The 144,179-nt window shown below is 42.9% G+C and overlaps 1 protein-coding gene and 1 long non-coding RNA gene across 3 annotated transcripts; both read right to left on the reverse strand.

Annotated features, from left to right (window-relative positions):
- Positions 1-24,005: 24,005 nt before the first annotated feature.
- Positions 24,006-82,819, reverse strand: LOC124040691 (pinopsin-like). The gene is made up of 4 exons (XM_046357766.1): positions 82,447-82,819; positions 67,535-67,863; positions 37,118-37,351; positions 24,006-24,359 (listed from the first exon to the last, which is right to left on the reverse strand). Exons 1-4 carry the CDS (start codon positions 82,817-82,819, stop codon positions 24,006-24,008), a joined length of 1,290 nt encoding a protein of 429 aa, XP_046213722.1.
- A 49,533-nt stretch (positions 82,820-132,352) lies between these two features.
- LOC124041032 lies at positions 132,353-135,133 on the reverse strand. Of its 2 annotated transcripts, none has more exons than XR_006839840.1 (3): positions 134,906-135,133; positions 133,102-133,219; positions 132,353-132,610 (listed from the first exon to the last, which is right to left on the reverse strand). It is a non-coding gene; the product is annotated as an uncharacterized LOC124041032 (long non-coding RNA). The 2 variants fall into 2 exon arrangements; XR_006839839.1 differs by having other exon boundaries at positions 133,091-133,219.
- Positions 135,134-144,179: the final 9,046 nt, after the last annotated feature.

Raw genomic sequence — 144,179 nt, forward strand, 5'->3', positions numbered from 1 at the left:
GAAGGTCACCCAACAAAGGAAGGACTCCTGTAGTGGCCGCAATTAAGATGCCGTATTGCTGCGTAGCTTACTTGTAATAGGCTGCAGTATAGGAGGGACTTCATGCGGGTTTGTCTGATGCGTAAACAACAACAAAAATATTCAGTTGATCAGAATAGTGATTGACTGTTGATAATTGTGAAGTAAATATATTTATACTGGGGATATTTCAATTTCTCGACTCAGAGCTCAAACAATATATATATATATTTTTAATTAAAAAAAACATCCATCTTGCCTGCTGTTCTAGAAATATGTAAATATACAAATACATCACAGTGACTAGTCTGTTTGAGGGACCAAGCCCCCATTAAATACGTCAAGGATTTTGTCAGGCAATGATGGAGAGGATAATAGTTATTATTTTTTTCAAACCTTAACTGTGCTGCCCTTTACAGCCAGAATTGCAAAAGTACTGATTAAAAGCGGGTTAGCGTTTTTTGTTGTTGTCAGGAATCCCGTTCTGGAGGCAGCTCTGCAGAGTGGTCACTAGCTGGCACAGCCACAAAGTCATACAATCTGATTAGGCAAGTCAGTAAAGAACAAATTCTTATTTACAATGACGGCCTACCCCAGCCAAAACCGGCCGACGCTGGGCCAATTGTGTGCCGCCCTATGGGACAGCTGGATGTGATACAGCCTGGATTCAAACCAGGGACTGTAATGACACCTCTTGCACTGAGATGCAGTGCCTTAGACCGCTGTGCCACTCGGGAACCTTAACCATACTGCTAATCCTAATGTCTAACCATAAACGTACATGAATAACAATGTCTGTGACCAATGACATTGTTCCAGAATGAAAGATGATGCCTTGGGATTCATGGCATTGACAGGTGTGTCAAGAAGTTCAGGTCGGGGCCTCCCAAGTGGTGCAGCGTCACGACAGATCCAGGTTTGATCCCGGGCTGTGTAGCAGACGGCCGTGACCAGGAGACCCATGGGGCGGTGCACAATTGACCCTGTGTTGTCTGGGTTAGGGGAGAGTTTGTCCCGGGCCGGGATGTCCTTGTCCCATCGCGCTCTAGCGACTCCTTGTGCAGGCTGGGTGCATGTACGCTGACTTCTATCGCCAGCTGTACGGTGTTTCCTACGACACATTGGCGCAGCTGGCTTCCGGGTAAAGCAAGCATTGTGTCAAGAAGCAGTGCGGCTTGGAAGGGTCGTGTTTTGGATGACGTACGGCTCTTGACCTTCGCCTCTCCTTTTCAACAGGACAATGACCCAGCACACCTCCAGGCTGTGTAAAATATATTTTGATTTTGTTTAAACACTTGTGTTCTTTCATAGTGTTGATGTCTTCACTATTATTTTATAACTCCCCAGTCCTTAACGATTACAAGCATACTCATAACATGATGCAATCATCAGAATGCTTGAAATTATGGAGAGTGGTACTCAGTAATATGTAATATTTGTTTTGCCCCAATCATAACGTTTTGTATTCAGGACAAAAAGTTAACGGCTTTGCCATATTTTTTGCAGTATTACTTTAGTGCCTTGTTGCAAACAGGATGCATGTATTTAAATATTTGTGTTCTTCACAAACTTCCATCTTTTCACTCTGTCAATTAGGTTAGTATTGTGGAGTAACTACAATGTTGTTGATTCATCCTCAGTTTTCTCCTAACACAGCCATTAAACTCTGTTTTAAAGTCGCAATTGTCCTCATGGTGAAATCCCTGAGCAGTTTCCTTCCTCTGTGGCAACTGAGTTAGGAACGACGACTGTATCTTTGTAGTCACTGGGTGTATTGATACATCATCCAAAGTGTAATTAATAACTTCACCATTCTCAAAGGGATACTCAATGTCTGCTTTTTACATTTTTTTTATCATCTACGAATAGGTGCCCTTCTTTGCGAGGTATTGAAAAAAAACTCCCTGGTATTTGTTGTTGAGTCTGTGCTTGAAATTCACTGCTCGACTGAGGGTCCTTACAGATGATTGCATGTGTGAGGTACAGATATATTAATTGGCACCTTCTACCATACCTGGCACCTACTACCATACCCCTTTCAAAGGCAGTGATGTAAAATATTTAAGTAAAAATACTTTAAAGTACTACGTAAGTTGTTTTTTGGAGAATTTGTACATTGCTTTACTATTTATATTTTTTACAACTTTTACTTTTATTTCATTACATTCCTAAAGAAAATAATGTACTTTCTACTCCATACATTGGAACATCCCTGGTCATCCTACTGCCTCTGATCTGGTAAACTCACTAAACACACGTTTGCGTGTAATTTATGTGGAGTGTTTCACTGGCAATCTGTAAATAAAGAAAAAAAAACAAGAAGATCACTTTAAATTGAGTCATTTTCTATTAAGATATCTTTACTTTTATTGAAGTATGACAATTACGTACTTTTTCCAATACTGTTCAAAAGGCACTTCATATTTTGTCTTGTCCATTCACCCTCTGAATGGCACACATACACAATCCATGATCTCAATTGTTTTAAGGCTTAAAAATCCTTCTTTAATTAACCTGTCTCCTCCCCTTAATCTACACTGATTGAAGTGGATTTAATAAGTGACATCAATAAGTGATCATTGCTTTCGCCTGGATTCACCAGGTCAGTCCAGCGTCATTGGAAAGAGCAGGTGTTCATAATGTTCTGTACACTCAGTGTATATAAGAAACATGTCCAGATTGATATTGTATGACAATATCTTGTTCCCCATGATAGATGAAATCACATTACTATGGCCTGGACTTGGATTCCTGCCCAGGTCAATGGATTATTCCACTGATGGATGATTAAGGAGCTTGGGTTCAGGGGGTCCCTAAAAAAAACACGGCAACTCTTACTTAATCCATCACGTGAGGGGTGTAATCATTTGTTGATGGGTGCGTCTATACAGGGAGATGGGGGTAGGGCGAGACTGATGAAGATCAAGGGAACAGTGGAGGAGAGGAATAGGAGGAAGGTAAATCACTGCCTCTGCTTCAACAATTTAGACCAGCCGTCAGCCAGTGAGAGATTAATGGAGAATGGAACACTATCGGTTTTCCCTGGAAATGTTCTCCTCTGGCCTGAGTGATTCAATTCCTGATATCCTCACTCTATCTCCAGTTTTTCCCCTTCGGCCCAACCCACTGGGCACAGGCGTTAGTTTACTTTCTAGTTTTGATTTACATTTGCTTGAGTTTGCAAATAACGTGAATTCAACAAAACATTGTTCCATATCATTGGATTTAGGTTAAAAGTATAAATATGAAATGCCCTTACGTTGTCCATTGGCACAGACATCAATTCAACATCTATTCCACGTTGGTTCAATGTAATTTAATTGAAATGATGTGGATACAACGTTTATTCAACCAGTCTGTGTGCTGTGGGTAATGAGTTTTTGCAAATCCAATCAGTTTTCAATGTTGATTCAACATCACATATATTTGTTCTGTTGAAATTAAACTTGTGTACTAAACTTAAGTAAAGTGGTTCAAGGGATACTTCAGGAATTTTGGCAATCAGTTCATGTTCATCGGGTTCGTAATGAAAAAGGATGGCTCCTGGGAGGAGTACGTTGAGGAGCTCCAATGATTTTTCGTTGCTAATGACATTGATAAGGCCGTAAAGAAATGCACTGTGTGGCTGAGTTTGTGCAGGGGGGGTGACATATTCTACATGACATCCTCTGCTCGTCTCCGACCCTGCTTTCTGCAAAGGGTTATGAGGATAAAGTGACATGTGAAGTGACCAGCTCCGTCAGAAAGAGATTTCATTTTCATAACTGTAAACATAAGGAAAATCAAAACGTCTCCAGTTTCATTGCGTAGGTCTGCGTAGGTTTCCGGTGCACTGTAATTTTGGAGATGAGCTGGAGCCGACGTTGCGTGACAGAATTGTTTGCGGGGTATCAGATGAGTCTCTCCAATGGCACCTATTGGCTAAAACCCAAATGCTTGGCGGCTTAGACTGCTGCATTTAATGCTGACTGCTTTACACTGTGAGACCAGATTCTCCGACTGTGTCTGACATTCATCTCACTGTACGTAGTCGGCTTGGGGGGGGGGCTGTTTCACATGTGTGTGTGTGGGGGGGGCCATAATTTCAACAGCTGTAGGTTTAGTGCTGCAACCTGTCACTATCGTAAACACAGGAGACGTATAGCTCGAGTATGTTTGAAAAAGTCCCAGTCTCTGGCAGCTGACCCATGCCCACTAGGGCCACACAACAGAACCCTGAGGAGTAGGTGGTCTATAGTACTCATGGAGGGCCACAGCCCGAGAGGAAGAAGGCCTGTATGGCCACAGTGCTGCAAAATGGCCAAAAGCATGTCATGGAAATATATACAGTAAATGCCATTTAGCAGACGATTTTATCCAGTGACTTACAGTCAATACAATTTCACTTATGGGAACCAAACCCATAACCCTGGCATTGCAAGCATCATGTTCTATCAACTGAGCCGGAAGTTGACTCTGGATGTTTCACTGATTAGCGAGGAAACCTTCCATGGGTTGTGTACACGGAGCTCTTACAAGGTAATGTCGTTTTAAGGCAATCGTCCCAGGTCCAATTGAAGTTCCGAGTAAAATGTTGTGGACGTAAAAGCTATCGAACGGACCATAGCAGGCTACCCCTGATCCTCATTCAGGCCACTGGAGCCAGATAACTGGGCTGCGATAGGTTTGTGCCTTTGGCCATCGAGGTCACGGGGGTTTTATCACATTCAAAACTCTCTGGATTTGATTATCAAGCAGCATGAAGAAGCTTTCCAGAGCCTTGGGCTTTGCAGAGGGGCCCCTTTTGTCCATAGCCATCAACCCTAAGTAGCCCCCTAAGTCCTTAAAAGGTCACCCAGTACCCTTCACTCTCTGGCTGAAGGTAGATGAGTCTCTGGATAAATTGCTGGCTCAGGGGTTTTCAAACCAGTGAAGCACTCTAAGTGGGTTACATCCATTGTAGATGGGCTGCTAGCCCACTATGATGATAGAAAACCCCTGTTACTGGTCTGTGATGCGTTTCCTTATGGTCTCTGTGCCTTGTTGAGTCATGTGGAATATAATGGTCGGGAGGCACCTGGGTGCTTCGCATCTTGGACCCTAACTGCCAATGAACAGAACGATACACAGCTGGATAAAAAAAGCCCTGGTGATCTTTTTTTCTCGTCAAGAAGTTCAATCAGTATTTGTCAGGTCGCCATTTTGTGGTCTACACCAACCACAAGCTCTCATTGGGCCTGTTCCATCATATGAAGTCAGAGCTTGATACTGGGACCCCATAGCTATGAGCTCTGCTATCATCCAACAAAAGCAGCTGGCTAGTCTCCTGCCACTCGCTACACCTGTCTGAGCCACCACCTCCCTGGGAAGTAATGCTGTTGGAGGGGTGGTGCCTGATGCCCCTCTCCATGCTTCTAGGATAGCTGCACTGACCTTGAAGGATCCTGTATGGATGGGCCTCCGGGAGGTTCCTAGCAGACAGTTTGGGCCCTACTGGTCTCGTCGGAGGAACTTTGTGTTGAGGGGCAACCAGGTGGTGGTTCCTGGCCTGTTGAGGGAGGGGGTCATTTCCATGCTGCATGATATGCATCCTGGAATAGTGAGGATGAAGGCACTGGCACAGAGCTATGTTTTTTTTCACCTTTATTTAACCAGGTAGGCAAGTTGAGAAGGGGGGGTGGGTCGGAGTGTTTTGGATATAGTGGTAGTGGGCACCCATTGGTGTTAAAGTTCACAGTCACCTACAGACACGTCGTTCATGTCCATTGCCTGCACCATGGAGTAAAAAGCCTAAACTTACCGTTGTGCCTCCTCGTTGTTTGATTTCTACTTTCACCATGTCATAGACCTAATTGAAAGTGACCAGTGGAAAGTGATCCAACTTCTAATACCTTCACTCTATCCAACTGCTGATATATCCACTGTATCCAACTGCTGATATCTCCACTGTATCCAACTGCTGATATATCCACTGTATCCAACTGCTGATATCTATCTCCACTGTATCCAACTTCTGATATCTATCTCCACTGTATCCAACTTCTGATATCTATCTCCACTGTATCCAACTTCTGATATATCCACTGTATCCAACTGCTGATATATCCACTGTATCCAACTGCTGATATCTCCACTGTATCCAACTGCTGATATATCCACTGTATCCAACTGCTGATATATCCACTGTATCCAACTGCTGATATATCCACTGTATCCAACTGCTGATATATCCACTGTATCCAACTGCTGATATATCCACTGTATCCAACTGCTGATATATCCACCGTATCCAACTGCTGATATATCCACCGTATCCAACTGCTGATATATCCACCGTATCCAACTGCTGATATATCCACCGTATCCAACTGCTGATATCTCCACCGTATCCAACTGCTGATATCTCCACTGTATCCAACTGCTGATATCTCCACTGTATCCAACTGCTGATATCTCCACTGTATCCAACTGCTGATATCTCCACTGTATCCAACTGCTGATATCTCCACTGTATCCAACTGCTGATATCTCCACTGTATCCAACTGCTGATATCTCCACTGTATCCAACTGCTGATATATCCACTGTATCCAACTGCTGATATATCCACTGTATCCAACTGCTGATATATCCACTCTATCCAACTGCTGATATCTCCACTCTATCCAACTACTGATATCTATCTCCACTCTATCCAACTGCTGATATCTATCTCCACTGTATCCAACTGCTGATATCTATCTCCACTCTATCCAACTGCTGATATCTATCTCCACTGTATCCAACTGCTGATATCTATCTCCACTGTATCCAACTGCTGATATCTATCTCCATTGTATCCAACTGCTGATATATCCACTGTATCCAACTGCTGATATCTATATCCACTGTATCCAACTGCTGATATCTATATCCACTGTATCCATCTCCACTGTATCCAACTGCTGATATCTATCTCCACTGTATCCAACTGCTGATATCTATCTCCACTGTATCCAACTTCTGATATCTATCTCCACTGTATCCAACTTCTGATATCTATCTCCACTGTATCCAACTTCTGATATCTATCTCCACTGTATCCAACTGTTGATATCCATCTCCACTGTATCCAACTGTTGATATATCCACTGTATCCAACTGCTGATATCCATCTCCACTGTATCCAACTGCTGATATATCCACTGTATCACTCTCCAACTCATGATATTCTCACTCGTTCCAGTTTTCCCACTCCTACGAGGCCCCGGAATGATTTAAGATCTTTCCATCGTTCCATTCCACTTGCTGGGCCTGGGAGTCCGGCAGTGGTGCTTAGTGACAAATGTGGGGGGAAAGAGGAAAGGAAGAGGAGGGGGGGGAGAGATGCCGACCATAGAGGAGAGAGAGCGTCTTGATGAAACCTTAGTGTCAGGGTCGTGGTCAGGGTCGTGGTCAAGGGGCACAAGGGAGAATACGCTGAAATTAGTTATCGTAAATGTCACTGGCAATATCCAAAGGGACTTTTTGAAGGAGAGATATCTGTGACCTAAATGAGCAAACTGGGGCGAAAGGGGGTTTCGTTTATCCCTGCAATAGGAATCCAATTTCAGTTGGAGGGTGGTTGAAGGGTGGTTAGGAAAGATTGTGGTAACAAAATGAACAAGAGACCATTTGAAAAACTCAAAGTATATACTTTTTTACTGATTTAATCTTTATTTATCCAGGTTAGTCTTATTGAGTTCAAATCTATTTTTCAAGAGAGCCCTGGTCCAACCAAGAGATGATTTTATTTTCAGGCGTAACAACTTAGACAGATACGCTCCATAAACAAATGATATACATAGACACACATACATTACAGTTACAGTGCATTCAGAAAGTATTCAGACCCCTTGACTTTATCCACATTTTTTACATTACAGCCTTATTCTAAAATTGATTTTTTTTTTATGTCCTCATCAAATCTACACACAATACCCCATAATGACAAAGCGAAAAATGTTTGCAAATGTATTAAAAATTTAAAACAGAAATACCTTATTTGCATAACTATTCAGACCCTTTGCTATTAGACTCGAAATTGAGATCAATTGCATTCTGTATCCATTGATCATCCTTGAGATGTTTCTACAATTGGATTGGAGTCCACTTGTGGTAAATTCAATTGATTGGACATGATTTGGAAAGGCGCACACCTGTCTGTATAAGGTCCCACAGTTGACAGTGCGTGTCAGAGCAAAAACTAAGCCATGAGGTTGAAGCAATTGTCCGTAGAGCTGCGAGACAGGGCTGAGTCGAGAGACAGATCTGGAGAAGGGTACTAAAACATTTCTGCAGCATTGAAGTTTCCCACGACCACAGTGGCCTCCGTCATTCTTAAATGAAAGAAGTTTGGAACCACCAAGACTCTTACTAGAGCTGACCACCCGGCCAAACTGAGCAAACAAGGGGGAGAAGGGCGTTGGTCAGGGAGGTGAAAACGAACCCGATGGTCACTCTGATAGAGCTGTAGAGTTCCTCTGTGGAGATGGAAGCACCTTCCAGAAGGACAACCATCCCTGCAGCACTCCACCAATCAGGCCTTTATGGTAGAGTGGCCAGACAGAAGCGACTTCTCAGTAAAAGGCACAAGACAGCCTGCTTGGAATTTGCCAAAAGGCGCCTAAAGACTCTCAGACCATGAGAAACAAGATTCTCTGGTTTGATGAAACCAAGATTGGACTCTTTGACCTGAATACCAAGTGCCACGTCTGGAGGAAACCTGGCACCAACCCCAAGGTGAAGCATGGTGATGGCAGCATCAGGCTGTGGGGATGTTTTTCAGTGACAAGGTCTGCGAGACTAGTCAGGATCGAGGCAAAGATGAACGGAGCAAAGTACAGAGAGATCCTTGATGAAACACTGCTCCATAGTGCTCAGGACCTCAGAATGGGGTGAAGGTTCACCTTCCAACAGGACAACGACCCTAAGCACACATCCAAGACAATGCAGGCGTGGCTTCGGGACAAGTCTCTGAATGTCCTTGAGTGGCCCAGACAGATTTTGGACTTGAACCAGATCAAACATCTCTGGAAAGACCTCTAAAATATCTGTGCAGCATCGCTCCCCATCCAACCTGACAGAGCTTGAAAGCATCTGCAAAGGAGAGTGAGAGAAACAACCCAAATACAGGTGTGCCAAGCTTGTAGTTTCATACCAAAGAAGACTCCAAGCTGTAATCGCTGCCAAAGTATCTTCAAAAAGTACTTAGTAAAGGGTCTGAATACTTATGTAATTGTTTTCATTTGTTTTTATTTGGAATACATTTGAAAACATTTATAAAAAATGTTTTTTCATTGTCATTATGGGGTATTGTGTATAGATTGAACTATTTAATCAATTTTAGAATAAGGCTGTAACGTAACAAAATGTGGAAAAAGTCAACGGTCTGAATAGTTTCTGAATACACTGTACATACAGAAACATAGAAACAATGTAGATAAAAAAATTCATCATTTGGATGAATTGGTCATTTGCCTCTGTCATTTTGGTTGGTATGAGTAGACATTTTTTATTTTCTTTCTTTTATATAACTTTTGTTTAAAAATAATTGATGGAACCCTTTATAACACTTGAGTGGAAAATCTGACACAAATTGCATTGTTAATTTTTAGACAAAGAAGGGGACAATGATTGAGCAATTGTGGAGTGTTGAGCCCAAGACGATTATCCTACTGTACTGATTGACAATATAGTCAGTTGCTATGACAGAAGAAAAGTGGAAATGGAATAGACAAGGATTTTGGAAAGCATGTCCATTGTTGGCAGGCTAAACAATGAAAATCAAGTGAACAATTAATGACCTCTTTGTTGACCTTTTGACCTTTCTTTGGGCGGCTAAAAAGTGCCAGTATTTCACTAAGGTCATTTTACGATTGAAATAGATAAAACATGACGTTTTGTAGTCCCAGCCCTTGGAGAGCTGCAGTGTCTGCAGGCATTTGTCCCGTCCAGACAGCGAAGCCTGAATCGGCAGCAGAGCTCGTAACCTCCTCCGTGAATGGGATAGAAACTAAATTGGCTCGATGAAGACAACAATCAGTTAAATGTGATATGTGCTGCCTCCCAAACGGTGCAGTGGTCTAAAGCACTAGCAGCGCCACTATAGATTCTTGGTCCAGGCTCCATTGCAACTGGCCGCGACAGAGAGACCCATGCACAATTGGCCCAGCTCACGCTGACACGGTCACCAGGTGTATGGTGTTTCTTGCAGCACACTGAAGCGGCTGGCTTCCGGGTTAAGTGGGCATTGTGTCAAGAAGCAGTTGGTTGGGTTGTGGTACTTTTTCTGGTAGCAAAACGTAAATCCAGTTCTTTCACACTGGCATTGAACTGTGAAGAAGTGTTTTGAGTTATGAAAGAGGAAATATCCACATTGTCCCCACGTTGTTTCTTAACACCATTGCATCCAGGCTGTATCACATCCGGCCTTGTTTGGGAGTCCCATAGGGCGGCACACTATTGGCCCAGCGTCGTCGGGGTTTGGCCAGAGTAGGCCATCACTGTAAATAAGAATTTGTCCTTAACTTACTTACCAAGTTAAATAAAATAAAAATAGAAAAAAAACTTACAAAACATATATTACTTTGTTGAACTCTCATAAACTTAAAAATAGAATATCATGATGCATTAACTAGTTTTGTTTCTAATTGTTTGCTTTTGTGAAGATTAACAATGTTGTGTGAAGTGAATTTAATAGTATGACAACTGGAATAATTTGAGTCGAGGTTTCTGTCTATAAGGTGAATCGAACAGTGCATTTAATAAACTTATACACTGCCTTAAAAGTGGTGCATTGTGAATATCCAACCAGTGATAGTTTGAGGAAAGTACACTTATGAATATTTAGAATGAAAATGATGTACCGTGAACATTGAGAGAATAGATGTTTTAGACCAAATGCTGCTAAAATCATCAATGCCCTCCCTTGTTTCAGCTAAAGTGGTTTTGCAATGCAGATGTCCATATACCATCTACCTGCCTGTGCTTTACAAGTCAAATTAGTGAGGATAGTTGTGATCAAGAAGCGAATGTCAGCACGCTTACTAATGTCCTGCTAGATTTTAGATTATGTAAACATTTTAACCTTCAAAAACAGCTTTGTCTGACAACCAATCAATCACTCTCATTTTCTGAACTTCAGCAGCCTTAGAAATGCTCATATCTAACATTTACATGCATCTAAGACAAAGGTACATGGAATTTACATACATGTAAAACTCATTCTAAAATAACTTTTTAATATTTTCAAATATCCATAATAAATCCAACAGTAAAGATTAACATATTAAGCTTGGGGCATGACCTCTTCAGGCAAAGCCTAACACTGTTTGCTGGCTCTCAGTTCAAACAAGGTGCATGACATGAGTAACAAACTGGACCTACAGAGGGTGGTCAGCCACTCTAAGGAAATTGGAATTAATAAAAAAAATCTATAGTTTTAAATAATACAAAATATACCTTTTTATTGAACTTATCTTCAAGTGTTGCCAAATATGTTCTGTAATGTCCCACCTTTCTAACCTATGTCCACCCTCTAGTGCAAGTGTCCCCCTACTCTCATTCTCTTGACCCGAGACGCACAGCTCATTTCACCACCAGACAGACTCCAACCCAAAGAACTATAGCTATTTCATCCCTCTCTTCCCTCTGTATCAATCATTACCTGAAAGTGTGATACCACTGAAAAGCTCATTGCTATCTGAAAAAAAACTCTCATGCTACAACAATAAACAAAAATACAAAATATATATGTTTCTCTGACAAACAATTTTAGACTTACAGTTTTAATTTGTCCCTCAGATTTAGAGTTTAATGCAGGCCTGGGAATCTCCTCCGGGGCCTGATTGGTGGTCACACTTTTGCCCCAGCCCCAGTTAACACACCTGACTCCAATAGTCAACTAATCATGATCTTCAGTTTAGAATGCAATTAGTTTAAATCAGGTGTGTTCGCTAGGGATGGGGAGGAAAGTGTAACACCAATCCGAGGACTGGAATTGCCCAGGCCTGGTTTAAGAGAGGGGGTCTCATCATATTAGATGGGGCAAATAAAATGTTCGTGCATAATCATCTCCCTTTTCTGTCTATTATTCGTCTAATTCCCATCAACCACTGTCTATGTAATTCAATTGTATAATCAACCCACTCTGCACTGTGGAACATTACAGAGACAAAGTGTGACCTTAATATAAACCACTCTGTCACAATGACTGACCGCCTTGTATGATTTTATGAGCTTTTGAGTCACTGTGGCTTCCGTCTTCCAACCGTGACCTAGTGCGCGTCCTTTACAATGCACTACTTTTGGAGATAATAGAGTGCCATTTGCGACACAGACTTTTGTCTTCTGTGGTGATAAGGCAGACCCGCAGTGTGTAGAAGTGTTCAAGTGTAGGAATAGGCTACGTGATCATGTCAGTCATAAGGCGCTTCATCTGTGTTGTTGAATTGGATGACACTTTCCTTAATGGATCATTATCAGCTAATAAATTCTTTAGTGTCCACTATTTCGAGATCTTTGAGGAACTTGTCTCTTTTTTTCCCCCCACACTTTTTCACAGATTACTCTACATAAACTCCCCTCTTCGATTTGAATATAGAATGTCACCTTATATTTTTGTTTGTTGTATTTTCATACATATCATTACCGTTTCGAAATAAAAGCACTTTTGGCATCTAGTCCCTTCATTTGAAGAAGTCAGAAGTAGTCAAGACGTTTTCACTAGGTTTACTTTAATATATTAAAGTAATTGTTATCAAGTGTAATTGGTCCGATAATTGGTCACAAGCAATGACTACATACAGCTTGTGACTCTACAAACTTGTTAGATGCATTTGCGGTTTGTTTTGATTGTGTTTTAGATTATGTTTAGCCTGTTTTTTACAAAGCGTCTCAGAGGAGGAGTGCTGATCTAGGATCAGGTTTCCCCATGTCCATATAATCATATTTACTATGATCTAAAAGGCTAAACTGAACCTAGATCAGCACTTCAGAGTTAATTCACCTGGAATTCTAATCCTGACCCTGTAGAGCTTTCTAGTCATGGATTTCACAGCCTGTCACTCCAATGTTATGCTTGTTATGATAACCAACTGATGCCAGAACGTGTCTTGGAACTAGAATGGCATTTCTAAAGTAAATCATCCGTTTGTCATTATTATGACGTCGTCAGGTTTAGTTTAGATGGCTATGTTACCATTATCTATCACCTATCGTCATCAAAAGCCTAAACTCAGCTAAACTCTGGTGCTCTTCATGCAATCTGAGGTAGCTCGCTAACGCTATGCTAAAGAAAGGCGGGAAAACATTCAACTGCCTATACAAAATTGGAGGTATGGCTGTCGTCTGCAGTGCTGTCAACACAACAGCAGTAGTTATATGAGTGGGTCATACAAAATCCCAAGTGTTTGATTCCCTCTCGACAACAACTAGGCCGTCATTGTAAATGAGAATGTGTTCTTAATTAACTGACTTGCCTAGTTAAATATTAAATAAAAGTAAAATATTTAAAAAATCATGGACTGATACAAAACTAGAAGAAACAGTTTGTCTGTCTGTTTGTACAGGATATTTCCCAGTGCATTTGAAAAATGAAGAAGAATGATATATATGAAAACCAGCCAAAATTAATTGATTGAAAGCAAGGATATTGGGCAACTAGGCTTATCTATTTTTAATTTTCTCATTATCATCCTCAGTGGGGAGTCCTCATCACCAGTACCAATTTAGGAAGTCGTGAAAAGGGGGAGAGGAAGCTGACATCTGCTCCAGACTCCAGTGGTAATTGGCTCCAGGGTTTTGAAAGGCTTTCTAGCAGAGCAGGGCTGTTTATACATTGCTGTTCTGAGCCCAAGTCTGCAATGTTGCTTAACAAAAAGGCTGTATAGCCCACTGGGGGCTATATTATATCAGCTCTACTGGGGTCTAGATTATATCAGATCTACTGGGGGATAGATTCTATTAGATCTACTGGGGGCTAGATTATATAAGATCTACTGGGGGCTAGATTCTATCAGATCTACTGGGGGCTAGATTATATTAGATCTACTGGGGGCTAGATTATATTAGATCTACTGGGGGCTGGATTCTATTAGATCTACTGGGGGCTAGATTATATTAGATCTACTGGGGGCTAGACTATATTAGATCTACTGGGGGCTAGATTACATTAGATCTACTGGGGGCTAGATTCTATCAGATCTACTGGGGGTGAGATTCGATTAGATCTACTGAGGGTTCAATTCTATCAGATCTACTGGGGGCTAGATTCTATCAGATCTACTGGGGGCTAGATTCTATTAGATCTACTGGGGGGTTCAATTCCATCAGATCTACTAGCCGACACTCACATAGCGGTTGATTTGGCAGTGTTGGAGCCGGAACTGTGTTAGAGCTGTCAGATCCACCAGTGGCTCTCGGCATTGTACATTTACATTTTAGTCATTTAGCAAACGCTCTTAAGAGGACATTGCTAAGCGGACATAGCCATTGGCTGCATGGAGTCGCATTAGCAGGAATCCCATATAACCTTGTTATCAAGTTCGAACACTGGAATGTGAGATTATCAACACCTCGATTAGGCTGATAGAAATACTCATTATTTTGTTTAATGATTTTCCATTTGGCTGTCATTATGTCTATATAGCCTTCACTTTCTTATTCTGAACTTCTAATGGGAGTGGGACGGGTGTGGCTTCGTGACAATGACCACACGAGCAGCCGCTCACCAATTTGAAAGCTCTAACGCAGTTACATCTCCGACACGGCCAAAAAAAACACAGGTCGGCGGGTGTTGTTGGCTATCACGTGTTAAAGCTTGAATTGATTTAATTTAGGCCTAGGATAATGTGTGGGGTTTGAAAATGGACGGACTGGGACCAGAAATCAGCCCTGGAAACATTTCAGGCGATTTTGCTGTGACATTTAGCTTCCATTTCTTGCTGCTCACTACACACTCGTTATTATAAACATAATTCAATTTCCCAAATACAATAGTTTTTTTGTACTCTATTTGTCAATAAATAATCACATATATTTCTTGTAATATGTCACGCCCTGATCTGTTTAACCTGTTCCTGTGATTGGCTCCACCCCCTCTGGGTGTCACTTATTTTCCCCAGTGTATTTATCCCTGTGTTTCCTGTCTCTCTGTGCCAGTTCGTCTTGTATGTTAGTCAAGTCAACCAGCATGTTTTTCCCGTACTCCTTTTGCTATTCTCTATTTTATAGTCTTCCTGGTTTTGACCCCTGCCTGACTCTGGACTACTTTCCTTCCTGCCTGATCATCCTGCCCTGACCTTGATTCTGCCTGTCATTCGGTACCGTTCGGACTCTGAACTGGTTTTGACCCTTTTGCCTGTTCACGACCATTCTCTTGCCTAACCCTTTGGATTAATAAACATTGTAAGACTCCAACCATCTGCCTCCTGTGTCTGCATCTGGTTCTCGCCTTGTGTCATGATATAATACATAATTGTATTTTTACAATGCCCAAACAATGAGCTTATTAATTAAATAACCACAACAATGATACCAATAACCATGGCTATTTGCTTGTGTTCAGACTACCCCTTAGAGGTGAAATTTGATTTGTGCACCCATCATGTCATCATATGTATTCTGTATCACTACAGAACCGATAAGAGAAAGGTGAAGTAAGCAGTACGTTAATTTGATCGTTTGACAAACCCTTACCCATGTCCTTTCTGCAATGCAATAATGATTGCCACATTAGTGGACTCCTTCGAATTGCCAACAAATAAGGTGTTCTGGAACTGATTTCGAGAGTAATCTAAGGGGAGGGGACATGCTGCTGCAAACACATCCTGAGCGTCATGAGCGGTCAGATGGAATAATAGTCTTTTTAAAAAATCCAACAAAGCAACTTCTTGATATAATACATATAATGAATCAATTAGCTATTGAACTTCCTGGCTCACCTCTCTGTATATTTACTCAGTGGTTCATCATTTTGCTGCTGGCCATCCACTGATAGCTGGGCACACAGCCAATCGCCATGGCAGTGAGTGTTATTTGGCGTGAGCGGAAGATAAATTCCACCTGTTGGGGGTGCGGCAATTCAAGACAGATTTGGAGCACTACAGGTGTCACAGACGCTATTCATTTACAGGAGCAGAATACAAAAAAAAACATCAACAGCCTCCGAGCCATGTGCTATGATTTAAATGCAATTTCAAATCTCACAGAATATTTCTCAGTGGTCTAACCTGTGGTTAAGGATAAGAAGAACATTGCATTTTGGACAGATAATTGCCACAAAATGGAAAAAAACTCATTCACAAAAACAATTATGAATAATTATAAAAATCAGTTAAGGATTACTTTTATTAACACTAGAGTAATCTAAAAGTTATTGATTTAAAACAATGCTAATTATTCGTAGTGGCAGCTTGTGTGAACTGTGAAATAAAAATGAATGGCAACATGATGGAATGGAGGCGAGTAAATCATGGGGGAGATAACTAAGTGGAAAACCGTCCTCGTTACTCAAAAGAAGTCAACTTTCCGTCAAAGTTCAAGAGCAGCTTTTCATTTCCTCCTGCTGTTTTTGTTTTGCTCTTATTTAATCACATCGAGGAGTCCTTGATGTTCTACAACTGCGGGAAGGTAAAGATAGGACGCAGGACCTGTGTCATTACAGGGCAGGTATTTATCAAAACAACTGAATTAATAATTGTCTTTGCCCATTCAGAATGTGAGGACACCAGGCTGTCCACAATGTTAATAAGCAAGTACCTGCAGCCTTCTGATGGAAATCACAAGACCTAAGACAATGCGGGCCAGCCATGTGGATTATTAAAGTAACTCTTATCTCTACTCTGCTAAGGCCTCTCTGAACACTAGTGTCCAAATTATAGCCCCAAACTCCAAATGTCTACTTCACTCCAGGCAGATAGCATCAGTTTGGGTCCTGATTCCATCAACCCCCAGGTATATTAAAAGGAGTACAATCTAGAGAGGCCCTGGCCACAGTGCCCCAAGGAGGATAAGTCCCTCTTCTCAAGAGTCTGGCTGGCATACTCTTGTGCCTCCCTTTGTTAATATGACATTTTTTAATACATTTTTATTTAACCTTTATTTTATCAGGGAGTCTTACTAGATTCTATTAGATCTACTGGGAGCTAGATTCTATCAGATCTACTGGGGGCTAGATTCTATCAGATCTACTGGCTAGATTCTATCAGATCTACTGGGGGCTAGATCTGATAGAATTTGGGGGCTAGATTCTATCAGATCTACTAGGGGCTAGATTCTATCAGATCTACTGGGGGCTAGATTATATCAGATCTACTGGCTAGATTCTATCAGATCTACTGGGGGCTAGATTCTATCAGATCTACTGGCTAGATTCTATCAGATCTACTGGGGGCTAGATTCTATCATATCTACTGGGGGCTAGATTCTATCATTCTATCTAATTCATTTATTTGTATTTTTTTGTAGGGAGTCATGCTGAGACTCATGCTGAGAAAATTCACAGAAAAAAACAAATACAAATGCAAGCCGAAAGAAAACACGAACAAACCAATAAATACACAGCCATTCTGAGTGATTGTCTTCAACCTATGGAGAATCATTTCTATCCTGTTGGGAGTGATCTCTTCCAGGATGACAATGGCCCCATCCACAGGGTATAAGTGGTCAATGAATGGTTTGATGAGCATGAAAACGATGTAAACCACATGCCGTCTCAGTCATCATATATTATTAACCCAATTGAACACATTCTGGAGCGACACCATTGCACCATCAACAAAACACCAAGAATGGTGTTGCATCCCTCCAATAGAGTTCCAGACAGTTGTAGAATCTATGCCAGGGTGCATTGAAGCTGTTCTGCTGGCTTGTGGTGGCCAAACGCCCTATTAAGACACTTTATGTTGGTGTTTCCTTTATTTTGGCAGTTTGCCAGAAAGGCTTGTGGTTTAAACTTGTGGTTTAAGCTCGTGGTTTAAGCTTGTGGTTTAAACTCGTGGTTTAAGCTCGTGGTTTAAGCTCGTGGTTTAAGCTCGTGGTTAAGCATGTGGTTTAAGATTGTGGTATAAGCTCGTGGTTTAAACTCGTGGTTTAAGCTCGTAGTATAAGCTTGTGGTTTAAACTCGTAGTTTAAGCTCGTGGTATAAGCTCGTGGTTTAAACTCGTGGTTTAACCTCGTGGTATAAGCTCGTGGTTTAAACTCGTGGTTTAAGCTCGTGGTATAAGCTCGTGGTTTAAACTCGTGGTTTAAGCTCGTGGTTTAAGCTCGTGGTTTAAACTCGTGGTTTAAGCTCGTGGTTTAAGCTCGTGGTTTAAGCTCGTGGTTTAAGCTCGTGGTTTAAGCTCGTGGTTTAAACTCGTGGTTTAAGCTCGTGGTTTAAGCTCGTGGTTTAAGCTCGTAGTTTAAGCTTTGAAGGCCATATACAGTATAGGGTACATTATATTGTCTGTTACGGATTCCCTACTGGCCACTGTTATCAGCACCTCACAACCCTGAGCTTTCGATCCACTCTCCATCACCCACAACCGGAACCTGAGAGTTTAGGGGGAACCATAAACCTGCCTCTCAAACTCTCTCTAACCTGCGTGACCTGTGCCCTGATAGGTTGCTAGGGTTACTAGGGGGTCGGACATCTGCCCTTACTCTTGACTCCACAGCTCATGTTTGTGAGGTGTTGATGTCTCCCTCAAGCAGTTGCAGAGAGCAACATCTCGATCTCTGCCCATCAACAACGAAACTCATTTACATTAAGTGTACAAAATATTAAGGACATCTGCTCTTTCCATGATATAGAAATACCAAGTGAATCCAGGTGAAAGCGTTGATCCCTTATTGATGTCACTTGTTAAATCCACTTCAATCAGTGTAGGTGAAGGGCAGGAGATAGGTTAAAGAAGGACTTTTAAGCCTTGAGACAATTGAGACATGGATTGCGTATGTGTGCCATTCAGAGGGTGAATGGGCACGACAAAAGATTGAAGTGCCTTTGAACAGAGTATGGTAGTAGGTGCCAGGCACATCGGTTTGAATGTGTCATGAACTGCAATGCTGCTGTTTTGTTCCACACTCGACAGTTTCCCATGTGTATCAAGAACAGTCCACCACCCAAAGGACATCCAGCCAACTTCACACAACTGTGGGAAGCATAGGAGTCAACATGGACCAGCATCCCTGTGGAATGCTTTCGACACCTTGTGGAGTTCATGCCCTGACGAATTGAGACCGTTCTGAGGACTAAAGGGGGTGCAACTCAATATCAGGAAGGTGTAAATCTCTGGACTGGTGAGATTGTGTGTGTGCCCAAAGGGAGTTGTGTGACATTAGTATATTGTTCTTCGTAGTTAGTTACTACTGTCCAAGGTCAGAAACTACGTAGAGCCAGACTGTTCATTACCTGTAACCTAGCCCTTACCTAAAGCTTTCAAATGGCCTTCTTGACCAGGTAGTCATACGTGGAAGGGAGGATAAGTGAAAAAAGGTGTCTGAATGACTGTTACTACCGTAACAGTGTAATTTAAAAGTTGGCACTACTCAGCGACCTTGTGGTTAGAGTGTCTGCCCTGAGATTGGAAGGTTGGGGGTTTAATCCTTGGTCAAGTCATACCGAAGACCCTAAAGGACCTGATGCCTCTCTACTTGGCACTAAGGAGATAGATTGGGTGGTGTAAGGCCTTGTGATAGACTAGATCTGTCCAGGGGGGTGTACTTTTCACACTACAGAGATAGGCCTCTGCCCTATGGGTCGTTCCAGCTCAGATAATGCTACCTTATTATTATTGGTCTGCATATTGTGTAACACCTCTATATAACTTTATTTTACAGTTATCAGATACTTGTTTGTACTTTCATTGGGCCCAGTGTGTACAGCAGCTCTGTACAGAATACATCAACAACAGAAGACATTGTTTAAAAATAAAAATAAACTTTATTAAACCGCAACCTTCAAAACAGTATGAAATTCTTCTCACTTTGTTGTCACATTATTTAAGTACTGTAACTGGTCTGTCCATTTATTTATTTATAAAACAAACATACAGTCATACAGTCCATAGTCAACTGTTTCTGTGGTCAGTTAGTTAAGGACACATCTATGTACAGTGTTGAATGCATTCTTTTCCCCCCCAGTGAGATAACATTCCACTACAAATGGTTACACATATTCACCATGGTCAATTCAAGCATTTAATAACTCCTACATAACCATTCTATTGTTAATATTTTTAAAAAATGGTGTAACATCAACTTCTCTGATTTTAAGCAAACAAACACATTTCAAACAATATGCAAATGTGGGACTCCTGGCAGCTCATTGTAAATAAGCTAACTGACTTGTCTAGTTAAATAAAGGTTACATTTAAAAATATATTTCAGATTTGAACAACAATGTGCTCCAGTTAAGATGAAAATAATTCAGAAAGTGTGCTTTGTTCATACTGCACTCACTATACATGAAGTGGGCCATTGGGCTCCTTACTGCTGTGCCAATCTACATTTTATTTTATTATTTTTTTACCTTTATTTTACTAGGCAAGTCAGTTAAGAACAAACTCTTATTTTCAATGACAGCCTAGGAACAGTGGGTTAACTGCCTGTTCAGGGGCAGAACGACAGATTTGTACCTTGTCAGCTCAGGGATTCAAACTTGCAACCTTTCGATTACTAGTCCAACGCTCTAACCACTAGGCTACCCTGCCACCCCAATTTCCACCAGAAGCACTGGGCATAACCTCAAGTTGGGGTGCAACATCTACAGTAAATTATGTAAGGCTCAAGGCCAGTAATAGTAAAACTCACATGATCACATGCTCTTAGTGACTCCTCTACTTCCTCTTTGTACCGTCATAACAAGCTGCGCACTTTGTCATTCTTCAGACCCAATTGGGTATGATGTAAACGTGATTATTTTCATAGTTTGTACTTAAACTGATATTCAAATTAGAACAATTAGTCAAAGTAAACAAACTAGCTAGCAGTACAAGTAGCTAGCAGTAATTCATTTATTATCACTGTATAATTTCCAGGTAATTACTGTCAGACCTTTTAATTGATAACTTCAAAAGTATATTTTTTTATATAGATGAGGCCTGCGTTGTTTGAAGCATTTTACAATACGACAGAAGTGTACTACAATCATTTCACGTCAGTATAGGCTTAACCAGGAAGTCCCTTGTTTTGACCAAATGTGGGTAACACAAACTGGCAAAAAGAAATGTAACCAGGGATGTAGTGGTAGTGATAAAAAATAAATGTAACCAGGGATGTAGTGGTAGTGATAAAAAGAAATGTAACCAGGGATGTAGTGGTAGTGATAAAAATAAATGTAACCAGGGATGTAGTGGTAGTGATAAAAAGAAATGTAACCAGGGATGTAGTGGTAGTGATAAAAAGAAATGTAACCAGGGATGTAGTGGTAGTGATAAAAAGAAATGTAACCAGGGATGTAGTGGTAGTGATAAAAAATAAATGTAACCAGGGATGTAGTGGTAGTGATAAAAAGAAATGTAACCAGGGATGTAGTGGTAGTGATAAAAAGAAATGTAACCAGGGATGTAGTGGTAGTGATAAAAAGAAATGTAACCAGGGATGTAGTGGTAGTGATAAAAAGAAATGTAACCAGGGATGTAGTGGTAGTGATAAAAAGAAATGTAACCAGGGATGTAGTGGTAGTGATAAAAAGAAATGTAACCAGGGATGTAGTGGTAGTGAAAAAAAGAAATGTAAGCAGGGATGTAGTGGTAGTGATAATAATAAAAAAGAAATGTAAGCAGGGATGTAGTGGTAGTGATAAAAAGAAATGTAACCAGGGATGTAGTGGTAGTGATAAAAAGAAATGTAACCAGGGATGTAGTGGTAGTGATAAAAAGAAATGTAACCAGGGATGTAGTGGTAGTGATAAAAATAAATGTAACCAGGGATGTAATGGTAGTGATAAAAAGAAATGTAACCAGGGATGTAGTGGTAGTGATAATAATAAAAAATAAATGTAACCAGGGATGTAGTGGTAGTGATAAAAAGAAATGTAACCAGGGATGTAGTGGTAGTGATAAAAATAAATGTAACCAGGGATGTAATGGTAGTGATAAAAAGAAATGTAACCAGGGATGTAGTGGTAGTGATAATAATAAAAAATAAATGTAACCAGGGATGTAGTGGTAGTGATAAAAAGAAATGTAACCAGGGATGTAGTGGAAGTGATAAAAAATAAATGTAACCAGGGATGTAGTGGTAGTGATAATAATAAAAAAGAAATGTAACCAGGGATGTAGTGGAAGTGATAAAAAAGAAATGTAACCAGGGATGTAGTGGTAGTGATAATAATAAAAAAGAAATGTAAGCAGGGATGTAGTGGTAGTGATAAAAAGAAATGTAACCAGGGATGTAGTGGAAGTGATAAAAAAGAAATGTAACCAGGGATGTAGTGGTAGTGATAATAATAAAAAAGAAATGTAAGCAGGGATGTAGTGGTAGTGATAAAAAGAAATGTAACCAGGGATGTAGTGGTAGTGATAAAAAGAAATGTAACCAGGGATGTAGTGGTAGTGATAAAAAAGAAATGTAACCAGGGATGTAGTGGTAGTGATAAAAAGAAATGTAACCAGGGATGTAGTGGTAGTGATAAAAAGAAATGTAACCAGGGATGTAGTGGTAGTGAAAAAAAGAAATGTAAGCAGGGATGTAGTGGTAGTGATAATAATAAAAAAGAAATGTAACCAGGGATGTAGTGGTAGTGATAATAATAAAAAAGAAATGTAACCAGGGATGTAGTGGTAGTGATAAAAATAAATGTAACCAGGGATGTAGTGGTAGTGATAATAATAAAAAAGAAATGTAACCAGGGATGTAGTGGTAGTGATAAAAAGAAATGTAACCAGGGATGTAGTGGTAGTGATAAAAAGGGTAATTGCTGATTACCAATCAAGATGATGGGTGGCGAGTAACGCCCATGTTAACGTTAGCAATTCTAATTTAGTGGGTTGATATCTAACCATGTACACTACAGTAAGACACATTCTGTCTCGACACCTAGCTAATCGTAGGCCTAAATCATAAAATCTGCAATCATATTTCACATGAAAAGAAACAAACTATTGTATCATAATGCTGTAAAGTTGTTTAAAGGCCCAGTGCAATTTTAAAAAACGTGATTTTCACACTATGAAGTTGGAATAATACTGTGAAATTGATGATCATGCCAAGTTTGGTGTAAGACAACCAAAGAACCTTTTTGGAACCCTTTCTTCTAACCCTGGACCTCCAGCCTCCACATTTTATCACCTGGTGATACGTTTTAAGTCGTTTTTTGTACTTTTTTGCATATTTACATAAAATGAAGAAATATACATATCAGACATGCTAACTATGTTTATGACAAATGATATACAACAAGTAACGTGTGACTAGTTCCAGTTGAATACGTTTTAAGTGTCGAGTGATGAAACCAATTTAAAATATTTGATAGAAAATGTAATACAGCAATAGATCAATGCTCAGAATTCATTAACAGTTCAATTTCCTCGTTACCTTTTGTGTTTTTTTTTTTCGTGTTTTTTTCTGAGCGCTTTGTCATCTTCACACCTTTGAAACGTGTCTCCTGAAAATACTTGAAATACAATACTTGAGTTCCCTCAATCTGTGACTCCAATCTCCGCTCAGTGCAAAAACACACTCTTCATCTCTCTCTGTTTTTTTGCACTATAAAGGTACACTGACAGGGGGTGAAATCACATCGACATGTCATGGAACTAATATATTTTACAAAAGTTTACAAATTGCACAAAATAAATTGGGGTTCTTCGCACCATTCTCTCCCCACTCTCGGTCCATAGGCGTATTTGAGCTAGTAAACGGCGACAGAATGTATAAGCTTGTGCAGACCCAGACAGATTGATGTCCTCCCTCAAGATGCACTAGCAGCTCCTGCGGCTCCCCTTCCAAAGAGTCCGGAGGCATTCAGATTTTATAGCCTGCTGTCCATCATACTGACAGCACTAAATCCACTTTGATGACTCCTCTGGATCCTCCTCCCCTCCCTGTAATTGGTTCCTAGGGGTTGTAACCCCTGTTCGCCCCAGAACGCCGTTGTAGTGGGCCACTAGTGACACAATGGTGGGCCTGACCATGTCAGAGTAAGCAGGGGCGGCTGAGTCCAGGGTTGCATTCCCCAGCTGGGGGACGTCGCTGGTGGGCTGCCCAAGGGAGGTAACCATGAAAGTTAAGTTGTGTTGGTTGGTTTTGCGGGCACTGCCTCGGGTGGCTTTGGGCAGTGCCTTGGAGGAGTTCCTGAGGCTGGAACCCCGCTGAGGCTCTTGGCACCTCAGCAGCGCTCGGAAACACCTGTGAAACTGGCATACCAGTGCACACACACACACGCCCACATCCAAACACACACCCAACATGCAGACGGACAAACAGAAGGATGCAGAGACAGTAGATAATCTGTTGGCTGTGTATTATCAGATTGAACCACTAAGGAATGGTCAGGCTAGAAAACACATCCAGTCATGGCCTTTCTTAAAATGGGGAAAACAAATTATGTATGTACTATCATTAGCCTTTATTCACTGCAAACAGCAGTGTTAAGTTTTAAGGACCATTTACTAATGTACCTACTTCAAGTTGTTACCTACCCCAACTCCACAAAGACTACTTAGAGATACAAGTGTACCTGCTTGAGGTTAATATATGCCATTTAGCATACAGTCATGCGTGCATACATTTTACGTATGGGTGGTCCCAGCAATCGAACCCACTACCCTGTGGTTACAAGCACCATGCCCTACCAACTGAGCTACAAAGTCACATCTCTGCAGGCACAATCACATAAACTCTCCAACTTCCTGCTGACAAACAAGGGGTCCATACAAGTTGAGCCTTTCTCACCGGGGAAATGAATTCGCTCCGTGACACATGACTCCCGCTCTCTTTCTCTTGAGAAGTGCAATGGTCGATAATTACGAGCAATTCAGAGCCGTCTGATTGGAGACCTCCGTTTCCTTTTCATGTGGAACAAAGCTGAGAGACACTAATTATTTGTGCATTTCCCAAATGGAATTAAATGCTGAATTAATTACATTCTCAATCAAGAATGGAACAATTTCAGCTTTTTCAATTGGATAAGTGTTTGCTAATGTGAGGTACTGGTGACCTTTTAAATGGAAAAAGCCTGCTGAGGTAAGAGGACAACAGAGACTTATTTTCTCACCCGTACCCTAACCACTACATCATAGTCCCGCACAGAGAGATGAGCAATGATTACAATAATGGACTAGATGGAGTCAGGTCTATAATTATTGGCACCCTTGATAAAGATTAGCAAAAAATATTGTATACATTAAATAATACAAATACTGAACTATATTGTATTCTCAAAAAAAAACACCCTGTTTGCAGCACCCTCCCCTTGCGAGGGTAACAACACTGAGCCTTATTCTAAAATGTTTTATGACATCGGAAAACATGTTGGGAGGGATTTTAGAACATTCATCCATACAGAATCTTTCCAGATCCTTGATATCCTTCGTCTGTGCTTATGGACTGCCCTCTTTCATTCAAACCACAGGTTTTCAATAGGGTTCAAGTCAGGAGACTGAGATGGCCATTGCAAAATGTTTATTTTGTAGTCAATTAACCATTTCTTTGTGGATTTGAATGTGTGCTTGGGGTTATTTTCTTGCTGGTATATCCACCTCCGGCCAAGTTTCAGCTTCCTGACAGAGACAACCAAGTTTTTGGCAAAAATGTCCTGGTACTGGGTAAAGTTCATGATGCTGTTGACCTTAATAAGGGCCCCAGGACCCGTGGAAGCAATATATACCCATAACATCAAAGATCCACCATCATATTTTACCGTAGGTGTAAGGTACTTTTCTGCATATGCTTCTGCCTATCAACAGAAATAGATTGGATTCTGCATGAACACGCCATCTATATTTAAAACCCACAGTGATCAGGAAACTACAGATGATCTATCTCACGTTTCACTCCAAAGTCAAAAAACTCACAGCTCAGATATTTAATTTATTGAAAGCAGACAGACTGAATTATTTAAAAACTCCAGATCCCGTTTTAAAAGCATAACAATTAGGCCATTGGTTTGTTTTTATTCCAGGCACACATTCAGATGGAGACAGAGACCTTAGTAGAAACATCCTATGGCCCAGGCTGAACTTTCACAACTCTCCCGTCCTGTACCGCCATCTTAAGGGCACTGACGTCACCTCCCTTGAGAAAACGTAGTGTACTTAGTATACTCAGCATATTTCATGTATACTTATAGTCTACTACATTTCCTCAAGAGAAGTCAAAAAGTAGAGAGCCCTACGGCACTGTTGCCTCTTCAGACGGAAATCACTAAAACAGAGACACACACACACACACACACACACACACACACACACACACACACACACACACACACACACACACACACACACACACACACACACACACACACACACACACACAGAAGAGATAATCCAGACAAAACCAAGATACGGTAACAAAGATCCACAGTACGTTGGCAAAAGTAGGCAATCCCCATCTCATGATGTCATATCGGAGAGGCTAGAGACTGGCATGAGGTGGATAGAACCTCTATGATCTTGTTGTTGAGCATCCCCTGGTTTTTGTCAGCTGTCAAAACACAAACCCTACTGGGGAGAGGATAGGATAGATGAGTGAGAGGTGGAAAGCAGAACAGGAGACAGCAAAAGGCCATAATACTGTATGGGTGATACAGGGGGAAACATCAAATAGTGGGTCTAAGACCCGGATGGAAAGAACTGTGATACGTAGGTGGAATGAGAGAAGTTGTGGGAAAGTTTGTAATGAACTTTGACTGTTCTGGTCTGGTTCAGTGCACTGAAGCTAAGATCTAAATGTTTCATTGGCACTGGTTGAAAAACACCTGAGGGGTATGTCACGAAGAGGGGTGGAGGAGTTGGTTAGCTCCAAGGCTGGCTCTGCAAACACAGCAGTTTATATAAGGCCGGGAGTCCATCCGAACCTTCTAGTTGACAAGGGAGATTCAAGGTAAATTGAAGGTAAACGCTGCAGATGTTGGCTCAATTCAAAACTATATTTATTAAAGCGGCAATCAGTAATTGAAACAATAACAAAGAGCACTCCCACTTATTTTATTTAACCGTGAAAGTCAGTTAAGAACAAATACTTATTTTATTTAACCGTGTAAGTCAGTTAAGAACAAATACTTATTTTATTTAACCAAACAAATACTTATTTTTACAATGACGGACTACTGTGGAACAGTGGGTTAACTGCCTTGTTCAGGGGCAGAGCGACAGAAATGTACCTTGTCAGCTCAGGGATTCAATCCAGCAACCGTTCAGTTACAGGCCCAACGCTCTAACCACTAGGCTACCTGCTGCCCCAAAATGACTGACCGTCCATGATGTCAAAGTCATATTTGTAATGTTTTGAGGCTATACGGCATTTCTTTACACTTACATTGTTTACAAACATCGGAGTAAAATAGCTTATATTTTGTGTTCTGATGACATACGACAATTGAACTAAGCTCATGGAGGCATTTAGAAGTTACATCAATGGGTACATATACAGTACCAGTCAAAGGTTTGGCCACACCTACTCATTCTTTATTTTTACTATTTTCTACATCGTAGACAAATATTGAAGACAAAACTATTAAATAACACAATCATGTAGTAACCAAAAAAAAGTGTTAAACAAATCAAAATATATATTTATATTTGATATTCTTCAAAATTGTCACACATTGCCTTGATGACAGCGTTGCACACTAATTTTAAAGGAAATACACAGAGTATACAAAACATTAAGAACACCTGCTCTTTCCATGACATAGACTGACCAAGTGAAACCAGGTGAAAGCTATGATTTATGTTAAATCGCCAGAAATCCGTGTAGATGAAGGGGAAAGACAACATATTTAAGTTCCTTTGAACAGGGTATGGTAGAAGGTTCCAGGCACACTGATTTATATCAAGAACTGCAACGCTGCTGGGCTTTTCACACTCAACAGTTTCCCTTGTGTATCAAGAACAGTCCACCACCCAAAGGACATCCAGCCAACTTCACACAACTGTGGGAAGCATTGGAGTCAACATGGGCCAGCATCCCTGTGGAACGCTTTGTAGAGTCCATGCCCAGACAAATTGAGGCTTTTCTTTAAGGCAAAAACTGTGTTCCTAATGTTTGGTATAGCCAGTGTATATAGACAATTTTATTCACAAAAACTGTTGTGAGCCAACTGTTGAAAGGACTTGAGGAAGAAAGGGAATGGTAAATGGGTGGGTGTACCTAGTCAGTTGTACAACTAGAAATGCCTTCAGCTGAAATGTGTCCTAAACCCCTCAAGAGTTGTAATGTGAATGACCTCGCTGACAGGAACTGATCATAAAAGCAGGGAGATGTCACGCCTTGGTCATTGTATTTTGTGTTTTTGGTATATGTTTGGGTAAGCCAGGGTGTGACATGGGTTTATATGTTGTGTTTCGTATTGGGGTTTGTATTAATTGGGATTGTGTATGATTAGGGGTGTGTCTAGTTAGGCTTGGCTGCCTGGGGCGATTCTCAATCAGAGTCAGGTGCTTGTCGTTGTCTCTGATTGAGAACCGTATTTAGACAGCCTGACTTTCGCGTTGTATTTTGTGGGTGTTTATTCCTGTCTCTGTGTAGTGTTCACCAGATAGGCTGTAATAGGGTTCACGTTTGTTGTTTTTGTATTTATTCAGTTATTTCATGTACCGCGATTTACTTCATTAAAAGTCATGAGTAACCTACACGCTGCATTTCGACGTTACAGGAGATGTACACAGCCGGACGTCATTACTACCGATATGTGATTGAGGTGGAAATGTTACATGTTTGATTTGCCAGTAGAAATGTCAGATGTATAACCTTTAAAACGCTTCAAGCGCTTCATTCTATTATCCGCAGACTATTTTCACTTTGTTTGGCAGCACCTTTACTGGGCCTTTATAAATGTAGCAACTCTAAACAAAATGCTACAGTTCAGCAACATCATTTGGATATTTGTTTCCTTACCTCATGAGCAATAGGGAAATGTGAATTATTGTTTGGATTATAATTAATGGACATTTTGGTTGGGGTTTGATAAAAGTTTAGTCGGGACAATTGATGTCTGACATTATTTAAAGTGGAAATTACAAACTTTAGAAGCCTTTTTAAACCTCAAATACACTACAAGTTTGCATTATCTGCTGTGCAGGACATTTCCTGCAAAAAAAAACAGGGTGATCAAATGAAGACCCTGCATCTGTACGCTCGTTTTTGTAGCCATTTTAACAATACTCCATCTGCAACATCCCATGGCCACCTTCACTGTACTAAGAGGGAGAGAAGAAGCTAATTGTACTCACCATATACACAGTGCCATACTGTTGTCTTCGACGGTCTTCAGTGAGACAAACACATACCGCTACTTGTATCTGTACAGCATTTTTAGTCTTCAACTCGCCTCAACTCACAGTTTCCATTGTTACGGGCTGGGAGGAATTGAAGACTGAAAATGACATACAGGACATTCCGGTCTCCGATGAGCGGGGTCAAAACATCCTTTAAGGTCAGCCATTGGTGGGATGTATTTGAGGTCAGCCATTGGTGGGATGTATTTGAGGTCAGCCATTGGTGGGATGTATTTGAGGTCAGCCATTGGTGGGATGATTTGAAAGAGGCACGATGAGACATTGGAGCATTCATACTGTCATTATGTAGCATTATATCATTCATATAATTGTGAGCAATAAACCTACATTTAAGACATAGAGGGCTTTCAACTGTGCACACCAGGGTTTTACTGTTGAGTAAAAGTTGCACTTGATACACACAATGCTGGACTCATACGAAAAAGTTAATGGAGCTGTATGTACATAACTACCTCAATTACCTCATACCCCGGCACATCAACTCGGTACTGGTGCTCCCTGTGTATACAGTAGCCATGGTATTATCTGGTACTCGCTGTATTTACAGTAGCCATGTTATTACCTGGTACTCCCTGTATTTACAGTAGCCATGTTATTACCTGGTACTCCCTGTATTTACAGTAGCCATGTTATTACCTGGTACTCCCTGTATTTACAGTAGCCATGTTATTACCTGGTACTCCCTGTATTTACAGTAGCCATGGTATTACCTGGTGCTCCATGTATTTACAGTAGCCATGTTATTACCTGGTATTCCCTGTATTTACAGTAGCCATGTTATTACTTGGTACTCCCTGTATTTACAGTAGCCATGTTATTACTTGGTACTCCCTGTATTTACAGTAGCCATGTTATTACCTGGTACTCCCTGTATTTACAGTAGCCATGTTATTTTTACTCATTGTTATTCATTATTCACTGTGTATTTATTCCTCGTATTGCTCAAACATAAAACCTCCTAACAGAATAACTCAACAAAAATACACTCCTTTATTTGTCCGCGATTGGAATACATTTGATAACAAAACAGTGTGGGGGGGATATAGTATATCAGAATTCGTACTGATCAATTATTTGTGTGTTTGTGGATATTTGATTAATCACCTCTTTGATAGGTATGCAACTCCAGCAGTTCAGCTATACTGAAGCAACTGTCTGTATGACAGTTCACTTCCTTGCCCTGACCACTCTTCAAAACCCCTTTATTTGACTCACTGGTCCAAAGAGCATAATAACTCAAAAATAACACACACAATACAAGGGCTGGAACCGGTTCAGGGAAAAGAACCAAAAACCAGAGAATAACCACATTTTTCATGGAACAGAACCATAACTGAGAATGATAGTGATCTACACTGTTTCCAGGAAGCATTACTCTAAAGCATGGGAATCAGTTAATGACGATCTTTTATGTTCTGAGATTTTTTTTCTTCAGATCCACAAAAAAACAAAAAACATAACAAAGCCTCTACACAAATCCCTCAGTGTCACTCAGAAACAAATTCCAGTGTCTGCCTGCCATTACCAGTGTGTGTAGGCTACTTGCCCCCCCCCCCCCCCCCGGAGCAAGCGTAGACTACTGTAGTTAATGACGTTACACATGTGATTGAGAAATTAGGGAGAGAGATTTTTTTCTCACTAGAGAACAATGGATTCACTTTATCAATGCTAGTTAAGGAGACTATAGTTATCACGTTTCACATTGGATTTATTAACTACAAAAAAGGTATGTGTTTTTATTTTCATTCTGGTGCCTCTCTGCACACACAAGCTTGTTAGATAGCCAGCTCATTAAGTTTGCCAGCTCGTAAGCTAGCCAGCTCATTAGATAGCCAGCTCGTAAGCTAGCCAGCTCGTTAGATAGCCAGCTCATTAGATAGCCAGCTTGTTAGCTAGCTCTGGTCTAGCTCTTGAAAACTCAATGCGGCACTATGTGTAATTTTAAAAATATATATTTCACCTTTATTTAACTAGGTAGGCTAGCTGAGAACAGGTTCTCATTTACAAATGTGACCTGGCCAAGATAAAGCAAAGCAGAGTGACACAAACAACAGCACAGAGTTACACATGGAATAAACAAACGTACAGTCAATAACACAATAGAAAAAGTATATATACATTGTGAGCAAATGGTGTGAGGAGGTAAGGCAATAAATAGGACATATTAGAGAAGTAATTACAATTTAGCAAATTAACACTGGAGTGATGGATGAGCAGATGATGATGTGCAAGTAGAAATACTGGAAATAGAGGTGTGCAAAAGAGAAAGAAAAGTAAATAAAACAATATGGGGATGAGGTAGTTGGATGGGCTATTTACAGATGGGCTATGTAATGTAATGGAACTGAGAGTCATGATCAGGGGCTAGCTCTGGTCCAACGATAGGTAGCTCTGATCCAACGATAGTTAAACCAACTCTCTGAAGTTCAAAGACATTGAAAGTTCCTCCATAGAAGCCACTCCTCCGTAGGTATAATACTGTGGGCCTAATTCAGATATTGCACGTCATAACAACAAGATGCCTAGCGCTTCATGCCCAGCGCTCTCCTTACCCGCAAAATGTTAGTCCTACTCCACACCTTACACTACACTTGTCTGTCTAATGCATGTACATAGCTTGCACGTTCGATAGCAATCTGCTCTATCCATTGGTGAAGTAATTTAATTTTAATCTAAATGTTTCCAAAATATATATTTGATTTTACACAGCTGTCTTTTTAAACCTGTCTGGAAAAAAACGATACTATATCTTTGTTGAAAGAAATCATCTGAGCTGCATGCGATTAAACACGCGCTCCTTTCGTTGCCTTCAAACCCAAAGAAATGTAAACACATAGAGTTTGCTAAACGGCATTGGAACTTGGATTGGAACCGGTGCTTTGGTCAGATGACATGAAATGATAGGTATTTTTTTGGCACGCACACCAGTGGTGGGTTTGGCATCGAAATGAGAATGCATCAGCAGAAAAGAGCCCCGTACCTACTGTAAAATATGGTGGTGGATCTTTGACATTACAGGGCTATTCTGCGACCATGTCTCACAGCTGTTTACTTGTGAAGGTGTACTGAAGGAGTACTGAAGGAATACTGAAGGTATACTGAAGGAATAATGAAGGAATACTGAAGATCTACTGAAGGTGTACTGAAGGTATACTGAAGAAATACTGAAGGTGTACTGAAGGTGTACTGAAGGTGTACTGAAGATGTACTGAAGGAATACTGAAAGAGGACTGAAGATCTACTGAAGGAATACTGAAGGTGTACTGAAAGAATACTGATGTGTACTGAAGGTGTACTGAAGATGTACTGAAGGAATACTGAAGGTGTACTAAAGAAGGAAGGTACTGAAGTGTACTGAAGGTGTACTGAAGATGAACTGATAGTGTACTGAAGGAAGACTGAAGGAATACTGAAGGTCTACTGAAGGAATACTGAAAGAGGACTGAAGATCTACTGAAGGAATACTGAAGGTGTACTGAAGGAATACTGATGTTTACTGAAGGTGTACTGAAGATGTACTGATAGTGTACTGAAAGAATACTGAAGGAATACTGAAGGTGTACTGAAGGAATACTGAAAGAGGACTGAAGATCTACTGAAGGAATACTGAAGGTGTACTGAAGGAATACTAATGTGTACTGAAGGAATACTGATGTGAACTGAAGGTGTACTGAACGTGTACTAAAGGTCAACTGAAGGTGTACTGAAGATGTACTTAATATGTACCGAAGATGTAGTGAAGGTGTACTGAAGGTGTATTGAACGTCAACTGGGGGTGTACTGAAGGTGTACTGTGTCCCATGGAATACACGTTGTGGATCTTAATGTTTTTCCTCATAATCCTGGACGATCGGACCACCATTTTATTACATTTGCAATCGCAACAAATAATCTGCTCAGACCCCAACCAAGGTGCATCAAAAGTTGTGCTATAAATTCTCAGACAACACAAAAATTCCTTGATGCCCTTTCAGACTCCCTCTGCCTACCCAAGGACGTCAGAGGACAAAAATCAGTTAACCACCTAACTGAGGAACTCAATTTAATCTTGAACAAAACCTTAGATGCAGTTGCACCCCTAAAAACAAAACAAAAATTCTCATAAGAAACTAGCTCCCTGGTATACAGAAAATACCCCCGCTCTGAAGCAAGCCTCCAGAAAATTGGAACGGAAATGGCGCCACACCAAACTGGAAGTCTTCGGACTAGCTTGGAAAGACAGTACCGTGCAATATCGAAGAGCCCTCACTGCTGCTCGATCATCCTATTTTTCAAACTTAATTGAGGAAAATAAGAACAATCAGATATTTATTTTTGATACTGTCGCAAAGCTAACTAAAAAGCAGCATTTCAGCTGTAATAAATTCTTGATCTTCTTTGAGGAAAAGTCATGATCATTAGAAAGAAAATTATGGAATCCTCTTTAAATCTGCATATTCCTCCAAAGCTCAGTTGTCCTGAGTCTGCACAACTCTGCCAGGACCTAGGATCAAGAGAGACACTCAAGTGTACTATATCTTTTGACACAATGATGAAAATAATCATGGCCTCTAAACCTTCAAGCTGCATACTGGACCCTATTCCAACTAAACTACTGAAAGAGCTGCTTCCTGTGCTTGGCGCTCCTATGTTGAACATAATAAACGGCTCTCTATCCACCGGATGTGTACCAAACTCACTAAAAGTGGCAGTAATAAAGCCTCTCTTGAAAAAGCCAAACCTTGAACCAGAAAATATAAAAAACTATCAGCCTATATCGAATCTTCCATTCCTCTCAATTTAAAAAGAAAAAAGCTGTTGCACAGCAACTCACTGCCTTCCTGAAGACAAACAATGTATACGAAATGCTTCAGTCTGGTTTAGACCCCATGAAAGCACTGCGACTGCACTTGTGAAGGTGGTAAATTACCTTTCAATGGTGGCAGACCGAGGCTCTGCATCTGTCCTCGTGCTCCTAGACCTTAGTGCTGCTTTTGATACCATCGATCATCACATTCTTTTGGAGAGATTGGAAACCCTTATTGGTCTACATGGACAACTTCTGGCCTGGTTTAGATCTTATCTGTCGGAAAGATCAGTTTGTCTCTGTGAATGGTTTGTCCTCTGACAAATCAACTGTAAATTTCGGTGTTCCTCAAGGTTCCGTTTTAGGACCACTATTGTTTTCACTATATATTTTACCTCTTGGGGATGTCATTCGATAACATAATGTTAGCTTTCACTGCTATGCAGATGACACACAGCTGTATATTTCAATGAAACAAGGATGAAACCCCAAAATTGCCCTCTCTAGAAGCCTGTGTTTCAGACATAAGGAAGTGGATGGCTGCAAACTTTCTACTTTTAAACTCAGACAAAAGAGAGATGCTTGTTCTAGGTCCCAAGAAACAAAAAGATATTCTGTTGAATATGACAATTAATCTTGATGGTTGTACAGTCGTCTCAAATAAAACTGTGAAGGACCTCGGCGTTACTCTGGACCCTGATCTCTCTTTTGACGAACATATCAAGACTGTTTCAAGGACAGCTTTTTTCCATCTAAGTAACATTGCAAAAATCAGAAATGTTCTGTCCAAAAATGATGCAGAAAAATTAATCCATGCTTTTGCTACTTCTGGGTTAGACTACTGCAATACTCTACTTTCCGGCCACCCAGATAAAGCACTAAATAAACTTCAGTTAGTGCTAAATATGGCTGCTAGAATATTGACTAGAACCAAAACAAATTGATCATATTACTCCAGTGCTAGTCTCCCTAAACTGGCTTCCTGTTAAGGCAAGCATTACATGGGCTTGCTCCTACCTATCTTTCCGATTTGGTCCTGCCGCACACACCTACACGTATGCTACGGTCACAAGACGCAGGCCTCCTAATTGTCCCTAGAATTTCTAAGCAAACAGCTGGAGGCAGGGCTTTCTCCAATAGAGCTCAATTTTTATGGAATGGTCTGCCTACCCATGTGAGAGACGCAGCCTCGGTCTCAACCTTTAAGTCTTTACTGAAGACTCATCTCTTCAGTGGGTCATATGATTGAGTGGAGTCTGGCCCAGGAGTGTGAAGGTGAACGGAAAGGCTCTGGAGCAATGAACCGCCCTTGCTGTCTCTGCCTGGCTGGTTCCCCTCTCCCCACTGGGATTCTCTGCCTCTAACCCTATTACAGGGGCTGAGTCACTGGCTTACTGGTGCCCTTTCATGCAGTCCCCAGGAGGGGTGCCTCACTTGAGTGGGTTGAGTCACTGACGTGATCTTCCTGTCTGGATTGCCCCCCCCCCCCCCCCTTGGGTTGTGCCTTGGTGGAGATCTTTGTGGGCTATACTCAGCCTTGTCTCAGGATGGTAAGTCGGTGGTTGAAGATATCCCTCTAGTGGTGTGGGGGCTGTGCTTTAGCAAAGTGGGTGGGGTTATATCCTTCCTGTTTGGCCCTGTCCGGGGGGTATCATCGGATGGGGCCACAGTGTCTCATGACCCCTCCTGTCTCAGCCTCCAGTATTTATGCTGCAGTAGTTTATGTGTCGGGGGACTAAGGTCAGTATGTTATATCTGGAGTACTCCTGTCTTATCCGGTGTCCTGTGTGAATGTAAGTATGCTCTCTCTAATTATCTCTTTCTTTCTCTCTCACGGAGGACCTGAGCCCTAGGACCATGCCTCAGGACTACCTGGCATGATGACTCCTTGCTGCCCCCAGTCCACCTGGCCGTGCTGCTGCTATAGTTTCAACTGTTCTGCCTGTGGCTATGGAAACCTGACCTGTTCACCGGACGTGCTACCTGTCCCAGACCTGCTGTTTTCAAATCTCTAGAGACAGAAGGAGCGGTAGAGATACTCTTCATGATCGGCTATGAAAAGCCAACTGACATTTACTCCTGAGGTGCTGACTTGCTGCACCCTCAACAACTACTGGGATTATTATTATTTGACCATGCTGGTCATTTATGAACATTTGAACATCTTGTCCACGGTCTGTTATAATCTCCGCCCGGCACAGCCAGAAGAGGACTGGCCACCCCTCATAGCCTGGTTCCTCTCTAGGTTTCTTCCTAGGTTTTGGCCTTTCTAGAGAGTTTGTCCTAGCCACCGTGCTTTTACACCTGCATTGCTTGCTGTTTGGGGTTTTAGGCTGGGTTTCTGTACAGCATTTTGAGATATCAGCTGATGAGAGAAGGGTTATATAAATACATTTGATTTGATACTGAAGGTGTACTGAAGGTCAACTGAATGTGTACTGAAAGTGTACTGAAGGTCTACTGAAGATGTACTGAAGATGTACTGAAGCTGTACTGAAGGTCTACTGAAGGTCGACTGAAGATGTACTGAAGATGTACTGAAGCTGTACTGAAGGTGTACTGAAGGTGTACTGAAGGTCAACCTATTTTTTTCACTTTGTATTCATGTGGATGATTACGAGCGTGTCTCTCTCAACTAGTTATGAAGATATAGGTAACCCAATGTTGTAATGTTTCGTTATGACAGTCATGTAGGTGAACCCATGGTGTAATGTTATGTTATGTTATGAAGCTGTAACCTTTCCCCTAATTCGCAGGTTTTCCAGAAATTCCCAGAATCCTACAGCCTTGATTTCTGAAAAACCTGAGGATTTTGCAAGTATGACCATTCCGTTCTAACAGTGATGAGCATGATTATCTATCTCACCTGCTTGTTCATGAAGATATAGATAACAGGGTTGAAGACCGTGCTGGTCTTGGCCATGATCGCGGGGACGATGCTGGCCTCGGGGGTGACCAGGCCAGGGCGTCCGAAGGTGGCCAGCAAGGCCATGACCCCATATGGCAACCAGCACATCAGGTACACCATCACCATGACTACCACCATGACGAGAACACGCTGCTCCCTCTTCCTGCTCATAGCTGTGTTGATGGCGGTAACCTGCCGAGGCATTAAGCAGGGAAGGAGAGACGACGTGTGCAGTCGATGAAAGAGAAAGGTAACAGAGGGGGGGGGCATAGAAAGACAGGAAGCGAGAGAGAGAATAGCATTTAGAATGTCATTCTTGCTCCTCAGACACAGGGAACACAGTGGCATTAGAGTGGAATCAGAGAAAGACAATGAAGGGAATGAGATGGAGTGGCTTTTCCCAGACAGGCATGTTCTGACAAACAAACAGAAAGTGCTTAGCTACTGTTTAGGAGTCCTCATTTTATAGATTTTTCCCCAATTGTAAACAGTAGGTCAGCACCAGAGGAGGCTGGTGGGAGGAGCTATATATAGGTATTCCTCTTTAAGGAATACCTAGGATAGGATAAGTAATCCCTCTCCCCCCCTTTAAGATTTAGATGCACTATTGTAAAGTGACTGTTCCACTGGATGTCATAAGGTGAATGCACCAATTTGTAAGTCGCTCTGGATAAGAGCGTCTGCTAAATGACTTAAATGTAAATGTAAATGTATTTATTTACCTTTATTTAACTAGGCAAGTCAGTTAAGAACAAATTCTTATTTACAATGGCACACTATCCAGACCAAACCCGGATGACGTTGGGCCAATTGTGCGCCGCCCTAAGGGACTCCCAATCCCGGCCGGCTGTGATACAGCCTGGAAATGAACCAGGGTCTGTAGTGACACCTCTACCACTGAGATGCAGTGCCTTAGACCACTGCACCACTCGGGAGCCCCGTTCCATAAAACACATCATATGGAAACCACGTTTAACTCCTTCCATTATTAATTCCATTCCAGACATTACAATGAGCTGTACTCCTATAGCGCCTGCCACCAGCCTCCTCTGTTAGGCACAATACGACATCAGGGATAGATGTCACATGTCTTGACATGGCTGGATTCTGAGGAACATACTCATGCACTATAGAAACACACACACTATATAAACACACACACACTATATAAACACACACTATAGAAACACACACACTATAGAAACACACACACACACACTATAGAAACAGACACACTATAGAAACACACACACACATTATAGAAACACACACACACACACACTATAGAAACACACACACACACACACACACACTATAGAAACACACACACTATAGAAACACACACACTATAGAAACACACACACTATAGAAACACACACACACACTATAGAAACACACACACACACTATAGAAACACACACACACACTATAGAAAAACACACACACACGCACAGTACCCGCTGGGATTCTTGCTCCGCATTGTTTCCCAATGGCTACCCGTAATATCAAATCAAATGTTATTTGTCACATGCTTTGTAAACAGGTGTAGACTAACAGGGAAATGCTTACTTAGGGCCCTTCCCAAAATTCAAAGAAAAATAAGATAAATTCACAGTAAAATGCATATTTTTTTAAAGAATAACACGTGGACCAAATAAACAAGTTTCCACGGAGACAGACACTTTGACAGAAATCCGGGTTCAAAAAGCCTCAGTGCTGACATGATATAGGGGATCGGAGTGTTTGCAGCCACTCTGTCACCGATCCCTCCGGAACATTCATTACGCACACCTGTCCCCCACTGATTAGTACTTGTGTAAGTACTTGTATAAGTGTGTCCTTTGGTTTCCATTGGGAAGGTTAGTATTGGGAAATATCTACAATGCTGTTGATCCATCCTCAATGTTCTCCTATCACAGTCATTAATCAACTCTGTAACTGTTTTAACATCACCATTGGACTCATGGTGAAATCCCTGAGCAGTTACCTTCCTCTCTGGTAACTGAGTTAGGAAGGATGCCTGTACCTTTGTAGTCACATCCACCAATAGGTGCCCTTGTGAGACATTGGAAAATCTCCCTGGTATTTGTGGTCGAATCTATGTTTGAAATTCACTGCTCAACTTAGGGATCTTACAGATAATTGTATGTGTGGGGTACAGAGATGAAGTAGTCATTCAAAATCATGTTAAACACTATTATTGCACACAGAGTGAGTCCATGCAACTTATTATGTGACTTGTTAAGCACATTTTTACTCCTGAATTTATTTAGGCTTGGCATAACAAAGGTGTTGAATACCTAATGACTCAAGACATTTCAGCTTTTCATTTTGTATTCATTAGTACAAAATTAAGTATTAAGTGTGAAAAAATGTGGGAACCCCTGACTTAGCAGACGCTCTTATCCAGATCGACTTACAGATAGATAGGTGGGTCAACCACATATGACAGTCATAGTAAGTACATTTTCCCCCAATAAAGGGGGGGGGGGCTCCCCTGTAATTGGTAATGGTGAGAGGTTAGCATGTCTTAGGGTTATGATCTTTGACCCTCTGTAACTTTCTCACTCATACAATATTTACCATTAATTTCTCCTGGGCACAAAATAATCTGAAAAACAAACCAAAACGAACTGCAAATGCATCCAGAAAGTTTGTAGTCACCAGTTTGATGTAGTCATTGTGTGGTATGAATATGAGACCAAATTCAAAACTATACATTACTTTATTTCTAAGAACCTTTAGGGATGTCAATAATGTTGACCTCTTCTTGGCTACAACACAATGCTCCTTGAGGGACATTTTGTTTTCTGTGTTTGTATCTCCTCTTTCCAAGGCTTTTCCATTTAATGAGCAGAGTCATGATTTAGCCAATAAACCTTTTAGTCGACTGTTTGGGGAAATCAAAGGATGCTTAATGGGTTCAATCTAACGCTCTTTGAACCCATTTAGTGCCCTTTCACCAGATGAACAGTTATTTTATGGACCAAAGCGTTGTTTAGAGCCAAAATGGAGTAGATGAAAAGCCTTGCATCCATCGAAGATTTGACATTTCCTCTCCAATTCTGACCTTTTCCTGCTTAAAATGCGTTTGGTTAAATTGGTCTCTGCCTCTAGGCCAAACTGAAAAAAGTTGCTTATGACGCAGAGGCCTCAACAGCAGCAGGAATAAAGAGTCCCAAGCAGTCCAATCCTTAACCAATTTCCTGGTAATTCCCACTGTAATCATAATAATTATGGTAATGTTTGGGACTAATTTATATCAAAATACTTTGAAATGTGATAATACCCCCTTGTTCGCTAGTGCCTGGTTAACCCTAACCCACAATACATAGGGGAGTGGGAAGAGACCAACATTTATCAAATCATCACAGGATTGTCTTTGGAGAGACAAAGGCAGAGACGGATTGAGTGAATCTTGCTGTCATGATTAGCTGCCATGAGATTAGTGATTGATGGCTGAAACCTGGACGTTGTTTTAGGCTTCAGTAATGTTTTTTTCTGATGTTGTTTGAGTGCGTCACGCTGGCATAAATGTTTCGGGAGACAGGCACAGGAATAGTTTTTTTTATTAAACCCAAATTACAGCGTGCCGTGTAAAGGTATGAAGACCAAACAACCATGTAACAAAACACAGGGTAGAAACCCAAACAAAAGAGATGAGTACCTTGAATAAATAACACAAGCACACAATGATTAACACACGGGACGAGACCTGTAATCATCTGCGCAATCCACAATGGCACAAGAGCCAAAACACACAGCACCAGGTACTCACATGCACCAATGGCCATTGTAACAACTATGTGCTAAAGTAATACTGCAAAAAAGGTGTCAAAGCAATTAACTTTTTTACCTGAATACAAAGGATTGTTTGGGGCAAATCCAATACAACACATTACTGAGTGCCACTCTCCATATTTTCAAGCATAGTGGTGGCTGTATCATGTTGAGAGTATTCTTGTAATTGTTAAGGACTGGAGAGTTTTTCAGGATAAAAAATAAATAGAATGGAGCTAAATACAGGCAAAATCCTAGAGGAAAACCTGGTTCAACCTGCTTGTCACCAGACACTGGGAGATGAATTGCCCTTTTAGCAGGACAATAACCTAAAACACAAGTCCAAATCTACACTGGAATTTCTTACCAATAATACAGTGGATTTTCCTGAGTGGCAAAGTTACAACTTTGACTTAAATCTACTTTTAAAAAATGTATGGAAATACCTGAAAATGGGTGTCTAGCAATGATCAACAACCATTTGGCAGAATTTAAAGAATTTAAAAATAAAAATAAAGTGGGAAAATGTTGCACAATCCAGGTGTGGAAAACTCTTAGAGACTTACCCAGAAAGACTCACAGCTGTAATCACTGCCAAATGCGCTTCTCTAAGTATTGACTCAAGTGTGTGAATACTTATGTAAATTTATTTTTCAATAAATTTGCTAACATTTCTAAAAACATGTTTTTACCTTGTCATTATGGGGTATTTTGTGTAGCTATTGTGTGTAGCTCCATTCCGTTTTTTGTTTTTCCTGAAAAATTCTCCAGTCCTTAACAATTACAAACATACCCACAACATGATCACAGCCATTAAACTCTTTAACTGTTTTAAAGTCAACATTGACCTCATGTTGAAATCCCTGAGCAGTTTCCTTCCTCTCTGGCAACTGAGTTAGGATGGATGCCTGTATCTTTGTACTGTCTTCGTGTATTGATTTTGGCTGAAGGCATTGTATATGTAGTATGGAAGATGTATTGGTGGCCTGAGATCAGTGAAACAATACTACACAGAATAGAAGCCGCAGTAAGGGAAAGGGGAATACCTAGTAAGTTGTACAACTGAATGCCTTCAACTGAAATGTGACTCAGAGAGGTAAGGGGGGCTGCCTTAAACGACATCTTCAGCACCCTGGGAACAGTAGGTTAACAGCCTTGCTCAAGGGCAGAGTGACAGATTTACCTTGTCAGCTCTGGGATTTGATACAGCAACCATTCAGTTACTGGCCCAACACTCTAACCACTAGACTACCCGCAGTAGCAGTAGTAGCAGCAGCAGTAGCAGTAGTAGTGTAGTAGTAGTACTAGCAGTAGAAGTAGTAGCAGTAGAGGTAGTAGCAGCAGTAGTAGTAGAAGTAGTAGTAGTAGTAGTAGTAGTAGTGGCAGCAGTAGTAGCAGTAGCAGTAGCAGTAACAACAGTAGCAGCAGTAGTGGTAGAGGTAGTAGCAGTAGTAGTAGTAGCAGCAGTGGTAGCAGCAGTAGCAGTAACAACAGTAGCAGCAGTAGTAGCAGCAGTAGCAGTAACAACAGTAGCAGCAGTAGTAGCAGCAGTAGCAGTAGTAGCAGTAGCAGCAGCAGTAGCAGCAGTAGTAGCAGTAGCAGCAGCAGTAGCAGTAGCAGTAGTCGCTGCAGTAGCAGTAACAACAGTAGCAGCTGTAGTACCAGCAGTAGCAGTAGCAGCAGTAGAAGTAGCAGCAGTAGAAGTAGTAGTAGCAGTAGTAGCAGTAGAAGTAGTAATAGTAGCAGTAGCAGCAGTAGTAGAAGCAGCAGTAGCAGTAGTAGCAGTAGCAGCAGTAGTAGCAGCAGCAGTAGCAGTAGTAGCAGTAGCAGTAGTAGCAGCAGTAGTAGCAGCAGCAGTAGCAGTAGTAGTAGCAGTAGTAGTGGAAGCAGCAGTATCAGTAGCAGTAGCAATAGTAGTAGCAGTAGTAGTAGCAGCAGCAGCAGTATCAGTAGCAGCAGTAGCAGTAGTAGTAGAAGCTGCAGCAGTAGTAGTAGCATATCCTGTTTCTGTAGCTGAGACAGCTTGATGTACAAGTACCACAAGACCACTGAGTTGATAAATTCACAGCATAACCCTAACCTTCAATGAGTATTCAACCTCTCTGTAGTGTGAACAAAGAAGCCATTGTCTTTTGAATGTAATACTGCAGTCCATTTGTTTTATGCATTCGCAAAAAAATTGTTTCGAATTTACATTTAGAAAAATAGTTGTGGTATTAAACATAATCAAGGTGCTGTGTCAGTGTGTGCCAGTGTTACTCTGGCTGACACTGTAATGGCAATAAACTAGAATAATTAGCATGTGTCAAATGAGTGTCCCTCCCCGGGGACAAAATGGTCTGAAATCTGGTTCCATTGGAAGTTTCATTTTAATAACAGCAAGGCCCGTGTTAAGACGGACCCTCAGAAGGTCTGAATGTGACCTTTGACCTCCGTTGCACTCACAAGCTACACACAAAACAACAACAAAAACTATGTTTATGAGGACTTGTAGTATAAACGTAGGCGAAACGATGGTGGACACCGCCTCACAAATGCACTTCTATACGTGCTTAATTGTATGTAAAATTAACTTAAACTGTGGCCTGCATAAAAGTATTAAGAGCCACGGGTCATTCCAGAGCCCTGTCTCCATGCCATGTCTACGTAGTCTGACTGACCAGCTACACTACGTATAGTGCTGTGAACAGGGTGTTCAATTGGAATTACATGCGCTGTCAAACAATGTAATGTCAGTGAAAGCAATGCTGAAAGCAGTACTGTAAGCAGTGTAAGCAATGCTTACAGTACATCTATGCGTCATCCTTACAACTCTGGCTAACAATCAATCTGGAAGTCTATACTGCCCCACACCAGTGTCTCCTTAAAGCAAGCCAACAACTACGAGAAGACACTTTCTTTGCAGACACAGCGCCGGCACCAGCCCACAAATTAGAGTGCCTTAATGGGCTTAATTAATCCACATAATCAGTCAATTTAAAGCAGTAGACAACCTAAATAGATTAAACGTGTGCCCCTAATGCTGGAGTGAGTCGATACCTCGCGTCCCCCGTGCTGTCTGCTTCCTTCAGCGCCAGGGACAACATGGACCTGCAGGTAATTATACTGGATGAGTGGAAGGTTGCCTGTATGTCCTTGTCGAAGGTGAAATCTGGGGCCTCTGATTTGAGTGTAATGCTCAGGCTACTATAATGAATTACCCTTAAGGTGCAGGAAGTGCTGGGAGAGCAAGAAACCTGTGGCCTCTCATGCCCATGTAATGTCCAATCTATTTCCAGCATGTGTCGTATCACCGAGGAGTTGGGTGATAAATTACGTGTTCATATGCCCCCCTCCCCACCTTCTCTATATTTTAGATGGAGGTGATTAGCATCGGTGGCTCGCCAGCCTTGGAATAGGTGAGCCTCTATGTCGACTGGGCAGTGAAGCGAAAGCAAAATGACCATGTACTGTTAGCCGAGGGAAGACAAACAGGCCTCTCACCTTTAGTGCTGCATGCCTCACTCATCAACCCCAGAAAGACAAACAGGCCTATTCCACCTATAGGGCTGCATGCCGCAAGCAACAACCCACAAACCTGCCACCCGCACCACTGCATGGCTTCCCTCAGAAGACTCTTATAAAGCAGAGGGCAGATCAATGTGGGTTAGCATCTGCCAAACAAAAGAGGTCTGCCAGAATGTATCGTCTACGCCTCACAATCTTGGGAGAGATGAGCCGGAATGGAATGGTTTACAAAAGATTAAAACTTTCTGAGTGAAGACTGAATTTCATATCTCCCTAACATAATCCTGAGACCAGAACCACACCAGTTTCTCTCAGGGGCTTTTAAAATCAAGGCAAGGCCGCAATCAAGCTTTATTGCGATGCTTATTCTGACCTCTGGGTAGGTTTCCTTTCCTAAAATTCTGTATAATGAGGAAGCATCTGTGGAATCAATCAGGCCATCTTGAAGTTCTAATGATTGTTCTAGTGACAACCTTATCTGTTCATTCATTATAGTCCTTTAAAAACCGGATGTATGTTAAATATTGTGTGCTTTTGGAAAATAAAAATGTTTGACTTTGGATGACCAAGTAATGATGTTTGTAATGAACTTTAGGTCTGTTTTCCTAAGAAGTTAAATACGCTTTGTGTTTCGTTTCCTTCTTCACACCTGAAAATATATTTATCAAAGGCTCTTTCTATGTTGTTCAGTATTAGAGGGGTGGGGGGTCATACACCTCCCAACAAAACAAATAAAGACACACGGGCACATTCATTTCAAATCAGACTCAAACAGCCACACAATGACATGTTCCCAAACACACACCAGACACACACCAAGCCCAGAAAGACACACACCAACCCCCTAAAGACACACACCAACCCGATAAATATACACACCAGACACACACCAACCCCCTAAAGACACACACCAACCCCGGAAAGACACACACCAACCCCCTAAAGACACACACCAACCCACACCAACCCCCTAAAGACACACACCAACCCCGGAAAGACACACACCAACCCCTAAAGACACACACAAACCCCTAAAGACACATACCAACCCCTAAAGACACATACCAACCCCTAAAGACACACACCAACCCCAGAAAGATACACACCAACCCCTAAAGACACACAGCAACCCCAGAAAGATACACACCAACCCCTAAAGACACACACCAACCCCGGAAAGATACACACCAACCCCTAAAGACACACACCAACCCCTAAAGACACACACCAACCCCATAAAGACACACACCAACCCGATAAATATACACACCAGACACACACCAACCCCCCTAAAGACACACACCAACCCCCTAAAGACACACACCAACCTGCCACCCCTAAAGACACACACCAACCCCATAAAGACACACACCAACCCGATAAATATACACACCAGACACACACCAACCCCTAAAGACACACACCAACCCCATAAAGACACACACCCCTAAAGACACACACCAACCCCAGAAAGATACACACCAGACACACACCAACCCCATAAAAACACACACAAACCCCCTAAAGACACACACCAACCCCATAATGACACACACAAACCCCTAAAGACACACACCAACCCCATAAAGACACATACCAACCCCCTAAAGACACACACCAACCCCATAAAGACACACACAAACCCCCTAAAGACACACACAAACCCCCTAAAGACACACAGCAACCCCAGAAAGATACACACCAACCCCCTAAAGACACACACCAACCTGATAAATATACACACCAGACAGACACCAACCCCAGAAAGACACACACAAACCCCCTAAAGACACACACCAACCCCATAAAGACACACACAAACCCCATAAAGACACACACCAACCCGATAAATATACACACCAGACACACACCAACCCCAGAAAGACACACACCAACCCCCTAAAGACACACACCAACCCCAGAAAAATACACACGCAGCACTTTTGACTGCCTGTTTCGCTTCAGCATTCCAATTCCTGAGTCCACATGGAGTCCCTGCCAGTCCTGCTGTAGCCTGTTAAATGTGATAGATTGTACACTTTAGGTCTCACTTTAGGCTACACGAGGCTATAGTGGCCTGCTGAGACTCACTTGTGAAGCTCTCTCTCTGTAAGAAGACTAAACACTCAACTGCGCCCAGCATCAAACGCTCACAATCATTTGACATTTTAGGTGACACTCTTATCCAGAGAGACTTACAGTAGCAAGGGCATACATTTTCATATCACCCCCACCCCCGTAATGGTTCCCCCGAGATTAATCTTACCCAAAACCCTGTCATTGCAAGCACCATGCTCTACCAACAGTGCCACACGGGACCCCACCAAACCCTCCTTCCCTTTGTGTCACACCATCAAGGTGTTTCCCTTCTGTGCGAGAGGTCAGACACAGGGAATGATTATTGCTTTAACTGAAGGAAAAAAATGGTGTTACATTACGTTGAGGCAAAGCACCGCCAGGTGTTAATAAAGCATTACGTTGAGGCAAAGCACCGCCAGGTGTTATTAAAGCATTATGTTGAGGCAAAGCACCGCCAGGTGTTATTAAAGCATTATGTTGAGGCAAAGCACCGCCAGGTGCTATTAATGTCACGCCTGCACCTGCTCTTCCCCCCTGGCAGTCGAGGGCGCCAGGCTGCCCTGCATTACACACTCCTGCCACCATCATTTACGCACAACTGCCTTCCCTCGTCACGCGCTTCAGCGATATTGGACTCACTCAATCACCTGTTTATTACCTCCCCTGTGTTTGTCAGTTCCCCAGCTCTGTTCCCCACTGCTGCATAGTTTGTCATCTGCCTTTGTGTTTCCCAGTTCTGACACTGTTCCTGTCCTGTTGCCTGTCCATTCCTAATTAAATGTCAACTCCCCGTACCTGCTTCTATTCTCCAGCGTCATTCCTTACAGAATGCAGCAGCCATCACGCGAAGCATCAGGGAGTACTGGCGTTCTGGTTGGTGGTGATGTCGGTCCTGGGTCGCCACCGATGGAACCGGGGGTGCCTAAGCCAGCTCGTCGGGATTTCACGTCCTAAATAGCTCGAGGGGTTTCCTCGTCTCGGTTGGCTCAGCAGGTTCCCATCCCCCGTCATGCTCCCTCGGATCATCGGGCTTCCATGCCACAGCGGGATCGACATGCGTTCATGCCTCAGCCGGCTCACCAGGCTCCCACGCTCCCGTCGGTTCGTGGGGAGCTTATCCCTAGCCGGCTTGCCCACCGCCCATGTCTTGGCCGGCTCACCCAGGTGGGCTGTCGGGTGGCGTCCCTAGGGGGGGGGGGGGTACTGTCACGCCTGCTCCTGCTCTTCCCTGCTGGCAGTCGGGGGCGCCAGGCTACCCTGCATTACGCACTCCTGCCACTATCATTTACGCACACCTGCCTTCCCTCGTCACGTGCTTCAGTGATATTGGATTCACTCAATCACCTGTTTATTACCTCCCCTGTGTTTGTCAGTTCCCCAGCTCTGTTCCCCACTGCTGCATTGTTTGTCATCTGTCTTTGTGTTTCCCAGTTCTGACGCTGTTCCTGTGCTGTTGCCTGTCCATTCCTAATTAAATGTCAAATCCCCGTACCTGCTTCTATTCTCCAGCCTCATTCCTTATAATTAAAGCATTATGTTGAGGCAAAGCACCACCAGGTGTTATTAAAGCATTATGTTGAGGCAAAGCACCGCCAGGCATTATTAAAGCATTATGTTGAGGCAAAGTACAGCCAGGTTTTATTAAAGCATTATGTTGAGGCAAAGTACAGCCAGGTTTTATTAAAGCATTATGTTGACGCAAAGCACCGCCAGGCATTATTAAAGCATTATGTTGAGGCAAAGCAACACCAGCTGTTATTAAAGCATTATGTTGAGGCAAAGCACCGCCAGGTGTTATTAAAGTAGGTTGAGGTTAAAAGTTTAGAGTCAATTGGAGGTGAAGTTCAGGAGGGTGCAGTGATTTTAAATCAGAAGGCAACGGTTAGGAGTGCTGAGATACATTCTGGCTTGGAGGAGTGCTTAGACATATTCTGGCACCATGAGCGCCAGCTCTACGCAAATAATAATATAAATGAAAAAGCAGAAGTGACATATTGGAGCTCCCGAGTGGCACAGTAGTCTAAGGCACTGCATCTCAGTGCTTGGGGCTTCACTACAGACACTAGTTTGATTCCAGACTGTATCACAACCGGCCATGATTGGGAGTCCCATATGGCAGCGCACAATTGGCCCAGCATCGTCCGGGCTTGGAGAGGGTTTGGCCAGGGTAGGCAGTCATTGTAAATAAGAATTTGTTCTTAACTGACTTACCTAGCTAAATAAAAAAATATTGAACACATGGAGCATCCGAGATCGCTCCAGCAAAACACCCGTGGAAAAACAAAAAAAGAAAGGAAAATATTTTTCATGAACTGCCTTGAAACCTTAAAGAGTCTTGTTTAACTCTACGTGAGTGTTGTCCTGGTTGATGAGTTCATATTGGGTCAGCTACACTGCTGCCACCAAACCCAACCATCTGGAGAGGTTCCAGAGAGCCGAAGTGTCTGCCTGTCTGCATGCCTTCATTCCAACCAGGAACAGAGTAATACGTTTGAAGAACAAGAACTCGTGGTCAAGGCCAATTAGGTACTACTTGTGTTGTTAAGGAGATGAGCTATTTAGATAAATGTACTGAGATGATGCACGAGTACAATGGTCCTGAGGAGCATCGGAGTCTACAGGCTTCAGCTGTTGTACTCAAGGACAAGAAGCATGTCACACCCCTTACTATTCAATTAACCAATATTACTCATGTGGTTGTTTTGAACTGCAGTGAACACGAGCGTGAGGCTCTCTGGTCTTTCTTAACCCTTTAAACCTAGCCCCCCCCAGCATTCCTGCGATAATTTATATAATGTGTCCTTTTGCAGTTCAGTGTTGGAGTACTCTAACTTTACCCACTCAGAGGCTGTAAAAACACTCAAAATCAGTCACCAAAGATCTGGGATAAAGGCAGGAATTCAGTTGGTGATATTGCACCATTAGTAGAGACCTTGAAGAGTAGGAATCCTGAAGATAAATATTTGCAATGTAAAAAGGCTAAAAAGCAAGAATTCTTTGAGAAAGAAATAGATCAACCAGATGGTTGATATGTCAGTAAAAAAGTATGGTGGATTTGTTTTGTATTAAAAATACTTATTTTGGTGAAAAATATGATTGAACTGTTGACACGCTATATTAGGTATCATACAACTGTAATATATATACAGTGCCTTGCGAAAGTATTCGGCCCCCTTGAACTTTGCAACGTTTTGCCACATTTCAGGCTTCAAACATAAAGATATAAAACTGTATTTTTTGTGAAGAATCAACAACAATTGGGACACAATCATGAAGTGGAACGACATTTATTGGATAATTCAAACTTTTTTAACAAATCAAAAACTGAAAAATTGGGCGTGCAAAATTATTCAGCCCCCTTAAGTTAATACTTTGTAGCGCCACCTTTTGCTGCGATTACAGCTGTAAGTCGCTTGGGGTATGTCTCTATCAGTTTTGCACATCGAGAGACTGAATTGTTTTCCCATTCCTCCTTGCAAAACAGCTCGAGCTCAGTGAGGTTGGATGGAGAGCATTTGTGAACAGCAGTTTTCAGTTCTTTCCACAGATTCTCGATTGGATTCAGGTCTGGACTTTGACTTGGCCATTCTAACACCTGGATATGTTTATTTTTGAACCATTCCATTGTAGATTTTGCTTTATGTTTTGGATCATTGTCTTGTTGGAAGATAAATCTCTGTCCCAGTCTCAGGTCTTTTGCAGACTCCATCAGGTTTTCTTCCAGAATGGTCCTGTATTTGGCTCCATCCATCTTCCCATCAATTTTAACCATCTTCCCTGTCCCTGCTGAAGAAAAGCAGGCCCAAACCATGATGCTGCCACCACCATGTTTGACAGTGGGGATGGTGTGTTCAGGGTGATGAGCTGTGTTGCTTTTACGCCAAACATAACGTTTTGCATTGTTGCCAAAAAGTTCAATTTTGGTTTCATCTGACCAAAGCACCTTCTTCCACATGTTTGGTGTGTCTCCCAGGTGGCTTGTGGCAAACTTTAAACAACACTTTTTATGGATATCTTTAAGAAATGGCTTTCTTCTTGTTACTCTTCCATAAAGGCCAGATTTGTGCAATATATGACTGATTGTTGTCCTATGGACAGAGTCTCCCACCTCAGCTGTAGATCTCTGCAGTTCATCCAGAGTGATCATGGGCCTCTTGGCTGCATCTCTGATCAGTCTTCTCCTTGTATGAGCTGAAAGTTTAGAGGGACGGCCAGGTCTTGGTAGATTTGCAGTGGTCTGATACTCCTTCCATTTCAATATTATCGCTTGCACAGTGCTCCTTGGGATGTTTAAAGCTTGGGAAATATTTTTGTATCCAAATCCAGCTTTAAACTTCTTCACAACAGTATCTCGGGCCTGCCTGGTGTGTTCCTTGTTCTTCATGATGCTCTCTGCGCTTTTAACGGACCTCTGAGACTATCACAGTGCAGGTGCATTTATACGGAGACTTGATTACACACAGGTGGATTGTATTTATCATCATTAGTCATTTAGGTCAACATTGGATCATTCAGAGATCCTCGCTGAACTTCTGGAGAGAGTTTGCTGCACTGAAAGTAAAGGGGCTGAATCATTTTGCACGCCCAATTTTTCAGTTTTTGATTTGTTAAAACAGTTTGAAATATCCAATAAATGTCGTTCCACTTCATGATTGTGTCCCACTTGTTGTTGATTCTTCACAAAAAAAATAAGTTTTATATCTTTATGTTTGAAGCCTGAAATGTGGCAAAAGGTCGCAAAGTTCAAGGGGGCCGAATACTTTCGCAAGGCACTGTAAATTGGTTAAACCACATTTCATGACCCATGACCCATTAATCGATATTGAGACTTAATATTACCTATAAATGTATGCCTATAATGGTAATACTCTCAAGATTAGTCTGAACATGTGGTGAACACGGTGGAAGAAAATGTTTAAGAAAACCACTGTGAGGGACATTGCACTATTCAGCACTTGAAAACTACATTAATTTCAATGTATACTGAACAAAAAAATCAACACATTCATTTCAATGTATACTGAACAAAAAAATAAACACATTCATTTCAATGTATACTTAAAAATATAAGCTAAACATGCAACAAATCCAACAGTTCATATAAGGAAATCAGTCAATTGATATCAATTCATTAGGCCCTAATCTATGGATTACACATGACTAGGAATACAGATATGCATATGTTGGTCACAACAGTTACCTTAAAAAAAGGTAGGGGCTTGGATCAGAAAAACAGTCTGTATCTGGTGTGACTGCCATTTGCCTCATGCAGCGCAACACATCTCCTTTGCATAGAGTTGATAAGGCTGTTGATTGTGGCCTGTGGAATGTTGTCCCACTCTGTTGTTGGATATTGGCGTGAACTGGAATAATCTGCCGTATATGTCAATCCAGAGCATCCCAAACATGCTCGATGGGTGACATGTCTGGTGAGTATGCAGGCCATGGAAGAACTGGGACATTTACAGCTTCCAGGAATTGTGTACAGATCCTTGCAACATGGGGCCGTGCATTATCGTGCTGAAACATGAGGTGATGGCCACGGTTGAATTGCACAACAATGGGCCTAAGGCCCTCATCACGGTAACTCTGTCATCAATAAAATGCAATTGTTTTCGTTGTTCTTATGCCTGCCCATACCATAACCCTACCACAACAACGGGGCACTTTGTTCACATCAGCAAACCGCTCGCCCACATGATGCCATACATGTGGTCTGTGGTTGTGAGGACAGTAGGACGTACTGCCAAACATTCTAAAACAACATTGGAGTCGGCTTATGGTAGAGAAAGGAACATTTAATTCTCTGGCAACAGCACTGCTGGACATTCCTGCAGTCAACATGCCAATCGCATGCTCCCTCAAAACTTAAGACATCTGTGGCATTTCTTTTCTTTTCCCCAGCACAAGGTGCACCTGTGTAATGATCATACTGTTTAATTAGCTTCTTGATATGCCACACCTGTCAGGTGTATGGATTATCTTGGCAACGGAGAAATACTCACTAACAAGGATGTGAACAAAATTTACTGACTTTGGACTTCTTAACCACCGGTAGAGCTCTGTTATTTCCTAAATAAACATAAAGTTGAGGGAAAAAACTATTAGAGTTCTTACTGTAGTAATATAATATAATATATAGTATAACATCATAATTTTACACAAAACATGGTGTAAAAACTAAATATAGGCAGGTTAAGCAAACACCAGGACACCCATTACCAGACAGAGATTCATTTACACATGTGCACACACACACACACACACACACACACACACACACACACACACACACACACACACACACACACACACACACACACACACACACACACACACACACACACACACACACACACACACACACACACACACACACACACACACACACACACACACACACCTTTAACACAAACAGCTCCCAACCTCAGAACAGGGAGAATCTCCTCCCTTGAGCTTTAAACCCATTCAGTATGCCATCATTCTTATTCATAGTCCCAGTATGGCTCCAGTTTTAATGCATTGTAGGGATGCTAAATTCCAACAGCAAATTAATTGTAGTCATGAATATTTTATTTCAAATAACACAAAGAGCAAACCATTAGAGGTGTGAAATGTGTTTGTTTTTTTAGAAACATAATAACAGATTGGCGACGTCAGTTGTTTTAGGAAGGCTTGTATTTATCATAGACATTGGATTGCTGCAGAACACAAAATATCTGTAGATAGCTAAATATCTCAGGTTGTTATTGAGGCTTTCACACGTTGCAGCTACAGTATATTTAACTATTGAGCAATTACCACATTATGTGCACTGCTTTATCATGTGCCTTTTAAAAGTAATTCACGCATCCCACAGAGTTTACCACAGTGTTTACCATGAATGCGATCTTTGCAAACATTGTGGAAATTGCCTTTAATAAAAGGCGCTTTGTTGGTAGTGCAGAACGAATTAATCCTGTCCAAAGAGCCAGCGGGTGTACTAAACCACGTTGAGATGCGCATCGTTTCCACATTGCCTGATGTCTGTGGGAGACACATCTTTAGGATTGTGTCCATAGAAATGTTTATTTCGTTTTCATGGAATGTTTCATCCTATTGTTATTTTTTATTAATGACACTTTATTTATTCACTGTGTACTCAAGACAGGGAAGACTGTAAAATAAGACAATCTCCCGGAGACTAAGCCATCCTAACGTCTGTAAAGTTATTTCCTTCTGGATGTTCGGACCTTAGTTCTGTTGTTAGGTCTTTGTTTTAGTATGGTCAGGGTTGTGAGTTGGGTGGGTTGTCTATGTTCCTTTTCCTATGTTTTGGGATTTCTGTGTTTGGCCTGGTATGGTTCTCAATCTGCTGTCAATCGTTGGCCCTGATTGAGAACCATACGTATGTAGCCTGGTTGTCCCTGATTGAGAACCATATGTAGGTAGCCTGGTGGTCCCTGATTGAGAACCATATACGTAGGTAGCCTGGTTGTCCCTGATTGAGAACCATACGTAGGTAGCCTGGTTGTCCCTGATTGAGAACCATACGTAGGTAGCCTGGTTGTCCCTGATTGAGAACCATACGTAGGTAGCCTGGTTTCACTTTTGAGTTGTGGGTGATTGTTTCCTGTTGTAATGTTTGTTTCACATTTCAGGACTGTTTCGGGTTTCGTTTGTATCATTCACTTTGTTATTTTGTATTCTTTAGTGTTCAGTTTAATAAACTAAAATGGACACTTACCACACTGCACATTGGTCCGATCTCTCCTTGTCAGAAGAAGAGGAGAACCGTTACCCACCACCAAAGGACCAAGCATCGTGGTAACGGACAGCAGCAGCGATCTCCAGACTCCTGGACATGGGAGGAGATCCTGGATGGCACAGCCGGGAAAGTATCGCCACCCCAAGGCAGAGCCTGAGGCAGCGAAAGCCGAGAGGCGGTGGTATGAAGAGGCAGCATGGCAGCGCGGTTGGAAGCCCGAGAGGCAGCCCCAAAAAATGATTGGGGGGGCACACGAGGAGTGTGGCGAAGTCAGGTAGGAGATCTGCACCAATTCCCCGTGCTTACTGTGGAGAGTGAGGGACCGGGCAGGCACCGTGTTATGCCGAGAGGCGCACAGTGTCCCCGGTGCGCAGGCATAGCAGGGCCTCGTATCGGCCGGGCTAGAGTGGACATCGAGCCAGGTGCATGAAGCCAGCTCAGCGCATCTGGTCTCTGGGCATCTCCTCGGGCCAGGGTACATGGCACCAGCCCTACACATGGTGTCTCCGGTTCGCCAGCAAAGCCCAGTGCGGGCTATTCCACCTCGCCGCACTAGCCTGGCTACGGGGAGCATTCAGCCAGGTAGGGTTGGGCAGGCTCGGTGCTCAAAACCTCCAGTGCGCCTTCACGGTCAGGTCTATCCAGTACCACCTCCACGCACCAGCCCTCCGGTGGCAGCCCCCCACACCAGGCTGTCGCTCCGTCTCCTCCCTACAGGTGCTCCCGCCTGTCCAGTGCTACCAGTGTCTTCCTCCTGCCCAGCGCTGTCAGTCTCCCGTCTGCCCTGAGCTGTCAGAGTCTCCCATCTGCCCTGAGCTGCCAGAGTCTCCCGTCTGCCCTGAGCTGCCAGAGTGTCCTGTCTGTCCTGAGCTGCCAGAGTCTCCCGTTTGTCCTGAGCTGCCAGAGTCTACCGTTTGTCCTGAGCTGCCAGAGCCGCCCGTCAGTCAGGAGCTGCCAGAGCCGCCCGTCAGCCAGGAGCTGCCAGAGCCATCCGTCAGCCAGTAGCTGCTAGAGCCGTCTGTCAGCCAGGAGCTGCCAGAGCCGTCCGTCAGTCAAGAGCTGCCAGAATCACCCGTCACTCCAGCGCTGCCGGAATCTCAAGCATGTCCGGTGCTGCCGGAATCTCCTGTCCATTCGGGACCCGTGGCTTGGGTCCCCAGTCCGAGGTCGGAGGCGAGGATCGCCGCTCTAAAGAGGCCACGGAGGTGGTTAAAGAGGGGAGAAAGACTCCACGTCCCGCGCCAGAGCCGCCACTGCGGACAGACACCCACCCAGACCCTCCCCTATAGGTTCAGGTTTTGCTGCCGGAGTCCACACCTTTGGCGGGGGGTACTGTCACGTTCTGACCTTAGTTCTGTTTTATGTCTTTGTTTTAGTATGGTCAGGGCGTGAGTTGGGTGGGTTGTCTATGTTCCTTTTTCTGTTTTGGGATTTCTGTGTTTGGCCTGGTATGGTTCTCAATCAGAGGCACCTGTCAATCGTCACATTTCAGGACTGTTTCGGTTTTCGTTTGTATCATTCACTTTGTTATTTTGTATTTTTTAGTGTTCAGTTTAATAAACTAAAATGGACACTTACCACGCTGGTCCGATCGCTCCTTCTCCTCCTCGTCAGAAGAAGAGGTGAACCGTTACACTGGAATCTTCTTCTTTGATTTAGCAAAGACCCTCACTTTTCCAAACCAGAAACAAGCAAGTGGCTTCACTGTTAAACAGAACATTTTAAGGGGCAATCTGCAATTGCGACATCTGCTTTCTTTTACGTTTAATTCATGACATATACCCATTGATTCATGAAGAATACAATTTATACACTGAGTATACAAAACATTGAGAACACCTGCTCTTTCCATGACATAGATTTACCAGGTGAATCCAGGTGAAAGCTATGATCCCTTATTGATTCCACTTGTTAAATCCACTTCAATCTGTGTAGATGAAGGGGATGAGACAGGTTAAATAAAGAAGGAACATGGATTGTGTCTATGTGCAATTCAGAGGGTGAATGGTCAACCCTGCTGGGTTTTTCACACTCAACAGTTTCCTGTGTGTATCAAGAATGGTTCCCCACCCAAACTGTGGGAAGCATCTGAGTCAACATGGGCCAGGATCCCTGTGAAACCCGTTGTTTTTTCCTTTGTTTGTAAACAAAGTAATTGTAAACAAACGATGTATAGCCTCAAAACATGTTTAAAACAAAACATTTGTGTACAGATCGAAATAGGTTGGCAAGAAAAATCTGCTAATCAGCCAGGCCAGTGCTTCAATTCCGATGTCGAATTCTCTGGGGAATAAAGATATCTATTCTCAAAAGACAGACGTGGAGACAGGAGTAAGATTCGCAGTGGCTTTCCTGAATATGCCAAAGTATGGCAGTGATATTACCGTTCATCACTCACAGTCGTTGAATGAATGCCAGGGCCTCAGCACTCGATGAGCTGCTACACTTTGTTTTGGATAGATGGTGAAGGAGCGTCGGTGTGAGGCACCAAATTATATATTTTATAGCTAAAGACAGAAAGTAAAATGGGTTTGTTTTGGCAATGCTCACACTTGTTGTCATTGAGTCAGAGGCTGTAGCCGCTGCACTAAGAAATTAAGTGAATTAACACGAATCAACTCGACCCATGCATAGATTGATATAAACATTTGAAATAACACCTACCCCCAACTGAATGTGCTGTAACTGGAAACCCTCTCAGATGGACAGTGACAGCTTGTATGAAGTGGAATGGGTGGAGGGAGATATTAGCAACAAAGCTAACATATTCCTCAACACTGTGTTGTACACTCTCAAATAGTTTATTCGACTTTTGCCACCAAAGATGGCAGACCATAAATGTTTGCAAAATGATGAAGAGCTTTTTTTTAGCTTCTTTGAACTTACCCCTTTTCCCTTTTTGTTTGGCCCTGATGCTAAACTATTGTCCCTCTCTGATGCTCATTATTACGCACACCTGTCACCATCGTTACGCGCATTGGGGCATCAGACTCACCTGGACTCAATCACCTGCCTGATTACCTTCCTATATCTGTCACTTCCTTTGGTTCTTTCACTAGGTGTTATTGTTTCTGTTCCGTTGTTTCATGTCTGTACGCTACTCATGTTTCTTGTTTTGTTCCTTGTGTTATTTATTATTAAAAACTCACTCCCTGAACTTGCTTTCACGACTCCCAGTGTACATGTTACAACTATGAAGAGCTAATTTAGTTCTGTCGGTTTATACAGTGACGGTTAGGTAGCTAATTGAGATGCTTCAATGTGGTCCTATTGAGCCCGTTAAATGTTCTCTAGAACCGTGTGGAGCTTTTTCTTTTTGAATTTTTTGTCCGAAGAAACGGTCGACCAGCTCTCGTGTTTGGATAGGTGTATTGGTGCCGTCTCAGATTATTGCATGGTTTTCTTTTTCCGTAAAGTTTTTTTGAAATCTGACACAGCGGTTGCATTAAGGAGAGGTATATCTATAATTCCATGTGTATAACTTGTATTATCATCTACATTTATGATGAGTATTTCTGTTGAATCGATGTGGCTATGCAAAATCACTGGATGTTTTGGGAACTAGGGAATGTAACGCGCCAATGTACACTCACATTTTTATATAAATATGAACTTTATCAAACAAAACATACATGTATTGTGTAACATGAAGTCCTATGAGTGTCATCTGATGAGGATTATCAAAGGTTAGTGATTAATTTTATCTCTATTTGTGCTTTTTTTTCTCTCTCTTTGGCTGGAAAATGGCTGTTTTTCTGAGTTATTGGTGACCTAACATAATCGTTTGTGGGCTTTCGCCTTAACTCCTATTTGAAATCGGACACTGGTGGGATTAACAATAAGACTACCTTGAAAACGATATAAGATACATGTATGTTTAAGGAATTTTAATTATGAGATTTCTGTTGTTTTGAATTTGGCGCCCTACACTTTCACTGGCTGTTGTCATATCGATCCCGTTAACGGGATTGCAGCCATAAGAAGTTTAAAATCCTTTGAATTTGGGGAGAATTTGTTTTGATGTTGCACTGACAAGCACACACACAAAATCTACAGCAATACTTTACGTAGTGTAGCTTGTTCATTTTTTTCTATTACATTATATCAACCCATGATGCAGTGAATGGTCCTGGGTTGCAACCTTTTTCCAAACAGGAAGAAAATAAATAGAAAACATTATTTTGGGGGGGGGACTTCTGTCACCAAACATGAAAGCAAAAACACTTTGGTAACTAAGCAACACGTGGTAATAAGTGTGAGGTATTGCCTACGGGTCGGCCAGATGTGGCAGACCTCGCTAAGTGAAAATCCCAGATGTGGCAGACCTCGCTAAGTGAAAATCCCAGATGTGGCAGACCTCGCTAAGGAAAATCCCAGATGTGGCAGACCTCGCTAAGTGAAAATCACAGATGTGGCATACCTCGCTAAGTGAAAATCCCAGATGTGGCAGACCTCGTTAAGTGAAAATCCCAGATGTGGTAGACCTCGTTAAGTGAAAATCCCAGATGTGGCAGACCTCGCTAAGTGAAAATCCCAGATGTGTCAGACCTCGCTAAGTGAAAATCACAGATGTGGCAGACCTCGCTAAGTGAACATCCCAGATGTGGCAGACCTCGCTAAGTGAAAATCACAGATGTGGCAGACCTCGCTAAGTGAAAATCCCAAATGTGGCAGACCTCGCTAAGTGAAAATCACAGATGTGGCAGACCTCGCTAAGTGAAAATCCCAGATGTGACAGACCTCGCTAAGTGAAAATCACAGATGTGGCAGACCTCGCTAAGTGAATATCCCAGATGTGGCAGACCTCGCTAAGTGAAAATCACAGATGTGGCAGACCTTGCTGTCATGTATTGTATTGTCATGTCTTGTCCCTGTGCTTTCTCTTCTCTTCGTTTCCCCCTGCTGGTCTTATTAGGTTTCTTTCTCTCTCTCTATTCCTCTCTCTCTCTATAGTTCCGTTCCTGCTCCCAGCTGTTCCTCATTCTCCTAACGACCTCGTTTACTCTTTCACACCTGTCCCCTATTTTGCCCTCTGATTAAGTCTCTATTTCTCTCTCTGTTTCTGCTTCTGTCCTTGTCGGATTCTTGTTTGCTGTTTGCTTTGCTTTTGTTCCGTCCAGTTGTATTCTGCCTCGTCATCAGATACTACGTGTGAGCAGGTGTCTCTATCCTCTACGGCCCGCGCCTACCCGAAGGGACCTGCAGTCTGTTGCCGCTAGCCCTGCAACTCTCCTCAACAACTAGAAGGGGGACTCTCCTGTTAAACTAGAGGATTTGTGTTTTCCCTGTTTGGACTTCCCCTGTAATGTTTGGACATTAAAAGACTCTGTTTCCGTTATATCGCTTTTGGGTCCTCACTCACCTGCATAACACTCGCTAAGTGAAAATCCCAGATGTGGCAGACCTCGCTAAGTGAAAATCACGGATGTGTCAAAGCAAATATGATAATCACCTAAAACTGAGGGATTGCGGAAAAATGACTAAATCTGAACGGATATTCACTGTCAAGGGATAAATGTCCGTCACTCTATTGCTAAATCGGTGCTCTTACACACTTTACAGCTAATTGTATTATTTAAAAAAGCTTTTACCATCACCAAATGTAGTAGCCTGGGCACCAATCTCCTTACCTAACATTCCACTCCTTGGCATCCCTGTAATTTTCCAAAGTCTTTGACAAATGACAATACACAGTGGACATGTAACAAACAAACCGACACTCAAACTGACATACACCAAAAACACAGACAGCACATTGACACCTTACGAGTATAATTAGGAGGTGTCATTGTAATAAAGACTTTAAGCACTTTCAATACAAAGCCATGCGCGGTAAATAGCTATTTTTGTCTGAACTAACGAAAGACTACACTCTGGTGTCCATGCCAAATATTTCTCTATTTTAATGCAACAGGTGTGTGGTATCATCTTGACAGCTGTGAATCCCTCTCACACCTTCTTATCGATAGAAAATGGTTGCCCAAATCAACAGAAATTGGACCGGAGAAGAGACATGGTGGAATTGCAATTACAGAGAGGAGAAAGCTTTCATTGGGAATGAAGGATATGGAAAGAGTCAGACAGTGAAAGTGTCAAGACAGTGAAAGAGTCAGACAGTGAAAGAGTCAGAGTGAGAGTCAGACAGAGAAAGAGTCAGACAGAGAAAGAGTCAGACAGTGAAAGAGTCAGAGAGTGAAAGAGTCAGAGAGTGAAAGAGTCAGACAGAGAAAGAGTCAGACAGAGAAAGAGTCAGACAGAGAAAGAGTCAGACAGTGAAAGAGTCAGAGAGAGAAAGAGTCAGACAGAGAAAGAGTCAGACAGAGAAAGAGTCAGACAGAGAAAGAGTCAGACAGTGAAAGAGTCAGACAGTGAAAGAGTCAGACAGAGAAAGAGTCAGACAGTGAAAGAGTCCGACAGTGAAAGAGTCAGACAGTGAAAGAGTCAGAGTGAGAGTCCAACAGTGAAAGAGTCAGACAGTGAAAGAGTCAGACAGTGAAAGAGTCAGAGTGAGAGTCAGACAGAGAAAGAGTCAGACAGTAAAAGAGTCAGACGGAGAAAGTCAGACAATGAAAGAGTCAGAGTGAGAAAGAGTCAGACAGAGACAGAGTCAGACAGAGAAAGAGTCAGACAGTGAAAGAGTCAGACAGTGAAAGAGTCAGACAGAGAAAGAGTCAGACAGAGAAAGAGTCAGACAGTGAAAGAGTCAGACAGAGAAAGAGTCCGACAGAGAAAGAGTCAGACAGAGAAAGAGTCAGACAGAGAAAGAGTCCGACAGAGAAAGAGTCCGACAGAGAAAGAGTCCGACAGAGAAAGAGTCCGACAGAGAAAGAGTCAGACAGAGAAAGTGTCAGACAGTGAAAGAGTCCGACAGAGAAAGAGTCCGACAGAGAAAGAGTCCGACAGAGAAAGAGTCCGACAGAGAAAGAGTCCGACAGAGAAAGAGTCCGACAGAGAAAGAGTCAGACAGAGAAAGTGTCAGACAGTGAAAGTGTCCGACAAAATTACTGAACCGATGGCCTCTTGTCAATTTTAATTCTAGCAATTTTGTCAGAGCAAATATAGAGCCAAGATAAAGGATAATTCAAGTTGCGGGGGAAGCCAAATTGAAATGTAAGATGTCAGGTCGGCGATGCAGACAATTAAATATTAGGCGGTTCCACACTCAGGAACGTTATCAAAGACATCCCTAATAGCTGAGTGATTCATCTTTCAGTCATAAAGTGGCCACGGCTTAATGGAAAGGAATGACATCTATGATTATGGCCTGGCACCTTGCCATGGAAAAGTAGTCATTTGTTTTTATGAGTACTCTCTGTGTGTGTGTGTGTGTGTGTGTGTGTGTGTGTGTGTGTGTGTGTGTGTGTGTGTGTGTGTGTGTGTGTGTGTGTGTGTGTGTGTGTGTGTGTGTGTGTGTGTGTGTGTGTGTGTGTGTGTGTGCGTGTGTGTGTGTGTGTGTCATTTCACATCAGTAATAAATTACATTCACTAGGACGGTTCTTCTCATAGCTTCCAAATGGCATCAGGCATCAAGAATCTCCTCATTACTAATGCCTCATGTAATACAAAATCACACACACACACACAGCTCTCCAAAGGGCTCACTTCGCCCAATCCCCCAAAGCAGGTACAATTTCATACACTTGCACACCTTCAAAACAGACACACTCTTTGCTTCACTGCTTTTCGTTTAGTCCCCTGAGACACACACACACACACACACACACACACACACACACACACACACACACACACACACACACACACACACACACACACACACACACACACACACACACACACACACACACACACACACGTCCTGGGACCCGTTCTGGTTATAACAGCCATATTATCAAGCAACTGGAAGCTCTGCACCCAATAGGGAGGAGGGAGTGGAGGAGAGGGTCGAACCCTTCAGCAACGCATCACAAAGTGAGTGGGGGACCAATTACAGTATTTCAGACAATCAAAGTGAGTGTGATGCTGTCAAAAAATATGGAGGGTGGAAAGGGGCTCAATTGCAGGAGGCCACTGGGAACGTCATTCCATGTCACTGTTATGAAACAGCAGAGTACTATAATAACAGCTGTAAATCTAAATCACATTAAATCTAATCAAATCCTAAAAGCTTGCAGCCTTTTGTCACTCCCTCAAACCACACAACTGCGATATAAACCAATTACAAAGAAAAAAACAGAAAAAAACAAGACAGCCACTTCCTGATAATTTCCCTGTTTTTTTTTCTTCTCTAGCAGCCTTTGTGGCGAACTTGGTTGTTTCTGGTGCAGCACTGATAGTGGCTGTGCATGTCGGTCATCGTGTGCACCTGTCAGAGACAAAACTGGCACATGTGGCATCTCTGGTCTACCTCTGGCTGACTATTGGCCATCACATTTGGCAATCGACGTCAGTCTGCACAACTGGCTGTCACAAAGCTTCAGAATTGAATTGCATTATAGGACAGATATATAGGACAGTATCTTAACGTGCTCTATTGGCTATGTAGTACTAAATTGGTTTCATCATGACAACAAATGTAAATCAACTTGTATATGTCAGTAACAGTTTGTATAGATATTAAAAGTTCTGAATGGGACATTTGGACCCAGCCTAATAACTGCTCATACCTGTCAGATCTAGAAGAAGTGTCTGGTGCAAAGGTTCGATTTTGAAATTGAACACACGACTCACCCTCTAAAGCAAATGGAAACTTCACATCACCTCTTTGAGCGTCTTCAATCAGGCGTTAGGGTCACAATCACAGCACGGAAACTCTGGTCAAAGTGGCCAACTATCTATTACTACTTTCTCATCCTACTGGACCTCTACACTTCCTTTGACATTGTTTACCATTATATCCTCCTTGGAATAATGATAATGATAATGATAATAATAATAATGGAAAAGACTCTGGAAATCACCGGAACAGCCTTGGTTCATGTCCTAGCTGTCAGACCGGCAGCAGTTTCAAATCCACCCATGCTCATGTCTGCTCCTGTCCCCCACAAGGCTCAGTCCTAGGGCCTCTCCTTTTCATTATCTACATCCTGCCAAATCATCCGCCAACACGGTCTCCATTTGCACTGTTACGCTGATGACACAGAAATCTATTTTCACTCCAAATCCACCACTGACCTCCACCCGTCGTCACTCATCAACCTCCTAAAATAAATAAAATCATGGATGAGCTCAAACCTTCTGAAGTTCAATGGCAATAAGACAGAGGCCATGTTGTTGGCACCCAGATCTCTCCTGAAGAAGGAGAGGAGTTGAGGAGTTTGACCTCGACTGCTGCCCTGCCTCTCAGGTGAAGGATCTTTTCTTTGATGCCCACACTAAAACCATCACTAAATCTGCCTTCTTTCTCAAGAACATCACCAGACTCCACCCCTCCCTTACAGACTCAGCTGCTGAAACCCTTATACATGCCTTCATTACCTCATGCATGGACTATTGCTTAAATATATCAAGAACTCAGCTGCGAGACATCTCACCCGCCCTAAATCCTGAGAGCACATTACACCCACACTCCTCCACCACTGACCTCCAATCAAAATCAACTTTAAAATCCTTCTACTCAAACAACGAATCCCTGCATGACTTGGCTCCCTTCTATCTCTCTCACATGCTACACAGCTGCAACAAAAAAATCTAAAAACACCACAATCATTCAAATCCAACAAGTATTCAAATCCATAAAATAGGCATCATTACAAAGATAATTTATTATTAATTTGCTACATGCATGTCTTAAGAAACTGCTGTGCTTTGAGTGTTGTGAGCGTATGTAATCGCAGTAATTCTATTTTGAAATAGAGCTCAAGGTGTCACTTGTAAGAGGTGTTTGGCAAGGTGATTTGAAAAACTGCAGCTCTTTCTGATATTTTTTTATAGTTTCTTACTTGTTTCATTTCCCCGCGTCAATTCCAAGCTCTGCTGTTCATCAGATTCTTCATATATACGATTTAACAATTGATAATATTCTCACCCATTAGTCTATGGTCAATTTAATCTTGTCTTTAGGCTAAACTCTATTATTATATGTGTGAAAATGTTTTTCCCGATATGGTTTAGTTGTAGTTTCGATGGACCATCATCAGCTGTGCAGACTAATTGCTAGTGATTGACATGGTGGTGAATGACGGGAAGGGGGGGGGGGTAACATGTCCTCTTAAAACTACTTACAAAACAAATGATGTTTGTGATATTAAGGTTCTAACAACGACAGTGTGTTATTTGCGGTCACTTTTGATAATGGTGTTTTCCCACTCATGGAGCTGGAGCTGCCATGTGCGTATTGCTCCACTTAAAATGTGAAGACAAAAGCCTCATAGTTTATCAACATTTAAAGCTAAACGTTCTGATCTGTTGCGTCAGCCACATTGTGTAAAGGTTTTCCTCCTCTTCGTCTGAAGAGAAGGTGTAGCAAGGATCGGACCAAGATGCGGCGTGGTAAGTGTCCATGCTTGTTTATTTAAAAAACATAAACTGAACACTAAATTAAATACAAAACAATAAACGCGAACAAACACAGACATGGAAACAAACACCCACAAACAGTGAAACCCAGGCTACCTAAGTATGATTCTCAATTAGAGACACCCAGGCTACCTAAGTATGATTCTCAATCAGAGACACCCAGGCTACCTAAGTATGATTCTCAATCAGAGACAGCTAACGACACCTGCCTCTGATTGAGAACCATACTAGGCCGAAACATAGAAATCCCAAAATCATAGAAAAACAAACAGACTGTCCACCCCAACTCACGCCCTGACCATACTAAATAACTACAAAACAAAGGAAATAAAGGTCAGAACGTGACACATTGACTGAAATACCCTGACTGTCACGACTTCCGCCGAAGTTGGCTCCCCTGCCTGTTCGGGCGGTGCTCGGCGGCCGTCGGCACCGTCCTACTAGCCACTACCCATCCCTTTTTCGTTTGTCTGTTGGTTTTGTCTTATTAGTTTCACCTGAGTGTATTTTAGTTTAATTAGCTTCCCTACATGTAGTAGTTTGACCCGCCCTTGTTTTGTGCGGGATTGTCTTTTGTTATGTGTGTACATATTAGGTCGTAGTGTATTTTATTTTCTATACTGGACACCCTGTGGTTTTGGGTTGTCTGTAGTGTCCTGTGCCCTGTATTGTATTGGGCTTATCAGTTTGGTGTGCAATAGTAAAGCACTTTACTCCATTACTCTCTCTCTGCGTCTGATTCCTGCACACACACACCTAGTCCCGCGTGACAACACTCCCTCAAATATTTTGGAGAAAATATCCTTTCTATTTTATTCAGCTCTGTTCAATTGTATTCTTCATACTATAAAAAAATATATAATATAATGCCACAGAATTCTAAACAAATCTTGCCTGCTAAATGAACTAGTGTAGCCCACAGCCATCAGGACCTAACATAAGGACAACTCAGAGTATGCTATTCAGTTCTTCTGAACAACATTTTCTTCATATTATGCTTCTTTAGACCTAAAATAAATAATTGATTTATTGTGAAGGGTTAGGCTATATTACATGGCTTTACTAGACTTTTGTAAATGTAGATGTTCCAAAAGTCTGCATCAGTGGCTTGTAGGCAATGTGTGGAAGCCAGGAGATGCTACGTGTGTTTATGTTAATTAACAGTCAATTACTGTGAGACCGGCAGTTAGTTGCATGACAATCACCCTGACTCAATTTTGTGACTGCCACAGCCCTAGTTCCAACCCCTGCCTTTGGAGAAACCTTTGGGTTTCAGGTAGAACCCTTTTCACAGAGGGTTCTACATGGAACCCAAAATAGTTGGAACTGAAAAAGAACTTTTGGAACTCATTTTTCGGAAAGTGTTGTATTTTAACAGATTATTGTCAAGGTATGCTCTCCATTTGAAGTGTTAGCTACATGAGTATCTACAGACAAGCCTGTCTTTGGAAAAATAAAAGCAAGGGTACTACTGGATATTACATGGTATCCATAGGCATTGATCAATCAAATATCACATTCACTGCATTGTTGGGAAGGGCCCGTAAGCATTTCACTGTAAGGTCTACACCTGTTGATTTCGGCACATGTGACAAATATGATTTGATTTGATTTGAATAACATTTGATTTGATTTAAATCGATGATACAGGGTGACTTGGTGTAGGTTTCAGGGTACTACACTCTTAGAAAAAAAGGGTTCCAAAAGGATTCTTCGGCTGTCCCCATAGGAGAACCTTTTTTGGTTCCAAGTAGAACCCTTTTGGTTCCAGGTATAACTATTTTGGGTTCTATGTAGCACCCTCTGTGGAAAGGGTTCGACAAAAAAATACATTAACACCGACAATGGGTAAGCTGCATCATTCCAAATGTCCCTCCCTCACCTCCCCTACGGTGAGTGGCTATTTATCATTGATAAGGTAGAGATGGTGGAGCCTGTCACAGCTTAAAATAGATGAATCGATTTCGCTATCCTCGTGTGGCTCGGACCAAAGACGAGCACTTTAGTAGATTGGGGAATTCAACGCTGTCAGCTTCTCTGCTTTATTGGTCAAGTACTTGCTTGACAGGGAATAATTTGAGAAGAAATAACATTTTTTTAAAGAAAGGAGGGAGGGATATGCTTATTAAAATAATGGAAAGTGGTTATTATTCATGGCTGCACATCACTCCTCATGGTTGTTGAAGAGCCGCTGAGTGTTTATCATTTTAAGACATGATGCACTGACAGTTGAGCGAGCTGTACTCCTGGGAAGAAATCAGAGCAGGGCGAGATACACTGAGAGAGAGAGAGAGACCTCCCCGGAGCGACAGCGCTGCCTTTACAGCTTGTCTGCTCATATTTCCCCGGTCAGAGATGAGTGTGGAAGTGAAAACAGGACTTGCTGTAGTTCATCATGATTTAGTGTATTGGAAGTATCGTAACATACGTAATGGTTGCAGGCGAGACACAATTGTGGTTTATTCCATATACTGTATTTAACAGCTGAACTTGGTTGAAATTTTTTTTAAGGCATTTTAAGGCAGGTGGTAAAGTTCCTGCAACAGTAAAGTTGCTGCAAAAATACCCCACAGAGTCTATCGTTCTAAGTAAGGAGGGGGAGGTCTAGAAAGGGCCACGATGGTGATAACATACTGTATGTCTCTGTATCTGCAACTCAGCACGGCTGAGAAATAGTCCATGCATTTAATAATGTGCACTGTAACACAGTTATGTGTGCAATAGCCACTGTTTTATGAGTTAATTCATTAATTTAAGAAAACAAGTGTCGTTGTCCTACTCACCTGTTTGATTGCATGCATCAGTTTAGCATAGCAGTAGACTATGACCAGGAAGGGGACGATGAGGCAGAAAACAAAGAGCGAGATGATGTACGAGATATTGTTGGCGCTCTTGGCCATCCAGTCCACTGAACAGGTGGTGCCGGGCCCCTCAGGGCCGTAGCGGCTCCAGCCGAAGAGCGGCGGCAGGGTCCACATCAGTGAGTAGACCCAGGAGAAAGCGATGCCCAAGGCTACCTTCCGGTAGTTGGTGGAGTCGGCCTCGGTTGGACCCATCATGGTAGTGTAACGCTCGTAGGAGAGCACGGCCAGGGAGATGAGGGACACGATGCCTTGGAACCAAAACACAGACACGTGCTCAGAATATGTTGAACAGGGCCAATACAGAAGTTCATAAAGGGAGGGCAGGACAACATCACAGACAACACTTCTGACTTCAAACACATGTTTACCTTTGGGGTGTTTGAACAAAAGGCAGACAAAGCAGTGGGAGTGCTTATGCAGTTAAGTAATGAAGCACAAGGTGGAGTGGTATATTTGATTTATCTTTATTTAACTAGACAAGTCAGTTAAGAACAAATTCTTACTTACAATGACAGCCTAGGAACACTAAGTAAGAATTTGTTCTTAACTGACTTGCCTAGTTAAATAAAGGTAAATCAAATATACCACACTACCACAATCCCTGAGCTGACAAGAAATATTTCTGTCATGTTCAGTGGCAGAAAGACAGAAATGTATCTTGTCAGCTCAGGGATTTGAACCAGCAACCTTTTGGATACAGGCCCAACACTCTAACCACTAGGCTACCTGCCAACCCTACACTCTAACCACTAGGCTACCTGCCACCCCACTCTAACCACTAGGCTACCTGCCACCCTACACTCTAACCACTAGGCTACCTGCCACCCCTCCCACTAGGCTACCTCCACCCCCTCTAACCACTAGGCTACCTGCCTTCCCCTCTAACCACTAGGCTACCTGCCTTCCCCTTAACCACTAGGCTACCTCTAACCACTAGGCTACCTGCCACCCCTCTAACCACTAGGCTACCTGCCACCCCTCTAATCACTAGGCTACCTGCCACCCCCTCTAACCACTAGGCTACCTGCCACCCCCTCTAACCACTAGGCTACCTGCCACCCCCTCTAATCACTAGGCTACCTGCCACCCCCTCTAACCACTAGGCTACCTGCCACCCCCTCTAACCACTAGGCTACCTGCCACCCCCTCTAACCACTAATCCTTCCCCTCTAACCACTAGGCTACCTGCCACCCCTCTAACCACTAGGCTACCTGCCAACCACTAGGCTACCTGCCACCCCCTCTAACCACTAGGCTACCTGCCACCCCCTCTAATCACTAGGCTACCTGCCACCCCCTCTAACCACTAGGCTACCTGCCACCCCCTCTAACCACTAGGCTACCTGCCACCCCTCTAACCACTAGGCTACCTGCCACCCCCTCTAATCACTAGGCTACCTGCCACCCCCTCTAATCACTAGGCTACCTGCCACCCCTCTAATCACTAGGCTACCTGCCACCCCACGGCTAAGACCTGTTCTTATCTCACCACAAACTCCCAAGGTAAATTATTGCTATTATAAACTGGTTACCAACGTAATTAGAGTAGTAAAAGTACATGTTTTGTACAGACCGTGGTATACGGTAGTTTATATGCTGTGTATGCTGGCTTCCAACTGTAATGCATTCATTTCGGTTGCTATTACTTTGCAAAGAGAGATTCCAATGTACTATGGAAAATGTAAGGGTGATCACTCTACATACAGTAGCAAAGGGGCAGAATTCAGCTTTTAGACATTATGCAGGAGGGCCCATTATACCAGCAATGATTTATATTTTATTTAACAAAGAGCGAGATGACATAAATCAATTAAGAACAAATTCTTATTTACAATGACGGCCTACTGGGGAACAGTGGGTTAACTGCCTTGTTCAGGGACAGAACAACAGATTTTGAACTTGTCAACTCAGGGATTCGATCCAACAACTTTTCAGTAATTGGTTTAACGCTCTAACCACTGGGCAACCTACCGCCAAATTGATGCCGCAAAACCTGTCAATGCACACACTTCCTGCTACTGCACCCCGAAACCTGACCCCCGTCATCTTCTTTGTCTTGTTTGTCATTTACTTTGAAGTGGAAATGATCCATGAGGATGTCCTTCACAGCCATTGATTTCCAACAGCAGTGAAGCAGACACAACCAGTCCTCTAATTAAAAAATATGGACCAGACCTTTTTTCCTGTATAGTTCTCCTCAGCTTATAAAGGCAATGGGGGATAATGTACTTGGGCTGTGGCAGCGCAGGTTGTTAACGCTGGTTCACAGTATTAATAAATTACATTCATGCCTGAGTACATGTGTAATATACAGCTGTTGGCTATCTGAGCCGCAGGCAAAGCTCTGAGATTTTAGTCACATGTTTACCTCATACTGTACGATCACAGCTGCTACATTGTGGGTTTGCATGCTACATTGTGGGTTTGCATGCTACATTGTGGGTTTGCCTGCTACATTGTGCGTTTGCATGCTACATTGTGGGTTTGCATGCTACATTGTGGGTTTGCATACTACATTGAGGGTTTGCTACATTGTGGGTTTGCCTGCTACATTGTGGGTTTGCTACATTGTGGGTTTGCCTGCTACATTGTGAGTTTGCATGCTACATTGTGGGTTTGCATGCTACATTGTGGGTTTGCTACATTGTGGGTTTGCCTGCTACATTGTGGGTTTGCTACATTGTGGGTTTGCATGCTACATTGTGGGTTTGCATGCTACATTGTGTGCTACATTGTGGATTTGCCTGCTACATTGTGGGTTTGCTTGCTACATTGTGGGTTTGCTTGCTACATTGTGGGGTTTGCTTGCTACATTGTGGGTTTGCTTGCTACATTGTGGGGATTGCTTGCTACATTGTGGGTTTGCTTGCTACATTGTGGGTTTGCTTGCTACATTGTGGGTTTGCTTGCTACATTGTGGGTTTGCTTGCTACAATGAGGCTATCAATTCAAACTTGGTATGTTTTCATTGATATTCTTGACCCATCTGGGCCTGTGGGATTTGTGGATTTATGAGTTCTGAAATTGCAATATATATATATATATATATATATATTAAATGGCACTAATAAATACTTACTGTATCTCGTGGTTTCTATACATAGACATTCAGATACTCCATTAAAAATAAAGTGCCCAGTATCTTCTCCGTGCACTGACACCAGGACCCCAGTGACATCTAATTAAACAACAAACCATCTAATCAAACAACAAACCATCTAATCAAACAACAAACCATCTAATCAAACAACAAACCATCTAAACAAACAACAAACCGTCTAAACAAACAACAAACCATCTAAACAAACAACAAACCATCTAATCAAACAACAAACCATCTAATCAAACAACAAACCATCTAATCAAACAACAAACCATCTAAACAAACAACAAACCGTCTAAACAAACAACAAACCATCTAATCAAACAACAAACCATCTAAACAAACAACAAACCATCTAAACAAACAACAAACCGTCTAAACAAACAACAAACCGTCTAATCAAACAACAAACCGTCTAAACAAACAACAAACCGTCTAATCAAACAACAAACCGTCTAAACAAACAACAAACCGTCTAATCAAACAACAAACCGTCTAATCAAACAACAAACCGTCTAATCAAACAACAAACCGTCTAAACAAACAACAAACCGTCTAAACAAACAACAAACCGTCTAATTAAACAACAAACCATCTAAACAAACAACAAACCATCTAATCCAACAACAAACCGTCTAATTAAACTGATGCTCCGCTGATGGAGAGCTGTATACAGCCAATCAAATTACTCAAATCAAATAGAATTACTCTAAAATAATTTCTGTTTTATCCATGACTCACACAGAGTGACAGCGAATACGAGATCTAATATTCCTGTCATTATGTGGAGTAACCAACCCGGCGTCTGTCCTTGGCCCTCAGGGCATAACGCAAATCTTATTTAAGGTTCATTTGGACTTTTTGTAAATAGGTTATGTTGGTTGGCAAAGCAGATGCCTTTGCCCAAGATTGTGCCACCTCGCTAGCATGTAATTGACATGGGACTGATTATTAAAAATAGGGCCTTATGGAGTGGGACACCAACTCGTAGGACGTCTTTTCTTCTTTAACTAGGACCCCGGTGTAATCAGAGAGGCCAGCTAAATCTAATAAACTCAAAATAAATGTGATCTGAAATGTTTTTAAATTAACGTAATAAGATTAAATTCACTTGAGCAGTTCCCCCATCTTGGGTTAATCCCTCATGCATTGTGTGTTTGTTTTTCACACAAAAAAATGTAATAAAGTAAATGTTCTGGTATTATACGGTTTGTCCCACACAAGATGGAATGATACCTGCTAACTAAGCAAGAGAAGAAGAGTTGGACTGGCTAAATGGGGGGCCAGCCTGCTAACTAAGCAAGAGGAGAAGAGTTGGACTGGCTAAATGGGAGGCCAGCCTGCTAACTAAGCAAGAGAAGAAGAGTTGGACAGGCTAAATGGGAGGCCAGCCTGCTAACTAAGCAAGAGAAGAAGAGTTGGACTGGCTAAATGGGGGGCCAGCCTGCTAACTAAGCAAGAGGAGAAGAGTTGGACTGGCTAAATGGGAGGCCAGCCTGCTAACTAAGCAAGAGAAGAAGAGTTGGACTGGCTAAATGGGAGGCCAGCCTGCTAACTAAGCAAGAGGAGAAGAGTTGGACTGGCTCAATGTGAGGCCAGCCTGCTAACTAAGCAAGAGAAGAAGAGTTGGACTGGCTAAATGGGAGGCCAGCCTGCTAACTAAGCAAGAGGAGAAGAGTTGGACTGGCTAAAGGGGAGGCCGGGGCTGCTAACTAAGCAAGAGGAGAAGAGTTGGACTGACTAAATGGGAGGCCGGGGCTGCTAACTAAGCAAGAGGAGAAGAGTTGGACTGGCTAAATGGGAGGCCGGGGCTGCTAACTAAGCAAGAGGAGAAGAGTTGGACTGGCTAAATGGGAGGCCGGGGCTGCTAACTAAGCAAGAGGAGAAGAGTTGGACTGGCTAAATGGGAGGCCAGCCTGCTAACTAAGCAAGAGGAGAAGAGTTGGACTGGCTCAATGGGAGGCCAGCCTGCTAACTAAGCAAGAGAAGAAGAGTTGGACTGGCTAAATGGGAGGCCAGCCTGCTAACTAAGCAAGATAAGAAGAGTTGGACTGGCTAAATGGGAGGCCAGCCTGCTAACTAAGCAAGAGAAGAAGAGTTGGACTGGCTCAATGGGAGGCCAGCCTGCTAACTAAGCAAGTCACATGAAAGATGTGACTATAATAATGTTTTCCAGTGTTTAACCTGCTGTGGTCTCAGGCCATTAAGTCGAGGCAGCAGGTTCTAAAGTCATTAAGTCGAGGCAGCAGATTCTAAAGTCATTACAGACATCACTTATCTACAATAATGGCAGCTTAGGTCCAGGGGCAAGACTGATGTATGCAACATTCAACTGTTTAACAGATTGTAAAAAATAATTTTAGTAATCTTACTATGGCTAGCAGGGTTGGTCAATTCCATTTCAATTCCAGTCAATGTCATGTTTGTCATTTATTATCATGTCTTGTCCCTGTGCTCCCCATTCTATTCGTTTCCCTCTGCTGGTCTTATTTGGTTCTTTCCCTCCTTCTATCCCTCTCTCTCCCCCTCCCTCTCTCACTCTCTCGCTCTCTCTTCTCTCTATCGTTCCGTTCCTGCTCCCAGCTGTTCCTATTCCCCTAATCATCATTTAGTCTTCCCACACCTGTTCCCGATCCTTTCCCCTGATTAGAGTCCCTATTTATTCCTTTGTGTTCCGTTCCTGTCCCGTCGGTTCCTTGTTTAGTATTCACCATGCTGTGATTGCGTTTCGCCCTGTCCTGTCGTGTTTTTGCTGTGATTGTGTATCGCCCTGTCCTGTCGTGTTTTTTGCCTTCATCAGATGCTGCGTGTGAGCAGGTGTCTCTGTCAACTACGGCCTGCGCCTACCCGAAGCGACCTGCAGTCTGTGGCCGCTTCTCCAGTTATTCCCCTCTACAGACTAGAGGATTTCTGTTATTCCCTGTTTGGACTTAAATAAACTCTGTTTCTGTTAAGTCGCTTTTGGGTCCTCTTTCACCTGCATGACAGTCAATTCAGAAAGTAAACCAAATTCAACATTTTCCTAACTGAAAAGGATTAAAGAGAATTGTAATTGAAATTTCAGTGTACTTGATTTGTCTGGAAATGAAATGGAATTGACCCCAACCCTTAAACTGGTCAACTCACAACATCAACTAAAGGACGGAATGCCGTCATCCCGCCTACGTTTTAGTCACACCCTGATCTGTTTCACCTGTCTTGTGCTTGTCTCCACCCCCCCACCAGGTGTCTCATATTTTTCCCCATAATCCCCTGTGTATTTATACCTGCATTTTCTGTTTGTCCGTTGCCTGGTCGTCTTGTTTTGTCAGGTCTTACCAGCGTGTTTCCCATTTCTCCAGTTCTCAACTTCTTGTTTTCTAGTCGTCCCGGTTCCGTCCCTTCTGCCTGTTCTGACCTTGAGCCTGCCTGACGTTCTGTCCCTTATTGACTCTGCCTTGGATTACAAACCTCTCCCTGTGTCACGACTTCTGCCGAAGTCGAAGCCTCTCCTTGTTCGGGAAGGGCTCGGCGGTCGACGTCACCGGTCTTCTAGCCATCATTGATCCATTTTTCATTTTTCATTGGTTTTGTCTTGTCTCCCTACACACCTGGTTTCAATCCCATTCATTACCTGTTGTGTAGTTAACCCTCTGTTTCCCCTCTTGTCTTTGTCAGAGATTGTTTGTTATTCAGTGTTGTATTGAGTTTGTATTGGTGTGCAACAGGTCCTCGTACCCACTTTGTTTATTGTTTACATTTAGTGTTTGGAGTACGTTTAGTTTATTTGATATTAAATACCTTCATTACACTTCTCCTGCGCTTGACTTCCCTGCCACCTATACACACGACTCTGACACCCTGCCCTTTGACTGCCCCTTTATTATTATAAATATTCTGAGAACTGGACTATCCGCCTCCTGTGACTGCATCTGGGTCATTTCCTGAGTCGTGCTAGTTATGCTAGAAAAAAGCTGAGGGATAGGCCAGGAGAAATGTAACCACTCTCAAATTCATAGACAGAGCTTTGGATGCAAGGACTGACCATCCATGATGTAAAAAAAATATTGTTTTAAAGATGCACTATGCAGAAATCACCATTTCCTGGTTGCTAAAATTCTAATACCGTAGTTCGCCTAATTTCAGTTTGTGACAAAACAAGCAAGTATGACGTAAAGAATCATTTTACCCTCTAGACATGCTGTGAAATATATTTTCCATGAACAAAAATATTGTATTTTCAGCTGCTTGAAGCTGGTGTACAAAACCCTAAAGTAAACTCAAAAAATAAACTTAAAAATGGGAAGCATAGAAATAGAGCACATAGAACAGATCTGCCGCTTCTTAGACTTGCTTTCAATGAGAATGACCGATCTATATCTCACATGTCACTGTGAATTTGGTCGGGTTGCCCAAAAAAGTGACATATTGCAGCTTTAACCATCTTTTGGTGCTACTATGGTGTTTGTTTACATTTACATTGTTTACAAACATTGGGGTTAAACAAGCTCATATTTTAGGTTTTGATGGGGTGTGACAGTTTATCTAAGCTCATGAGGCATTTAGAAGTTATATTTTTGAAGAATCAATGGGTATATTATAATTAATTTATAAGTCCAAAAATGGATGTTGCAACTAAGGATTCTAGCCTCAACACACATTTCTGAGGAAGTCTTCCATTGACATGAATTAATGATTTAAGCAAAATTCTGAGTGTTGCACGCTTAACTCAACTCTGAATTGGCTCTGATGTGAGAGGTTATCCCTGGTCAGTATTTTCCGTCACACAGCTAAAAGTGTGGGTGCTGACGAGTGTGGACTCTTGCTTCACACTCTATTGCGCATATCAAGATATTTATCTCTGATACCTATAACATATAAACATTTTTGTACATTATATGTATACTTTCTGTTTTGGTCCCCAAAAGTGATTCTCTCCTATCAGCATGATGTATGACACATACTGATGATGTATGACACATACTGATGATGTATGACACATACTGATGATGTATGACACATACTGATGATGTATGACACATACTGATGATGTATGACACATACTGATGATGTATGACACATACTGATGATGTATGACACATACTGATGATGTATGACACATACTGATGATGTATGACACATACTGATGATGTATGACACATACTGATGATGTATGACACATACTGATGATGTATGACACATACTGATGATGTATGACACATACTGATGATGATGTATGACACATACTGATGATGTATGACACATACTGATGATGTATGACACATGATGTATGACACATACTGATGATGATGACACATACTGATGATGTATGACACATACTGATGTATGACACATACTGATGATGTATGACATACTGATGATGTATGACACATACTGATGATGTATGACACATACTGATGATGTATGACACATACTGATGATGTATGACACATACTGATGATGTATGACACATACTGATGATGTATGACACATACTGATGATGTATGACACATACTGATGATGTATGACACATACTGATGATGTATGACACATACTGATGATGTATGACACATACTGATGATGTATGACATACTGATGATGTATGACACATACTGATGATGACACATGATGATGTATGACACATACTGATGATGTATGACACATACTGATGATGTATGACATACTGATGATGTATGACACATACTGACACATACTGATGATGTATGACATGATGATGTATGACACATACTGATGATGTATGACACATACTGATGATGTATGACACATACTGATGATGTATGATTGATGTATGACATACTGATGATGTATGACACATACTGATGATGTATGACACATACTGATGATGTATGACACATACTGATGATGTATGACACATACTGATGATGTATGACACATACTGATGATGTATGACATGATGTATGACACATACTGATGATGTATGACACATATGTATGACACATACTGATGATGTATGACACATACTGATGATGTATGACACATACTGATGATGTATGACACATACTGATGATGTATGACACATACTGATGATGTATGACACATACTGATGATGTATGACACATACTGATGATGCATGACACATACTGATGATGTATGACACATACTGATGATGTATGACACATACTGATGATGTATGACACATACTGATGATGTATGACACATACTGATGATGTATGACACATACTGACTGCATGACACATGATGATGTATGACACATACTGATGATGTATGACACATACTGATGATGTATGACACATACTGATGATGTATGACACATACTGATGATGTATGACACATACTGATGATGTATGACACATACTGATGATGTATGACACATACTGATGATGTATGACACATGATGATGTATGACATGACACATACTGATGATGTATGACACATACTGATGATGTATGACACATACTGATGATGTATGACACATACTGATGATGTATGACACATACTGATGATGTATGACACATACTGATGATGTATGACACATACTGATGATGTATGACACATACTGATGATGTATGACATACTGATGATGTATGACACATACTGATGATGTATGACACATACTGATGATGTATGACACATACTGATGATGTATGACACATACTGATGACATACTGATGATGTATGACACATACTGATGATGTATGACACATACTGATGATGTATGACACATACTGATGATGTATGACACATACTGATGATGTATGACACATACTGATGATGTATGACACATATACTGATGATGTATGACACATACTGATGATGTATGACACACATACTGATGATGTATGACACATACTGATGATGTATGACACATACTGACACATACTGATGATGTATGACACATACTGATGATGTATGACACATACTGATGATGACACATACTGACGATGCATGACACATACTGATGATGTATGACACATACTGATGATGTATGACACATACTGATGATGTATGACACATACTGATGATGTATGACACATACTGATGATGTATGACATACTGATGATGTATGACACATACTGATGATGTATGACACATACTGATGATGCATGACACATACTGATGATGACATACTGATGATGTATGACACATACTGATGATGTATGACACATACTGATGATGTATGACACATACTGATGATGTATGACACATACTGATGATGTATGACACATACTGATGATGTATGACACATACTGATGATGTATGACACATACTGATGATGTATGACACATACTGATGATGTATGACACATACTGATGATGTATGACACATACTGATGATGTATGACACATACTGATGATGATGATGACACATACTGATGATGATGATGATGATGTATGACACATACTGATGATGTACACATACTGATGATGTATGACACATACTGATGATGTATGACACATACTGATGATGTGACACATACTGACACATACTGATGATGTATGACACATACTGATGATGTATGACACATACTGATGATGTATGACACATACTGATGATGTATGACACATACTGATGATGTATGACACATACTGATGATGTATGACACATACTGATGATGTATGACACATACTGATGATGATGATGTATGACACATACTGATGATGTATGACACTGATGATGTATGACACATACTGATGATGTATGACACATACTGATGATGTATGACACATATGACACATACTGATGATGTATGACACATACTGATGATGTATGACATACTGATGATGTATGACACATACTGATGATGTATGACACATACTGATGATGTATGACACATACTGATGATGATGTATGACATGACACATACTGATGATGACACATACTGATGATGTATGACACATACTGATGATGTATGACACATACTGATGATGTATGACACATACGGATGATGTATGACATACTGATGATGTATGACACATACTGATGATGTATGACACATACTGATGATGTATGACACATACTGATGATGTATGACACATACTGATGATGTATGACACATACTGATGATGTATGACACATACTGATGATGTATGACACATACTGATGATGTATGACACATACTGATGATGTATGACACATACTGATGATGTATGACACATACTGATGATGTATGACACATACTGATGATGTATGACACATACTGATGATGCATGACACATACTGATGATGTATGACACATACTGATGATGTATGACACATACTGATGATGATGTATGACATACTGATGATGTATGACACATACTGATGATGTATGACACATACTGATGATGTATGACATACTGATGATGTATGACACATACCTGTATGACACATACTGACGATGTATGACACATACTGACGATGCATGACACATACTGATGATGTATGACACATACTGATGATGTATGACACATACTGACATACTGATGCATGACACATACTGATGATGTATGACACATGATGATGTATGATACTGACACATGACACATACTGATGATGTATGACACATACTGATGATGTATGACACATACTGATGATGTATGACACATACTGATGATGTATGACACATGCTGACGATGTATGACACATTGTTCCTCCTCTGAGTATTTTCCTGACAAGCCTGCATAAAACCAGCCTGAGTCCCTAACACTGAAACAGAGAAATAATCACTTCAGCAGTGACTCTGTGACTTGTACAGTAATTCCTTAGCCACAGCTGACGGAATAAGGAGCCTTGTTGTGGTAGCTAAGCAACAGTGCTTCGCTACCACACTCCGTGCCTCAGATTCAGATGCCAAATACTTGTCAAAGAGTTTTAGTAAATTGTCTCCTTGCGGATGGCACTGTGGCTGTGTTTATATTTGTTTCACTAATTGGTATTTTTTAATTGGAAAAATCAGATCAGAAAAATATCTCTGAAAAAGATCTTATGTGAGTGGTCATAAACTCAATTTGTAGAAAATATGTCCGAATTGGGCTGCCTGTGTAAACGCTGCCTGAGATACCATTTCAGAGGCTAATTTAAGCGATGCGAAACCACGAATATCTCTGAGATATAGTTGGTAACCTAGAAAGCAATAAAGCGAGACTAAGAGACGTGCTTCAGTGTGTCTGAAATGATCACAATGAAATACCAAATCCCATCCAAAATTACTAATACATCTCTGAGGAGCTGGTATGATGGTGTGTGAGCTTCCTTTCAATTTGGAGGCATAAAACTATTTGAGAAGAGAAAAAGTCAAGAGTGTTCTGCGAGTATAAAACGTTTTAACAATGTCACAAAGAAACCACCAATGTAGCCTGAAGGGATGTACTAACAATGTTCCTATATCAAAGAAATTTGTAAATGTGTTCTGATACTGCCCACAACGCCACAGAAAATCACTTTTTTCGAGTTTCAGAAGAAAGCTGTTGAAGACGAGAGAACATCATTTTTCGAACTATATCAAGTTTCTTTCTCATTTCCCAATAACACATTAATTACAGCCTGCTGGAGTATCACTCAAAATCATTTTTTATGGAAAACGCATCTGTATATTTAACAGGACAATGGTGATGGTTGTATTCTGTTGTTCACCGTGGCTCACTGCCACTACCTAGGAAGCATTTCTAGGCAAACCAGTGTGGAAGACTTTTTAATGAAACATTTCATCTAAATTGGATGGCAAATACTAGATTCATGGTACAAAGTTGAATGTGCAATTTTGAGACCGTGAGCATTTGCCTCCCTCTGAATGTCTCTGCACCGCCCTGCATCGCTTCATCACAAGGGACCGATGGAAAACCAACACGTATATCTCTTTGTGACCGCATGTCGGGCTGACAGTACAGCCTTTAACGTTGGTCATCACGAAAGGGACTAGTATTGGCTGTGATTTGGGGCAGCTAAAAACTGGTTTAGATGTGCCATACTGGATTGACACGTGACATTTATTTTCAAAATGGTGCCAATTGGTATCAATGCAGGTCTGGACAAATATAAAACGTGTATGCTCGTGGGTTTTTTAACGGAGGCTATTAACGAGAGCTATAGCTGCTCAATACTGTTGTATTAAGGTAACAGAGAGCCCAAGATGTTATTAAAAGAGAAGGGGAACCGGCTCCGACCTAGAACAACATGAGCAGCCACAAATACACCCAGTTGAATTAAACTTTTGTTTTTATTGGCAAACAGATCGCAGGAATATAGATGATTCTTCCTGTACAGCCTATTGAGGCCTGGTTGGATGGACTAATGCACTTTGGACAGTTTAATGTGCAAGGCAGCAAGAGAGTTGGGCTTTGGGGAGAGTTATGAGGATGCCCAACTCCAAAAACAACTGTAAAAACCAACAACACAAAGAGGTTGACTGATATCTCTGAATAAGCCAGACTGGAGTATTTACATCAGCAGACATTTTATCCCATGAGACTAAGCCAGCATGGCACAGATCTCAACCAAATAATCAAGGGAAACTCCAGACATTTGTGAGGGAGTGAAACAGCATCACAGAACTGATAATGTTGCACAATTCAACTGGCTTGAAATCACATGACATTAAGTCAAGGGTATCCTGAATATCTGGTAGACAGCGAACCTATCACACAGCATGTTTTATCAGTAATTATAAACTGGGTGGTTGGAGCCATGAATGCTGATTTGGCGTGCAGATGTGGTATATCAGACAGTATACTGTACCACAGGTATGACCAAACATGTATTTGTACAGCTCTAATTACATTGGTATTCACTTTATAATAGCAATAAGACACCTCGGGGATTTGTGATATATGGCCAATATACCACGGATAAGGGCTGTGTCCAGGCACCTGCATTGGCTATATACCACACACCCTCGGGCCGTATTGCTTAAATAGACAGTTATAACACCCACAGCTGATTGTGACTGAAGCTTTAAGTATCTTTTGAGTATTATAATGTTGTATATGATTCTTGGCAAAGAGGCCTATGGTGAGTCTATTGTCGACTTTACAATATGTCTTGCACAGTCATCCAACCAAAATGCAAGGTCGGTGAGAGTACATGACAGCGACCTGCCGGTGCCCTCAAATGCCTTTTCATTATCCTTTGAAGTCAACATATTTCATGGCAACTTTGATAGTAGCCTTCCTGACAGTTCCTGAAAACCATTAGAACAGACTTATAACATACAGTATATGACTCGCGATACGTTCGGAGGGGCGCTTTAATTAAACAGTTATAACGACTAGACAAAATGTCTAAACGCTTTTTGCAAATATGATGAGTCCTTTAATGTATATGGACGCCAGTGGACGGAAGAGCTATTTACATGTACTGTAGCCTATACTTACAATGATGAACAACATAATGCAGATTGATCGACCAGAGATATTTTTTTACTAGCCTGTTTTGAAAATGTCTATGACAAGTTAAGGTATTTCATTTATTTTGAATATTTTAGCTATCACAAATAAATGAGTGACAGACTTCAGAAGGGATTTTGCGACAAGATTTCTGACCCATCATTAACCTTGACCTGCAAACCATCGTAAGAAGCCTATCGACGTGCAATTGTAACATTCAAATTAAATTATAAAATAATACTACCAAGCATAGGCTGTCCCCTCTTTACGCATTGTGCTGGCCAGATTCCAAAAGTGCACACCACATCTAGGGTAGACTAGCTCTTTTAAAACCACATTTTTAAACGTAACCAAACATTAATGAAGCAAAGTTACAGTACACTTACCTAATAGTGAATTGGCAAAGCCGTACCATACACACCCACTTTCTCCTATGAGCCATCTTCCCTGTGTACTTGCCGCGAAACTGAACGGAGTTCCCACCACACACACCAGCAGATCACTGAATGAAATGTTAATCAGTAGCAGGTTGATAGGCGAGCGCAGCACCTTGTAACGGCAGAAGAGGACGAGAACCAGGAGGTTGTTGAGGAATCCGAAGCTGCCAATAAAGCCCAAACACACTGAGACTATCAGGTTCCCGGTCGGGCTGAGAGTGGTGCGGGATAAATTGTGTTCCAGGTGCCTGTCTGCAGCACCAGTACACAGCGCGCTATTGGCCCTCGTGCAGCCGCTGAAGCTCACGTTGGACACGATCATCGCAATCCGTTTTCGCTACACAAGCACGCGCAGTGGATTGCACAAGAGCTAATTTGTGCTTGGCATTTTTAGGAAAGTTGGAAAAATGTGGGTTTCTGAGTTGGCTAACAATATATTAAAGTGGATGGCAGATTCACTTGTTGCTCTGGGGAATTTGTTTTCCAAAAGTGGATCAAAATAGGCCGCGCGCTCGTTGGGAATGTATAACTTTGTTTTCCAGTTCAGGGTTTAAAACCAGCACAAAGTTTGAGGGGGCTGTGCTCCACCGTGTGGTAGTCTACTCAGAATCCACACGCACCGCTGGACAAGACTCGCCCCGTCAGTGTTTATATTGCTGTACCACTTTCACAGCTGACGTCTGCGCCAGTGAACAGCACGTCCTCACAGGGTCTGTGCTATGCTATCCCGGGTCCTTGGAACATTACAGAACAAGTGGACTACAGCAGGCTACACCTTCCATATGCTGCCGACTCTCAATTTACTTCGATTAAAATCTAACAAGATTTAGGCTAAGTGCAGTGCTGTGATAGTATCAGTGATAGGCTCATGTTATTTTGTGCGGTAGTAACCGCCACACGTTCCCGTTGGTTGCGGGCGCTGTCCATGGTCCTGCAGCCTGTGTGTCCTGAAGTCATTGCCAATTTGACATCAAAGTTCTAGAAAACGCCAACAATCAACGGTGCGGACAATTTCAGAATCCCCTGAGAGAAGAGTCTTCTGTTCCTATTGTTTTACTTGCCTTTTCGGTGGTAGCACTTAATCACTTCTTAAAAGGTTAAATCAAATGTAAGTCAGTTATAGGCTACCTACAGCCTGTGCCTGTTTTGTGCTTGCTATCAGTCTGTATTTGTTGTTAGGGCCATTAATAATTTCTCAGTAAAACAAAGTTAAAGTTGCAGCTCCACTATAGTCTGTTCATTATCTGTAAAGTGTGTTTTATTGTCATAGTAGGTGATGGAGAATCTCAGACTGAAAAGATGGGACATTTCATACCATTTTGTTAGGATTAGAGCTCCTGTTCAGAGTGTGGTGTGTGTGTGGTTTAGGATATAGATGGGTGAAAGTGATACATTGCCACAAACACTAGCACTTACTTTTTGAGACTATTTCAATCGTTCCATCGTACACTGGACAAGCTTCAAACTAACCTCAAGTATTTGCAAGTATTTTACATACAGTGCATTTGGAAAGTATTCAGACCCCTTTACTTTTTCCACATTTTGTTACGTTACAGCCTTATTCTAAAATTGATTAAATAGTTTTTTCCTCATCAATCTACACACAATAACCCATAATGACAAAGCAAAAACAGGTTTTTCGATTTTTTTTTGCAAATGTATTAAAAACTAAAAACTGAAATATCACATTTACTTAGGTATTCAAACCCTTTACTCAGTACTTTGTTGAAGCACGTTTGGATACGATTACAGCCTTGAGTCTTCTTGGGTGTGATGCTATTTTGTTTTAAACACTCTACAACCAATCTTTCTTAGTGTCCAACAAGCTTTCTCTGCCCTTGCCACTGCCTGTCACCAAGGGAGCAACCCAAGGCTCTATCCTAGGCCCCATGCTTTTCTCAATTTACACCAAAAACATAGCTCAGGCAGTAGGAAGCTCTCTCATCCATTTATATGCAGATGATACAGTCTTATACACAGCTGGCCCCTCCCCAGATTTTGTGTTAAATGCTCTACAACAAAGCTTTCTTAGTGTCCAACAAGCTTTCTCTGCCCTTGACCTTGTTCTGAACACCTCCAAAACAAAGGTCATGTGGTTTGGTAAGAAGAATGCCCCTCTCCCAGCAGGTATGATTACTACCTCTGAGGATTTAGAGATTGAGGTAGTCACCTTATACAAGTACTTGGGAGTATGGATAGACATTACACTGTCCTTCTCTCAGCACATATCAAAGCTGCAGGCTAATGTTAAATCTAGACTTGGTTTCCTCTATCGTAATCGCTCCTCTTTCACGCCAGCTGCCAAACTAACCCTAATTCAGATGTCCATCCTACCCATGCTAGATTACGGAGACGTAATTTATAGATCGGTAGGTAAGGGTGCTCTCGAGCGGATAATGTTCTTTACCATTCAGCCATCAGATTTGCCACCAATGCTCCTTATAGGACACATCACTGCACTCTATACTACTCTGTAAACTGGTCATCTCTGTAGACCCGTCGCAAGACCCAATGGTTGTGGGTTATTTTTAAAATGGTCTTAGGCGTCACTCCCCCTTATCTGAGATATCTACTACAACACCCGTTATGCTAGTAACATTCTGTTACAGGTCCCCAAAGCACACACATCCCTGGGTCACTCGTCTTTTCAGTTCGCTGCAGTTAGCGACTGGAACAAGCTGCAACAAACACTACATCTGGACAGTTTTATCTCAATCTCTTCATTCAAAGACTCAATCATGGACACTGTTGCTGACAGTTGTGGCTGTGTTGCGTGATATATTGTAGTCTCTACCTTCTTGCCCTTTGTGCTGTTGTAATATATAATATATATAATAATAATATATGCCATTTAGCAGACACTTTTATCCAAAGCGACTTACAGTCATGTGTGCATACATTCTACGTATGGGTGGTCCCGGGGATTGAACCCACTACCCTGGCGTTACAAGCGCCATGCTCTACCAACTGAGCTACAGAAGGACCATGTTGTCTGTGCCCAATAATGTTTGTACCCTATTTTGTGTTGCCACGATGTTGTGTTGTTGTCCTGTGTTGCTGCCATGCTATGTTGTTGTCTTAGGTTTGTCTTTATGCAGTGTTGTGTTGTCTCTCTTTTCATGACGTGTGTTTTGTCCTATATGTTTATTTTATTTTATTTTCATTTTTTTTATTCCCAGCCCCCGTCCACGCAGGAGGCCTTTTTGCCTTTTGGTAGGCCGTCATTGTAAATAAGAATTTGTTCTTAACTGACTTGCCTAGTTAAATAAATGTAATTTTAAAATAATAATAATAAGCGTGGCACAGCTGTATTTGGGGAGTTTCTCCCATTCTTCTCTGCAGATCCTATTTTCAGGTCTCTCCAGAGATGTTAGATCAGGTTCAAGTCCGGGCTCTGACTGGGCCATTAATTGATATTCAGGGACTTGTCCAGAAGTCACTCCTGCATTGTCTTGGCTTTGTGCTTAGGGTCATTGTCCTGTTGGAAGGTGAACCTTCACCCCAGTCTGAGGTCCTGAGGGCTCAGGAGCAGGTTTTCATCAAGAATCTATCTGTACTTTGCTCAGTTAATCTCTCCCTCAATCCTCACTAATCTCTGCCACTGAAAAACATCCCCACAGCATGATTCTGCCAACACCACGCTTCACCGTAGGGATGGTATTGGCCTGGTGATGAGTGGTGCCTGGTTTCCTCCAGATTTGACACTTGGTATTCAGGCCAAAGAGTTCAATCTTGGTTTCATCAGACCAGAGAATCTTGTTTCTCATGGTCTGAGAGTCCTTTAGGTGCCTTTTGGCAAACTCCAAGCGGGCTGTCATGTGCCTTTTACTCAGGAGTGGCTTCCGTCTGGCCACTCTACCATGAAGACCTGCTGCAGTGCTGCAGAGATGGTTGTCCTTCTGGAAGGTTCTCCCATCTCCACAGCAACCGATTGCTCAGTTTGGCCAGGCGGCCAGCTCTAGGAAGAGTCTTGGTGGTTCGGAGCTGTCTCTGATCTCTACGGACAATTCCTTCTACCTCATGGCTTGGTTTTTTCTCTGACATGCACTGTCAACTGTGGGACCTTATAGAGACAGGGGTGTGCCTTTCCAAATAATGTCCAATCAATTGAATTTACCACAAGTGGACTCCAATCAAGTTGTACAAACATCTCAAGGATGATCAATGGAAACAGGATGAACCTGAGCTCAATTTCGGGTCTCCATAGCAAAGGGTCTGAATACTTATGTAAATAAAGGTATTTCTGTTTTTTAATTGTAATAAATTTGCAAAACTTTGAAAAATTGTATGTAGATTTAGGAGTGAAAAATGGTATTAAAACATTTTAGAACAAGGCTGTAACGTAACAAAATGTGGACAAAGTCAAGGGGTCTGAATACTTTCCGAATGCACAACCAGGCCTTAACAACCAGGTCTTAACAACCAGGTCTTAACAACCAGGTCTTAACAACCAGGTCTTAACCACCAGGTCTAACAACCAGGTCTTAACAACCAGGTCTTTACAACCAGGTCTTAACAACCAGGTCTTAACCACCAAGTCTTAACAACCAGGTCTTAACAACCAGGTCTTAACAACCAGGTCTTAACAACCAGGTCTTAACCACCAGGTCTAACAACCAGGTCTTAACAACCAGGTCTTTACAACCAGGTCTTAACAACCAGGTCTTAACAACCAGGTCTTAACCACCAGGTCTTAACAACCAGGTCTTAACCACCAAGTCTTAACAACCAGATCTTAACAACCAGGTCTTAACAACCAGGTCTTAACAACCAGGTCTTAACAACGTACTGTTTTTCCAGCTCACGGACACACAGTGTTGCACAACTACATTATCTGTGAACTTTTTGTTCTCCCTTTTGAGCTGTATTTCCCCTCAGTCCCATTGTTTCTGTGTACCTTCTCACTTGACATACAAGTCGAGTTCTAAGGATCCTATTGAGATATACTGTAGTACAGTGGCAGAGCACACTTGGTGGTTCAGGCTTGATTTAAACAGTTCCTTTGGATTCCTTGTTGATTCCCTCAAAAGCCACTGATGCTATAATGGGCATAATGCATTTCTGAATGGAATGGCATGACTCCCTGACTGACTTGTGAATTGTAAAAACAAACGGCCTCTCTTGAAAGATTACCCACTAGCCTGCATGGAGCACGTAGCACGACTCTCATGTCATGGACAGTTATAATTGACCTGTTCTGAGAGAACTGTGAATTCCTTGCTACTTTCTTTGCATTTGTTTGAATTATCTCTGTCAGTATATACATTTGAAAAGCATGTTGCCTATTGTCTGTCGAAATCCATTTTTTTATTGATATGTTTAATAATGTATCGACCTGCACAGACTGTTTAGTGATGTGTGTTATGTGTTAGGCCATTAGTTGGTTGTGTTGTACTTACTAGTACCCAGTGTTCATGGGGTCTGCCATGCCAATCAACCTGCTGTCTGCCAATCACGGGAATGCCTGGAATGTTCTGATGCCGGGCATCCTGGTGGTTGGTGGAGAGGCGTGGAGGGGGGTTGGGCAGGGAGCATTGGAAATTAAGACCAGGTTTAGCCATTGTTCTCTCTCTTATGTCTGGCCTTCACAAGAGAAGGTCACGGTTGTTTTGTAGGTTATCCTTCATTTTTTGGGCTTGGACTACGGCCAAACAGTAGCCTGTGTGAAGTTGGGTTAATAAAATGTAAATGTGTAAACACAATCCTCTGTCTGGACAATTGTTCCTTTATATGATCTAGTCAGGTCATATTAATAATCAATATATATATATATATATATATATATATATATATATATATATATATCACACACATAAAAAAACAGCCTTAGGGCTCTATTCAGTCTGAATCGGATTGCGCAATAGAAATGGAAGGTAATTTCAAATTGAGCCGACATATGCAATGTTTACTGTGAATGCAGTCTCCGCTAAATCCCTTACATTTCAATCATGCTGTAAAACTAAACTTCCGCAATGCGGATTAAATATAGTCCCTAGTAGCCTATTGATTTGATGACAATGAAAAACTGCAGAAATGGCAACTGGATGACTAATGTATGACTTTCATAATTTACAACTCACTCATTAAAAAAACTATATTCTACAGTATATAAGGAATATGCATGTAAGGGTGTGTTAATTAAGCAACACTTAGCATCAAGGGGCCTATGACGGCACGCTTAGAACACAGCATTTAGAAATGCAGCATTTAGAACACAGCATTTAGAACACATCATTTAGAACACAGAATTTAGAACACAGCATTTAGAACACAGCATTTAGAAATGCAGCCTTTAGAACACAGCATTTAGAACACAGCATTTAGAACAAAGCATTTAGAACACAGCATTTAGAACACAGAATTTAGAAGTGTAGCATTTAGAACACAGAATTTAGAAATGCAGCATTTAGAACACAGAATTTAGAACACAGCATTTAGAACACAGCATTTAGAACACAGCATTTAGAAATGCAGCCTTTAGAACACAGCATTTAGAACACAGCATTTAGAACAAAGCATTTAGAACACAGCCTTTAGAACACAGCATTTAGAAATGTAGCATTTAGAACACAGCATTTAGAACACAGCATTTAGAACACAGCATTTAGAAATGCAGCATTTAGAACACAGAATTTAGAACACAGCCTTTAGAACACAGCATTTAGAAATGCAGCATTTAGAACACAGAATTTAGAAATGCAGCATTTAGAATGGCACCTTCAGCACTCTCTAACATGCAGAACACATATCATTAGAATGCCTCACTATATTTATATAATAGAACTGTGAACTTCTATTTGCCAACATTCTGACATTTCCGTGGCCCTTTGCATAAACTCAAAGGAACCTATTATATTCCCTGATAAACTTGGAAACTGCTGATGATGACATAAGTACTCCTGAATCACATGGCACGGACGCTTTCCAGATGTCGCCAGTATGAGACAAATTCATTGCGGGCAGACCTCTCCTCCTTCGTGCATACATGTACATAATGTATGTCAGTAGATTTTGTGCATCAGTGTTGCACGTGTAGCCTACACACTACGCTAAGTGGTTTGGGAGTTATGTAATGTAACAATATTCTATTGTCACTTGCATGGCCATATTCTTTCCTATTCTTACCCCTACACTAAGGAAAGTGCTTTCCTTTGGATCCACACTTCCGTTGTATTTAAAAAATATAAAAAAATTTAAAAGCTTAATTTACCCCTGAAAATAGCATGGCGACATTTAAGAGGACAAATATGCAGCTCTAATTGGGTTGGGTTAAGACATTATAGGTCCTCCGCTGAATATCATTTCCATTGAATAATCTCAGTGGGCCTTTCGTGGTATTTCAACAAGGTTTTCAGGTCAATAGTGTAGATAGAATTCAGAGAGCTATCATTGTACAAGAGGGCCTGACTAAAGTCACAAGGTTATTGGGTTTAACCTTTAACCTTTATCCAGGACATTCTCAACTGGATTTTGGATGGTTCCATTAATCAGTGTCATGTCTGTGAGTTCAATGAGAACCCAAATAACAAAACCTTAGGCTATTATTAGTCTAATCAGTGTGACCATTTACAGCATGTTCATGTACACCCACTGCAGACCAGTAAACCAACTGCTATGTTTTTCCCATATGAGTCAGATGGAGACCTGAGCCAACTCCCCGTGCGTACCGTGGCGAGCGTCGTACTGGTCAGGCACCGTGTTATGTGGTGGAACGCACGGTGTCTCCAGTGTGCGTTCACATCCCAGCTCCCCGAATCTGCCAGGCTAGGGTGAGCATCCAGCCAGGGCAGATGGTGCCGGCTCAGCACGCCTGGTCTCCAGTGCGTCTCTTCGGCCCAGGATATCCTGCGCCAGCTCTGCGCACTGTGTCTCCGGTACGTCTGCACAGCCCAGCACGTCCTGTGATAGCGCCCCGCATTTGCAGGGTGAAGATAACCACCCAGCCAGGGCGGGTTGTGCAGGGTCTAAGCTCGAGACATCCAGTGCGCCTCCACGGCCCAGTGTATTTGGTGCCTCGGCCAAGGACAAAACCTCCTGTATGTCTCCACAGCCTGGTGAGTCCTGTGCCTGCTCCCAGAGCCAGGCCTCCTGTGTGTCTCTCCAATCCAGTGTTGATCCATGGCAGGAAGCCTCCAGTGATGATCCATGGCACGAAGCCTCCAGTGATAATCAATGGCACAAAGCCTCCAGTGATGATCAGTGGCACGACGCATCCAGTGAGGAGTCATGGCACGAAGCCTCTAGCAACGGCCTCCAGTCCGGAGCCTCAAGCGACGGCCTCCAGTCCACTGGAGGCTTCTTGCCTCCAGCAAGGGTCCCCGCACCAGAAGTGCCACCAAAGTGGGGTGAGCCAGTGGTGGAGCGGGGTTAGATGCCCACCCAGACCCTCCCCTATAGGTTCAGGTTTTGCGACCGAAGTCCGCACCTTGGGGGGGGGGGGGGCTTTTTATCTCTCCATTTGGTTTGGTCTCTATTTGGTTTGGGGTGGGCATTCTATGTTTTTGTTTTCTATGTTTTTGTATTTCTATGTTTTGGCCGGGTATGGTTCTCAATCAGGGACAGCTGTCTATCGTTGTCTCTGATTGGTAACCATACTTAGGTAGCCCTTTCCCTCCTTTCAGTGTGGGAAGTTAATTTTGTTTGTGGCACATAGCCCTTCAGCTTCACAGTTGTTTTTGTATTGTTTATTGTTTTTGTCGGCATCATCCTAATAAAAAGGAATATGTACGCTCACCACGCTGCACTTTGGTCTACTTCATTCGATGGCCGTGACATTATTGAAAATAATTAATCACACAAAAAACAACAACAATAATCCAACTATTGGTCAATTAGTCAGATTACATTCTTGTGGCTAGAAATAGTATTGTATGCCTCTTATATCACTACCTATATGAAGTTGTGAGATTTTTTTTATCTCCTTATCAAATCATTTCTGGGTAACAACCTTTCTGTAATAGTGTCCAATTAAAATGGTTAAAAATAATAATAATAATAATACATTTAGCTTTTTAGACAAAAAAAAACTATTCCCCAAGACATAATTTTGCTAGGGCTGCCTGGGAATGGTCTGAGGGGGAGGGGAAGGGCACCAAAGTGGTGGCGAGGCCAAATGGGAGGGATATGTCATCTGAAATCCAGCTGTTATTATAGAAGAAACACTTGAGTCCCAAATTTTCCGTTTTTTGATTTACGTGGCAATTTCCTGGAATCTTGGATCATGGTCTCATAATTGTAAATGTTAATTTAAGAACCTATTATCTGAGCCTAGTTGTGTGGGTTGCATAAAAAGTACAAGGCTGTCTTTACTCTGCTTGATGATATATTTTCTCTCCTAGGTTCTGTGCCTGTCTAGTGAAAGGATAAAAGCCGTCTATCCAGAAAAGCTGTATTGAAGGTTATGAGAAATGGAAAGTACACTGTATCCACGTATAGAAACGGAACATAAAGAACTTGTATAGTCTCATGATGTAAGTTGTTGAATACTGTTGTGTCTCGTTGGTTTCATAACCTCGTCTTTCAAACAATTCAATAACGTTGAGACCGGAAACAGGAATCCGCTCCACCATTTATATACAACGTGCTCAATCTTAGTACATAGAACCCTCATGATGCTCTGCGGCACAACTCCAGTACATCACACCCCCCCCCCTACTTAAAACCTCTTAAGGATCCGCCCCTTTTTTAAATTTTCGCCTAAAATGACATACCCAAATCTAACTGCCTGTAGCTCAGGACCTGAAGCAAGGATATGCATATGCTTAGTACCATTTGAAATGAATCACTTTGAAGGTTGTGGAAATGTGAAAGGAATGTAGGAGAATATAACACATTAGATCTGGTAAAAGATAATACAGACCAAACCAAACGTTCTTTTGTAATTTTTTTGTCCCATTATCTTTGAAATGCAAGAAAAAGGCCATAATGTATTAATCCAGCCCAGGTACAATTTAGATTTTACCCACTAGATGGCAGCAGTTTATGTGCAAAGTTTTAGACTGATCAAATGAACCATTGCACATCTGTAAAAAAAAGATGTATCGAGACTGCCCAAATATGCCTAATTTGTTTATTAATAACTTTTCATGTTCAAAATTGTGCACTCGTCTCAAACAATAACATTGTATTCTTCCACTGTAATAGCTACTGTAAATTGGACAGTGCAGTTAGATTAATACGAATTTAAGCTTTCTGACAATATCAGATATGTCTATGTCCTGGGATATTTTCTTGTTACTTACAACCTCATGCTAATCGCATTAGCCTATGTTATCTCAACCGTTGCGTGGATGAGACACCGCTCCCAAAGAAGTTAAATTGTCCCCATTATGAACAACAGTCCTGAGACGGTGACGGTGAGGCCCTAGGTGTCGACTGCTGGGTCAGGGTGTCACCCAGGAAAAGTTCTGGACCACTCACGACTGGTGGGTCTGTCGGTTTTGCTATTTTCAACAGTAACTGATTTGTGTGCCTTCTCCAGATGACGTCCTCTGCAGTCTGGACAGTGTAGGATACAGTTCAATGACTGTAGCAGGAACCCACTTCGGTCTTGTCCTAGCTAAGACAGTTTACCAAGGATTGAAAGCTCTGTCTTTTGCTTTTCAGTTGACAACGTTTGACTTGCCTCTGTTGACGTCACACTGTCTCCTTTGCGGTCAGAGGTTTGAATAGGTCAAAGCTTGTGCGTAGCTCTCTCTTCCTGAATAGCGATACAGGCGAAGCCTTGGTGGTTGTGTGAGGCGTGCTGCTGCAGGATAGAAAGTATCTGTTCAAGCCTTGTTACAGTGTCCCTTGACCCTGGAACACTTTTAAGGCATGTTTCATGGTCTGTACAAACTCTGATCACTTGCTATGAGCACGAGAAACATTCTGTCTTCAAATGGGCCTGTGAAGGTGATGTGTATGTATTGACACGCCTCTTCACGCCAATCGAACAGATGAAGAGGTGCAAGTTGAGGTATGTTGCAAACCTTCTGACATGAGGAACATGTTTTCACTTTCTTCTCAATGCTTCCATCCAATCCAGACCACCAGAAATAGCTTCATGTGATTTCCATCATGCAAACCATTCCACAATGACCTGAGTGTAGCTGTTGCAACACTGGTTTCCTCAGCGAAGGCAGAATGATAACTCTCCTCCCCCACAGCAGACAACTTTACTGACTGCTTAGTTCTCCTGGAAAGGTAAGGTTTCAGTTCAGGAGCATCTCCTACAACTTACCTTTAATGATAACGTCTATCACTTCAGATAACAACCAGGTAGTTTCTGGTGTTTGTCTGAACTTGGGTTGAAGTGACTGGTGCGGTTAACAGGTAATGTTAACCTGGAAAGTCTATCATTGTTGCAGTGCAACTCTGACTTGCGATACTTGGGGTATCCAAGATAGCCTTGTGAAGGCCTGTGGCATCAATGACGTGTCCAAGGTATTCAACCGCTGATTTAAATATTTTTTTTATTGAACTTTTATATAACTAGGCAAGTTAGTTAAGAACAAATTCTTATTTACAATGATGGTCTACCGGGGAACAGTGGGTTAGCTGCCATGTTCGGGGGCAGAACAACATATTTTTACCTTGTCAGCTCAGGGATTCGATCCAGCAACCTTTCGGTAACCACTACATTTACATTATATTTAAGTCATTTAGCAGACGCTCTTATCCAGAGCGACTTACAAATTGGTGCATTCACCTTATGACATCCAGTGGAACAGCCACTTTACAATAGTGCATCTAAATCTTTTAAGGGGGGGGGTGAGAAGGATTACTTTATCCTATCCTAGGTATTCCTTAAAGAGGTGGGGTTTCAGGTGTCTCCAGAAGGTGGTGATTGACTCCGCTGTCCTGGCGTCGTGAGGGAGTTTGTTCCACCATTGGGGGGCCAGTTTTGACTAGTGCCCCAAAAGCACATTTGTCCTTACGACCTCACAGTCCGTAGTCCTTCCACATCTGTAAGGTCGCATCCAAGTTTCGAAGATGGTTTTCTTTGTTTTTTCCAGTTACGAGGATGTCATCCAGATAGCGTTGTTCTCCTAGCGATTCACACGAGATCTGCTCCATCGCCCTCTGGAACAGCGCGGGATTCCGAACGGTAGATACCTGAAGAGTCTCTTGTGTGTCACGACAAAGGTCAAAGGTCAAAGGTCAAAGGTCAAAGGTCAGCAGCTCCTTTGACATTTCATCCACGTGCATCTACAAGTAGGCTTGGCAGAGGTCCGTTTTGCTATACTTTTGACCACCAGCTAAGCCCGCAAAAAAAGGTTGTTGATGTGTGGTAGCGTGTGGTAGCGGATGCACGTAATTCCACCATCCTTTGTAAGGATTGGTATGATGGGTGTTTTCCCTTCACTCACACTGACCGGCTCCAGTACTTTGTTCTTGACTAAAGTGTACAAGTCATCCTCAACTTTCGTTCTGATAGCATAAGGTACTGGTTGTGCTTTTCAAAAATGTTGGTTTGCTGTCAGGCTTTTTTATTTTACCTTTATTTAACTAGGCAAGTCAGTTAAGAACATATTCTTATTTTCAATGACAGCCTAGGACAGCCTAGGAACAGCCAATGACAGCCTAGGAACAGTGGGTTCTGCCCCTTGTTCAGGGGCAGAACAACAGATTTGTACCTTGTCAGCTCAGGGATTCAATCTTGTAACCTTTTGGTTACTAGTCCAACACTCTAACCACTAGGCTACCTGGTGGTTCCTAGTCCAACGCTCTAACCACTAGGCTACCTGGTGATTCCTAGTCCAACGCTCTAACCACTAGGCTACCTGGTGGTTCCTAGTCCAACGCTCTAATCATTAGCCTACCTTGTGGTTCCTAGTCCAACGCTCTAACCACTAGGCTACCTGGTGGTTCCTATTCCAACGCTCTAACCACTAGGCTACCTGGTGGTTCCTAGTCCAACGCTCTAACCACTAGGCTACCTGGTGGTTACTAGTCCTGGTTACTAGTCCGCTACAAGACCATGGTGCTTGCCTACGGAGCTGTGAGGGGAACGGCACCTCAGTACCTCCAGGCTCTGATCAGGCCCTACACCCAAACAAGGGCACTGCGTTCATCCACCTCTGGCCTGCTCGCCTCCCTACCACTGAGGAAGTACAGCTCCCGCTCAGCCCAGTCAAAACTGTTCGCTGCTCTGGCCCCCCAATGGTGGAACAAACTCCCTCACGACGCCAGGACAGCGGAGTCAATCACCACCTTCCGGAGACACCTGAAACCCCACCTCTTTAAGGAATACCTAGGATAGGATAAGTAATCCCTCTCACCCCCCCTTTAAGATTTAGATGCACTATTGTAAAGTGACTGTTCCACTGGATGTCATAAGGTGAATGCACCAATTTGTAAGTCGCTCTGGATAAGAGCGTCTGCTAAATGACTTAAATGTAAATGTAAATGTAGTCCAACGCTCTAACCACTAGGCTACCTGGTGGTTCCTAGTCCAACGCTCTAACCACTAGGCTACCTGGTGGTTCCTAGTCCAACACTCTAACCACTAGGCTACCTGGTGGTTCCTAGTCCAACGCTCTAACCACTAGGCTACCTGGTGGTTCCTAGTCCAACTCTCTAACCACTAGGCTACCTGGTGGTTCCTAGTCCAACTCTCTAACCACTAGGCTACCTGGTGGTTCCTAGTCCAACTCTCTAACCACTAGGCTACCGGGTGGTTCCTAGTCCAACTCTCTAACCACTAGACTACCTGGTGGTTCCTAGTCAAACGCTCTAACCACTAGGCTACCTGGTGGTTCCTAGTCCAATACTCTAACCACTAGGCTACCTGGTGGTTCCTAATCCAATGCTCTAACCACTAGGCTACCTGGTGGTTCCTAGTCCAACGCTCGCAACACTAGGCTACCTGGTGGTTCCTAATCCAATGCTCTAACCACTAGGCTACCTGGTGGTTCCTAGTCCAACGCTCTAACCACTAGGCTACCTGGTGGTTCCTAGTCCAATGCTCTAACCACTAGGCTACCTGGTGGTTCCTAGTCCAATGCTCTAACCACTAGGCTACCTGCCGCCCCTCAGGCAGGCTTAATGCTAAACTTCATTGTAATGTATTTCATGATACCCTGCTCTTCATGAAAGACTCCTCCATGTGTCTTTAAGATGGAGGTTAGACCTGTGTCTCCATGTATCATTGTATGCACCGATGGCCAGTCCAGGAGTGACTTTCTCCAACCATGAATGTCCAAGTGATGGATAGTCTTCTTTCACAGAGTAAAGTGGTAGCTTTTCAATTTGTTTCCGTTGAACTGAACTCTGATCTCAGTGATGCCTCTCACAGCAACAGATTCACCTGTGTAAGTCTTTAACACAATGTGTGCTGGCTGAAGTGAAAGGTGTCTCAGTGTTTTCTGTAGACTGTGTCTGACACAAGAGATACAGCTGCCCCTGTGTCAATCTCCATGGGTACCGGCTGGCCCTCTAGTAAAGGAGAGACATAGTCGCCGTGTGGCCTCCCAGCAGCAGTCAGTATATTCCGTGTGACTTCCTCGTCTGATGAGTCACTCACCTCTGTTCTCCTGAACAACAACGTGAACGTGTCTCTTTTTTATTTCATTGGAATGACTCTTTTCTTTTTCAATGTTTGACGTTTCCTTTACCACATGCTGGGCCATCCATGTCCTTTACCACAGGCTGGGCCATCCATGTCCTTTACCACAGGCTGGGCCATCCATGTCCTTTACCACACGCAGGGCCATCCATGTCCTTTACCACAGGCTGGGCGATCCATGTCCTTTACCACAGGCTGGGCCATCCATGTCCTTTACCACAGGCTGGGCCATCCATGTCCTTTACCACAGGCTGGGCCATCCATGTCCTTTACCACAGGCTGGGCCATCCATGTCCTTTACCACAGGCTGGGCCATCCATGTCCTTTACCACAGGCTGGGCCATCCATGTCCTTTACCACACGCTGGGCCATCCATGTCCTTTACCACAGGCTGGGCCATCCATGTCCTTTACCACAGGCTGGGCCATCCATGTCCTTTACCACAGGCTGGGCCATCCATGTCCTTTACCACAGGCTGGGCCATCCATGTCCTTTACCACACGCTGGGCCATCCATGTCCTTTACCACAGGCTGGGCCATCCATGTCCTTTACCACAGGCTGGGCCATCCATGTCCTGTCTCTGCGTTTCAGTTTTCAACACTTTTCCTAATGAACTCAACTGCTGAGCCTCTTTAGCAGCTCGTTCCGTGGACACACTAACTTCAATGGCCTTTCGCCAAAGTCATATTACTTTCAGTCAATAGACTCTTGTGTAGCTTCACTCCGTAGCCCACGTAATAGTCTGTGTCAAATCTGTGTTATTTAGAACATCATTAAACTCACAGTACTCTGATAGCTTGTTTAAACGCAGCAGCAAACATTGTCACTGATTCTCCTTCTTCCTGTTTTCTTCTGTGGAACGTTTCAACAATAACTAGTGGTTTTTGGTTAAAAGTGTCCTTTCAGTATTTCTACAACGTCGTATTACCTGGCCTGTCCGGCTGTACCAGGCCTTGTAGTAAGTTAAATGTATTTGGCCCCATAACACAAAAAACAATTTAGCCGCAATTTTGTCCGCATCAATGTCAAGGACAAAATACTCAAACCGTTCTGTATATGAGGTCCATTGCTCAATAAATCAAACTGTCCAATATTTCCAACATTACCAGACATTTTTTGTTTCTCAATAGGCTCCTGATTGTCAATTACTTCAGTATTGTCCTCAACCACGGCAATATGTTCCTCAGTCACGTGATCTTCAATCACTTCAGTATTGTCCTCAACCACGGCAATATGTTCCTCAGTCACGTGATCTTCAATCACTTCAGTATTGTCCTCAACCACGGCAATATGTTCCTCAGTCACGTGATCTTCAATCACTTCAGTATTGTCCTCAACCACGGCAATATGTTCCTCAGTCACGTGATCTTCATTCACTTTAGTCACTGATGTTTCATCCTTAAGTTCGCTCATTTAACAGTTTTATATTCCAAAAGTTCAATGTTGAATAACTGTCCTTTGCTTTTTAATCACGTTGTTTTCCCGCTCCAACGTCCTCCTCAAATCCGTTTCTGCCGTCCATGACGATGCTAACTCTTTCTCTCTTAGCTAGCAATACACTGTGCTAACATTAGCCTAGACGGTAACATGGAAAATAACAGTTTCCTGTAGGTTCAGACTTACCGGTCGCCAATCTTTTGTTATGTCTCGTGGGTACTATAACCGCGTCTTTATACCAATTCAATACTGATGACACATGAGACAGGAATCAGACAGGAATCAGCTCAACCATTTATGCTCAGTCTTAACACATAAAACCCCTATGATGCTTTGCGGCACAACCCTAATACACCCCAGAATACACTGTTAAGCTATATTTAGGTGCCATGATATGGTAATAAGTGATTGATATGATTCCTCTTACAATTATTCAGGGCAGCTCATGTTGTTTGAAGAAAAAATATATATTTTTCTGGTTTACTTTACATACTTCAGCATTTATTTACTTAATTATAATGACAATTCTGCTTTAGCCATGGCTGAAAAATATTTTGGCAGCCGTGGCATGTTTGTACTTGCATTGTGAAGTAGAGGCCTTTACGATTCAAGGTAAAGTGTCACCCGTTGATGTTGCACTTCATTTAAAGTCGGGCCGACACTTTTCTCTGTGTATATCAATGATGTTGCTCTTGCTGCGGGCGATTCCCTGATCCACCTCTACGCAGACGACACCATTCTATATACTTTCGGCCCGTCATTGGACACTGTGCTATCTAACCTCCAAACGAGCTTCAATGCCATACAGCACTCCTTCCGTGGCCTCCAACTGCTCTTAAACGCGAGTAAAACCAAATGCATGCTTTTCAACCGATCGCTGCCTGCACCCGCATGCCCGACTAGCATCACCACCCTGGATGGTTCCGACCTTGAATATGTGGACATCTATAAGTACCTAGGTGTCTGGCTAGACTGCAAACTCTCCTTCCAGACCCACATCAAACATCTACAATCGAAAATCAAATCAAGAGTCGGCTTTCTATTCCGCAACAAAGCCTCCTTCACTCACGCTGCCAAGCTTACCCTAGTAAAACTGACTATCCTACCGATCCTCGACTTCGGCGATGTCATCTACAAAATGGCTTCCAACACTCTACTCAGCAAACTGGATGCAGTCTATCACAGTGCCATCCGTTTTGTCACTAAAGCACCTTATACCACCCACCACTGCGACTTGTATGCTCTAGTCGGCTGGCCCTCACTACATATTCGTCGCCAGACCCACTGGCTCCAGGTCATCTACAAGTCCATGCTAGGTAAAGCTCCGCCTTATCTCAGTTCACTGGTCACGATGGCAACACCCATCCGTAGCACGCGCTCCAGCAGGTGTATCTCACTGATCATCCCTAAAGCCAACACATCATTTGGCCGCCTTTCGTTCCAGTACTCTGCTGCCTGTGACTGGAACGAATTGCAAAAATCGCTGAAGTTGGAGACTTTTATCTCCCTCACCAACTTCAAACATCAGCTATCCGAGCAGCTAACCGATCGCTGCAGCTGTACATAGTCTATAGGAAAATAGCCCACCCATTTTCACCTACCTCATTCCCATACTGTTTTTTATACTGTTTTTATTTATTTATTTTTCTGCTCTTTTGCACACCAATATCTCTACCTGTACATGACCATCTGATCATTTATCACTCCAGTGTTAATCTGCAAAACTGTATTATTCGCCTACCTCCTCATGCCTTTTGCACACATTGTAATATAATAATAATAATAATATATGCCATTTAGCAGACGCTTTTATCCAAAGCGACTTACAGTCATGTGTGCATACATTCTACGTATGGGTGGTCCCGGGGATCAAACCCACTACCCTGGCGTTACAAGCGCCATGCTCTACCAACTGAGCTACAGAAGGACTGCCCATTTTTTTTCTACTGTGTTATTGACTTGTTAATTGTTTATTCCATGTGTAACTGTGTTGTCTGTTCACACTGCTATGCTTTATCTTGGCCAGGTCGCAGTTGCAAATGAGAACTTGTTCTCAACTAGCCTACCTGGTTAAATAAAGGTGAAATAAAAAAATAAATAAAAAAATGACTCTCATGTAGAATCTCTGGATCTCTGTATGCATGTGGGCATTCCGTTGCCATATTGTCAGAGACAAAAACATGTCACAACAGAGGCAAGGAGAGAGAGTCAGTGGAAACAAATCGCAGGAGAGAAGCGAGAGAACACGTGAAGAGAACACGTGAAGAGAACACGTGAAGAGAACACGTGAAGAGTACACGTGAAGAGAACACGTGAAGAGAACACGTGAAGAGAACACGTGAAGAGAACACGTGAAGAGTAAACGTGAAGAGAACACGTGAAGAGAACACGTGAAGAGAACACGTGAAGAGAACACGTGAAGAGAACACGTGAAGGGAACATGTGAAGAGTACAACAGGCAGAGAAATTGCATCTGTGAGTGACAGAGAGGGGTACACATAGAGGTTAGTCAATAACAACACAGCAAGCAGGCCTTCACATGGCTCTGTGTGTATCAGTATCAGTTGTATAATCGAATGAAACCAATTCAAAACATTATTTGCCCCTTTCCCCGAATACAAGTGTAGACCTTGCCGTGAAATGCTTGCTTTTACAAGCCCTTAACCAACAGCGCAGTTCAAGAACCGTTAAGAAAATATTTACCAAATAAACTAAAGTAAAAAATAATAAATAGTAACACCATAAATAACAATAATGAGGCTATACACACAGGGCACCGGTACCGAGTCAGTGTGCTGGGGTACAGATTAGTTGAGGTAATTTGTACATGTAAGTGGGGGTGAAGTGTCTATGCATAGATAAACAGTGAGTAGCAGCAGTATAGGATTAACTCAGTGATAATGGTAGGATAGGATGAACTTTAATGCCCCAAGGAGAGAATTGTCTTCAACACCCAGTACTGCTGTATATAAAATAGACACATTATATTATACACTCAACGCAATACATACATTACACAATACCAAATATAAGCAGCTATATGCAGATAATTGTGCGTTATAAATGACCAGTCCAACCTAATGGACGAACAGAAGAATGTGTGTATGGTAGCCTGGTATGGCAGCCTGGTATGGTAGCCTGGTATGGCAACCTAGGGGTTCAAAGCATTGGGCATGTAACTGAAAGGTTCGAATCTGTCACGAACCGGCTCAAAGCCTGTAACAAAGGGAGACAACGTGGAGATAAGGAGTAGCAAAATATATATTTATTAAATAAGTAACTAAGTATAATATACAATGGTGTGTGTAATCAGTAATCAGTAGTGTAAGTGAGTGTTTTGCATGCATGAATGTGATAATGCAGGGTGATGAAAGGTGCCAAAGCAAACAAACAAAAGGCCACCAAGAACCACAACAGAATCTACAAAGGTGTCTGCATGGAGAGAGTCTCCCCCATGAATGTGGAAGAGATTTATCCTGGAAGACACCTGGCCCAGGTGTTTCCCATGTAGCTGACGACCCTCCCAACTCCGCCCACCGGCATCCTAATAAGGAAACAAGAACAAAGAGAGAATATAGCAGACAAAGTGGGAGGGTCGTCACAAATCCCTGAGCCTGTCAATGTGCCCTTGTACTGTCAAAGTGCCCTTGTACTGTCAATGTGCCCTTGTACTGTCAATGTGCCCTTGTACTGTCAATGTACCCTTGTACTGTCAATGTAATGTGATGTTGTACTGTTAATGTGCCCTTGTACTGTCAATGTGCCCTTGTCCTGTCAATGTGCCCTTGTACTGTCAATGTGCCCTTGTACTGTCAATGTGCCCTTGTACTGTCAATATGCCCTTGTACTGTCAATATGCCCTTGTACTGTCAATGTGCCCTTGTACTGTCAATGTGCCCTTGTACTGTCAATGTGCCCTTGTACTGTCAAAGTGCCCTTGTATTGTCAATGTGCCCTTGTACTGTCAATGTGCCCTTGTACTGTCAATGTGCCCTTGTACTGTCAATGTGCCCTTGTACTGTCAATGTGCCCTTGTACTGTCAAAGTGCCCTTGTATTGTCAATGTGCCCTTGTACTGTCAATGTGCCCTTGTACTGTCAATGTGCCCTTGTACTGTCAATGTGCCCTTGTACTGTCAATATGCCCTTGTACTGTCAATGTGCCCTTGTACTGTCAATGTGCCCTTGTACTGTCAATGTGCCCTTGTACTGTTAATGTGCCCTTGTACTGTCAATGTGCCCTTGTACTGTAAATGTAATGTGATGTTGTACTGTCAATGTGCCCTTGTACTGTCAATGTGCCCTTGTGAAAGGCACTTAACCCTAATTGCTCCTGTAGGTTTCTCTGGATAAGAGAGTCTGCTAAATGAATAAAGAGAGCGTATCCTGTGTATGAACATTACATGGGGAGATAGACCGATAGACAATAGAGTCCATTTCCAATAAGTTTGCATGACCTCCTCACCTCTTTCCCTCTGCTGAAAAATCATCACCACTCTAGCGAGTAGCTGCAACTTAATTTGCCTCGGGGACTAAGGGTTCAGGGGCCAGAATTCACGGATAAAGTGCCACGGAGCATATAGATTTAACCTCAACACCTCTAATAAATGCGATCAACACGGCACCCAGTTTATCTGGACACTTGTGTTTTTCTGAGCTCATGTATTAAAGGCTTGGGTGTGCAGTTTGTCAAGTAACACTTGAGAGGACTACATTTCAGCTGATTGCTGGGATATGAAGTAACACAGGGAAATACATAGAGCATTAGAAGTATTTTCGCTGGAAGCAATCATGTGTTAGACAGTTGAAATTAAATGTTGAAAAAGTGCCCGTGGCTGCATGCCTGTTCTTGTGGATTTCTATGAGTGAAGAAGCTGTCTGGCATATTACAACTTTTATAGAGTTGATGATTGATAACCGAACAGATGATTGAATGTCATTTTGGGAAAGGAACATGGATTGGTCCTGGTTCCTTATCTACAGAGCCTTCAGAAAATATTCATACCCCTTGACTTATTCCACATGTTGTTGTGTTACAGCCTGAATTTAAAATGGATTAAATGGATTCTTTTTCTCATCCATCTACACACAATACCCCATAATGACAAAGTGAAGACATGTTTTTAGAAATGTTCGCAAATGTATTGCAAATTTAATAAAAAAAATGTCTAATTTACATAAGTATTCACACCTTTGAGTGAATACTTTGTAGAAGGATCTTTGGCAGTGATTACAGCTGTGAGTCTTTCTGGGTAAGTCTCTAAAGAGCTTTCCACACCTTGATTGTGCAATAATTGCCAATAATTTCCTTTTTTAATTCTTCAAGCTCTGTCAAATTGGTTGTTGATCATTACTAGACAACCATTTTCAAGTCTTGCCATAGATTTTCAAGTTGATTTAAGCAAAAACTGTAACTTGGCAACTCATGAACATTCGCTGTCTTCTTGGTAAGCAACTCCAGTGTAGATTTGGCCTTGTGTTTTAGGTTATTGTCCTGCTGAAAGGTGCATTAATCTCCCAGTGTCTGGTGGAAAGCAAACTTTCCTCTAGGATTTTGCCTATGCTTAGCTCCATCCCGTTTCTTTTCATCCTAAAAAACTCCCCAGTCTTTGCTGATGTCAAGCATACTCAGACCATGATGCAGCCAGCACAATGATTGAAAATAAGGAGGCAATTAGCTACTCAGTGATGTGTTGTGTTTGGTTTGAACCAAACATAAGGCTTTGCATGTCGGCCAAAACAGTGTATTCCTTTGCCGTGTGTTTTGTGTTTTTTTTGCAGTATTACTTTAGTGCCTTGTTGCATACAAGTTGCATGTTCTGGAATATTCTGTATATTTTTATTATTCTGTCATTTAGGTTATTATTGTGGAGTCACTACAACATTGTTGATCCATGCTCAGTTTTCTCCGATCACAGCCATTGAACTCTGTGGCTGTTTTAAAATCACATATGGCCTCATGGTGACATCACTAAGCAGTTTCCTTCCTGTCCTCCAGCTCAGTTCAGAAGGACGACTGTACCTACGGTGTGTCTTGGTGGTTTAATACATCATCTACAGCATCATTATTATTAACTTGACCATGCTTAGAGAGATATCCCATGTATCATTTGTTATTCTTACCCATCACTGCCCTGCTTTATGAGGTTTTGAAAAAGCCCCCTGGTGTTTGTATTTGAATCTGTGTTTGAAATTCAATACTTGACTGAGGTACCTTACAGATGTTGTATGTATTGGGGAAAGAGGAAGGTTTAGTCATTCTAAAAACATGCCAACCCCTATTATTTCATACAGACTTAGTCCAAAGTACTTATGTTATTTGTTAAGCCACATTTTACTTCTGAACTAATTTAGGATTGCCTAAACAAAGGGGGTGAATACTTATGCAACAACTATATTTTTGTTATTTAATTTCTATTCATTTGTAAATATATATATATATATATATATAAAGTCAATAAATATTTTCACTTTGACATTATGGATTTTTTTGGTGTAGATTAATGCCAATAAATACAATTAAATCTATTTCATTTCAACTTTGTAACGAAATTCAAGGGGCTGTAGACTTTCTATAGGCCCTGTACCTGAGATAGTCATAAAGTACCTGAGATAGTCAAACAGTACCTGAGACAAATAGCCCCTTAGGCATAGCTCAGAGGCAGACATTTTCACAACAAAAACAAGGGGCATTGCTATCAAAATAGTATAAATATATATATGACTTGTCATTATCTAAACATCTGTCTCAACAGTCATTTAGAAACCCATTTGGAGTCCGCAGTGTGAAGGCAGAAATAAAGTGGATTTGGAAGGTAACCACATTTCAAAACTGTACACCTGGCTCAACGTAGTCTCAAGTCTGTGATTGAACCTCTGATGTTCCAACATTTCGACAAAGGTGGGATAGATCGCTTCAAATGATTGTAATCTAAATGTAATAGCAAATGTAATCTAAATGTAACAGGAAATGTAATCTAAATGTAATTGCAAATGTAATCTAAATGTAACAGGAAATGTAATCTAAATGTAATAGAAAATGTAAGCAACGTCATTACCATAATGTATTATTTATCATCAGAGGGGCCATAAACAATAACTAATAATGCTGCATACTCCAGGAAAGGTTCAAATCTCGCCTTTATGGTAAAAATAGTTAAATTGCTGAGATGTAGTCATTTTAGAGGACACAAGCTCAAATACACAGTACAAATATGATAAAAATATTCAATATTCAATATTTTATGATGTATTTCCTATTCAATAAAACTGTATGAATAAGGCTTAAAATAAGAAATAGTCTTCCTTATAACTGCAAAATACATATTTGTGTGTTCAGTGTTCAGTGAACATTTGCTTATTTTCTAACGGTCTCTCTTGATCAAAACGTCTGACTCCATCGCTGGGAACGTCTCACAGAGCTTGGCTTCCTGAACTCGTTATGAACCCGCCTTTCATCTCATATTAATCTGTGAACGTCTCACAGAGCTTGGCTTCCTGAACTCGTTATGAACCCGCCTTTCATCTCATATTAATCTGTGAACGTCTCACAGAGCTTGGCTTCCTGAACTCGTTATGAACCCGCCTTTCATCTCATATTAATCTGTGAATGTCTCACAGAGCTTGGCTTCCTGAACTCGTTATGAACCCGCCTTTCATCTCATATTAATCTGTGAATGTCTAACAGAGCTTGGCTTCCTGAACTCGTTATGAACCCGCCTTTCATCTCATATTAATCTGTGAACGTCTCACAGAGCTTGGCTTCCTGAACTCATTAGGAACTCGCCTTTCACATCATATTAATCTTGTCCGTCTATGATAAAGAAATGTGTTTATAATCTATTAATTATTTTAGATTAATGGTTATAAATTGATCTGAATGTGCTACAGTGATGAAACCACTCTCTCCTGCTGCGCTACAAAAAGAGACATACTCCTGTGTCTGTGAGAATCAGGGCTACCACTCAATGCGAGCCTTTTTGAGCTATAATGTCCACAGATCAATTTATAAGTGCAAAATGTCAGTCGGAGCTGGTACAAGAACCATGCAGGTCCCTAAAACAGAGGACTTTACATCTAAGAGGTAATGTCAGTGTGTCTTCTCTGTGTTGACAAAAATGGGCCAAAATCCTGACTTCAAATACATGTGTGTAATTCATGGGTTGTCAATTCATGATTGACAGAACAATTTGTGTTCCTGCACATGAATCTCAAGTCAGAATTCAGCCCAGGAACACAAGCCTGTCTGTTACAACAAGGTCACTGCATTGACAGCCATTTTATGTCCCAAAGGATACTTCTGTTATGGAAGTAAACTACTAAAGCCATCACTCATCACCAGTGAAACTGAAGTTAAGGTTATTGGAATCAATGTGCAATCAAGGCTCAATACCCACAGTCATTGCTCCTCTTGTCAAAGCTGAGCAAGCAGAAATATATATTGGGTAGCAGTGCAAAGAATCACTTTGCCAGGGTTTTCAACAAGGTCACTATCGCTTATCACACTAATAATCCAATTATGATGGGATATTACTGTAAACCCATGTACAGCATTGTCTCAAGACCTGATACATTTTTTCTGTTGATGGTGTAATCTCATCAAAGCTTCCAACAAAAACAGTTTTATTATCATTGTTGTATTACTGTGTGTTGTGTGTGTATGTGTGTGTGTGCGTGTGTGTGTGTGTGTGTGTGTGTGTGTGTGTGTGTGTGTGTGTGTGTGTGTGTGTGTGTGTGTGTGTGTGTGTGTGTGTGTGTGTGTGTGTGTGTGTGTGTGTGTGTGTGTGTGTGTGTGTGTGTGTGTGTGTGTGTGTGTGTGTGTGTGTGTGTGTGTGTGTGTGTGCGTGCGTGTGTGTGTGTGTCTTTGCTGTACCAGCAGTTATGAGGTAAAAACAAGAATTGCACGATACACAGTATACGATCAAGTCTGTCCTGTGTGTAACAGCCCATAAGAGTCACCTATAGACATACAATTATTTACTTGGTCATTTCACCTGAAATGTGTCGTATGATATGAGCTCGTGAAATGAGCGGTGAGTGGCGAGCATCATCCTCCCAACGGTTAGTCATTACTCTTCGTCAAGGAAATGGAAAATGAGGAGTTGGGGAACAATGCAGCATTAAAGCCACAGCAAAACAATATGTAGCAATTAACGGACTCTGACTTTATCCTCAGGGAGCCAATGCCATTTCAGAAGCACATAAACAAGATGAAGCAGGGCTGGCCCTAGCCTATTGGGGGCCCTAAGATATATTTTCTTTGGGGAACTCAGACGATACAAAAGAGAGGTTGAATAGGCTAGTAACGGGAAACAATTTTGGCTGATAATTTTAGAAAGACAGGTCCAGATTATCTAGCCCAGCTGATTTGTTAGGGATCCAGATTTTGCTGCTCTTTCAGAACATCAGCTGTCTGGATTTGGGTTAAGGAGAAGCAGGGGGCGGCTTGGGCAAGTTGCTTCAGGGGGTGCTGAGATGTTGGCCGGGGTAGGGATAGTCAGGTGGAAAGCATGGCCAGCCATAGAAAAATGTAACTGACTGACTATATTGGTTCCTGACTTCCCTGAAAACTTGCATATCGCAGGGCCTATTCGATGCTGATGCTAATGCTGAACGCCACAGGATGTTTTTGTGCTGGTTAAGGGCAGTCAAGTCTGGGGTTAACCAAGGGATACATCTGTTCTTAGTTCTACAATTTTTGAATGGGGCATGCTTTTTTACGATGGTGAGGAAAGCACTTTTATCAATCCACCATTGTGCCAATTCATGTCAGACATGCTTTTAAATTATGTTCCCAGTAGGTCCCTCCGGTCCTCTGGCACTGGCCTTTTAACTATCCTAAAGCCTGGGACCAAGAGGCATGGAGAGGCAGCCTTTAGTTACTATGCCCCCAGCCCTCTGCCAGAGAACCTGAGGGGACCAAGAGGCATGGAGAGGCAGCCTTTAGTTACTATGCCCCCAGCCCTCTGCCAGAGAACCTGAGGGGACCAAGAGGCATGGAGAGGCAGCCTTTAGTTACTATGCCCCCAGCCCTCTGCCAGAGAACCTGAGGGGAGCAAGAGGCATGGAGAGGCAGCCTTTAGTTATTATGCCCCCAGCCCTCTGCCAGAGAACCTGAGGGGACCAAGAGGCATGGAGAGGCAGCATCTAGTTACTATGCCCCCAGCCCTCTGCCAGAGAACCTGAGGGGACCAAGAGGCATGGAGAGGCAGCCTTTAGTTACTATGCCCCCAGCCCTCTGCCAGAGAACCTGAGGGGACCAAGAGGCATGGAGAGGCAGCCTTTAGTTACTATGCCCCCAGCCCTCTGCCAGAGAACCTGAGGAGACCAAGAGGCATGGAGAGGCAGCCTTTAGTTACTATTCCCCCAGCTCTCTGCCAGAGAACCTGAGGGGACCAAGAGGCATGGAGAGGCAGCCTTTAGTTACTATGCCCCCAGCCCTCTGCCAGAGAACCTGAGGGGACCAAGAGGCATGGAGAGGCAGCCTTTAGTTACTATGCCCCCAGCCCTCTGCCAGAGAACCTGAGGAGACCAAGAGGCATGGAGAGGCAGCCTTTAGTTACTATTCCCCCAGCTCTCTGCCAGAGAACCTGAGGGGACCAAGAGACATGGAGAGGCAGCCTTTAGTTACTATGCCCCCAGCCTCTGCCAGAGAACCTGAGGGGACCAAGAGGCATGGAGAGGCAGCCTTTAGTTACTATGCCCCCAGCCCTCTGCCAGAGAACCTGAGGGGACCAAGAGGCATGGAGAGGCAGCCTTTAGTTACTATGCCCCCAGCCCTCTGCCAGAGAACCTGAGGGGACCAAGAGGCATGGAGAGGCAGCCTTTAGTTACTATGCCCCCATCCCTCTGCCAGAGAACCTGAGGGGACCAAGAGGCATGGAGAGGCAGCCTTTAGGTACTATGCCCCCAGCCTCTGCCAGAGAACCTGAGGGGACCAAGAGGCATGGAGAGGCAGCCTTTAGTTACTATGCCCCCAGCCCTCTGCCAGAGAACCTGAGGGGACCAAGAGGCATGGAGAGGCAGCCTTTAGTTACTATGCCCCCAGCCTCTGCCAGAGAACCTGAGGGGACCAAGAGGCATGGAGAGGCAGCCTTTAGTTACTATGCCCCTAGCCTTCTGCCAGAGAACCTGAGGGGACCAAGAGGCATGGAGAGGCAGCCTTTAGTTACTATGCCCCCATCCCTCTGCCAGAGAACCTGATGGAGAGGCAGCCTTTAGTTACTATGCCCCCAGCCCTCTGCCAGAGAACCTGAGGGGACCAAGAGGCATGGAGAGGCAGCCTTTAGTTACTATGCCCCCAGCCTCTGCCAGAGAACCTGAGGGGACCAAGAGGCATGGAGAGGCAGCCTTTAGTTACTATGCCCCTAGCCTTCTGCCAGAGAACCTGAGGGGACCAAGAGGCATGGAGAGGCAGCCTTTAGTTACTATGCCCCCATCCCTCTGCCAGAGAACCTGAGGGGACCAAGAGGCATGGAGAGGCAGCCTTTAGTTACTATGCCCCCATCCCTCTGCCAGAGAACCTGAGGGGACCAAGAGGCATGGAGAGGCAGCCTTTAGTTACTATGCCCCCAGCCCTCTGCCAGAGAACCTGAGGGGACCAAGAGGCATGGAGAGGCAGCCTTTAGTTACTATGCCCCCAGCCCTCTGCCAGAGAACCTGAGGGGACCAAGAGGCATGGAGAGGCAGCCTTTAGGCCAAGAGACCAGCCTTTAGTTACTATGCCCCCAGCCTGGAGAACCTGAGGGGACCAAGAGGCATGGAGAGGCAGCCTTTTACTATGCCCCAGCCCTAGAGAACCTGAGGGGACCAAGAGGCATGGAGAGGCAGCCCCCAGCCTATGCCCCCAGCCCTCTGCCAGAGAACCTGAGGGGACCAAGAGGCATGGAGAGGCAGCCTTTAGTTACTATGCCCCCAGCCTCTGCCAGAGAACCTGAGGGGACCAAGAGGCATGGAGAGGCAGCCTTTAGTTACTATGCCCCCAGCCCTCTGCCAGAGAACCTGAGGGGACCAAGAGGCATGGAGAGGCAGCCTTTAGTTACTATGCCCCCAGCCCTCTGCCAGAGAACCTGAGGGGACCAAGAGGCATGGAGAGGCAGCCTGCCCCCCAGCCTCTGCCAGAGAACCTGAGGGGACCAAGAGGCATGGAGAGGCAGCCTTTAGTTACTATGCCCCAGCCTCTGCCAGAGAACCTGAGGGGACCAAGAGGCATGGAGAGGCAGCCTTTAGTTACTATGCCCCTAGCCTTCTGCCAGAGAACCTGAGGGGACCAAGAGGCATGGAGAGGCAGCCTTTAGTTACTCTGCCATGCCCCCATCCCTCTGCCAGAGAACCTGAGGGGACCAAGAGGCATGGAGAGGCAGCCTTTACTTACCCTCTGCCATGCCCCATGGAGCCTTCTGCCAGAGAACCTGAGGGGACCAAGAGGCATGGAGAGGCAGCCTTTAGTTACTATGCCCCCAGCCTGAGGGGACCAAGAGGCATCTGCCAGAGAAACCTGAGGGGACCAAGAGGCATGGAGAGGCAGCCTTTAGTTACTATGCCCCCAGCCCTCTGCCAGAGAACCTGAGGGGACATGGAGAGGCAAGCCCCCAGGCCATGGACCAAGAGGCATGGAGAGGCAGCCTTTAGTTACTATGCCCCCAGCCCTCTGCCAGAGAACCTGAGGGACCAAGAGGCATGGAGAGGCAGCCTTTAGCCTGAGGGGACCAAGAGGCATGGAGAGGCAGCCTTTAGTTACCATTCCCCCAGCCCTCTGCCAGAGAACCTGCAGAGGCATGGAGAGGCAGCCTTTAGTTACTATGCCCCCAGCCCTCTGCCAGAGAACCTGAGGGGACCAAGAGGCATGGAGAGGCAGCCTTTAGTTACTATGACCCCAGCCCTCTGCTAGAGAACCTGAGCGGACCAAGAGGCATGGAGAGGCAGCCTTTAGTTACTATGCCCCTAGCCTCTGCCAGAGAACCTGAGGGGACCAAGAGCCATGGAGAGGCAGCCTTTAGTTACTATGCCCCCAGCCCTCTGCCAGAGAACCTGAGGGGACCAAGAGGCATGGAGAGGCAGCCTTTAGTTACTATGCCCCCATCCCTCTGCCAGAGAACCTGAGGGGACCAAGAGGCATGGAGAGGCAGCCTTTAGTTACTATGCCCCCAGCCTTCTGCCAGAGAACCTGAGGGGACCAAGAGGCATGGAGAGGCAGCCTTTAGTTACTATGCCCCCAGCCCTCTGCCAGAGAACCTGAGGGGACCAAGAGGCATGGAGAGGCAGCCTTTAGTTACTATGCCCCCAGCCCTCTGCCAGAGAACCTGAGGGGACCAAGAGGCATGGAGAGGCAGCCTTTAGTTACTATGCCCCCATCCCTCTGCCAGAGAACCTGAGGGGACCAAGAGGCATGGAGAGGCAGCCTTTAGTTACTATGCCCCCAGCCTCTGCCAGAGAACCTGGAGGGCAGCCTTTACTATGCCCCCAGCCCTCTGCCAGAGAACCATGGGCATGGAGCCCTCTGCCAGGCAGCCTTTAGTTACTATGCCCCCAGCCCTCTGCCAGAGAACCTGAGGGGACCAAGAGGCATGGAGAGGCAGCCTTTAGTTACTATGCCCCCAGCCTCTGCCAGAGAACCTGAGGGGACCAAGAGGCATGGAGAGGCAGCCTTTAGCTATGCCCCCATCCCTCTGCCAGAGAACCTGAGGGGACTAAGAGGCATGGAGAGGCAGCCTTTAGTTACCCCCCAGCCCTCTGCCAGAGAACCTGAGGGGACCAAGAGGCATGGAGAGGCAGCCTTTAGTTACTATGCCCCCAGCCTCTGCCAGAGAACCTGAGGGGACCAAGAGGCATGGAGAGGCAGCCTTTAGTTACTATGCCCCTAGCCTTCTGCCAGAGAACCTGAGGGGACCAAGAGGCATGGAGAGGCAGCCTTTAGTTACTATGCCCCCATCCCTCTGCCAGAGAACCTGAGGGGACTAAGAGGCATGGAGAGGCAGCCTTTAGTTACTATGCCCCAGCCCTCTGCCAGAGAACCCAAGAGGCATGGAGAGGCAGCCTTTAGTTACTATGCCCCCAGCCTCTGCCACCAAGAGGCATGGAGAGGCAGCCTTTAGTTACTATGCCCCTAGCCTTCTGCCAGAGAACCTGAGGGGACCAAGAGGCATGGAGAGGCAGCCTTTAAGATGCCCCCATCCCTCTGCCAGAGAACCTGGGGGACCAAGAGGCATGGAGAGGCAGCCTTTAGTTACTATGCCCCCAGCCCTCTGCCAGAGAACCTGAGGAGACCAAGAGGCATGGAGAGGCAGCCTGACTATGCCCCCAGCCCTCTGCCAGAGAACCTGAGGGGACCAAGAGGCATGGAGAGGCAGCCTTTAGTTACCATTCCCCCAGCCCTCTGCCAGAGAACCTGAGGGGACCAAGAGGCATGGAGAGGCAGCCTTTAGTTACTATGCCCCCAGCCCTCTGCCAGAGAACCTGAGGGGACCAAGAGGCATGGAGAGGCAGCCTTTATTTACTATGTTACTATGCCCCTATGCCCTAGCCTCTGCCAGAGAACCTGAGGGGACCAAGAGCCATGGAGAGGCAGCCTTTAGTTACTATGCCCCCAGCCCTCTGCCAGAGAACCTGAGGGGACCAAGAGGCATGGAGAGGCAGCCTTTAGTTACTATGCCCCCATCCCTCTGCCAGAGAACCTGAGGGGACCAAGAGGCATGGAGAGGCAGCCTTTAGTTACTATGCCCCCAGCCCTCTGCCAGAGAACCTGAGGGGACCAAGAGGCATGGAGAGGCAGCCTTTAGTTACTATGCTCCCATCCCTCTGCCAGAGAACCTGAGGGGACCAAGAGGCATGGAGAGGCAGCCTTTAGTTACTATGCCCCCAGCCCTCTGCCAGAGAACCTGAGGAGACCAAGAGGCATGGAGAGGCAGCCTTTAGTTACTATGCCCCCAGCCCTCTGCCAGAGAACCTGAGGGGACCAAGAGGCATGGAGAGGCAGCCTTTAGTTACCATTCCCCCAGCCCTCTGCCAGAGAACCTGAGGGGACCAAGAGGCATGGAGAGGCAGCCTTTAGTTACTATGCCCCCAGCCCTCTGCCAGAGAACCTGAGGGGACCAAGAGGCATGGAGAGGCAGCCTTTAGTTACTATGACCCCAGCCCTCTGCTAGAGAACCTGAGCGGACCAAGAGGCATGGAGAGGCAGCCTTTAGTTACTATGCCCCTAGCCTCTGCCAGAGAACCTGAGGGGACCAAGAGCCATGGAGAGGCAGCCTTTAGTTACTATGCCCCCAGCCCTCTGCCAGAGAACCTGAGGGGACCAAGAGGCATGGAGAGGCAGCCTTTAGTTACTATGCCCCCAGCCTTTGCCAGAGAACCTGGGGCTGAAACTATGGACATGTTTAAAAGAGATCTTATAAACACACCTCACACCTCTTTAGCTTTGCTTTTCATTCGGGTACTTTTTAGTTGTTCAGTGTGTGTCACTATTGAGTTTTTTTTATCTAATGTTTCTTGTGTAGTAAATATTTAAGCTTCTTCACTTCATTAATTTGAATGAGTGTTTCCTGTAAAGCACATTGCGTTGAATTCCATGTCTGAAATGTGCAGAATAAATATAGCTTGATTTGATTTATTCTTGGTCTATTACCTAATTTATCACATGATGATGTCACCATGGAAGGCCAAAACTCCATCTCACCAAAACAGGCTGGAATTCCAGGCTATCTTTTCCAACAGCTTTTACAATAAAATGGAATTATCATAATTTTTACAATTTCACAGTATTATTCCAACCTCATAGTGTGGAAATATATATAAAACACAGGAACATATATTTCTTTTAACTACACTGGGCCTCTTAATGGCCAACAAACTTCAAAGTGTTTCCTTTCAAATGGTACCAAGAATATGCATTTCCTTGCTTCAGGGCTTCAGGGTGAAAATTGGGGAAAAAGGGGCGGATCCTTAAGAGGTTTTTAAGGGCCAGAGTTAAAGCAAGGAAATCTTTCCCAAGTTGGTATTTTCTCCTTAACTCTCCTTAACTCTCCTTAACTCTCCTTAAATCTCCTTAAATCTCCTTAACTCTCCTTAACTCTCCTTAACTCCTTAACTCTCCTTAACTCTCCTTAACACTCCTTAACTCTCCTTAACTCTCCTTAACTCTCCTTAACTCTCCTTAACTCTGTGCCAAATGTGCTTTCTTTGTTGCTGCAATATACGCCCTATACTGAATGAGTGATGTTATGCTTATTACAATGTACTTAAAGCTGATGCTTTCCCTTGAGCGCTTTAGACACCCCCAATATCTTGCTTGCGATATAGTAACAACATTAACGCAGGGATTCATTCCTCAGGGATGTTCTCGTATTCTCAGGCGAAAATCACATTCAAGGATGAATGCTGCAGTTGTCGGCTCAGAGAACCTGAGGGGACCAAGAGGCATGGAGAGGCAGCCTTTAGTTACTAAGGAATACCTAGGATAGGATAAGTAATCCCTCTCACCCCCCCCCCTTTAAGATTTAGATGCACTATTGTAAAGTGACTGTTCCACTGGATGTCATAAGGTGAATGCACCAATTTGTAAGTCGCTCTGGATAAGAGCGTCTGCTAAATGACTTAAATGTAATGATGTAAATGTAATTAAAATGACCTTTAAGTGTCTATATGTGCTATAACACAGTTTGGATTGAATCCCAGCATTAGTCTTTACAGTTTCTTAGGCGTTTGGCGATAAGAGCAACATTTTAATCGGTCTTAATAAACAGGCCCAATTTATATGCTTCACAACTTCCCTTATGGCACAACGTACTATAGCGCTCACAGACATGCACTCAAAGACCTCACGGAATTCAAATTTAGAAACACTGTTAAAAGGATTTCAAGCATGCAAAATCTCCTTGGAGGGCGACATGGTGGACATGGAACGGAGAAATGTGAAGCATTTAGTGCAGTTCTATATTTAGAGCTCTTTAAATTAGCATCCGTTCTCCACCTCCACCCCATTCTGAACAGTAATTTAGCCGGCAGTGAGCCGGAGAAACTGTCCACCACCGACACACCATGCAGTGACATGGTTGATTTCCTACCTGGGTACCACAGACACTTTTAATCACGTCCTCAGGGACAGAGAGAGGGAATGAGGAAGACACAAAAGAAAGGGAATAACAGACAGATAGTAAAACAGAGAGAGGGAACCACCCTATTAGGTCAACAGTCAGTGACAAACCTAAACAGCACATAGAACATTCCTGTTAATTAATTTTATTAGCTAGGGTAAGTGGACAGAATTTTATTAGCTAGGGTAAGTGGACGTAATTTTGTTAGCTAGGGTAACAGGACGTAATTTTGTTAGCTAGGGTAACAGGACATCATTTTGTTAGCTAGGGTAAGTGGACATCATTTTGTTAGCTAGGGTAAGTGGACACCATTTTGTTAGCTAGGGTAAGTGGACGTAATTTTGTTAGCTAGGGTAACAGGACATCATTTTGTTAGCTAGGGTGACAGGGCGTCATTTTGTTAGCTAGGGTGACAGGGCGTCATTTTGTTAGCTAGGGTGACAGGGCGTCATTTTGTTAGCTAGGGTAACAGGATGTCATTTTGTTAGCTAGGGTAACAGGACATCATTTTGTTAGCTAGGGTAACAGGACATCATTTTGTTAGCTAGGGTAACAGGACATCATTTTGTTAGCTAGGGTAACAGGACATCATTTTGTTAGCTAGGGTAACAGGACATCATTTTGTTAGCTAGGGTAAGTGGACATCATTTTGTTAGCTAGGGTAAGTGGACGTCATTTTGTTAGCTAGGGTAAGTGGACATCAATTTGTTAGCTAGGGTAAGTGGACGTAATTTTGTTAGCGAGGGTAACAGGACATACTGTATGCATCACAGCTTTTGTAAACCTTTAGAATGTGATTTCCACAATCTGGAGTGTTTGACTGGTTCTAAGGGTTTCTGATTGTCACCTAACTTTGGACAATATACAGTATGGTAGCAGCGTACAAGTCTTATACTCAACAAAGTCAATCAAACGCACTTGGAGGCCAAATTATGACTTGAAAAATAAGCACCTTAAATACACTTTTGTTAAAGTCTTCTATTGTCAGTAAAAGCCCAGCCCAAGAAAGGATTCAGCCACATTCATCTACTTGCCCTCTGCACTCAACCATGAATACGCTTTCACTGAAAAAAATAGGAATTTGTTCATGGGATGCCACTGCACAAGGGCGCTCTGTATATAAAGGACCTCTGAGTCATTCTTGAATTGAAGCGGTAAATGCTATCCCTTGACTTTGGCACCATGTAAAATCAATTTAAAATGACAAAAACATGACAAGTAAAACTTGTGTTTTTATTTAGCTGTTATTTATTAGCTGTTATTTATTAGCGGTTATTTATTAGCTGTTATTTATTAGCGGTTATTTATTAGCGGTTATTTATTAGCTGTTATTTATTAGCTGTTATCTCTTAGCTGTTATCTATTAGCTGTTATTTATTAGCTGGTATTTATTAGCTTACCCTATTTAGCTGTCTATGAACTACCTCCGCAACAAATGCATGATTCACACTAATGTTTGAGTTAGGTCAAAGCATATACCCTGAAATTCCCTTTTAGAAAAAAAAGGTATTCTGTTCTCAAGACAGATTTTAGCTCTAAAGCAACAAGATAATGACCCAGCTTGTTGCTATCAAAGGGTTTACTATCCTACACAGTGTAGAAACTACATAAAGACAGCTCCTCTTCCAGCGCTGAACGAGCCCTAGCATTCAATGCGCAAATGAGGTCTTGACGATACGTTGGCACAACCTTTGTCAGTAACGGGGCATGACGTTGTCTATTTCACCATGATCAATGAAGGAAAGACACAAATAAACTTGCGCTATCAGTTGCATGATGGCAAAGTGGTGTGAAGAGGGGGAGGGGGCAATGTGAATAGTCTGGGTAGCCGTTTGACGAGATGTTCAGGGGTCTTATGGCTTGGGGGTAGAAGCTGTTTAGAAGCCTCTTGGACCTAGACTTGGGTCTCCAGTACCGCTTGCCGTGTGGTAGCAGAGAGAACAGTCTATGACTAGGGTGGCTGGAGACTTTGACAATTTTTAGGGCCTTCTTCTGACACCGCCTGATATAGAGGTTCTGGATGGCAGGAAGCTTGGCCCCAGTGGTGTACTGGGCCGTTTGCACTACCCTCCCAGGTAAAAAAAAAACTACCTCAACTAACCGGTGGGCACATTGACTCTGTACCGGCTCCCCCCTGTATATAGCCTCCACATTGACTCTGTACCGTAATACCCTGTATATAGCCTCCACATTGACTCTGTACCAGTATTCCCTGTATATAGCCTCCACATTGACTCTGTACCGTAATACCCTGTATATAGCCTCCACATTGACTCTGTACTGTAATACCCTGTATATAGCCTCCACGTTGACTCTGTACCGGCTCCCCCCTGTATATAGCCTCCACATTGACTCTGTACCGTAATACCCTGTATATAACCTCCACATTGACTCCTGACCGGCTCCCCCCTGTATATAGCCTCCACATTGACTCTGTAATGTAATACCCTGTATATAGCCTCCAGATTGACTCTGTACCGTAATACCCTGTATATAGCCTCCACATTGACTCTGTACCGTAATACCCTGTATATAGCCTCCACATTGACTCTGTACCGGCTCCCCCCTGTATATAGACTCCACATTGACTCTGTACCGTAATACCCTGTATATAACCTCCACATTGACTCTGTACCGTAATACCCTGTATATAACCTCCACATTGACTCTGTACCGTAATACCCTGTATATAACCTCCACATTGACTCTGTACCGTAATACCCTGTATATAGCCTCCACATTGTCTCTGTACCGTAATACCCTGTATATAACCTCCACATTGACTCTGTACCGTAATACCCTGTATATAACCTCCACATTGACTCTGTACCGTAATACCCTGTATATAACCTCCACATTGACTCTGTACCGTAATACCCTGTATATAACCTCCACATTGACTCTGTACCGTAATACCCTGTATATAACCTCCACATTGTCTCTGTACCGGCTCCCCCTGTATATAGCCTCCACACCCCCCTGTATATATTGTTATTTTTTACAGCTCCTCTTTAATTACTTGTTACTTTTATCTCTTATTCTTATCTGCATTTTTTTTAACTAAGTAAGCATTTCACTGTAAGATGAAACACCTGTTGTATTTGGCGCATGTGACAAATACATTTTGATTTGAATTGAGGAGTCCGGAAGGTGCGGTGGAGGCTTGTGATTGAGAGCGGGCGTGACCTCTTCTGTCGACCTCGTTTACATCTACATTACGCCTCTGCGTTTTCTCCTAAGGAAAGGAATGAAGAGAAAAAGAGGTCACGCCGTGCTTCTACACCTGCATTGCTTGCTGTTTGGGGTTTTAGGCTGGGTTTCTGTACAGCACTTTGAGATATCAGCTGATGTACGAAGGGCTATATAAATACATTAGATTTGATTTGATTGAGCGTGAGCTGAATTCTCTTATGGCAGACAGCAGACGTTAACACAACAGCTCATCTACTTATCTGATACATAAGGGTATAACAGCCAATAAGAAGTGAAAAGGTCTAGTTAGTTAAGTGAAGTTTGTGAAGAAACTTAAATAACTTTAATAGGAGCCCATAAATAGGTGACACTGATAGTTTGGCTATTCATCGGAATGGTACATTTGTGTTTCCGGGGGGTCAATGGCAAAGTTACATTACTGTTCCATAGCGTATACTTTGTGAATGTCAGACAGTGTTATCTCTGGGAGTCTATGAATGGTGTGCCTCTGTAATGCTGAGTTTCTGAATTATACTTTTGGGTAAGTGGGAGTTTTCTGAATGAGTGGCCCTGCATCCCACTGCTGGCTTTCCTCTGAAGCTAAGCAGGGTTGGTCCTGGTTGGTCCCTGGATGGGAGACCAGATGCTGCTGGCTTCTCTATGATGCTAAGCAGGGTTGGTCCTGGTTGGTCCCTGGATGGGAGACCAGATGCTGCTGGAAGTGGTGTTAGAGGGCCAGTAGGAGGCACTCTTTCATCTGGTATAAAAAAATATCCCAATGCCCCAGGGCAGTGATTGGGGACCTTGCCCTGTGTAGGGTTCTGTCTTTCGGATGGAACGTTAAACGGGTGTCCTGACTCTCTGTGGTCACTAAAGATCCCATGTCACTTATCGTAAAAGTAGGGGTGTTAACCCCGGTGTCCTGGCTAAATTCCCTCATATCATCACGGTCAGCTAATCATCCCCAGCTTTCAATTGGCTTATTCATCTCCTCTCTCCTGTAACTTTTCCCCAGGTTGTTGCTGTAAATGAGAATGTGTTCTCAATCAACTTACCTGGTAAAATAAGGGCTAACCCCCCCCAAAAAAATCTTAATGAGTGGGCCTGACAAACTGTTCTCCAAAGAGTTCCCATAGTAACCGTCTTAACAATCCTAGCCAGCGATAATATCCTTTGGCCTCTGCCAGCCCCCGCCTTGTTGCAATCAGTTCTCAAGCCTGTACCCACCTCCGCCATGTTGTAATCAGTTATCAAGCCTGAACCCACCTCCGCCATGTTGTAATCAGTTATCAAGCCTGAACCCACCTCCGCGATGTTGTAATCAGTTAGCAAGCCTGTACCCACCTCCGCCATGTTGTAATCAGTTATCAAGCCTGTACCCACCTCCGCCTTGTTGCAATCAGTTATCAAGCCTGTACCCACCTCCGCCATGTTGTAATCAGTTATCAAGCCTGTACCCACCTCCGCCATGTTGTAATCAGTTATCAAGCCTGTACCCACCTCCGCCATGTTGTAATCAGTTATCAAGCCTGTACCCACCTCCGCCATGTTGTAATCAGTTATCAAGCCTGTACCCACCTCCGCCATGTTGTAATCAGTTATCAAGCCTGTACCCACCTCCGCCATGTTGTAATCAGTTATCAAGCCTGTACCCACCTCCGCCATGTTGTAATCAGTTATCAAGCCTGTACCCACCTCCGCCATGTTGTAATCAGTTATCAAGCCTGTACCCACCTCCGCCATGTTGTAATCAGTTATCAAGCCTGTACCCACCTCCGCCATGTTGCAATCAGTTATCAAGCCTGTACCCACCTCCGCCATGTTGTAATCAGTTATCAAGCCTGTACCCACCTCCGCCATGTTGTAATCAAGCCTGTACCCACCTCCGCCATGTTGTAATCAGTTATCAAGCCTGTACCCACCTCCGCCATGTTGTAATCAGTTATCAAGCCTGTACCCACCTCCGCCATGTTGTAATCAGTTATCAAGCCTGTACCCACCTCCGCCATGTTGTAATCAGTTATCAAGCCTGTACCCACCTCCGCCATGTTGTAATCAGTTATCAAGCCTGTACCCACCTCCGCCATGTTGTAATCAGTTATCAAGCCTGTACCCACCTCCGCCATGTTGTAATCAGTTATCAAGCCTGTACCCACCTCCGCCATGTTGTAATCAGTTATCAAGCCTGTACCCACCTCCGCCATGTTGTAATCAGTTATCAAGCCTGTACCCACCTCCGCCATGTTGTAATCAGTTATCAAGCCTGTACCCACCTCCGCCATGTTGTAATCAGTTATCAAGCCTGTACCCACCTCCGCCATGTTGTAATCAGTTATCAAGCCTGTACCCACCTCCGCCATGTTGTAATCAGTTATCAAGCCTGTACCCACCTCCGCCATGTTGTAATCAGTTATCAAGCCTGTACCCACCTCCGCCATGTTGTAATCAGTTATCAAGCCTGTACCCACCTCCGCCATGTTGTAATCAGTTATCAAGCCTGTACCCACCTCCGCCATGTTGTAATCAGTTAGCAAGCCTGTACCCACCTCCGCCATGTTGTAATCAGTTATCAAGCCTGTACCCACCTCCGCCATGTTGTAATCAGTTATCAAGCCTGTACCCACCTCCGCCATGTTGTAATCAGTTATCAAGCCTGTACCCACCTCTGCCATGTTGTAATCAGTTATCAAGCCTGTACCCACCTCCGCCATGTTGTAATCAGTTATCAAGCCTGTACCCACCTCCGCCATGTTGTAATCAGTTATCAAGCCTGTACCCACCTCCGCCATGTTGTAATCAGTTATCAAGCCTGTACCCACCTCCGCCATGTTGTAATCAGTTATCAAGCCTGTACCCACCTCCGCCATGTTGCAATCAGTTATCAAGCCTGTACCCACCTCCGCCATGTTGTAATCAGTTATCAAGCCTGTACCCACCTCCGCCATGTTGTAATCAGTTATCAAGCCTGTACCCACCTCCGCCATGTTGTAATCAGTTATCAAGCCAGACAGAATGTGAACAAATGAGACAAGATGAGAAAATGAGTGCCAGAGTTACACTGAAACCAGAGCCATGTATTTAGACATATACCTGAGACCATGTCTAGCAACCACATAACAGCTGCTGTTGTTCCCGAATGACTGCTGAGCGTGACGGAATGACATACATTCAAGACGTAAACAGGAATAACGTACATTTCATAATTAGTCATTCAAACGACTACTGTCATGCTGCTACTTCAAAAAATCTTGAAGTCCATCCCATCTTCAAAGGTGCTATCAAAAACTTGTGTCACGTTCGTCGTATGAAGGAGACCAAGGCGCAGCATGGTATGTGTACATTGTCTTTATTAAAAGAATGAACACCGAACAAACTAACAAATTAACAAACGAAACGCTATACAATATAGTGCTGACGGGCAACTACACATAGACAAGATCCCACACCAGAAAGTGGGGAAAAAGGCCTGCCTATATATGATCCCCAATCAGAGACAACGATAAACAGCTGTCTCTGATTGGGAACCATATCAGGCCAACATAGACATACAAAACCCCTAGACATACAAAAAAACCCAGACATACAAAAACCTAGAGTACCCACCCTAGTCACACCCTGAACGAACTAAAATATATATAAAACAGAGATAAGATCTAAGGTCAGGGAGTGACAACTTGATGTGGTGGAGCGTGACGTTCCGGAGCTGTGTCAGTCGAGCTGGGCCATCCACTGCCTCTGTTATGGGCAGAAAATGTGGAATTCATTCATCCATGGGCTCTCCAAAGGGTGGTGCGGTCTTCCCAACGCATCACCGGGGGCAAACTACCTGCCCGCCAGGATACCTACAGCACCCGATGTCACATGAAGGCCAAAAAGATCATCAAGGACAACAACCACCCGAGTCACTGCCTGTTCACCCCGCTATCATCCAGAAGGCGAGGTCAGTACAGGTGCATCAAAGCTGGGACCCGAGAGACTGAAAAACAGCTTCTATCTCAAAGCCATCAGACTGTTAAACAGCCACCACTAACATTGAGTGGCTGCTGCCAACACACTGACTCAACTCCAGCCACTTTAGTAATGGAAATTGATAGAAATTGATGTAAAATATATCACTAGCCACTTTAAACAATACTACTTAATATAATGTTTACATACCCTACATTACTCATCTCATATGTATATGTATATACTGTACTCTATATCATCTACTGCATTTTTATGTAATACATGTATCACTAGCCACTTTAAACTATGCCACTTTGTTTACATACCCTACATTACTCATCTCATATACTGTACTCGATACCATCTACTGCATCTTGCCTATGCCGTTCTGTACCATCACTCATTCATATATCTTTATGTACATATTCTTTATCCCTTTACACTTGTGTGTATAAGGTAGCAGTTGGAATTGTTAGGCTAGATTACTCGTTGGTTATTACTGCATTGTCAGAACTAGAAGCACAAGCATTTCGCTACACTCGCATTAACATCTGCTAACCATGTGTATGTGACAAATACATTTGATTTGATTTTGATTTGATCTGACAGTTGTGGCAGCTTTGCGTGATGTATTGTTGTCTCTACCTTCTTGCCCTTTGTGCTGTTGTCTGTGCCCAATAATGTTTGTACCCTGATTTGTGCTGCTGCCATGAGGTGTTTCTATAATTTTGTTGTCATGTTGTGTTGCTACCATGCTGTGTTGTCATGTTGTGTTGCTACCATGCTGTGTTGTCATGTTGTGTTGCTACCATGCTGTGTTGTCATGTTGTGTTGCTACCATGCTGTGTTGTCATGTTGTGTTGCTACCATGCTGTGTTGTCATGATGCTGCCTTGCTATGTTGTTGTCTCAGGTCTCTCTTCATGTAGTGTTGCCTCTCTTGTCGTGACGTGTGTTTTGTCCTCTATTTATATATTTTAAATTTGTTTATTTTTAATCCCATCCCCCGTCCCCGCAGGAGGTCTCTTGTACAGCTGGGCCCTGCTTATACATGTTTACACATACAGTTTAGGTACAATGATTAAGAAACTACACAAGACAAACTAAACGATCACAGATAACACAAACAAATACAGCAGCAGATTGTTACATTTACACACAAATTCCCCTAACAGGTTATTCCCCTAACAGGTTATTCCCCTCACAGGTTATTCCCCTCACAGGTTATTCCCCTCACAGGTTATACCCCTAACAGGATATTCCCCTAACAGGTTATTCCCTTCACAGGTTATTCCCCTAACAGGTTATTCCCTTCACAGGTTATTCCCCTAACAGGTTATTCCCTGAAAAAGTTATTCCCCCTAACAAGTTATTCCCCCTAACAGGTTATTCCCCTAACAGGTTATTCCCCTAACAGGTTATTCTACTAAAAGGTTGTTCCCCTAACAGGTTGTTCCCCTAACAGGTTGTTCCCCTAACAGGTTATTTCCCTAACAGGTTATTTCCCTAACAGGTTATTCCACTAACAGGTTATTCCCCTAATAGGTTATTCCCCTAACAGCACAAGAACTTGCATTACCCGAAACAGTTACAAGCAATACAAAAATACAAATCCTCCAATAAATATTTAAAATGAGCGACTGGGGGACAAGAGTCTCAAGTTTAAGTTTAGTCTGCAGGCTTTTTCCATTGGTAAGGAGCGTAACAGGAATAGACAGCCATCCCCAACTCTGTGGAAATCGCATGGGCCTCAATTGTAATCCATGCTTGTGACCTGGTTTTAGGAATTCTAATTCTAATGTTGATGAGTGATGATAAAATAAATTATTGGTTATGTAGTAAGGAGAAGGGAAAACCAACATACACTGGAATTGCAGACAGCTTCACTCATCGTGCATGTTCGATCTAAAGACATATTCCTATTCATTTTATTTCAAATACGATACATAGGACATGTGTGTAGACTGTGGACACACATTTTCAGAGGAAAAAACAAGTCATTATCTGAATGAGCAAAGAGAATTTCCTCGACTTAGAGTGGGCACTTGCGCTGTATCTCCTGGGTGTATCCTGAACCCAGATATACTTCTACTCTGCTTTAAATATAATAGGGCCAGAACAAGTGGTGCAGACATACTTCTACTCTGCTTTAAATATAATAGGGCCAGAACATGTGGCGCAGACATACTTCTACTCTGCTTTAAATATAATAGGGCCAGAACAAGTGGCGCAGACATACTTCTACTCTGCTTTAAATATAATAGGGCCAGAACAAGTGGCGCAGACATACTTCTACTCTGCTTTAAATATAATAGGGCCAGAACAAGTGGCGCAGACATACTTCTACTCTGCTTTAAATATAATAGGGCCAGAACAAGTGGCGCAGACATACTTCTACTCTGCTTTAAATATAATAGAGCCAGAACAAGTGGCGCAGACATACTTCTACTCTGCTTTAAATATAATAGGGCCAGAACAAGTGGCTACCAAAGTCATACTACCACACAGCCATTCATCAAAGTCTCTAGTACTCTCTTACCATATGTAAATTCACCCCCAGCCATCGAAAGTGTCTGGGCTTCCATTACTCTGCCGAAAGACCATTGGTAGACATGACGCTGACACCCTGCTAGACCAGGAACAGATAGTGAATCGACAGTTAACTGCGTCTAATGAGGAACACGAGGAAACACAACATGGGTTTTTATCTATGGGCAAAGGGATGAATCATAATCTATTGGCCCTCGGACGCTTTCAATACTAATGGACCCCGTGGGATTTTTTGTTTTGAGGATTAATAACGGCCTTGTCATGTAAGGCCCACTCATGTCAATAACGGCCCTCAACTAACCGGTGCCCCCGCACATTGACTCTGTACCGGCTCCCCCTGTATATAGCCTCCACATTGTCTCTGTACCGTAATACCCTGTATATAACCTCCACATTGTCTCTGTACCGCAATACCCTGTATATAGCCTCCACATTTACTCTGTACCGGCTCCCCCTGTATATAACCTCCACATTGTCTCTGTACCGTAATACCCTGTATATAACCTCCACATTGTCTCTGTACCGTAATACCCTGTATATAGCCTCCACATTTACTCTGTACCGGCTCCCCCTGTATATAGCCTCCACATTGTCTCTGTACCGTAATACCCTGTATATAACCTCCACATTGTCTCTGTACCGTAATACCCTGTATATAACCTCCACATTGACTCTGTACCGGCTCCCCCTGTATATAGCCTCCACATTGTCTCTGTACCGTAATACCCTGTATATAACCTCCACATTGTCTCTGTACCGTAATACCCTGTATATAACCTCCACATTGACTCTGTACCGTAATACCCTGTATATAACCTCCACATTGTCTCTGTACCGGCTCCCCCTGTATATAGCCTCCACACCCCCCTGTATATATTGTTATTTTTTACTGCTCCTCTTTAATTACTTGTTACTTTTATCTCTTATTCTTATTCTAATTTTTTTAAATTGCACTGTCGGTTAGGGGCTCGTAAGTAAGCATTTCACTGTAAGGTCTACACCTGCTGTATTCAGCGCATGTGACTAGTACAATTTGATTTGATGTGATGTTTTGGATAATTATTTTTTTGACAGCTGCTGTGTTATTAATTCAGTTCCAATATGGATGAGTTGTTTTTTTTATGCAACGTTGTTCACCGCCAATTAATCTTGGGGGTCAAAGACATTAGACGTGTCTCCTCGTCTTTGTCATTTACAAACGTTAACCAAAAGAGGAATTTAGATTGAGGGAAAACAAAAGGCATTGAATCGATTGTGATTTGCTGAATACAAAATCTGAGCCTCGAAAACAGCCAGACAGCACCAAGAGGGCTACGTGATCTAAATAGCCGTTTAATCGCAACGCAAATAAGGACCAGCTTTAACAGACCGGAGATTATGACACAGAAATGGTTTAGCATGACGACAGATCAAAGACAGTAGATGGGAAGATTAGATACAACGATTGAATGATTACGCTTTGAAATGATTCATCCGTATTTACTTTGAGTTTTTTGGAAAAATAAATACTCTCAATGGGGGGCCTGAGAAACTCTCAATCACCCATCACCGCCAGCACCTTGGAGCCCCAGCACCTCATCTCCACCAGCTCCTTGGAGCCCCAGCACCTCATCTCCACCAGCTCCTTGGAGCCTCGGCACCTCATCACTGTCATGCAGGTGAATGAGGACCCAAAAGCGACTTGGCGAAAACAGAGTATTTAATCCAGAATAAACTTTACAAAACAAAAAGCATAATACTACACGTAAAGACGAGAACAGACTGGAGACTTGATCGAGAACTGCAGGTTGCCTCGGGAAGGCACTTGAACCTAGCAGACTCAGACACCTGCTCACCACGCAGCATCTGAGGGAAACACGACACGACAGGGCAAAACATAGACACAGCACGGTGAAATATAGATGAGGATCCGACAGGGCAGGTACGGGAAACAAGGAGAGAAATAGGGACTCTAATCAGGGAAAAGGATCGGGAACAGGTGTGGGAAGACTAAATGATGATTAGGGGAATAGGAACAGCTGGGAGCAGGAACGGAACGATAGAGAGAAGAGAGAGCGAGAGAGTGAGAGGGAGAGAGAGGGATAGAAAGAGGGAAAGAACCTAATAAGACCAGCAGAGGGAAACTAATAGAATGGGAAGCACAGGGACAAGACATGATAATTAATGACAAAACATGACAATCACCACCAGCTCCTTGGAGTCTTGGCACCTCATCTCCACCAGCTCCTTGGAGCCCCGGCACCTCATCTCCACCAGCTCCTTGGAGCCCCGGCACCTCATCTCCACCAGCTCCTTGGAGCCCCGGCACCTCATCTCCACCAGCTCCTTGGAGCCCCAGCACCTCATCTCCACCAGCTCCTTGGAGCCCCAGCACCTCATCACCACCAGCTCCTTGGAGCCCCAGCACCTCATCTCCACCAGCTCCTTGGAGCCCCAGCACCTCATCTCCACCAGCTCCTTGGAGCCCCAGCACCACAGTATGGTGTAATGGGTGTAACGGTTTTCTAGGTGTGAAGGAGAGTCGGACCAAACTGCAGCGTGTAGATTGCGATCCATGTTTAATAAATAACGTAAACACGAATTAACACAAACACTACAAAACAAAGAACGTAAATAACGAAACGAAAAACGAAACAGCCTATACTTGTGTGAACTAACACAGCGACAGGAACAAAGACACTAAGGACAATCACCCACAACAAACTCAAAGAATATGGCTGCCTAAATATGGTTCCCAATCAGAGACAACGATAAACACCTGCCTCTGATTGAGAACCACTCCAGACAGCCATAGACTTTGCTAGATCACCCCACTAGCTACAATCCCAATATATACACACCAAAACCCCAAGACAAAACACACCACAATACAAAAACCCCATGCCACACCCTGGCCTGACCCAAAACACAAAATACTTCGACCAGGGCGTGACAATGAGTTCCATTGGAAGGTCCAGTTTCTCAGGAAGTAAAACTACTAATGGACTAAAATGCATGCTGAATGGAAATTCTGAATTGAAATAGGATTTTAGTCCAGGCTTAATCTGTGTCTTGGAAATCACCTCAAACGGTTCTAAAAGCTGCTGCTGTGCATGCTAACGTCATCAAAAGATTTGTTCTTGAGTTGCGGTGTCATTTTGCATCCCTTGCCTTTGCAACCATTGACAACACGTTGAAATGATGTAGTTACACATGTGTAACCTTTATTTAACCAGGCAAGTCAGTTAAAAAAAAATATATATCACATATTCTATTTAATAATCTTAATTTTCTTACTAGTATAATGTGTGTCCCTCAGTGTTGTGTTACTGGTGTTACTGCCTTGAAAATCACTCATAACAATATACTGTTATGTCATAAGGTGAATGCACCAATTTGTAAGTCGCTCTGGATAAGAGCGTCTGCTAAATGACTTAAATGTAAATGTAAAATTATTAGCTAAACCCTTTTAGTATGTTACATTTGAGGATTTAATTGATCATTTGGTGTGTCGAAATCCAAAGTGTCACTCGATGTTAGTCAATTTATTTGGGAAATAACATTGTGAGTAAAATGATTCATCATTAGTAAATCCAGCGGATAAAGAAGCCGGATGTGGAGGTCCTGGGCTGGCATGGTTAGACGTGGTCGAGAGGCCGGATCGGACGCACTGCCAAATTCTTTAAAACGACGTTATAGGTGGCTTATGGTAGAGAAAATTAACACAAATTCTCTGGCAACAGCTCTGGTGGAGAGAAATAATCAGAGAAATAAGATTTTTGTGCGTATGGAACTTTTCTGGGATCTTATATTTCACCTCATGAAACATGGGACAAACACATTACATGTTGCATTTCTATATTTTTGCTCAGACAATACAATATTTAATATTGGACGGAAAACGAGTTTGATTTGCCCAGGAAAATGTTTGAGCACATCAGTGATTATGAAATACTAGTAAAGTTGAACACAGACATTGGGATATGTGTTATTAGAGAGCTTTTAACAGCTGTTACAGCATGTGTCAGACTTCTTAACTCACAGCCGAATGCGTCTACAGACCTTCCTAAAGGAGTTAGGCATCGGATTTAGCCCAAATGTTACAGGGAACACATGGTCCATTGGCATGAACACTAGCCAAAGTGCAACTGGGAGTACTACTACACGGTTGATTTCCTATCGTTCACGGCTGAGAGAGAGTGGTTAAGTAACAGTTCTCACACACAGCAACACAACACACACACACACACACACACACACACACACACACACACACACACACACACACACACACACACACACACACACACACACCATTAGAAGACACTTTTATCCAAAGCGACTTACAGTCATATGTGCATACATTCTATGTATGGGTGGTCCCGGGGATCGAACCCACTACCCTGGCGTTACAAGCGCCATGCTCTACCAACTGAGCTACAGAACCCACTACTGACTGAACAGTAGGTACTCAACCATTTTCTGTTCCATTGACACTAGCTTTAGCCAGAGTGCTAGAGGGAATGTAATGGTCCATTGGCCCATGAAGTAAGCTCTGATATGACTGCAACGAAAACCATTCCTCATCACCAAGGGACAGGGGCACCAGGGCCAGAGAGAGGAAGAAGGGGAGAGAGAATACGAAAAAAAAAAGAAAAAAAAAGTTAGACACAGAGAGAGATAGACTTTATGGATTACCTCTCCGTTGTCTTTCGAACAAGACCACCCACGCACGCGTGTCCTTCCGCCCACACCGGGCCTCCACTCGTCCCCGCTCTCCAATGCGGCAACCAGGGGGACTAATAACCTCGGGATTCACGACGCTCCTTCACAACGTGGTGCAGGACCGGACCCAGGATGAAATTGTGTAATTACTTCCCCCACTAACGCACTAGCTCCACAATGACCGGCTCAGACGAGACTCATGCATCTCTTTGGGGTGTGTGTGTTTGTAAGGGGGGGCATTTCAACAGGAAATAAGGTAGTGCTACATTATTAGCGAGGACACGGGCACAGTGATGTCACAAAGGTGCTGACAAAGCCACAGACGCCGCAGAACATTGGCCATGCATATGGAACAGGGCCCCACTCACAGGAGATGAGATCTGTACCGTTGGGAGAAATTAATTCCAGTCAGCAGAAGATTTATGTTTTGCGGGGCCCAGTGTGAGACAGAACTTCACTGACTGTGACAAAGTCCGCAAAGACAGAGAGGGAAATGATGTGAAATTATCTTTTTAATCAAGCTAAGTTCATAAACCACCCTCCCTCTCACCCTTCCGCTCTCACCAACACCCAAAGCCAAATTAAAGCCCACATTAAAACATTGTCGAGACAGTTAAGGCACCGGAAAGTTTTTGACATAGCATTCTCTTGGTCTTAAGTGTAATGGGTTTATCCAACAATTAGGTGCCTTTTGAGTAGTGTAACTGGGTGGGGGGGAAAACGGTTTTACTTCATCTTATTTTAACATTCTGTCATAAAGAGCACATGTTCCACCTCAACACAGATTGTTCTGAAATAGTTTCTGTTCTTAGAAACAGATAAGATTAGAATTCCTGCAATATTATTTAGTTGAAATATAATTTGATCTTTGAGAAATTAAGGTAATTAATTGCACCCGAATTGGCCATCTTTAATTTATAGGATTCCTTTTTTATGCAATAAATATAGTATCTAACATCAAATTTTGGACAAAACTTTTTTTTTTCGAACAATGAGACATGATGAATCCAAAGAAATAGTCAAAAGCCACTCATGGACATCCCACATCCCACATCCCACATCCCACATCCCACGTCCCACATCCCACGTCCCACATCCCACGTCCCACATCCCACATCCCACATCCCACGTCCCACGTCCCACGTCCCACATCCCACATCCCACATCCCACGTCCCACGTCCCACGTCCCACGTCCCACGTCCCACGTCCCACGTCCCACGTCCCACGTCCCACGTCCCACGTCCCACGTCCCACGTCCCACGTCCCACGTCCCACGTCCCACGTCCCACATCCCACATCCCACGTCCCACGTCCCACGTCCCACGTCCCACATCCCACGTCCCACGTCCCACGTCCCACATCCCACATCCCACGTCCCACGTCCCACATCCCACGTCCCACGTCCCACGTCCCACATCCCACATCCCACATCCCACATCCCACGTCAACCCCAAACCAACAACGAGTACAGAGTCTAAGTTCTCTACAGTATGTCTGACAAGTAATATGGAGTGGTTTGTTTCAAACTACACAAATGATTCCAGAACAATCTGAATTGGTGGGTGTCATGGCTTGCTGAAATGACTTGGAACAATCATGCCACAAGGCAAGAACCAGATGCAGACACAGGAGGCAGATGGTTGGAGTCTTACAATGTTTATTAATCCAAAGGGTTAGGCAAGAGAATGGTCGTGAACAGGCAAAAGGGTCAAATGTCCAAATGGTAAAAAAAAAAGGTCAGGGCAGGCAGGATGATCAGGCAGGATGATCAGGCAGGAGGGAAAGTAGTCCAGAGTCAGGCACGGGTCAAAACCAGGAAGACTATAAAATAGAGAATAACAAAATATGTACAGGAAAAAACACGCTGGTTGACTTGACTAACATACAAGCCAAACTTGCCCAGAGAGACAGGAAACACAGGGATAAATACACTGGCCCAGAAAGACAGGAAACACAGGGATAAATACACTGGCCCAGAAAAACAGGAAACACAGGGATAAATACACTGGCCCAGAAAGACAGGAAACACAGGGATAAATACACTGGCCCAGAAAGACAGGAAACACAGGGATCATCAAATCAAATCAAATGTATTTATATAGCCCTTCGTACATCAGCTGAAAGCTCAAAGTGCTGTACAGAAACCCAGCCTAAAACCCCAAACAGCAAGCAATGCAGGTGTAGCAGCACGGTGGCTAGGAAAAACTCCCTAGAAAGTCCAAAACCTAGGAAGAAACCTAGAGAAGAACCAGGCTATGAGGGGGTGGCCAGTCCTCTTCTGGCTGTGCCGGGTGGAGATTATAACAGAACATGGCCAAGATGTTCAAATGTTCATAAATGACCAGCATGGTCAAATAACAATAATCACAGTAGTTGTCGAGGGTGCAACAAGTCAGCACCTCAGGAGTAAATGTCAGTTGGCATTCCATAGCCGATCATTAAGAGTATCTCTACCACTCCTGCTGTCTCTGGAGATTTGAAAACATCAGGTCTGGGACAGGTAGCATGTCCGGTAAACATGTCAGGATTCCATAGACGCAGGCAGAACAGTTGAAATTGGAGCAGCAGCATGGCCAGGTGGACTGGGGACAACAAGGAGCCATCATGCCAGGTAGTCCTGAGGCATGGTCCTTGGGCTCAGGTCCTCCGAGAGAGAGAGAGAGAGAGAAAGAAAGAGAGAATTAGAGAGAGCATACTTAAATTCACACAGGACACCGGATAAGACAGGAGAAGTACTCCAGATATAACAGACTGACCCTAGCCCCCCGACACATAAACTACTGCAGCATAAATACTGGAAGCTGAGGAGGGTCAGGAGACACTGTGGCCCCATCTGATGATATCCCCCGGACAGGGCCAAATAGGAAGGATATAACCCCACCCACTTTGCCAAAGCACAGCCCCCACACCACTAGAGGGATATCTTCAACTACCAACTTACCATCCTGAGACAAGGCCAAGTATAGCCCACAAAGATCTCCGCCACGGCACAACACAAGGGGGGGGGGGGCGCCAACCCCCCTTATAAATACATTTGATTTATAAAATAAACATAATTTATTTTTTCATGTTTATTTGATTTATTAAATAAACATGAATAACACCTGCTCTTTCCATGACATACTGTAGACTGACCAGGTGTAGCCACAGGCAGAATAGTTGAAACTGGAGCAGCAGCACGAACAGGTGGAATGTGGACAGCCAGGCGTCATCAGGCCAGGTAGTCCTGAGGCATGGTCCTAGGGCTCAGGTCCTCCAGGAGAGGAGGGAGACAGAGAGAGAGAATTAAACTCACACAGGACACCAGATAAGTGAAGAGAATTAGACCAGATATAACAGACTGACACTACCCCCCCCCCCCCCCCCCGCACATAGTCTATTGCAACATAGATACTGGAGGCTGAGACGGGGGACACTGTGGCCCTGTCTGACGATATCCCCGGACAGGGCCAACCAGGTAGGACATAACCCCCCTCCACTAGAGGGATATGAACAAGGATGAGTATAGCCCACGGGTATCCGGAGAAAAGAGCATTGCAGTAGTCTAATCTAGAAATGACAAAAGCATGGATTAGCTTTTCTGTATAATTTTGCAGATTTTTGCAATGCAATGAAGATGGGAAAAAAGCCTTGAAATATTCTTGATATGTTCGTCAAAAGTAAGGCAGGGTCCAAAGTAATACACAGGTCCTTCACAGTTTTATTTGAGACGACTGTAAAACCATCAAGACTAATTGTCAGATCAAACCGCAGATCTCTTTGCTTCTTGGGACAGAGAACTAGCATCTCTGTTTTGTCCGAGTTTAAAAGTAAAACATTTTCCTCCATCCACTTCCTTATGTCTGAAATACAGGGTTCAAAGGTAGCCAATTTTAAGGCCATAACATTTTGACAGTGAACAGTGAAGTCTGTAGAGCTGTTGATACCATGTCCGAGTGAAAAGTAAGGAATTAGTTAGGGAAACTGACAGATCAATAACATTACATTGTTATACCGAGTCTAATAAAAACTCACTTTGCGATGTCAAAAACATCAGAATTGTGACGACTCCCACCGAAGGTGGCTCCCCTGCCTGTTCGGGCGGCGCTCTTATTTTGTTTCTATTTAAGCCTGTTAGGCCCGCCTATTTTTGTGCGGGATTGTTTTCTGTTAGTCAGGATGTGCGTGTTTGTGTTCCTGTCCGTTTGTGCCCTGTGTTGGGTCGGACTATTTTTTCTGTCGATTTTACGCCTGTTGTTTTGGGCGTTCGTTTGGGAATCCAAATAAAATTGGTTTCCCCAGTATCCTCTGCTCTCTGCATTTTACTCTGCACCCACCACTCCAGGCGATTGTGAAAAGAATATTGCTCTTCAATCGTTTTGCTGCTGGTCTAGTATGATTGAAGCAAAAATAAGAGCTCTAATGATACATTATCGAACAAAAACTGGCCAAGTTCATTTACTTCTGTTGAAATGGGACAAAACAAAGGTTACAACACATTTCCCTACACACAACAGCTGTTAGATACTGCTACCTGACAGATAGCTGTAGAGGCTAGAGCTGAACTGACTGTGGTAGCTACTAGCTAGGTAGCTAGTTCATTCACTTCCGACATAACTTCAGTCAAGAGAGGATGAAACATTAGCTAATGTTACATGTCAGTTACACTACACTGAGAATATATATTTTTCTTCTATTAGGTCTCACAACAGTTACCTTGCCAGCTACATTAGTCAAATAAAGAGTAGCCAGTTTCTGCTCGGCTTGCTTTTACAACTCTGAGAAAAAGCACAACACAGTCAGACAGCAGCTGCCTCTGTTCGTCTCTGCCATACTGGTCCTATAAGCCAGTCTTTCAGAAGCTTTGCTTTCAAAGGCGCTGCATGGTCAATCTGACATCTGCATTGGACATGCAGCATTTACGGTATTAAGGCCTCTGCAGAAGTCAGGGCATACATACTTCTTGCGCTTCGTGGAGCAGAGCAGAGCAGAGCTGTTGAGTAGAGCTGTTGTGAAGGAAGTTGTCAAGGAAGTGAGTTTGTATTTATACAGGACCTCTCAACCCCACTGTCAACCAATAATATCAAGGTGGAGCTATATGGAGCTATACGGAGCCCTCTGCATTGTTACATTTTTGGAGGGACACAGCGATGTGGTACGGAGCTCAATTTGGCCTCTGCATGCCTCCGGAGGCTCTGCAATTGCATCACATCCTCCCTACGGAACCTCCGAGGACATTTTTGGATCAAGAATAAATTGGCTTTCACACAGCCTGTCCTTATGCTGTGTGTGTAACGTAGTTCATCTGTTGTTTGAAGAGAGTCAGACCGAAATGCAGCGTGTAGGTTACTCATGACTTTTAATGAAGATAATGCGGTACATGAAATAACTGAAGAAGAAAACAACAAACAAGTGAAACTAATTACAGCCTATCTGGTGACTAACACAGAGACAGGTACAATCACCCACGAAATACAACGCGCACTCAGGCTACCTAAATACGGTTCCCAATCCGAGACAACGAGAATCAGCTGACTCCAATTAGGAATCGCCTCAGGCAGCCAAGCCTAACTAGACACACCCCTAATAATACACACTCCCAATTACTACAAACCCCAATACGATATACAACATATAAATCCAGCAGTCTACCCGACCGCTCTGAGGAGTCAGCATTGTCCTTTAATTTTATTTTATTTTTTAAATATACCTTTATTTAACTGCCCTTCCCCGACTCCCCCCGCCGTCTCCAGTAAAAGTTGCCCCCCTGTAAACAAGCTCTCTTGTGTACCGTTTGTTCAAAACTCATAAGGCATCAAACTATCCTCGCATAGAAAACGAAGTTATACAAAAGTTCTTGATTCCTTCTGCCAGGAAGGGAACATAAGGTACAGATATATGGCAGGCTATGCGAAGGAAAAGAACATCAATCACTTAAAAGACATGAGTTTCACAACCCAATTGTACCACCCTGGAATTATCTGTTCAAAATGGATGAACAAAGATTTTTTGGAAAACAACACTACTTCAACTGCAGTGATGCAAGTTTGGATTAATTCAATCGAAAACGCACCGTGTGCAGAGAAGACAGTCAACTGCATACATATTCAAACAAGCTATGCGGTTCAAACTGAATTTTGCTTTACCTGGAAATTCATGGTTACCAGATGCAAAGGGCTTTAAGTCTCTCAATTAGGAGAAACCAAATAAAGTTGTGTTACCAGGTTTGAAATGCGTTTTACATCATAGGAACTCATTCACTAACCAGGATGTTATCAGAGGATTCTTTGAGTGGCCAAACGACCAGAAATCTGTACTTTTCGATGGAAGGAGGAGACTGAAAGACAGACACCTTATTGGACATTGGCAACCGGAGATTTTTACGAACAGAGATTAGAAAGTTTCAACTATGTGCAAAATGATCAGCAAAACGACTTTGCAATATTAACCAAACAAGGGAAGGATGTGGGAACCTCTCGCTAAAAAGCTTTGGCACTGTGTTGGTTAGACTACCAACCAATGTGCTGTTTTGTATGCAGTGCAGAAGAAAAGTCCATGAAGGGTGATTCCGGCAATGTATTACAACAAAGCAGTAAACAATGTGAATCCTATCTAAGCAGGATAGTGTCACCATACCACACCATAGACCAGCAATATCCCAGACATACTCCATGGAATGATAGGAGGATAGCCTGTGGGGATGATTGTAGATGGTTCCCCAGCTGGTGGCCGGTTGTTATTAATTTACAGTCTACTAAGGATTTGTAAGTATGTTTCCCGGCCCCCCAAACCTCCACTCAAGAAAACAATCATCCCGCGGCTGGATCCAGTAGATCATCCCTGGCATAGATGGTGGGTAGAGGGGGCACCTTTTTCAACCATCCCTGCTGTTGACAGATTGAAAAGGGCGAGAGAGTAGAGGGTAAAAAGCAGACCATGAAAAATGGACGCTGAAATATTAATAGATGACCTTCCTCACTCAAATTCACAATGGCATATTCTGTGGAGGTGGGCATATTCTGTAGAGTGACTGATGATGACATCCTTCCTGGTGAGACTCTCTTCCTGGGGCAAACTGACGTCCTCCGTTCTGACGTCTGTCATCTTGAATGAGGGTTTCTCTTTAACACATTGTGTTATGTTGTGTGTGTGTTTCTTTAATACATAAAACCATTCTGTATTTTGGTCCCTGTACTTTGTCAAACTGTAATGTTTTCTCAGCCACACAAGACAAAGGTGGTGGAGAATGGTCAACTCAGGGGCAGTGTGTTTACCATGATGTAGTCAACATAATCAGTCTGGATAGGAGTTAATGATATGGCTTTTCATTCTCAGAATCAACTTTTAAAATTATACTGAATCTAAAATAGTATTTATTATATATGCTTGTTCAATCAGGAAATTACAAATTGTTGATGGCTTCATCATGACACACATCTTGTGTTTGCGTCTTCTGGAAAAGTCATGCATATTGGGTAAGCCTCCCAAATAAAGGGTGTTGATAGCAAATGTGAAAATGTGTTGAGGTAGAAATCAGGAAACCAAATGTGACCAAGGGCCAGCATTGCAAACCACAGCTGGTCACGAAACATTAATCAAGCTGTTACAATTTACATTAGTCATAGAGGTATCCATATAATCCATTTGTACAGGTCACATAATCACAGGTTGGGCAACAAATGACCCATATGTACAAGTGTAGGATCTTAGTATGACCACTTTCTCACATCAGGAAATGTCATGTATTTTGTTCGCATTTCCATTTTAAATCTTTTGTGAGCTGAACGTGTTTTTTTTTGGGGGGGAGTTGACAATGGGTAGACAGAACATGCACATACAGTTGAAGTCGGAAGTTTACATACACTTAGGTTGGAGTCATTAAAACTTGTTTTTCAACCACTCAACAAATGTCTTGTTAACAAACTATTGTTTTGGCAAGTCAGGTAGGACATCTACTTTGTGCATGACACAAGTACATTTTCCAACAATTGTTTACAGACAGATTATTTCACTGTATCACAATTCCAGTGGGTCAGAAGTTTACATACACTATTGGAGAATTCCAGAAAATGATGTCATGGCTTTAGAAGCTTCTGATTTACATAATTGACATCATTTGAGTCAAATGGAGGTGTACCTATGGATGTATTTCAAAGCCTACTTTAAAACTCGACCTAGAAGGTCGGCGACATCCGATCCTCGTTTGCTAAGTCAAACGACACCGCTGGTTCTGCTCACACTGCCATACCCTGTGCTCTGACCTCTTTCTCCACTCTCTCTCCAGATGAAATCTCGCGTCTTGTGATGGCCGGCCGCCCAACAACCTGCCCGCTTGACCCTATCCCCTCCTCTCTTCTCCAGACCATTTCCGGAGACCTTCTCCCTTACCTCACCTCGCTCATCAACTCATCCCTGACCACTGGCTACGTCCCTTCCGTCTTCAAGAGAGCGAGAGTTGCACCCCTTCTGAAAAAACCTACACTCGATCCCTCCGATGTCAACAACTACAGACCAGTATCCCTTCTTTCTTTTCTCTCCAAAACTCTTGAACGTGCCGTCCTTGGCCAGCTCTCCCGCTATCTCTCTCAGAATGACCTTCTTGATCCAAATCAGTCAGGTTTCAAGACTAGTCATTCAACTGAGACTGCTCTTCTCTGTATCACGGAGGCGCTCCGCACCGCTAAAGCTAACTCTCTCTCCTCTGCTCTCATCCTTCTAGACCTATTGGCTGCCTTTGATACTGTGAACCATCAGATCCTCCTCTCCACCCTCTCCGAGTTGGGCATCTCCGGCGCGGCCCACGCTTGGATTGCGTCCTACCTGACAGGTCGCTCCTACCAGGTGGCGTGGCGAGAATCTGTCTCCTCACCACGCGCTCTCACCACTGGTGTCCCCAGGGCTCTGTTCTAGGCCCTCTCCTATTCTCGCTATACACCAAGTCACTTGGCTCTGTCATAACCTCACATGGTCTCTCCTATCATTGCTATGCAGATGACACACAATTAATCTTCTCCTTTCCCCCTTCTGATGACCAGGTGGCAAATCACATCTCTGCATGTCTGGCAGACATATCAGTGTGGATGACGGATCACCACCTCAAGCTGAACCTCGGCAAGACGGAGCTGCTCTTCCTCCCGGGGAAGGACTGCCCGTTCCATGATCTCGCCATCACGGTTGACAACTCCATTGTGTCCTCCTCCCAGAGCGCTAAGAACCTTGGCATGATCCTGGACAACACCCTGTCGTTCTCAACTAACATCAAGGCGGTGGCCCGTTCCTGTAGGTTCATGCTCTACAACATCCGCAGAGTACGACCCTGCCTCACACAGGAAGCGGCGCAGGTCCTAATCCAGGCACTTGTCATCTCCCATCTGGATTACTGCAACTCGCTGTTGGCTGGGCTCCCTGCCTGTGCCATTAAACCCCTACAACTCATCCAGAACGCCGTAGCCCATCTGGTGTTCAACCTTCCCAAGTTCTCTCACGTCACCCCGCTCCTCCGCTCTCTCCACTGGCTTCCAGTTGAAGCTCACATCCGCTACAAGACCATGGTGCTTGCCTACGGAGCTGTGAGGGGAACGGCACCTCAGTACCTCCAGGCTCTGATCAGGCCCTACACCCAAACAAGGGCACTGCGTTCATCCACCTCTGGCCTGCTCGCCTCCCTACCACTGAGGAAGTACAGTTCCCACTCAGCCCAGTCAAAACTGTTCGCTGCTCTGGCCCCCCAATGGTGGAACAAACTCCCTCACGACGCCAGGACAGCGGAGTCAATCACCACCTTCCGGAGACACCTGAAACCCCACCTCTTTAAGGAATACCTAGGATAGGATAAGTAATCCTTCTCACCCCCCCCTTTAAGATTTAGATGCACTATTGTAAAGTGACTGTTCCATTGGATGTCATAAGGTGAATGCACCAATTTGTAAGTCGCTCTGGATAAGAGCGTCTGCTAAATGACTTAAATTTAATGTAAATGTAAAACTCAGTGCCTCTTTGCTTGACATCATGGGAAAATCAAAAGAAATCAGACAAGACCTCAGAAAAAAATTGTAGACCTCCACAAGTCTGGTTCATCCTTGGGAGCAATTTCCAAATGCCTGAAGGTACCACATTCTTCTGTACATACAATAGTACGCAAGTATAAACACCATGCGACAAACACAGCCGTCATACCGCTCAGGAAAGAGATGCTGTCTCTTAGAGATGAACGTACCTTGGTGCGAAAAGCAAAAAATCAATCCCAGAACAACAGCAAAGGACCTTGTGAAGATGCTGGAGGAAACAGGTACAAACGTATCTATATCCACATTAAAACGAGTCCTAAAAGTATCTATATCCACAGTAAAATATCGACATAACCTGAAAGGCCGCTCCGCAAGGAAGAAGCCACTGCTCCAAAACCGCCATAAAAAAGACAGACTACGGTTTGCAAATGCACATGGGAACAAAGATCATACTCTTTGGAGAAATGTCCTCTGGTCTGATGAAACAAAAATAGAACTGTTTGGCCTTAATGACCATCATTATGTTTGGAGGAAAAAGGGGGAGGCTTGCAAGCCGAAGAACACTACTATGTGGAGTTGCTCTGCTGCAGGAGGGACTGGTGCACTTCACAAAATAAATGGCATCATGAGGTGGGAAAATATGAATTTATTGAATATATAAATATATTAATATATTGAAGCAGCATCTCAAGACATCAGTCAGGAAGTTAAAGTTTGGTCACAAATGGGTCTTCCGAATGGACAATGATCCCAAGCATAATTCCAAAGTTGTGGCAGAATGGCTTAAGGACAAGTGGCCATCACAAAGCCCTTACCTCCATCCTATAGAAAATGTGTGGGCAGAACTGAAATAACGTGTGCGAGCAAGGAGGCCTACAAACCTGACTCAGTTACACCAGCTCTGTCAGGAGGAATGGGCTAAAATTCACCCAACTTATTGTGGGAAGCTTTGGAAGGTTACCTGAAACGTTTGACCCAAGTTAAACAATTTAAAGGCAATGCTACCAAATATGAATTGAGTGTACATAATCTTCTGACCCACTGGGAATGTGATGAAAGAAATAAAAGCTGAAATAAATCATTCTCTACTATTATTCTGACATTTCACATTCTTAAAATAAAGTGGTGATCCTAACTGACCTAAGACAGGGCGTTTTTACGAGGATTAAATGTCAGGAATTGTGAAAAACTGAGTTTAAATGTATTTGGCTAAGGTGTAAGTAAACTTCCGACTTCAACTGTATAGCCGTGTAACGTTATTGATGGGGATCTATCTGTAATTTTGTCAGTGACAGTGGGTAATGGGTTTCATTCCCCTTTATATTTAATTTGGTTGTACAAGGCGCTCCCTGGTACCTATGTGCGTGTTCTGTACACCCCTTCTCAACCCCTCAAAAACACGTTCAGCTCACAAAAGCTCCTAGATTTGAAATAGAAATGGGAATAAAACACACATACATCAAGCCTAGCTCCCCTGTGTCAAGCCTTCAATATTTGCTTTAACTTGCCTGACTAATTAGATTTTCTGAGCTGATCAATAGAAATGGATAGTCAGGGGACGGCAATGTGCTACAGATATACTGTATAGGACATTCCTTTGATCACCCTGTTGTTGCAGGACATTGCAAACTTGTTCTGTATTTGAGATTTAAAAAGGATTCACACGTTTATAATTTCCACTTTAATTCCACAATGTCAGACTGGATTTGTCCTAATTAAAAATGTGTCAACCTCTACAAAAAGAAATATTTATAAATATGATCCACACAATAAAAGGCGCTGCGTGGTCAATCCGTCATCTGCATTGGCCTTGCAGCATTTATAAACAGAAGATATTGTAGAGATTGTGTTGTAGTGCTGTACTGTATGTGTTAATCAGAGATAATGTTGTACTGTATGTGTTAATTAGAGATAGTGTTGTACTGTATGTGTTAATTAGAGATAGTGTTGTACTGTATGTGTTAATCAGAGATAATGTTGTACTGTATGTGTTAATTAGAGATAGTGTTGTACTGTATGTGTTAATCAGAGATAGTGTTGTACTGTATGTGTTAATTAGAGATGTGTTAATTAGAGATAGTTGTACTGTATGTGTTAATCAGAGATAGTGTTGTACTGTATGTGTTAATTAGAGATAGTGTTGTACTGTATGTGTTAATCAGAGATAATGTTGTACTGTATGTGTTAATTAGAGATAGTGTTGTACTGTATGTGTTAATCAGAGATAGTGTTGTACTGTATGTGTTAATTAGAGATAGTGTTGTACTGTATGTGTTAATCAGAGATAGTGTTGTACTGTATTAATCTAGTGTTGTACTGTATGTGTTAATCAGAGATAATGTTGTACTGTATGTGTTAATTAGAGATAGTGTTGTACTGTATGTGTTAATTAGAGATAATGTTTAACTGTATGGGTAAATCAGAGATAGTGCTATACTGTATGGGTAAATCAGGGATAGTGCTATACTGTATGGGTAAATCAGAGATAGTGCTATACTGTATGGGTAAATCAGAGATAGTGCTATACTGTATGGGTAAATCAGAGATAGTGCTATACTGTATGGGTAAATCAGGGATAGTGCTATACTGTATGGGTAAATCAGAGATAGTGCTATACTGTATGGGTAAATCAGAGATAGTGCTATACTGTATGGGTAAATCAGGGATAGTGCTATACTGTATGGGTAAATCAGGGATAGTGCTATACTGTATGGGTTAATCAGAGATAGTGCTATACTGTATGGGTAAATCAAAGATAGTGCTATACTGTATAAGGATCCGCCCCTTTTTAACTGCCTGTAGCTCAGGCCCTGAAGCAAGGATATGGCCTGCTCGCCTCCCTACCTCCCTACCACTGAGGAAGTACAGCTCCCGCTCAGCCCAGTCAAAACTGTTCGCTGCCCTGGCCCCCCAATGGTGGAACAAACTCCCTCACGACGCCAGGACAGCGGAGTCAATCACCACCTTCCGGAGACACCTGAAACCCCACCTCTTTAAGGAATACCTAGGATAGAATAAGTAATCCCTCTCACCCCCCCCTTAAGTTTTAGATGCACTATTGTAAAGTGACTGTTCCACTGAATGTCATAAGGTGAATGCACCAATTTGTAAGTCGCTCTGGATAAGAGCGTCTGCTAAATGACTTAAATGTAATGTAAATGTGGATATGCATATTATTGGTACCATTTGAAAGGAAATACCTTTTAGTTTGTGGAAATGTGAAAGGAATGTAGGAGAATATAACACAATAGATCTGGTAACATGATATGATAATAAGAATAATAAGAAATAATAAGAAAACATTTTATTTTATTATTATTTGTATTTTTTTTGACTGATCCAATAAACCATTGCCCTTCTGTTCAAAGTTTGGTAACAAGACTGCCCAAATGTGACTAATTTCTTGATTAATAACTTTTCCTGTTCAAAATTGTGCACTCTCCTCAAACAATAGCATGGTATTATTTCACTGTAATAGCTACTGTAAATTGGACAGTGCAGTTAGATTAGAAAGAATTTAAGCTTTCTGCCCATATCAGATATGTTTATGTCCCGGGAAATGTTCTTGTTACTTACAACCTCATGCTAATCGCATTAGCCTAAGTTATCTCAACCGTTCCATGGAAGGGACACCAATCCCGAAGGAGTTTTAAGACACTCCAGGACCAGATTTGTCCAGAGCACATTGTGGATAATAACTTTTTTTCACCTTTCTATCAGTAAAATACAAAAAAATATGTAGATAAAATGCATTTTTTGGCATATTTTTCCAAAGAAAATTTTATCGAGAAAATAAAATTGACAACATGTCAACAATTACCTCTGGGCAAGTCTGGAGAAAATCTCTTAAGGATAACTACACAACATTTGCTGAGTTGGCTTGTGTGAGGAGTCTGACTTTTGGGAAATGGCAGTTAAAGACAAATAAGAGTAAATTGAATTAAGAGTACTAAACGCCAAACGGCCATTTAGACCCAATCACCATCTCTTCAAAGTAAATTAACTAAATATAGTCCCGTTTGTAAAATTCTCTATGAAATGTGCTTTTCAATGATGTGTAAGTTAATGAAGTGAGTGTTGAAATCATTGACGTATGTACATTTTAAAGTGATTAAAATGTATTAAAATGTTGATTACCGTTATATGATAAACTTAAGAAAATATACATTTTCATCAAGTTTTCAACATTTTTATTAATGGACCAAAATACCAACAAATTTCAAAATG

Source organism: Oncorhynchus gorbuscha, linkage group LG08 (genome assembly GCF_021184085.1).
Source record: "Oncorhynchus gorbuscha isolate QuinsamMale2020 ecotype Even-year linkage group LG08, OgorEven_v1.0, whole genome shotgun sequence".
Classification (NCBI taxonomy): Eukaryota; Metazoa; Chordata; class Actinopteri; order Salmoniformes; family Salmonidae; genus Oncorhynchus; species Oncorhynchus gorbuscha.

What these genes read in the sequence shown, in the direction of transcription:
- LOC124040691 (XM_046357766.1), bottom strand. Translation starts at nt 82,819, where the DNA reads ATGATCGTGTCCAACGTGAGCTTCAGCGGCTGCACGAGGGCCAATAGC. An exon ending in CTTTGCCAATTCACTATTAG is followed by an intron (nt 67,864 to 82,446) that starts GTAAGTGTACTG and finishes TTTGGTTCCAAG; the next exon opens with GCATCGTGTCCCTCATCTCC. An exon ending in TGATGCATGCAATCAAACAG is followed by an intron (nt 37,352 to 67,534) that starts GTGAGTAGGACA and finishes ATGCCTCGGCAG; the next exon opens with GTTACCGCCATCAACACAGC.